Genomic DNA, 144,179 nt, shown 5'->3' with positions numbered 1-144,179 from the left:
AACATGCCTGTGCCTTAACACACCTATCATCATCATCATCACTATTTTGCTCAGTTACATTGATTTGCCCGCTGCATTGAACCAGCCCAGAGTCAGCACCTGTGAGAGGAAGACAGGAAACACACTTTACGACCTGTACATGATGTTGGCACACATGCACACGGGCACAAATGAACACATGAACACATGAACACATGCACACATGCACACATGCACACATGAACACATGAACACATGCACACATGCACACATGCACACATGCACACAAATGCACTCCTCACTAAAACAGACACACACACACACACACACACACACACACACACACACACACACCACCAGCAATCCAGAACATACTCAATAGTGGGTGATGGTGGGGTACAGTATCACAAGGCAAACAGTTATATCACACTTGTCAGCATGCAGGACGTGTGTTGCTCAACAGCATGCAGTGCGTGTGTAGACAGCCCTTGCTAATAACAGTATACATGGATTTGATGCATGTGTGTTGTTGTTCAGTGATCGGCCTCACCCTGGAACGTAATGTGTACATGGAAACAACATTGCTGTGCAAGTCATAAAAGCTCTGCAATGTCTTGTGCCCCATCACTCACAGGTATACTCACAGGTATCTGTGTGTCACATAGATATCCATTTCTGATTAGTGCATCTGTGTCTTTAGCAGATGATTGTGGACACAGGATTAGCACATGCATGCTATGTATACACACAGGATGAGTGGTGCATGTATACCTGATGGAATACCATTGCTCAACATAGCCATTGTACAGTGGTTATGGTGAGTGTAGGACATATTGTGGACATGCCAGTGCCAGCCATGACATGGCATGCTACAACACAACTGCAACATTAAACTTCACACATACACAGTGTGTGTTATGTGACCTATACACTCAATAGCATTACATGACATATATGTGTCACTTTGTACAAATGGTGACTGCTATGCATAATGTGTATCGGTGCATATGTTTGCACACAAACAACATTGAGGTGCGTAGCAGTTAATGCTATGTGTGGTACCGTGGTCACTGTAACTGGATGGGGTGTAGTACCATGAGCCATCATCACACAGCATCATTAGTCACTCAAGGCTACTAATGTGTGCCAGACCAGCACATACCATGCTGTACTGGAACTGCACTACCATGGCTACATTCACCATTTCACAGCCACTTGTTACATGGGTTTGTAAGGTGCCCAATAGGGAGCATTGCCTAACATGAATGTGTTGCATGTTGGAGAGTGTCGCACTCCCACATGATAGGCCTCTACCCCTCAGGTATATTATGTGTGCTGTGTGGATGACATTTGGGATACTGGAGTGTGACCTTACAGCGTGTGTCTGAATATGCCATGTGTAGCATATTAACATGTACTGCATATGACGGAGTTGTGTATGTCATGTGCATGTGTATTGACTGCCTATCCAATGTCCACTATAGTGCAGCCACAATTGTTTGGGATGATCTGTGTATTGCATGTGTTTGAGGCAGCCACTCATGTTACTGAGATGTGCATAGTCTCACAGCAAACATGCACAGCATGCATTATGCGTAAGTGTGTTACATGTGTACATGGCCTACACCTCACCTATGACATGCACATTTTATTAGCAATATTAAATGTAGAACATATTCACCAGCATGGGTCTGCTGCCTTGCTGTCACACCAGAGGGACCTACAAGGATATGAAACAGTTTGTCAGTGGCAACAACTATGGCATTGCTACTGTGGCTTTACAATCTTACAGTAGTACAATGGTTGACGGTCACAGGCCTACACATCATGTTCCAAATTATCAGTATTGAACAACACCAGGCTCCACATCTTCTAACTACACAGTACACATCTCACATATGCATGATCTAACAATAGAGGTAGCAGTAGTCTACAGATAAGCCAACTTACCTGCACGCTCCATGTGAACTTGCTGGGGGGCTCCGGACTCCATGATGATGCATGTGTGCTGTTGTTGTTGTTGTTGGCCAGGAGCCCCCAGGCTCAGGAGCAGCTCCTCCACTCTGGTGAGGGGGGGATGAGTGGCAACCCCACCACCTGTGGCAAGCTGTTGCCTACGGACATCAGATGCACGCTGCCGGGCATGTCTGAGTAAATCACTGCAGTGATGTCATACCTGCTCATAAGTCCAGTTATACATGCCTATGTCATTTATCCTACAGACAACATCTTGCCACAGCGCAGTCCGCTCATGCTTGTCCTTACTAGTTCTTGAAAAGAGCAGGTTGTACTGTTCAATGAAACAGTTTGTTAGAATCTCATCCTCTGCATGGCTGTATGCAGGATTGCGATGGTGGGACATGTCCCTGGAAGACAAGAAAACAATATATGTGAGCATATCATATGGCACACTTTACATTCTACAGTACAGATATCACTGAACTGCCATAATTAGCAATCTATTGTCTATCAAAGGATACACACTTTCAATAACACATATCACTGCTCAACCCACAACTGACTGACACTGCCTGACACGCTGTACATATTAAAACATTTTCTGCACAGCAACAAACATAAACCACTATGTAAGACTATGCAACAGTACATGGCACACTGTATGCGACACAATGCACCACCTAGCTACAGTAGGTATATATCCAGCTAATGCATAACGAAATATGTAATCCATTGCAATGATTGTAAAGTCCAGTTACAGTATTACCAGTATACCACACTAGTTGTTGATGGAAAACCTCTGCCTACGATATGTGCACATTCGTGAATATAGGAGGCATACTGCTGTACTACACTATACATGTTGCTAGATACACACTTATATCCTGTAACACACATATGACCGGGGCATGTTACAGGCATACCCTCACACACATCAGACATACATACAGGACACAGAGGTATAGCAACACAGATGAGCTTTACGTGTGTACCATACACTACTGTGTATCAGTACTTACAAACCCTTATACCTGAGGTATGTAATCTGTGAGGACTACAGGGAACACACAGAACAGTGTTTCCAAGCAATGTAGACATAAACCATACTGTGCTGTTTAGACCTACAGTTTCAGGTAGTACTACAGTTCATACAGGGGTTTGATTCACCAGCATTGCCAATCAATGAGCATACATGTACTGCTTCATCCTCCAGTGGCACACCCCAGTTAACACAAGGGGACTACATCGGACCGTATGCCATACTGCTTTTTCTGGCTAGCATTAGCATACACATCTTTTGCTGGGATCAGAGCTAGGACACATAATACCATGACAGAAACAATTTCCCACTAAGCTCTCCCACATATACACACCTGTGACACATTAAACAGAACCACAACCAACCAAGTATTTCCAAAGCATTTTTAATGATATTTATAAAGCATTGGTTTAACTTGATTCCATTCACTCTGATGATGCTATTTGTTGATGGTGAAAGCGCTTAGTGTGTGGATCATTAAAAATGCTTCGGAAATACTTGGTTGGTCATGGTTCTGTTTATTGTACAAGTTTTATATCCATTGGGTATATTTTGTTAGTTATTAACTGTGACACATTCACCAACACATTCACCATCACACTCAGTCAACCTCACATAGCAATTATTGCAACAAGTACATGTGGATGTGTATTGGTTCATAGGTAGGTCATAGGCTATTGGCCCTAGGGCCTATAGAAGCCTAGCCAGACAGTACCCTGGCCTTTGACACCCAAGCAATTTAGTTCCATGTGTCCCTGTCAAGCAGAGCCACAGAGGTGATTCCTGGGGTGTAATTCCTATCTCACATCCAATCATCAAGACTATTCATGACGGGTGCTACTCAGGAGCTTTGTTTGCTATTGCTAGGTAGTTTGTTCCACAGTATGGGATCTCTCTGAGATAGGAATCTATCCCTCCAGCATGTTCTGTCTATTGTGGTGACAAGCTTTAGGTCCCTAGAGCATGTAGCATGTAGGGATAGTGATCTGTTTATGTGGAGCATGTACAACAGCTCTGGGTTTGACATAGCTTTGTATATTGGGCAGGGGTCACCTCTGGGTTGCCGGTATGCAACACAGTGTAGCTGTGGTTTGGTGAGACAGTATGCATAGGGCACCTGTTTGAGGACAGTATTACTCTTTGTGAGATATGTCTGTGGCCTTTCCAGTTACTGTAGATGTCTTGTGAGGTACATACCAGAAGGGGCATTGTACTCTATAATGGGTTTTGTGAGTGATGAGTAGAGGGGAACACTGACCTATTTTTCATGGGATGACACAGCTTTTGTGATGAGGTGTGCCATGTGGACAGATCACATGACTAGTGTGGCACTGTGATTATCAAGGGTGAGACTACTGTCCACCTGTATCCCATAGTCTCTTATCATACTGTCAGTGCTATGTTGACTACCACCTATGTGGTAGTTCATGGGTACAGAGTTTTTAGCCAAAGGATGCAAATGTATTTTAGACATTGAGCTTGAGGCCATGGCTTTGTCACCAGGCATATGTCGCAGTAAATGTGACTCTGTCTCTCTCTGCCTATATATATATATATATATATATATATATATATATATATATATATATGTGTGTGTGTATATATATTTTATATATGTGAATATATATATATATATATATATATATATATATATATATATATATATATATATATATATATATATATATATATATATATATATACATATATATATATATATATATATATATATATATATATATATATATATATATATATATATATATATACATATATATATATATATATATATATATATATATATATATACTCATACATACAAAGATCCATTGGTGTACATATAGATATACATATAGGCACATATACAGTCCACCTGTCATGGTGGGAATATCAATTAAGCAAAGTTGGGGAGGTATACAGTTATGTAATGGTATTGCACAGTCTTGTGCAAAATGCATTGAAGGTGTTCTCAGCCCATGTGGCTTTAGCAGGCCTCACTGGCTGTGACACTGCAAACCTGACAAATCACACCCACAGCGTTTAACCACCACATGTCATATACCAGCAAATAGCCATTGTCCACACTACTGTACAGAACACAGATGACATGGTTCAGATGTTTGACATTTAATTCTGAGCTACATATATCACAGTTATGTCCCACTGCACACAGCTACACACTGATTTGTCCATGGCAGTAGTTATGCAAGGCATCTGTGCATAGATACGTACTGCTGCCACATATTGATGTTTCAAAGTATGTAAAATAGTCTTCAAATACATCTACTACATGCCAGTAAATACATATCTGTTACATACATTTCCTTTGTATATGTTTGTAGTTTTCACTTTGTTGTATCTTTGGCTTTATTTTAGATGTTTATTGTTTTAATTTTTTTTTCCACTGGTGTGGGTGGGGGTGTGCGTCTCTCTCTCTCTCTGACTCTGTCTCTGTCTCTGTGTGTGTCTCTCTCTCTCAGTGTCTGCAATGTGATGATTGCATGTGTGGCCAGCAGGTACAGCCTGCTTTTATAGGTATCTGCACATGTGCATGTGATTTTTTCAGATATCGTTATGAATATGAAAGAGTTTTTACCAGTATCAACCAACACATTTCCAAGACCACTTTAACTAAAGTAAAGAAACTCCAGAGGGATATAAAAGCCTACAAAGAGGGGGTAGCCTACCCTAAACCCCCTAAATCCCAAGGGAATTTTCTAGGGAATAGTAGAACCATCATGGGGTCGCTGCCCGGCTCAGAGACTAATGGTCAACCCATGCACCCCCATGAATCAGAGAATGGATCCCCATTGAGGCGAACAAACCAGAGAATTCCAATGGAAGGGGTCATGAGTAATGGAGCGGGCGCGAGCCAGGAAGATCCGACCCTCAATAACTATGACGAAAATTTTCAAGCCCGAGACTCATCTCCCCAGCCACAGTCGGGTCGGATGACAAGGAACAGATACAAAACCAGGAGGAACTGAGAGATCTAGGTTTAGCTACCCCACTGGTATCCCCTAAGCAACCTTTGGAAATTCTTTACAACACGGGTAAAGATTTCAAGATTTACAATTTTTCACAGTTTGTCTTTTCTCAACCTCTAGTGGACGTTTTGGCTAAAGGATTAACTTTTGTACCCTCCTGTAGAGCTGGGGTTGCGAGGACTATTTTGGACTTGAAATTTTTCGTGAGAAAGTTGAACCTGTCACTGTTGTTGGGGGATTCCCAAAAACGTAAGAACCCTTACCACATACCAAGTACTTTTAATCTGCCTTTACTTCCAGCAGTCGGACTTTTCAAACAATTGTGTGATCTTGACATCTGCCACCTCCTCAATTCAAGGCGTCAAGCTCATTTTAATACCACCAAGGAGGAGAGGACCTTGTTAGAGGCACTTAGGTTTGCATCAGTCAGACTTATGCAACCCGATAAAGGAGTGGTGATTGGTGGTTATGGACATGAACGACTATAATGACAGGATGTTGGCTATTCTATCTTCTGATACTTATCAGGACGTTTCAAAGAATGAGTTGAACATCAGCTTGTGCCACATCTGGTCATTTTTTGAGGAGATGTTCATTAATGGTATCATGGATGTGGATGTATACAACTTTGTTTATGTAGTATCACCTAAAATTCCAGTGCTGTTTGGGAACCCCAAGATACACAAGAACATTAATGACCCACCTATGCGACAACTGGTCAGTGCCAGAGGAAGCATCACGTATGCAGCGGCTAAGGTGGTAGACAAAATTCTCAAGAAGTATGTGGACAGAGTTCAATACATTTCGAGAGATTCTTGGGCATTCCTGGAAAAAGTGGGCTCTGTCCCATTTAACACTGATTGCATTTTCTTGACCATTGATGTGGTTGACCTGTATTCATCAATCCCACACTTGGAGGCGGTTGAGTGGATCCATTTGGAAATGGTTTCCATCATGGCCCAGCAGATGAAGTTGCGATGGTCAGCGAGTTATTGGAGGTTATTCTTACCAGCAACTTTTTCACATTCAATAACCGGTGGTTTCGCCAATTAATTGGGGTCCCTATGGGATCACCCTGTGGAGCCAGTGTGGCCATTTTAGTTATGATCCACTGGGAGAGGATGTTTGTTTTGCCCCATCCTTTGGTCCAAGAGAAGGTAGCATTGTACACTAGGTTCTTGGATGACATTTTTGTCATCTTTCATGGTACTCTAGATGATGTCAACAACTTGGTGTAGTTTTTTAACGGCTCCATAGAATTTTTGAAATTCACATCAGAATTTTCCATCGAAAAGATTACCTACTTGGACATCAAATTAGAGAAAGATATGAGCTTAAGTCGCTTCGTGGCCAGTATACATCAGAAGCCAACTTTCTCGAATTCTTATTTACATTTTGACAGTGAACATCCATTATACCAAAAGAGGGCTATTGTGAAAGGTCAATTTGTTCGAGCAGCACGTATGATATCAGATGACAAGAAATTTCATGAGGAGTGTAAGTTCATCTTTGGCATGTTTATCAGCAGAGGGTAGCCCGCCAATTTCATTGCAGAATTGAGTTTAGAAGTGCAGGGGAAGAGGGCCAATGGCCACTTCCGCCCCATTTTGGGGAATCTGGAGGGTGTTTTTTTTTTGGTTTACCTCGCACCGTTAGTGAGTCTGACACATTCAATTGCTCTTTTGTAATTTCATTCAACCTGGACGCAATGGACATTGTGGCCATCATAAAGAAAAATTGGCATTTACTAACCACCGAGTCAACAGGAGCATTTGGAGTTGTATCGCCCCCTAAGGTCATCTTCAGGGGGGGGCCTCAACATCAAAAACATCCTGGAGTCCAAAGTCGCAGGGGCCTCCCCCAGATTTGGGAAATTCAAATGTAACATATGTAGGCACTGCAGATACATCAAAGCGAGTTCAGCATTTTCCATTAAGGACAAGAAGTATCTTATTCAAGGAAGATTCAATTGTGCCAGTAACTGGGTGGTATATTTAGCTCAGTGTTCAGTTTGCCCAGGATTCTATATCGGCAAGACTGATAGGAAACTACAAGAATGGGAATACGAGCACTTATATGCTATCAGGAATGGGAAGGTCAATAATGCTTTGGCCAAACACATATTAGACAACCCAGGTCATGAATTTTCATTTTTAGTGATTGACCAGTTAAATCAAGAGTCAACGGGGGGACCTGATTCCTTAAGACTAGAATGCAAGGAGTTGATGTGGCAACTAAAGCTGGAAGCCTATCATCCACCTGGACTTAACAGTATGCTTTCCATCAGTTGCTTCCTCAAACTGAGAAGCCTAGCGAGGTAAAACCCTCAACCCCCCCCCCGGAGTCACTAAATGCCACCCGGGAACACATATATCATTTCTGTGTTTTACTATTATTTTTCTCCCTCACCTTTAACTTCATATTTATGTCCATATCAATGGTTATCTTAATATTAGTGGAACTTCTTTTTTAGTTTTAATATCTATTTATGCATATTATTTTGTTGTGGTTATTGATATTTTAGACCATTTGTATTTATATGTATCCATGGTGGTCTTCCAATTTAATATTTGGAGCACCATAGGTTTACCAGCATTGACGGCAGATAAGAACAGTAGATATCAAATTGCTGAATAATTTGGCTGTCTTTTAGCAAAAATTTTTAAAAAAATTTTAAAGTGTTATTATGTGTCTTTTTATAGGGAAGCCGTTAGGGGGCGCATCTGAGTTGAGTAGTGATGTATTTATAGTGAGACTAATGTTCAGTGCTGTTTGTTTTCTGAGGAAGTTGGTGCAGAGCACCGACGAAAAGCTTGTTTTTAAGCTTAATAAAATTTCAGTTTGTTTTTTTCGTTCATTGGAGTTTTGTCTTACAACATAACCTGTGGATTACAAAGATCCTTGCATCCATTTGTTTGAATCCAGGAGTGTGAAGGGGCTGGACCTGCAAGAGTGTTTTTTTTTCTCTAGTTTGTTTTTTGTTCTTTGAAGTTTCAGATGGTTCAGATGTTTGACATTTAATGCTGAGCTGCATATATCACAGTTATGTCCCACTGCACACAGCTACACATTGATTTGTCCATGGCAGTAGTTATGCAAGGCATCTGTGCATAGATACGTACTGCTGCCACATATTGATGTTTCAAAGTATGTAAAATAGTCTTCAAATACATCCACTACATGCCAATAAATACATATCTGTTACATACCTTTCCTTTGTATATGTTTGTAGTTTTCACTTTGTTGTATCTTTGGCTTTATTTTAGATGTTTATTGTTTTCATTTTTTTTTCCACTGGTGTGGGTGGGGGTGTGCGGCTCTCTTTCTCTCTCTGACTCTGTCTCTGTGTGTGTGTGTCTCTCTCTCAGTGTCTGCAATGTGATGATTGCATGTGTGGCCAGCAGGTACAGCCTGCTTTTATAGGTATCTGCACATGTGCATGTGATGGCCTCTGCACCAATTGGTGGCCACCATTTTGTAATTGCATCAAGCCTGCTGTGTGGTAATTACAGTACTCACTGTCATAGCAACCCAATGCTATATATTGCTATGTCAGGTAGGCATAGCCCTTTCAGCTTTTCAAAGCGGGGCCCATTCTTGTTTGCTGTGGATACTGTTGTGTAAGTCAGAAGGTTGGTATACTTCTTATATGTGAAGCTAGGGGTGTAGCCAGAGATTTAAATGTTGTACTCAGACCTGAATGTTGCCACTTCCACAACACAGTTGTCAGTGTAGATTTGTAATCACCCCTACAAATACTAAAGCAAGATACATGGGTTTATGTGGTTTCTTTTCTACTTATACAATTAACTGCCATACAAAAGTAGTTATTGATATGTATTCATTTGTCACATGAACTGTTTGTGAACTGCTATACTGTGAATATTAATTTAGCACTTTTGAACAGTTTCTGCTTTTTTAGTGCTGACATTAGCACAGGCTGCACAAGAAAAATGATCAAATTTCAGTACTGACTATGCCTACCTACATCCTTGGTAGACCCTGAACACACAGGTTTATTGTACATTTGGGTAGGGGTGCAGAAGGACAGAGAGCATTATGTATTAATGTGTGAACTTTATCTTGCTGGACTTAAAGGGTTGCTGTGTACCCGTTAGTTTACCAAGGCAAGTAGTCTGTCTGTGTAGCTCACAAATGTGGACCTATCCAGATGGTAGCCAGAGGTTAGCCTGTTATTCTTTGTCTCTGCACCATACCAGTTTTTTCAGCACTGGAACAATGGCATTGTCACAGTGGGTTGCTACCAGTACATGGCTACATCCCTTGGTATTTCACTGTTGTACTCCTACATAAGGGTATGCTTCTGGAACTCCTTCCAAAGCTATTTGCACAGTGTGTAACAGCAAAATAGCTGATATGCCTGTGTGTTTCTGCCTCTGCCAGGCCTCTCAAACACTCAGGTACATATTTGAACAGACTCAGGGAAAAGTAGGTAGAAGTGAGGTACACCTTTACAATATTAGAGATATTAAGTTGGGACTTTGAGAGAAACAGAGCATATGGCTTAATACACATTTCTTGAAGTACAAGCGGTGTCTAACTATTACTTATTGTCATTATTCATTAAGTGTAATTCACCACCTTTCTGACTAACGTCAGTAGCTTTCAGAGGGATTCAGAGTGACACAGCTAAAACATGTCTCAAAATCAGGGACATGCCTGAAATGTAGACACAGTTGCAAAGTATGGCCTCTGCCCAAATCAGATATGCTAGTGTTTGTCCTACTATGATACTGTGTGGGGGTTGTTAAGTGCTGCTGTAACATTATTTCCTGCTAGTATGGCTGGTTCTCTTTTTACAGTCATGTAATGCAATTCCACAAGAACTGCTGGTAAGGATCCACAGAACAGGATTTGTGTTATGGCATTCCTATTTGTTCTTTACATTCACTCATTCTGATGCATGATATATTGATTGCAGCACCAATTTGTTGTATGTTTACTATGACTCAGTGGTACTTCATGCAGTCTAGTGTGTCCAAGGTCCAGGGTTTGAGACTGACAGAGGTATTTTATTTTGCTGCTGAGCAGAACAAGGGCACAGACATACAGAGTGACTAAGGCACTTTTAAGCAGTTGTAACTGGGTTTGCACGATGCTTAGCAATACTTAGCTAAGCACACACAAGCGCACACTCGCACAAACCAGCTAACTACTGCTTAAAAGTGATTACTCCCGCTAACCCCCGCGCTCATTTCTTTGAAAGAAAAGAAAATGGGGAGATAGGAAAGTGGTGAAAAAGGGGCACAAAGAGGGAAAGACAGCAAGGAAAACAGCTCGGGATGTGCAGGACAGGTGTAGGGAAGGTCCATAGTATCCCCATTTCTTTAACAGCAACAGCTGTGCATATACTAATAATTTGGATGGAAATTTGAAACTTTCCACCCCTGAGAGAGGGGCGAGGACAATGAAGTATGTTGTACTGCCAATTAAATTTCAGTTTATGTGTCCAGCGGACATGTGTGCAAAATGGGCAGCTATGTATGGGGCGCAATTTTTTTGTGGAGCAGATTGCCCTTTTTTTTTTTTCAGGTGAGAGTGGAATGTGGGGTAGGGAAAATAGGTATATTTGGGGAGGTAGGTTGGGGAGGTAAACAGACAAGACAAACAAGACGCATACAGAGGCAGAATATGACACATGGGGTGGGTGAACACCATTAATGGGGAAGGGTGTTTGGAAATCACAAGCCCATGAGCCCACAGATGGCAACAGTGGAACTGAGATCCCCACCCATGGGCAGTCACCACTACACCTTCACAGCCTGGAGGGTGGCTGTGCTGGGGGCTGCATAGGAGGGGCAGGCTCACCCCTGAGTCATGCCACTCTTGCCTCAAGCTGGCGTAGAGGATCAGCGACTGAACGCTCAATCTCCCTACGCACCACAGCGCGGACCGTTTGGAGGGTGATAGGTGGTCCTCCTCCGGCCATGCTTGCATGGGGGGGTGAGCCCCATCCCCTGCAGCGCTTCCACCCGAAGGTGGCACAGGACCAATGGAGGAGGGGGTCCCAGGCTGGGCACCAGACCTGCTGGTGCCAGGTGCCATCGCCAGCTGAGGTGGGACAGGTGGGTCCGCTGGGACCGGCCTTCCCATACGTTCTATGCTTAGGAGGATTTGATGACAATATGGGTTAGTAATAGCCAACAGCATTCCAATTTAGTTGTAACAGCATACAGTAATATTCCCATTAACCCAACACACCAGAGTTCCAACAGTTGAACAGCAAGCATAACACATGCATATATAGAACAACAGTGGACATTCCAACAGCATGCAGGATTGATTGGTGGCAACAGGCCACCAAGATTGTGGTATGTGAACAGGGCACATGCATCAAAGTAAATGCAGATATTTATAAACCAATAGGACATGTGTCCCAACAAATGTTATGAGATTAGACATACCCACTGAGGTGTGGAATTGCATTGTTTAGGCACATACAGTAGGGTGTAAAAAGATACCTCCATTAACAACTTATATATACTTGTAGTTTACACTACATTCCTATTGACTGCAGTTATATATCCCTACATGTATTATTACACTGGGCAATGTCTGTTAAATTGTATAATGGGTTTTGCTAGTTCTTGATATACCTGACCTGTATCTGACATACAAACTATAATGGATGCAGATGTTACTGCTACATATTTATATATTTCATTTATATTTAAATATCTACATGTCTGTATGTGTTCAGGTGACATTATCAGGTATATGTTGACAGCCCCCTACATTTCTAGCAGCACACTGACATTTCTGGGGAACAGAATAACAAGCTACTCATGTACCAGATTAACCTGTACATGCCGGCCATGAACCAACAGTTGAGGACTGTATATTTGCTTAACAGCTACTGGCACTCCCTTCATCCACTTTATATGGGCCTACCCATATGTGGGTTGACTGTGCTTACTACAACAGTACTATTTCTATAACGCAAGGGTACAACAACATGTTGAAGAAAGTGACACAGGCACACTCCAGGAATTATACCTTTATTTATTACATTACACACTTTTCTAGTGGCTCTCTCATTTATTTGATATATCAGTGCATGCAGAGGTCTTTTATTCAAGACATATTATACCTTTATTAATGGGTTACAACACCTTTTCATGCTGTCTCACTTATTTTATATAACAATACATGCAGAGAAGTTATTCAACACTCATTATACCTTTATTAATGGGTTACAATACTCTTTTTCAGGCTCTCTCACTTCTTTTATATGACAACACATGCAGAATAATTACTAACCTGCCTGATGGCGCAGCCTTAGCAGCCTATCTGCATAGGCTTGCTGATTTGCAGCACGGACACCTGCAGCTGTGAAGTAAATGAAGGGATATTGAGACATACCTATCCATAATATAGACTACAATAGCAATTCTAACATACTTCATTCCATGGCTACATACTCAGTAGTGGGGCATTTTCCATTTGACAGGCCTCCTGTATCCACTGGTTCAGTCGGTCCTCCTTGCATCTCTTCAGGTCTGAAAAGTGGTGTCTGACCTGCTCACCAGTCCAAGGGACACCTGTGGCACTGGTGAGATCATGTGCTAGATGGTTCCAGGCTTCCGCTTTGTATTCAGTGCCCTGAAACTGGCCCTGTAGGAGTCTTGCATCATGATGATGGACACGGAGCCAAACCATTACTTTTGACTCCTCAATGCTCCACCGTTGCACTCAAAAACAAGAGCCCTCTCCAACACCGTCCATACTGTCTGCAGATGGAAGCTACAACCAGTTATGGCAATTATTCCCACCTATGGAGCTTAAATATGCCTCATTTCCCGCACTTATTTGTGATTGGCCGGTTGTGAAAATTCTCAGCTAAGAGCAAACCTGCTTAGCAATGGGTAAACTTCAATTGATATATATGAGTGTGTCGGAAATGCTTCCATATTTAAAGCTGTCATGGCGTAGTGGTTTAGTACTGTGATTATGGTGCACAGTATCTTGGGTTCGAGGCCTGCCATTGCGCTGTGTTTAGCCGACTTTGCCCAGCATTGCTCGACGTTGCTCTACATTGCTCTATGCTGCCCAATGTTGCCCGACATTGCCCAATGTTGCACTAGTTAGCGCGTGAGCTGCGCACCGTGCTAACATGTTTTGTATGCGCTAGTTGGCACAATGCGCAGCTCCGATCAAAACTATTGCGTTAGTTAAAGCAGTGCTAAGCTATGAGCAGTTGTACTTAACTGTGCTTAATACTAGTAAACTTTGCTTAGTAGTGCTTCACATTGCTTAAGATATGTTACTTATGCATTTATCAGTATGCATGACCATTCTACCTTCTTATATATATATATATATATATATATATATATATATATATATATATATATATATATATATAAAATATTGTTCACTAACACATAGGCCATTTCAATGCATTTTACTGAAATTTAAAAGGTAAATGTCAGGAATTCTTTTTATGCACACATTTCCTACAGAAAATAGGTAGTGGAGTGGCAGGACTCGAACCCAGAATGCATCCTTTTTGCACGAGGCCTCTACCACTACGCTATTGCTATTTGCCTTAATTCGCATATAAATAGTTTGTTATCCTCTTTGATGTCTACACTGCTAACGGTAGCTAAGCATTGGGCAAACCCGCTCATACATGTGCAAATACGGGCAGCTATATCAGGAATAATAAAAAAAAAAAGGAAACCTTTACATTTTAAACTTGTACAGGGATTTAGAATGTGGGGGAGTGTAGTGTTGTGTATTTGGACATTTGAGCATACTCGCTTATTTCTGTTGATATTTGCAGTTTAGGCACTTGCAGGGGCATGAATATTTGGACTGCTCAGCAGTTTGACATGCCCCCTGCACTCATGCATGGTCCGTGTAAGCCTTAGAGTTGAGTCAGAGCGCCCTCATGAATATGCATGACCCACTGACATCATACCCTTACACTGCAGTGTCTGTGTAAGACTTATTTAGTCTTACACGGTGGATTAGTGAATCCCGACCTTGAAGTAAATCAAGTATAACATGACCAGTAATATTTACCTTTTAATTAATCAGTATGACACTATACTTGATAAAACAACACATAAAAATCCAGTACAACTCTCTTAACAAATATATGGAAATATACATTTCACTGCCTAATGTATTTACCTTCAACATGTTGTATTTTAAAAGGCATTTTAGATTCCTTGCCTCGTTTAAACCAGATGCCTTATCTGCTCTTAACTGTAACTGCCAAAGTGTTTCTGTTTGCTGAACTACACTCCTGTGACTACCCATTCTAGAAACCTTAGTGAACTTTTTCCAGACTGGAATTTAAAAACATCCTACGCTGTTTACACACTTAGTTATGTTTACATAAGGGATTATTCTGGCCCTTAATCATACTAGAATATAGTTGTTCCTTAACAAAACAAGTGTTATGCTTATCAGGAGTAGAACCATAGCCTTGGGCAATACCTGATGGACGTGTGAAAAATTGAGTTTGGGGCAATGTCAGTACCACCACTTGTTGCAGCACAACAAGGTAATATATCCATATATCTCACATTTACAGTAGCTACTGTATTACTTGTTGCATTGGTCACAATCTGAGTATGAGTGTATAACTGAGGTTACCCCCCCCCCACCAAAGAACAAAGACCTGACACCAAAATAAAAGTATCTACAGCCTGACACACTGACTGCTACAGTATTACAATGCTGATCACATTAAGCTTACCTGCACACTCCTCAGCTGTGGAAATGATGTATGGTGTGATGGATGCCTGGGAGCTGTTGTGTGTGCCTAGGTACACCAGGAGTTCCTCAGTAGCTGAGAGTGTTTTTTCTGCTGCATACACTCCACCGGTGACAGCACAATCCCTGGCTACATCTGCTGCCCTTCATCGTGCAGCATTTATCATGTCAGTTGCCAGTGGTCAAACTTGCTCATATGTCCTGCCTGCTGGCCCATGCCATTCCCATCATGGACAAGGTCTGCCCACAATGCAGCCCGCTGTTCCCTGCTTTTTCTCCCCCATGGATAGTAGGATATGATGATGTTGCTTTAGTGCTTTCAGTATAATTTCATTCTCCACATCCGAGAAGGGTGCATGGCATCTACAGTACATAATTCCTGAAAGACAGCAAAAGGAGAACACATTACAGGATCACATATGTGGATGTACACTATGTACAGATACAGCAAGGCCAAAATGGCTGGCACTAACCACTGCTTGCTCACACATGTCATACTCCACAGTGTGCAAACAAACAAAGTGTGTGGATACAATTGAGATACAAGCAATAGTTAGATATTCCCATGTGTACTATTACAGCTAGTGCTGTATTATCATACACCCAACACTCAGGTCTACTGTGGTGTGTCCCCTATGGGCAACCCCTCAATAATATGGCATATGAACAATGCCACACGAATAGCAGTGTTCTATTACAACCACTATAAAGGGACAGTCAGAGACCAGTGTGCCACAATGAAAAAGACAATCGACCCTTGATGTTCTATACATCCTGTGTAGTGTAAGATGGCAGGAGGTCACTGGCATGTCATTATCACAGGTCTAAGACAGGCTTAATGCTGAAATCACTATTCCCCGTAAGTCTAATCACCCATCTGCAACCTGTTGCACACAAAAACATTTACATACCTGATGGAGTGTAGTACTCCACTGTTGATATGTGGTGATAGTATAATTGTCCAATGGTGTGCTCTGTGTGAGGTAGGTCTCATACAGAATGGTTCCCCATAGCCAGCTGCTTGCCTTTTAAACATGCTTCCCAGCAGCAGGTGATTACCTCTAAACCAATCTGGGGTTCTGAAATGCTAATTGCAATCAAAACAGCTGATTTGCACTATCATCAGCCAATGACATGCAATCACTGTAGAATGTATAAGTCCTTCATATAGATTAGGACCCCCTTCTGATATGTTGTGCTGGACATTACTGGGGTGAGGAGACTACATTGTTACAGAGGGTAGGTCTACGGCAGACAGCTTTACATAGAGATGGGTGTGATACAGGCAGCAGCTACTGCTGCATGTAACAGACATAGGCAGACAGTGTGAAGACTTTGGAGGACAACAAGTTGTAGGAGTAACTATGTGAGCTGTGTCAGCCTTGCTGTAAAGCCAGGCCCAGAATGAAAGTACCCTATACACTCCAATGAAGGCATGTGGTTAAGGTAAGTATGTTAGGCAACAGTATCAATAACAGAGTACTAGGCAACATGTTTGGGGTGTCCATGAGCAAGATGGGGTATATATCTATATATATATATATATATATATATATATATATATATATATATGTCCACGATTTGGTCATCTGCCAGGCCATGTATTACAGTCTGGTAGCAATTTGCTGCATGTATGAGGGCAGTCCTAGTTATAAGCAGGGACTTCAAATGCGTATGTTCATTGTTCAGCTGTAGCAGTCTGCTCTGTGACTCTGAAAGGATTGTGTGGTGCACTCTGATATCAATGGCCCTCATTCACAGTACCTAAGTTGACATTCTTTGTGAATGCATATTAATGCATGGTGTGACAATTTATGCACATATACATTTGCTATAGGCATACGTGAAGTGTGTTCCTACCTGCAGGCCTGTGACTTCCATCAGTTAAAAGCAGTCAATTCATTTGATATGCATTGTGTGGATAAAGAGTGCATGACTCTGTCATTAATTGCTGGCTTCACAATACTGAATATTCACTGCTACATACCACTGGATTTGAACCCAGGACCCTGTGTGGAAAAATGTACTGTTTTTGAGACATTTAACAGACTGAGCTACTTTGTCACTGCTGCAGCAAGTGTATTTGCAAGACATATGTGCCCACCTACAGGCTGTGACAATTGTGTTCTACATCCATCAGTATGTGCAAGGCTTTATATGGATGTATGTCTGTACCAGGGTCCCAATTGCACATGCATTTTGCCATTAATGCCTTAGCAGGTGCCTTTCTACATGTTGTTGATAAAAGGGCACATGTACCTGCTATCAGAGGCCTCACTTACATCGATTATTATGTCTTTGGCTTTGTAGTGGTATACTATTGCACCAGACTCCCCAGGAACACTCCCATGTTTTCCATTAAGTTTTATTCAAGTTTGTGTGGCACAGTGCACCACACAGCTATGCTAAAACATGCTTAATGACTGTAACTGGCAATTACTACTTTTTTTAAAGCACCTATTTTAAGTAAAAGTTGTGTGGTGTGGCAGGTTAATGCACTGGTCTGTAGGTGCAATGTTCTCAGAATCAAAACATGAGACAGGTGTTTATTTTCTAAATATGTAATAGAATATTAAGGCCACATATAATCAAAATAGCTCTATTTAGCTGAGCAAAATGAAGCTGTGACATATGGTGAGCCACACAGCATCATGATAAAAATATAATGAAAAGAAAAATGGGGAGAAAGGAAAGTGGTGAAATGGGGTGAAAGTAGGGGGAAAAACATAGTGGAAGGCAGGTAGGGATCTGCAGAAAGGGTGTAGGAAAGAACCATAGCTAACCATTTCTTGTACAGCAACAACTGTGCACTTGGAAATAATATGAACATGGATTTGAACTCACACCCACAGAGAAGGGTAAGGACAACATAACTGCATTGTCAAGCCAATAGACCAAATTACTTGTATCCAGTGGACACGTGTGAAACGGAGAGCTATGAATGGGGCAATATTTTTTGGGACAGGTCCCCATTGTTTTTTTAATGTATGAGTGGAATGTTGGGGAAAATGAGATTGGTACTTGTGGGGGAGATATGTTGGGTAGGTGAGGATGCATTTGAAGACAGACAAGACAGAGTAGACAGTAGACAGGGCTGGTGTGTTACACATGAGGGGGGTGAATACCTTGGAGAGGGAGAGTGTTGTGGAATCCAAGTCCCATGTGTTTCCAGATGGCAGCAGCGTGACTCACATCACTACCCATGGGACTGTTGGCACTGCTCCATTACCTCAAGGGTAGCAGTACTGGAGGCTGGGCAGCAGGTTGAGGCTGCCCCACCAGGTCAGCCAGCATGTCCTCAATCTGGTGCAGGCAGTGGTCAAACCCAAGGCAGACTATCCTGCACACCAAGAACAGCAACTCATCCTGGATGACAAACCCCCTTCCCCCACCACTCCCAGAGGGGACCAGGTTATGTCCCATGGGGTGGTACTACCCAATGCCACAGGTAATGCAGGGGCAGCAGAGGGAGCACCATCGGTCTGGGTCCCAGACATTCTGAGACCCAGTGCCATAGCTGGTCAAGGCAAGGTAGGGGGATCAGCTAGAACCAGCCTACCTTGACAGGCTGTGGTGATAGAGGTATAGCAATAGGTTAAGGTTAGTAGTAACCAAACCATTGTTAGTATTAACAGAATGGAACATCAGTTTAATTCATACAAATTCATATTAATGTATAGTATGCCTAACACAACAGTAAATAACATAACAGTTAGTATGGTAACAGCATGCCAGTAAGAAGTAAGCCATAAGGGCAACAAAAATGGTTAGTTTAACAAAGTATGTTAATAGTGAATCATAATAACACATAATATTACATCATATTTTGCAAAAATATAGTTAGTTCAACAACATATGTTAGTATGAAATCATAATAATAAATAACAATAATAAATAAATGAAGATAAGGGATGGGGAGAGAGAGAAAAACATTCCATTAGTGACATTGCAGATGATATCCCTGAAAATACTAATAATAAATACTGTACAGGTGTGTTGTGTCAGTTTTGGTACAGTGACTACATTTCTCCAATTGCTGATGTAGCATGTACATACCGCTGAAGCTGTTAGCATGGGTTAGTATGGGCCAAACAATCACAAATGCAGGTACACAATTACAGAGAACAGTTTCACATAATGTAGACTTATATAACTACCAAGATGTTCTGTAAGCAGATGTGTTAATGCATTGAATTCTAAGTAGCCTTTCTCTGGTAATCCTGTGATAGTTGGATAAGGCAGTTTTAATCACATTACAAGAATTCATGATACTTGAGAGGCATGTCTGTGTATAGTACATAAACTAGACAGCGGTCATGGTTTAGTTGAGAGGCATGGGGATAGAACCCAATATCTGTGACTGCAGGGGATATCTGCAAATAATGTAATAATTGACTGCAGCAACGTAGTACAGACATGCAAGGAATGCAGCCATACTGCAAATAAACAAACTTATTTATGAATCAACAATGCTGGTGAACACTTTCTTGCTATTGATTTTAAAATGCTGTGAAATCTAAACACAATATCTGCTCATAATATGGGCTACCTCACCCATATATCTTTTGTTCCTGGGGAGAGAGAAAATGTGAGCATTATGTGACTGACACTGAAAATTTTGTGATACACACCACTAGTTTTGAACCCAGGACTGTGTGAGAAAAAATGTGTTGTGTATAAGGCAGTTAACAAACTGAAGTAGTCAGTCACTGCTGACTAGTGAGTGACTGTTACTGGCCTAGGGATAACCTGGAACCATACAATGAGCTGAGCAATACAAGTACAGGACATTCTTCTTGCATTCTAGAACTACTACAGTGTTATAATTGACTGCAGTGACTGCAGGATACACATGCATGGAATACAACCATACTGCATATATTAATACAGCTTTATTTTAGAATCAACAATGCTGGTGAAGACTGTTTTGTTTGTATTGCTTTGAAACATCTGTGAAGTCCACACACAGTACCTGACCATAAAGTGGGCTGCCTCACCCATATACCTTTATTACTTGAAGTAGGAGGAACAGAGAGCATTATGTGACTGATATTGGCCTGGAGACAGCCTTGGAAAGTACTATGAATTAAGCAATACAGTTTGCAGGCCATTAGTTTTGCATTCTACAGCTATTTCAGTGTTACTTTTGACTGCAGTAAACTTACCATACACAATAAATGCATACAGGTCTACTGCAACGGTTATGACAACACAATCCTGCTGTACACAATTTTGCCTACTGGCATTGTATTGTTTATTGTTTATTGCACTACAGTTGTTGTTGTTCATATATTGCACAACAGTTGTACGTGCCAATTTATTGCACTACAGTTTATCCTGTGTATGCTTTATTGCAGTAAATGCTTTACCCTTTCTTGCTTATTGCACTTCAGTTATCATAGTACATCTGTAATTACCACACTCATGGCGTAACCAGGCCAGGCACTCAACATGGGACTCGACATTGCGAGCCCTCTCAGCTGCAGCTCTTGGGATAGAAGCACACCATTATGCATACCAGTTTTGCAGACATTCAGCTTGCATATTGGTAAAACAGAGAAAAACTTACTTACATAGTTGTGGGGCATTCCATGCTCTAGCTTCTTGGACCCAGGTGTCCAAGGTTCCCCTATTTCCCCTCTTCAGGTAATCATAATGGTGACAACACTGCTCACCTCTGTGGGGGGGATACCAGTAACACTGCTAAGTTCCCTGGCCAAATGGTCCCAGGCCTCCGCCTTACACTCCAAGCCCTGGAAACTGCCCTGCAGCAGCCTAGGTCCATGCTTTTTTATCGGGAGCCCAACCATGACCCTGGACTACTGAATACTCCACTTCTGCACCTGAAAGCACGCACCTTCACCTGCACCACCTGCCATATCAACAGTCAATTGAACTCCAATGAATGGTGCAAAATTCCTGCCTACTGCACTTAATATAGGCTGTTATCCAGCCCTTACACGTCATTGAGCAACATTCAAAAAGCGCCGTGGCACTTAGTTCGCAAACCATCTAAGCAGATCTGAGCAGCATGAAAACACACAACTGTGGTTTTAGCTAAGCTTAGCAATGCGCAAACATTGGTAGCTGTTAACATGTTTATGCAGTGCTTAGCATGGAAGCACAGCTTAGCAGAGCGCAGTAGTGCCATATTTCGCAATTTTGTTATTAAATTAAACAAAAATTGTACATTAAATTACAAACATGTTCTGCCTGCTATGGACTTGAAACCAGGATCTACTATACATAAGGCTGTAACTCTACCCATTTAGCTACTTAGATGTTAAGCAAGCTAGTATTCCTTCACATATACTACTAGATTACCTGTTAGTGTTGCTGAGCACCGCTCCCCATCTCACAAACACATGAAAACAAAACATATAAATAAATAATTAATTACATCCGATTTCTATTTTTATATGCCTGGCAGGTGTCGGCTGTCTATGTATAAGCCATGCTGAGCTCTGCAGTGCTCCTTGCCGTGCCATGCAAACGGCAATTACAAAAAAATAATTACAATGGGAAAATAAAATAATTGATTATGATAATTGATTACATCTGGTTTCTATTTTTACATGTGTAGCAGGTATCAGCTGTTTATATGTAAGCATGGCTTGACATTGCTGTGCTCCATGCTGCACAAACATTCAGGAAATTAATAAAAAAAAAAAATAAAACCATATAACTTATATATTATACATTTAACACAATTTACAACATTTCAACAGTGTTGGGATGCATTACAGGGAACCGTACCCTGTGTATAAAATCTGACCAAGCATCCATAACCACAGGTAGCCTCTACACATCTCCCTACACTGATTCAGTATCCCTGTTCCTATGGTCTCCCTCGGCAGCACTGCATGGCACACTGCCGAGGGGGAACCGTGGCCGTGTACATGGATACATCCCATGTAGGCTCTACACGGTGCACACATGGAGTTTATTAAATTCTGTGGTGGGTCTATTCACAGTATTTATCTCAATGTTGTAATAGGTTTATAGGTTCATAGGTAGGTACTAGGCTATCTGCCCAAAGGCATTTATAAGCCTAGCTGGAATGTGTTGGCTTTCACCGCCCCCTTAGATTAGTTCCCTGTGCCTCTGTCCAGCAGAGCCATTGAAGTGATCCCTGGGGTAAACTTTCTGTTTCTCATCCACTCATCAAGGTTTCTCTTGAAGAGGGTTGGCAAGGAGCTCTGCCTAATGTAGATTGGAATCTTGTTCCAGAGCATGAGAAGTCTCTGGGACAGGAATCTATCCCTCTAGCACGTCCTATTTATTGTTGTGGTGAAGTTTAGATCCCTGGAGCATGTGGCTCAAGGGGATATGGTTTTCTTTAGGTGGAGCATGTTCATCAATTCTGGGTTGGACATGGCCTTGTATGTCAGCTAGAGATCACCTCTGAGTAGGCGGTATGCAACCGAGTAAAACACAAACATATTATTACATTTTACATAAAAGTTCACAAACAACTTTTTGTTTCTTTTAAATTGTGCAGCATAGACATACAGTGTCCCATCACTTTTGTTCAGTCACACTTGACCTTTGATAGCAAGAAATTACTTTTTTCATGTTGGTTTATTGAGTTATATATACATAAATATGAAAAATGATGGTCTGGACAGGATGTGTGTGGAAGCAGCTGAGCATTGTCACACTGGCATGATGAACAGACTTGCTGTCTTAGAGTGCTTGGCTTAGTGATTCACTTCTTGGATGTTGCTTCTGCAGTGTGCAGTCTGCATGGCCTTCATGCCTCTGGACTTTTCCCAGATGCTCTGCTTTCCTTCAACACCCAAAGTTGTGCAGTATGTGAGTTGGTATTCCTATTAAATAAGCATGCAGTGAGTATGTGTGGGTAGGTTTGTGTGTGTCTGTGAGTGTGCGTGTGTGCGTGTGCGTGTGTGCGTGTGTGTGTGCACGTGTGTGTGCACGTGTGTGTGTGTGTGTGTGTGTGTGTGTGTGTGTGTGTGTGTGTGTGTGTGTGTGTGTGTGTGTGTGTGTGTGTGTGTGTGCGTGTGTCTATAAAAATATCACAGATTTTTGTCAGTGGGCAATGAATATTGGTAAGCAGATACATAGCTCTTCTGAGTAGCAGTAAAAATCCAACAGTTAAAGAGTTCTAATCTTTTAAAAATAAGGCATAAAATGGATTTCACAACATCTGGGTCCTCAGTGCTCCTGGGAGATTGTCAGCCCCCCCACACACTCCTGGTTACCTCATCCTGAACCTCTGCCAAGGCCTCCACCTACTCTAAAATTGTCCCAGCTCAGAGGTGCACACAGGAGGTCACTATAGATTAATGCGTGTGTGTATGTACCTTTAAGAAGCAATTCAAGGCCTTGCACAAGTGTATAAATACTGAGCAAATGCAAGCATGACTGCCATTTTGTAGTTAGCTGTTGAGATGTAAGCATGTATGTATATAAGGTCTTCTGTTAATCAGTTAATTTATATTTTATGATGCTGCTATCCATCCTGATGTGTTTCTATGTATTAAAGCATCTAAACAAAATACCCCTCCTACTTGACATCCATACTAGAGAGGGACGAGCAACATGGTGTCAGAATGCGATCCAGAGTTACAGCCATGAGGCAACCAATTAGAAATAGAGGAATACACAGCAGTGAATCACCTCTATGATGTGTATAATTCACAAAACTGGTCAGAAACGAATTTCAGATATTAAAACTTGCACTATTTCTTATTCCCAAAATATGAAACGAGGCATGCAGAACGTTCTAAATGATATTCACATAAACCAATATGTACAATATTAATAAAAATATTTGAGTTACTACAAAAATTGTTTGAAATAAAGCCCGAATTACATAAAATGAATAAAATAAAGGGAAATGACCACATTTTTGCAAAGCATGTATTTTTCATATTAAGCAAAGATATCAGAATTATCAGAAGTGTGTAAAGTGTTCGGATGTTGGTGCAGTGTTACAGTAAAGTTGTTTCACAAAGTACAGCCATTACATGGCATATTTCACAGAATGCAGTCATTACAGAGCATATTTCACAAAGTACAGTATTTCATAGATTTTATTGTGCATTTGAATGTTAACACAAGCTCACAGAACAGTTTGTTTGTACATAATTACAAGGGTCATATGACGCCCGTGCACTGGCCCAGCAATCAAGGAGCCTCAGTCCTCACCACTAACACCAGTGAGGGATGTCCACATTGTGAAGGATAATAAATACACACACCGTAAAGTACAAGTTCCCTTAAGAACACACAGAGATCACAGTCAGTCTGGTGCTGGTTTCTCCCTTCCTCTCCAGATCCCCAATAAGACTCCCCACTGGCTCAGCTATAGGATCCAGATCTCAGCCTAGTGGTCAAGCTAAAACCTTCAGCACCCTCTCTGTCCAACCAGTGCTTCATGTCCCTGCCCAAGTAGGTCACACACACACAAACACACACACACACACACACACACACACACACACACACACACACACACACACACACACACACACACACACACTTTGGGATATGATTTATATACAAACACACAGACACTCCTGGGGAAGGCTGGCACAGGTTCTTCAGCTATGCCCCTTCTGTCCAGGCTATAAGGTAGTAATCACCGCCACCAACCACTAATATCAGCTACTAATAAGGCCCTTATCAAAGGGTGTCCAATTATTATTGTGCAATATTATTATCCAACTGGTAAGTATGACTGAACAGCAAGGCTTATTTGGGGTGGCTTGGACAGTATCACTATATATATGCAATGTACTCTAGAGCTTGAATTATCTCTACATAAAACAGCCACAGAGCAAAGGTTTAAAAATATTTAATGATAAATAATAAAAACACAAGACAATACTTCTTAATACACAGTGCTAGTAAAGAGTTCAGAGATCACAGGAAAATGCTTAAAATAATACAGTAGAAAAGTTCTGACATCAATACAGAAAAACACTTAATCTAATCTTCCTATTTCCTAGCTATATCTAAGAGAAAACACAGTTCTAAAATAAACTTACATATAGAGCAAAGCAGTGCTGGTGATGTTGGATGTTCTGAAGACAAATGCAAAATGCCCTGAGTCTCTCAGTCCTTAAATTTATAACACAGTACTACTGATTCTTTCCAGATTACATTTTTTTCCTCTGGTTCCCAGGCGAACAGAAACTCAGTTTAGCAGCCCTTTTGATCTTGCACCTGGTCAGGAAGCTACAGCAATAAAAGACATTATGCATGCAAATTCTAGCAATTAACTCTGGTTTCAAAGCAATAGCAAGAATTCCTTCATCCAGACATCTCAGCTCTGAGTTTGTGATCAAAGAATTATACAATGCTTGACTTATCAGCTTTCCTCCAGCACAGTTCAATGTAATTACATTTTTGAAGTTCAACATTTAACAAAGAGAACAAGCATGTGGCTTATATTAATATTTACAAATGATAGAATTATCTACAAAATTCTAACTGGCTAGGCTGGCAGCCTTCACATATCTTCACAGGCCATATTTTCAGTGTGTTTGTACATACTTTGTGAGCATGACAGATGGATTTCAAAAACTCAGTGTACTTGTGTTTGACATGAATATTGCTGAGAACTGGAGAGAGTTTGAGCAAGAGTACAACATTTTCATACAGGCTGCATTTTCTGGTAAAGATGACCGTACAAAGGCATTTATTCTTCTTAATCTAGCTGGGTCAGAAGCCATAGAAAGGAAACATTCATTTGTGTATACAACTGCTATCTATACAGGAGAGGCGGAAACTATCATATTGTTGTACTGGTTTAGTCAAGGGAACATGCTGAGTGCTTAAAACATACATTTAGAGAGATGTGTAACCCCTAGACAAATGTTACAGTGGAAAGACACTTATTTTATACAAGGGATCAAAAGCCTGGTGAAACCTTTTCAGCATATATAACTGATCTGAGGAGTAAGGCTAAAACATGCAGATTTGGTGACTTAAGGGATGAGCTGATAAAAGACATATTTGTGTATGGTATTAAAGATAATGCTGTGAGAAAGATTTTGCTTTGTGACAGTGATTTAACTTTGAATAACGCCATTGAGATTTATTCAGATACACAAGCTCACACAAAAGCACACAAATATGCTTACAAATGAGAATAGCTCAAGCAGGCACAGTGATAAAGCTCATGTTGATAGTATGTAGCACGTGGTTAAAAGAAACAGGCCCAAGCACATGGCAGCAACTGTAGCTCCTGCAGCACTCCCTGACAAATTCCAGAATTTTCCAGCAAATTCCAGAGTTCGCACAGTCTCAGTGAAGCATAAGAGTGAGTCAGCAAACTCAAAGCATGGGCCCCAACCTAGTTTCATTACCAACTGTCATAACTGTGGTGGAAGTCATGAATCTAAAAGGGAAAAATGTTTAGCTTTTGGTCAGCAATGCCACAAATGCAATAAATTGAATCATTTCAAAAATTCTGTAAATCAAAAGGCCCACATTCTTTTATTAAGAGGGAACATTTTAAGAAACAAGTTGATCAGTTTAGAAAGCTGCAACCCTACTCTTTATGTCGATGGGGTCTCACCACTTCATGAAACAGTTAATTCAGTAGATTTAAGGACAAAGAATGAAGCATTTTGTACTGTTTGGATAAATGGCAAACACATAGAGCTCAAAGCTGATGCAGGTTGCAAGTGCAGAAACATTTGCTAGAGTGTGTCATAGTGAAAGGCTTGATTTGGCAAGGTGTGTGAAGCTTGCTGCTTATGTAGATGAAGAAACTCAAACCAAAGGATCAGTAGTGCTTTCATGTTACTCTGGTGGAAGATGACATGGCTTGTTATTTTATGTGGTCAAGAGGCATAGAGTCATTATTAGGGCTCAGAGACAGCATGAAAATGGGACTGATTTCAATTAATAAGGAAGTCCATCACGTCAGCTTGAAAGCTTGAAAGACCACAACTCTTATTTTGCCCAGTATATTTTTTCTACCTATGCTGATCTTTTCAAAGACAAACTAGGCAAACTTCCAGTTGTGTACTTCATGAAGGTAGACCCAGAGATCAGTCCAGTTATCAAGCCAGCACGTAAAGTTCCAATAGCTATGCAGGATGGAGTCAAAGCCAAACTAGATAAAATGATGTGGCAAAGTGTGATTTGTCCAGTTGCAACTCCAACTGAATGGATATCTTCCATGGTGGTAGCTCACAAGAAAAGCTCATATGACGTCAGAATATGTATTGATCCACAAGATTTGAACAAAGGACTAAAAAGACCTCATCTTCCAATGCACACATTCAAAGAAGTTGCAGCCTTGATGCCAAATGCCACTGTTGTTTCTGTCTTAGATGCAAAGAGTTAATTTTGGCAAATTTAGCTTGACAAAAAAATCCTCATTGCTCACTACGTTCAGCACTCCAGTTGAAGCTACAGATTTCTGAGAATGCCATTTGGGATTAATTCTGCAAGTGAAGTCTTTCAGTGTGTAACGGAGCAAATTTTTTTTGGGTATCTTTTGGCTATTATAGTAGACGACATACTAGTAGGAGGTCATAGTAAAACTGCTCAAGACAAAAACCTCAGAAAAGTTCTGGAAAGAGAATGTCAAGTGAATCTTAAGCTCAATCCACAGAAATGAAAATTCGGGCTACAAGAAGTTACTTTGTTGGTCATTTATTTACCACTACAGGCCTATGACCAGACCCATCTAAGCAAACAGCCATTCTCAAGATGCAAGCTCTGGACAATGTCCAAGCCTTGCAATGTTTTCTTGGGCAAGTTCATTCCAGACTTGAGGCAACTTTCAGTACCACCTAGAGAGCTATCATGTAAAGATATATCCTGGTCATGGAGAGAGCAACACCAAAGAGCATTTGATGTCTTGAAACAGAGAATTGCTAGTCCACCAACTTTCGAATACTATGATGTTCACAAGCCAGTTGCACTTTCCTGTGATGCTTCGAAATTTGGTCTCGGCACAGTCATTCTACAAGAGGATCAACCTGTTGCCTATGCATCGAGAACTCTTACCCAAACTGAAATGCAGTATGCCCAGATCAAGAAAGAGGTTTTGGCAATTGTGTTTGCATGTTTAAAGTTCCATGATTATGTTTATGGTAGACCTATCCAGATTGAAACAGACCACCAACATCTAGTCACTATCTTGAGAAAACCTATGCTTTCAGCTCCAGCCAGACTGCAATGCATGACACTGAGATTGCAAAACTATAATTTCAGTCTTATCTATAAGAAAGGCAAACTTCTTTATCTTGATGGCACATTATCCAAATCACCCAGAATAAAACACAGAATAGCATGAGAATGAGAACCTTGATTTTGAAGTCATGGAAGTGAGAATTTTTTTTTCCACATGTCTTGATGAGCTGAGAAATCACACAGCCACAGATCCAGTTTTACAAAGGCACAACCACTTTATCAGTCAAGGATGGCCATCAAAGCAATCTAGTTTACCTCAAAAAGTGCAACCTTATTTTCCATACAGAGATGAGATTTTGTCTGACAAAGGTGTCATTCTGAAAGGTCTGAAAGTAATTGTTCCAAAGTATTTGAAACAATAGTACTTTAATATCTTGTATCATGGTCACCCAGGAACCAAAACTACCAAAAGAAGGGTGAGAGGACTAGTATTTTTGGCCTTCTATGTCACAAGACATTGAGAAAGCACTTTCATCTTGTTCAGTGTGTAATAGTACTAAGCAACATCAACAGAAAGAACCACTTCAGCTAAACCAGATTTCTGAACTACCTTGGTCGACAGTAGCCACACACATCTTCAAGTGGAATGGTCAACATTACTTGGTGTTAGTAGACTCTTACTCCAATTGGTTCAAGATTGACTTACTTCCTAACTTAGCATCCAGTACTATCATTACTAAGATGAAGCGTCATTCATGGTAGGCCGCACTATGTTATTTCTGACAATGACACACAGTTTACAAGCCAACAGTTCAAAAGATTTGCCAAAGAATGGGACTTTACTCATGCCATGAGTAGCCCTGAGTACCTGCAGTGAAATGGTTTGGCAGAACATGCAGTTTAAAGTGCAAAACAGTTACTAGAGAAGTTGAAACAAGATAATAGTGATGTTTTCCTCAATCTCTTAAATCTCAGAAATGTTCCTCATGATAAATATCTTGGTTCACCTGCTCAGAGACTTCTGTTGAGACAGATCAGAACCACATTACCAATCAGTAGTCAATTGTTGGTTCCATGTGTCAAGAATAACAGATCAATGAAAACCAATCTGTTGAAGAAGCATTTAATCCAGAAGTCCTACTGCAATAAAACCGGCAAACTGCTCAATCCATTACAAGAAGGAGAAGTGGTAAGGATGTAAACATCCAAAGGTTATCATCGGATTAGTGCCATGAAGAATAATTGCCCAGAGCCGAGATCATACACTGTGGAATTGAAGGAGCAGACTTTAGGCAGAATTGGAAACATTCGAGACCGGTGTTTGAGCCTATACCACAACACATAGCCTGTGAGAAAGAATCTTTATCTCAGAGTGAGTTGTCTGGTGTTCCAATTCTAGAGGAAGTTCTAGAGGACATTCCCATTTGCTGTGATGAATCCAGAAGTTTCTGATACTAGTTGTTCACCGAAGACTGTCTCTGTTGCTAAATTTGGTCCAGATTGTTATGTTAAGAGATATGGTCACATCTTCAAACTCTGTAATAGATACAAAGCAACTTGGATATGAACATTGTGTTTTGTTTCTAATGTCTATAGTAATGCATGTCTAACTCTGATATTGTTTTTTACAAAGGGCAATCTTTTTATGAGGGAGGATGTAGATCAATGTATGTGTATGTACCTTTAAGAAGCTATCCAAGAGCTTGCACAAGTGTATAAATACTGAGCATGTGCGAGCCTGACTGCCATTTTGTAGTTAGCTGTTGAGATGTAAGCATGTATGTGTGTAAGGTCTGTCTGTTAATCAGTTTGTTTATATTTTATGATGCCGCTATCCATCCTGATATGTTTCTATGTATTAAAGCATCTAAACAAAATACCCCACCTGCTTGTCATCTATACTAGGGAGGGACGAGCAACAGTCACCATAACTTGTGTGGAAGCTGGGGACAGGGTAGTTATCATTTCTTTGATTTTCTTACAGTCTCATCTCAGGGAATTGTACAGAAGTTCACTCTAGTATGTCTTGGGTCATTGTTTTTCCTAAGAGCAACAAGTTGGCATACGTTACAGTGATCATACTTTTTTGCTTTCCTCACAGCCAAATATTAGACGTATATACAGCTGGCTATTTTATGAGGATAGGGATAATGAGACATGTTTTGTGTGTGCTGTACTGAGGCCATTTGTTCTTTTACTTTTATCCCAGTCTGACATTAAACTGGTATGCAGAAGGTGGCTTTTGTGTGGGTAAGGGTGAGTAGGCACTTTCTGTATATGTATGACAAGAAAAACTTGAAATATGACTGTAGTCATTTGTTCTTTCAGTTTCATCCTAAGATAACAACAGAGGGTTACACTGAAGGTGACTATCTTTCTTCATGGGGATAGGGAAACAGGCTGTTTTGCTAGATAAAATTCATACCCCTTCACAAGTATTTGTCTTTTTGGATTATTGGAACCTTCCATTTGTTAGCGTCAACTTTTGAGTCTTCAACAGAACAAAATGAAGATTTGTAGATTAAGGAAATATAAGAAGTTTTATTTCACAGAAAGAGTAATGGTGACCTGAAATGCTTTAGTGATTCAGTTGGCAGAATGCTGATTATCAGAAGCAATTAGATTAGCAAGACCAATTTGTATCTGCAGTTATTTTGGTCTAAATTTTATTACTTCACTGGTCAACTAAGAATAATTGGAGGCTGCATTTAGTTTTCCCCTTATAGTGTTTTTTCCAGTTTTATTTTTCCTTGAAGTAGAATGTCTCTGACCCATGTTTGGAGCTGGCAAAGAAGTTGAGGTACACCGAATAGTGTCACACTGCTGTTGGTAAGTATTTTTCCTTTACTTTCCCACCCCTATGCACATCAGAAAGCTGAAGTCTAACTGAATACTTTCTCTTTGCCTTATGGTTTCTATGATATGAAAAGATATTTGTGAAGGCATAAAAAGTGTAGGTTTGGATTATTTTAAGTTATACTCTTTTATAACTTTCCTCACACCTTTTTATAATTTTTCTCACACCTCTTCACCACATTATAAAGCAACCTAGTTAAATCTATATACTCACAGTATGTCAGCTAATAGCTTCAGACCTTCCACTAATACATTTATTTCTGTCCTACACCTCTGTATTTTCCTATTTCTGTCTTTCTTAGAAATTGTATCTTGTTTTAAGTTTGCCTACTTCATTTTAGGTATGCCTGATGATATGTATCGGCCGTTACGCTTTTAGCTATATAGTATGTATTACATGCATATGTTTTCATATGTATCCAAACATTATTGAATTAATAATGTTTATAATATAACAACTAAAATTTCTAAGGAGATTTTCTCTCCGGACCTCGTCTGAAAATGGGCAGGTGTGCCCACTTGAATTATCCCAGTTAACAAATACCAATAAATAATACATTATTATGTAAACACTGACTGTATTGGCTATTATCACTTTCAAGAATATTTGCAGACCATGACTGCTGCTTGTATGTTTTCACTAGCATTTATGGTTCACTAGTTATTTCATTTTGTTTCATTTTTACATGATTTTTTCATAAAATGTTTAACAATCTAAAGATGTAAATAAATTGCTAGAGTAGTCACATCCCAGGTACTAGGTGAGAATGAGATGTCATTGGGTTGCTTTTGTTATGTAACAAAGAGCCCAACTTGCATTTCAGTTGTAGTATATCAATAATACTGCCAAATGAAGTGGTTGTATGCAATCTGCACTGCACTGCAAACATGCTATTTTACGTGGCTCTTCCACTGTATATAGTACTGCCCTGACAGACAGTCATTGTATAGCCACCACTTAATAGTCCTGAACTTTTTTTTTAACTTAACAAAACTGAGTTCATACAACTCAATATGAATTAAACAGTTAACAATGAACATTTAGGGGTTTGCATTTCAGTCTGTTGTTCAAAGTAGGCCAAATTTCTTTAAAATGTAACTAAGATTCATAGTCTTCTGTAACGTATTGCCTCTTATTGCTTGTCTCTTTTGTGTCTGCATTTGATGGATTATAGTGATGCTGGTGCAGATGTTTTTTTTTATTTTTTTATAGTTGAAATGTTCTAACGTGACATTTCTGTCATTATTGGTTAGTATATTTTGTCCCATTTCTTGATGGAAAATGCTCAAGACTTTGTAAACCTTAAAGCTAACACTCAAAGCAAAGCAGCTTTAACAAAAGTAATTATAATTTAAGAGTCAGGAAAAATAATTCAAAAAGAGCATGCATATTTATGCATTATCATGTAAAAAGGGCAGTGAGAGGGACTCATGAAGTGAAAACAGCTCAGAGCCCAAGGTACACTTCACTGCTGGTTGGAAAGTACTCCAGCAGCCAACCAAGATCCCCACAGATATAGGTTGGATATGCAAACTCTAAACAGAAGTCATCCCACGTGGGAACTGCACAAGAGCTGCAAACCACTGCAACATTGCACTGCTTTGCAAGAAAACAGTCCTGTACATTACTGTCATGAACTGCACAAATGTTCAAGCAATACCTTGCTTTACCAGCAGGTAATGATCATGCACAAGTACTTCCCATGTTAGGACCCTGCTGCTAAGCCTGCCCCAAAACCCACAATACTCCAAATGTAGTTTTACTTCTCAGCTTAGTGCTACCAGCTGTTGAGTAGCATAATTAATTTTTCAGCACTTCGGATATGGCACTGAATCAAACCTCAAAAAGAAAACTCTAGACTCAAAACATAGCCTGCCTTTTTGCTGTTGGACCCTGTCAATCAAAATGGCAATTTTATTAGCAGAGAGAATGACTAGCAAAACTGTTCTATTGACTGATAGTAACACAATCACCTTCCTCTCCACCCACTTAGATCTCAGATTCCAATGGTGTGATCTGCCTAATCAACTGCTAAATAAATATTCAGGATAGCCAAGCAGTAGATCATGGTTTATCTGCTGCTCTGAAGTGACCTGTCCTTGCACACAATAAAATAAATATCACCAGCCTCCTAATGCACTTCCCCTCCCTTCCAGGTGTTCTTCACATTAACCAACAGATGCCGCTCCCCCACTGCCAACTATTTATATTAAGGATAGCCAAATCATAGGTTCTGGCAAGCTAAGCACTAACGGGCACCCGAAGTAAAGTATACATGGTATATAGACAAAATGAAAATGTGTCCCGGCCATTAACCAATTGTGCTGACCACTAGCCTTCACCCTTCCCATTTAAATTTAAATGTTTCTGAAGCACTTTATTGCTCAGGATGCACTTTAGATTTTAACTTTCTTGACTCACTGATTAATGGATCAATTATTGTATAACTAAATTGAATAATGAATTTAGTGAATGTATATAAAGCACACCATTCTTGTGCATAATTTTTCCCTGGAAAGTTTGATGCCGAAGTACTAGGAACACAGTAAAAATGGATGGTGACCATTTCTCCAGTTGTTCAGTGTGTTTTTCTGTCTTTAGTGAGTTGGTTCGTGGAGTGGTGTTTTTGGAGTTTTCTGACAGCATGTCAGTTACTGGAGCCTCGGTTGGTAGAGACATATCCAATTCCAGGTCCAGTTCAGTAACTACCTTTGTTTCCTGTACAGAAATGTGGAGAGAAAGAGATGGGAAGGTGGCTGCTTATGATTTGTGGTCTTGTAATGGACTGGGAGACCAGCAGGCAACCAGGTATGGAGACTAGAACATTTGTTTGTAAAGGAGGTGTCTTTATATTATGATACCCAGTTGCTGGAGAAATATATCAGCCTGAATTTAACTCTTTGGGGTTTAAGGGTGGACAAACTTCCAGCTTCTGAATTTTCTGAAACTGAAGCTGATTTATTTGTGGAGTGGAAGAATATCTCTTTAGTGTATACTTTATAGTGGCTTAAAGTACTTGTCAAACATAACAACAGACTGCATGAACAAGTAAGAAATTCAATTTTGGAGCTGCAGGACGAGCTTAAGGGGAAAACTACAACTGCCGTATTCATGCAAGAGTGGGCAAAGCTGAGGCTGAAATACTTGAAAGGTAACGCAGTAGACTGGACAGAGATGATCATGATTATAGGAACAACCTCATCTTTCAGTGGCAGAAAAAAACCTAGGCAGAGTAGGTCCACCTTAAAAAATATGGCTATAAGGTCTTGGAGTTCGCGAGAGTCATCCTTTTCATCCACAGAAGCAAGCAACAGCATCAACAGCAGGAAAAGTGTTTCATTTGAAGAATTGAGTGAAAGAAGTGTCCAGCAGGGCGAGCAGAGCAGTGGTCAGACAGTGAGCCCACAGCAATCAAAAAGCAAATGCAACCAGAGGTGGCAGAACAGGAAGAAATGAAGAAAATCAGAGACTTGGACATTATGGACTTAACATTACTAATGACGTTGTTGTCACATGTAATGAGGAGCATAATAACAGGTATGTCTTGATTAATGTAAATAGTTCACAATCAGTGAGTCAAAGTGAAATGTTAAATATTATTAATCTATCAGATTTGCAGTTAGATGATAACATGTATAGTTTACTTTTGAAAGGAATGCAATTTGTGCCAATGTATTTTCCAGCCTTGGCAGACATAATGTTAGAAACATGTGCTTTTTGTCGCAAACTACATTTAAAGGCATTTTTTCCTAAAACAAATTCAGAAAATGCGAATGGTAATGTAATGTGCAGCATTGATGAGGATGAGGAACCATTGCTAGATTTGTCACTGCATGAAAATGAGTTAGTGGATATTTTTACTTAAGATCAAGAGCTTGAAAGTAACAGGGATAGTGTTGGGGATGGTTTTTCATATTACACTGGCTATGGCTAGTATTCCTAAGGTTCCTTATGTTAGCACTTTTTGTCAACCTAGAACTGTCTCAGCCATAATAAATGTTGAGAAGGTGTTATACAAACAGTTGCAAGTTGAATATAAGAAGTTTTATGACAGCCCCATAACTTGAAAAAGCATGAACAGAATGCATTAAGGCAGTTTAGAAGCTTGAATAAAGATTATGTTTTTGCACAGGCAGATAAGAGGGGGTAACTGGGTAATAATGTCTAGAGTGAAATATAACAATATGGTGAAGGAATTGTTGCAGGAAGTTGGTGTTTATGAACAGGTGCAGTCAAATGTTCTGGATGCATGTAATGACTTGTTGCTGGAATTACTTGAAAAGGGAGACAGACTGGGATTTTTTTTCCACCACTGATGTCAAAATGTTACATGTAAAATATCCTAGAATGGGTAAGTTTTATGCCATTCCCAAGGTACACAAGGACTTAACAAATCCCCCTGGGAGACCCATAGTATCAGGGGTGGGAGGATATCTCCAGAATATTGGTATTTTTCTGGATGCACAGTTAAAAGAGCATTTGAAGCGAGTCCCCTCACACATTAGAAATGGTAAAGAGCTCACAGACACTTTGGGAGGTACTGAGTAGCAAGAAGATTTTTTCTGGGCAACTGTTGATGTTAAGTCCTTGCATACCAATATTTCTCATCGGTGGGGTCTGGAAGCAGTAGCCAGACTATTGGGGGAAGGTCCCAGAACAACTAATATTTTACAGCTGTTGGAGTTTGCACTGACACACAATGTATTTAGTTTCGAGGACAATTTTTTTCTACAGAGAACAGGAACTGCTATGGGGGCATCTTTTGCCCCATCTTATGCCATAATTTTTATGGGTTTTTTGAGGAGAGCTGTGTTTATAGGAATACATATTTTTTGGAAAATGTTACAGTTTTCAAACACTGTATTGATGATTTGTTTTTTATATGTAGCGGGGAGATTAGTGCTTTTGAACAGTTCATGTTGGAACTAAATCAGAATCAGTATGGCATCACAGTATCCTATCAACCTCATAGACAGATACAGTTTCTAGATTTGGGTTTTTTTGTGGATAAAGACAGGCTAGTGTCTTTTAAACCATTTTATAAGGAAACAGTGGCTAATAACGTTTTAAGTGCAGACAGCCTGCATCCAGAACATTCACTTGATTCTCTCCCTTATGGAGAATTCAGGCACATTAGTGACAATGTTCATGACAGAACCACATTGGATGTGGAATTTAACATTGTTAGATGCAAGTTGGTGAAGAGAGGGTATTCTAGCCAGGTGTTAAATAGGGATGAAGAAAAAGTGAGAAAGCAAATTGCTGGTCGGAGAGTATGGAGTCATGCTACACCTCATGGGCATGGAGATTATTATAAAGTGGGCAAGGATGATATATTTTTTGTTAATAAATTTTCCCCTTTTTCAGCTACATTGAAGGCATTAGTGCCACAGGTTTTGGCCTATTATACAGCAGGATGAGGAAGTGAGCAACATTTTCAAGGGCAGGGTTGTTTTTTTTTTATAGTAGATTTCACAACCTGAAGGAATTATTGAACAGTAGGGGTAAGTAGGATGGAAAGTGGTTCTAATACAGTAGGCACCTTTAGATGTGGAAGGTGCAAGGTGTGTGACAAAGTTAAGAACATTTCAGGTACTTTGATTAATGGAAAGAGGTTCATTGCCCTGGGATCTTACAATTGTAGTACCAGTGGGGTTGTTTATGCCATTGGATGTGATTGTTTACCTGTAAAGTGGTATACAGGCCAAACCAGAAGAATGGCGAAAAGAAGAATTATGGGGCATTTGGGGGATGTGAGGCATGTTAGGCCTAATAATCCTGTGGCCCAGCATTTCCATGCTGTTCACAATGGCAACACTAGCAGTTTATTTTTTTTTTCTGTTTTAAACAAACCTTTGTACAAGGCATGGAATATGGACGCATTTTGTTAAGGATGGAAAGTAGATATATTATTAATTTTGGAACTTTGTGGCCCCATGGGCTTAATATGGAGTTAGATTTACATGTATAGGATGAAATGTTTCAGTATGCATTATTTCATAGATGCATAGTCATATAGGATGAATGATTTATATGTATAGGGTAAAATATTTAAATAGTTAAGCATTTGTTAATCTATAGGTACACTGGCATGAACTTCTTAAACTATTAAGTTAAATGCAATGGGAATGTAAGGGGTTGCATTTTAAAAGTTTTTTGATGCACTTTAAATGTTTCTGAAGCACTTTAATTGTTTAGGATGCACTTTTGATCAACCATTGTAGGGCAAAATGTTTTAGTATTTGTTAATCTAGAGATGCATAAGTGCTTTAGGATGAACTTCTTAAATCATAATGTTAAATGCAATAGGAATGTAAGGGGTTGCACTTTATATGTTTTGATGCACTTTAAATGTTTCTGAAGCACTTTATTGCTCAGGATGCACTTTAGATTTTAACTTTCTTGACTCAAATTGAATAATGAATGTAGTGAAATGTATATAAAGCGCACCATTCTTGTGCATGATTTTTCCCTGGAAGGCTTTATGCCAAAGTACTAGGAACACAGTAAAAGTGGATGGTGACTGTTTCTCCAGTTGTTCAGTGTGTTTTTCTGTCTTTGGTGAGTTGGTTCGTGGAGTGGTGTTTTTGGAGTTGCAGTGCTAATGCAAACTGCACAAAGCATATGCAATAACTAAAGCAATTACTGAATAAACTCTCAGTAAATAAAAACTTTCTTTGTAACACCCCCTGTGCTTACCACCTGCACTGAAAAAATATCAGTATAAGTGAATGGTATAAGTTTTCAAATCCATATAAGTTTATATTTTTTCTAAGCTAAGAAAATTGTCCATTGTGATATTTCTTACACATTTATATTTTTTGTAAGTTAAGAAAATTACCCATCATCATATTTCATACCAACTCCCAAACCTCTCACTGCAGACCCACCACCCAGCATCCTACCTAACCCCAAAAGCACCTTATATAAGCCTGTTTTTTGATCTTCTGTCTATACAGGAGACCACTGGTCTGCAGCCAGATGCTTGCTAACTAATTTTACATCTTTCCTGACTATTATCTCCTTGAAGACTTTGAACAAGTACATCATAATTTCACTACTCAGCATTTCAGCCAATATTTTCAGTATCACATCTGTGGGTCCCTATGCCATGAACTATGTTTCTGTAATTGCACATTTCTGTCAGAAATTACCTTTTAGTAAAGTCAATGTGAAACCACAGTTACGTGAGTAACCTGCCATAGTAGTAAATGTTCTAGCAAAGCATAACTGCTGTACTGTAAATGCTTATTCATGGAAAATAGTTGAAAATAGATGCTTACCTGCCAAGATTACCTTTTGGAGTTCTGTGTAGTTCCCAATGAGCTGAGCTCTTCCTCCACAACAGACACAGGAGTCACTGTTCACACCCTTTTCTAGTTTGCTTATAGCCAAATATTAACATGGGTCTCTGTCTGCCCATAGTCTTTGTTCTGTAAGTAAAGTCCACAAAAGTGTTCATCTGAGGTTATGCACAGGGCATTCTTTGCTCATAACCACTGGTGATGGTGGGTTCTTCTATCTTCCAGAGAAAAGGAGAGTCTAGATTGCAAATTCAGGGGGTTACACAGATCTAACTAAATGCTACAATCATTTCAAGGTCTCCATTTCCCACCTACTTCCTGGGACAATGGATTATTTCCAAGGGAGCCAAAGGGAGGGAACCTGGTTTTGATTCATCTCTTTGAACGTCTGTTATTAAGAAAAGGTATGCACACAGATGCACTATATTCATGGTAGGGATCACTGCTGGAGTATAAACCTTTATCACTAGGAACAGCATTAAAGCTGTCCCGTGTCTCCCTCATGAGATGGAGATGCATATATCACGCCCCACAAAATGGCAGTGGTAAACCCTGCCCTGCTGTTACACTGGAAATTCAGTTTGTGATGTTTGGAGAAAGCATGAACAGATCCCTAATTAGATCACTCACAATTGTCCTGAGCAGACATACTTTTCAGGAAAGCTGCTGTGGTGGCTACATTTCCAGTCTGACTTCCAGAACTTCTGGAGACATCCCTAGTGCCTCCTCTGCCATAGACATAGGTCCAAAGTATGGCTTAAAAGAAAGAGCTGCTCAAAGCATTTGTCACAATTTTTTTGGGGGATAAATTCATTATACAAGGTCCCTTGGCTTGAGTAGCAGTGACACACAATGAACATATGGTTTGAGATGGAATTATGAAGTATAGTTCAAACTTTGTAATTTACATCCTGACAGTATTGTCTCAAAAATATTGCTGTCTAAATTTTGAGTCTACATTTAGCTAGACAAACACTTCCTCATAATTTTAAAGTTCAATATTTTATACCAAGTTAGCAAAATGCTGTATATGGCACTTCATAGATTTCATAATGTACACCCCTAAGATCAGTACCCTGATTTTTTGTCCCAAAACATTGCCAACAAAGTCTTTATGTTGTCAGCAAAACATTACCAGCAACACAATGACTTTGTGATTTATAAGATGAATATTGTTTTGTGTTCTTACTAAAATTTAGCAGTCTGTACTAAATTTACAAATGCATTTTATGGAACTTCCCTTCACAAACAGTATATTTCTATCCCTAAAGCTGATTTCAGACTGGGAATGTTACTTCACATAGTAAATGTGAAATCATATTTTAAGATGAAGTCCATAATAACCCTTCAGGTTAAATGTTAGCTGATACAGCACCCTATGCAGATCCCCACACCAATGCTCCCTTAAACTATGGTTTGCAATCATTTTCCCCTTTTTCACTGCTGTTTTCATTCAGTGATACTCTGTGCAATGCCGTCTGACCTTTCATTTTATGTATGATATTCCACTAAGGCTATCAGTTCACTGCATGTCCAAGTTGTTAGTTTAACTTCTGATGTTAGAGTTCTACTTCCTTACAAGGATAAATAACTCTAATTTGAGTTCAGCAGAAAGTTCAGATGACAGCGATGTTGATGTCATTGAGGCTGTGTGACCTCCAAAATACCACAGTGAGTGGCATTTGAGATATCACAAATAATATGGGTTTTGCTAGGATATAATGAATTTCTTTTGCTGCTGATTGTTAAATGAAATACACACACACACACACACACACACACACACACACACACACATATATATATATATATATATATATATATATATATATATATATACACACACACACACACACACACACATATACATGCATTATGCATACTGAGCTGGTGATTATTAATTTCATTTTGTTGTTGCACTTACTGTTATTACTGCTGGTTCACAGTGATGCGCTGTTGCTTTTTCTAATGTTTTCAGGCAGCAATATGGGTAAAGAGTTTGTGTTTGTTATCTAGGGGAGGAGATTAGTGAATGGTATGGATCTGTTTGAAAATTAGCTAAGAATGCAAAATTAGGAATGAGCACTTTAATGATCCTCACATAAGCTGTACCTCACACATTGTTACACAGTCACACACACACACACACACACACACACACACACACACACACACACACACACACACACACACACACACACACACACACACACACACACACTTCTGCATGTAATGTGAACTGTTTTGTTTGTTTTTCCTGAAGAAAATGTGAATCCAAAAACCAGTACACTACAGATTAGATTACAAAACTGAATGAGAATGCCCATTTGTTTTATCCTGTCACAGGTGAAGCCCATGAAAAAATAAGAGCAAGTCACTGGAAAAAGCCTTCCATGCTTCACTATTTCCAGCTATACTCTAGCACTGTTTACCTAACATGGCATCATGCCGTTTACAGAAAAATACGTTTCAGAGTGCCAACAGAAGCTCTGTCTTGACAATTTCAGTGAAGAGATTGGTAAGTCCACCAAAGAAAATACACATAACATTTATTACCACTATGCTAAGTGCTACTGCCATCGCAATGCCTGCAAAATAAAATCAGAACACTTAAAAGTATTAAAACCACTTTAAGATGAGTATTGTGAAACTTCTGCATCAAAACATTGCTAATTCTCAAATCCAGGATTCTGTTATTAAGCTGTGTCAATATTTAATTATAACTTTACTAAAGCTTAACACTTTTACACCTAATTTACAAAATGTCATCTCATCACAGTTTAAGATACATACCCATCAGATGAGTATTCAAAGTTTTATCCCAAACTATTACTAGCTACCAAACATATAATTTCACTTTATTTTAGGTTCAACATTTTACAAAAAAAATTGGAAAATGTTCCTATAGCATTTGAAAGACTACATAAAATAGGTCCTTACGATAAGAATTTTGTGAACACGACCAAAAATACGAACAGCAGCCTCGTTGGGAGTATACATTACATGAGTCAAATATAACTCCAATCACCTCAGCTCTTCTTACTAAATTTGTAAAATGACATCTTTAAAATCAATCTTACTGGCCACCTTTATTATTCTTATAGAATTCTGACTTAAAATGTTATTCCAAACAGAAAATACCATTTGCACAATAACTACAAATTCAGTTTTTAAGAAAAAGTCGCACAAAGGTACGACACAATTCATGTCATAGATATGCAAGATGATTATGCTGCAAATTTTATCTCAAAATGTTATTAATTGCTACAGATATTTGTGTCCATTTTACTTGACAAAAAATATTTATACTTTCAGTACACAACAATATTTCTACATCAAATTTTAAAAAATACAAATCTTATAGCATAATCAGTTACAGTCTTTGCTTCTCCAGCTACCTCCCAAACAAGTGTTCATTGTTTGTTATTGAGGTTTTACACTTATCTCTTCATATTTGTTAACTGATGCCCTTCATCCCCTAAATCCATGTCCTGTATTTGTTGTTTAGTATCATACTACCTTCTCCAAAATTCATACTTAGTGCTTGTTGTCCAAGCTCTCCCCCATGCAGTTTACAAAAATATATGTTTAGTGCTTCATCTTTCATCATCTGAATTCATGTTTAATGCCTGGGGCTCCCCCTATAACCACCAGAATTCATGTTAGTGGTCCAGGGCCTCTCTCCTCACCTGTGGAACCCTTGTTCAGTGCTCTACTTTAACATGCCACAGTACTTAATGTTGGTGCCTCACAAATCCAGGAATCCAGGGTCTGATATTTACTCTGTTAAATATTCTGCTTATGTTGGGGGTCCTTCTCAGTAGTTTCATGCACCCTCCCTTCACCCATTGTTTGACTACTTTAAATACCATACATAAGTATCCTTTGCCTTTGTTGTTTTCCATGCTGGGAAGCCATTGCTAAACATGGTCACACAATCATTCATGTCGTCTATCACAAGAGTAGCTACATAACCCTTTGTGGAAAAGTCAAGCACAGAAAACAGAGAATCTTCTCTTATCATTCTTCTAGCCAATATTTTAGTGTTCATGAAAAATGCCTAAAGTATAAAATAATATATGTACAGCATCAGTTAAACATTTGCAGTATGTGAAGTGCACTGATTACCCATAAAATCTAGGAAAAAGACAACCTTATTATGTACCTCTGAAATGTCAAAGAGGTATATAGTAAGTTTTGTTAGGCATGGTGTTTAGTTGCAATGCTGTAGTCTTGCATTACATCATGCACAGAGGTCATCACGGAACAGCACTGAAGAGCTAAAACAGCTCTAGTACCTGTAAAATATTTCTCATTCTCAGGTAAAAGAGCAGACTTAAGTGTTGAACAGGCTTTAAATCTGATAGTCCATCAGAGGTACACTTACCTTCTGGTTACAGTCTTTTTAATTTCTCCAAGTCTTTTGGGTTTCTAATACCATGACAGGAATGGCCATTCCTAAATCAAAGTATGATTAAAGTTAATAAAATTAGTTTTGTTTCAATCCTTGATGTTAGCCAGAAGTGCTTTTCACAGGACCTACAATGTATCCAGTAACGCCCCCTTCTGCAATTCATACGGAGTTGCATATATCTGTAATGGGTCTACTTCAAAGTATTGAAAGACCACATCATCGAAGACGAAATCATTGAGACAACATTGGCAAATCTTAAAACATCGAACACCCAGAAATCCAAAAGCTATCATCGAGAAAAGAACCACTTGGACACTGGGATAAACAAGTAAACAACAAAGCAAGTAAAATCCTCCAAAGTAGGGGAGGGGCTGCATCCCACACCCCCCTAACTAAATATACCAACTCCAAGATCTCACTACAGTGGAGAAAGAGCAATGTTCACCATGGAGGCCGAGTGATTCTTTTCCTGGGGTTTGTTTTCGATGTTCCGGGTGTTTGATGTTTTAAAGTTTCACCATTGTCATTTTCAATGATGTGGTCTTTGGATATTTTCAGGTAGACCCATCAGTAACATATCTAAGTACAATTGTAAATTATTTTTTATAAGATCTGTTGCCCTTAATATGAATGGAACTGTCTGGATATCCTTCTTCCACATTGCCCTCATTTCTACCTGCAAATCCTGGTGTTTTATGATTTTGTGTGTGTGTGTCTCTCTCGCTATGTAAGACACTGTAGTCACTGGGTGTAGCAATTTCAATGATCAATGTTACTTTTTTCTTCTTTTCATGGACTACTATATCTGGTTTTGTCACATCTATTTTTAAACTGTTGGTAATGGGTGATCCCATGTAATATAAACTTCACTTACTATAATGCTTTTTGGCTCATGTTTCCAGTTTTTCAGCTAGTTCAGTATTATAATGTTTGCACAATCCCCAGTGCAACAGTCTTGCCACATTATTATGCCTTTCAGCATATAGTCCTTCTGCCATTAGTATATCACAACCTGCAACAAGATGTGGGGCTGTTTCCAATTCTGTTTTACAAAACTTCCATTTGTCTGTTTCTCCCACATGTTCAATGGACTTTGTAAACTGTCTAGGTAATCCACTATCTTAGGCCACCAATATTAACCTTTCATCTTTTGGTTTAAATTGACCTTTCCTTAACCACTCCTGTGTTTGATCCTGATCAACATGAGGTTGTTCCAAGAGTTTTCTATACTCGCAACTGTATTTATGCATTTTTCACATGTCTTGCTTTCTCATCTGATCCTTCACTTTATAATCTTTTTTGTTGTTGTTTTCTGGCACATTCAGTTGTTACCTGATTTCTATCTACTTCTAGTTTAATTTCCATTCCTACTAGACACCAATATGCTTCTGCTAAACTATGCAGGGAAGTCATCTCAGACTTATTCTCCTCATGTTTTAAAACATTCACTATGCTTGGGTCTTGTGAGGTCAGCAGATATGTATGCAGTCCCACGACTGCAGATCTATACATGTAATCAATTTCGAGGAGGGCCATACCTCCTTCAGAATGAGGAATATATATTCTTGGTATACACAGACTTTTATAAATCATATGATGAGCATGAAAGCATCCTTCTTATTTTCCTGTCCAACAGATGCAACACCTTTTGGGGCCAGTGAATCACTCCAAAACTGTAAGTTACAACAGGAAGATCAAATTGGTTTATAGCTTGGACTATATTCCTAGATGTCAATGCTGTTTTTAGTATTAATTTTAGTCTTCTAAAATATTATTTACTAAGTTTTATTCACATTTGTTCATGTTTTATTGTTGATCTTTCATCATTTCCCAAATATTTATACAATCTCTCTTGCTCGAGTTTTTATTTCACATTCCTGTCCCAAACTAATGTTTTCTTGGTGCTGCAGCTTTCCTGCTTTAAAGGTTGCTTTTGCATATTTATCAAGACTAAATAACATTCTTATATCATCTGTAAAAGGTTTGACCACTTGCAGTTTTGCTTTCAGTTCCTCATCTGATGAAATATACAGATTTAAATCCTCTAAAAAAGAAGATGAAAAGTCTTTATACTTTGTTGCTTTGTGAGAGCCAAATTATATCCATGACTTAATCTGTTAAGTAGACAGCTTAATAGCTCAAGGCAAGATAAAAAAGCAATGGTGCCAGGAGTCACCCTAAAATATACCCCTTTGAATTTTGATCCCTGGAATAATAATTTGGCCTTTATCATGGCTTAACTGCAAAGTGGTTTGCCACTGTTTCATGGTCGCTGTAATTTAATTGATCAGTGCAGAGTGTATCTTATACATTTTCCAGCTTAATTTTAAGTGTATGTTTTATACATTCCTGGATTGCTCCACCATGTTATTTTTCTGAATTACTTATGCCTTCGTTGACGTATTCTACTGCTTACCTTTGTTTCACAGTCAGGCGATGCAAAACTGTTGAATGAGTACCAAACAGCACTCCCCTCGCTGCTCATGGCACACACAAGTTTAGCATACCATCTGAGTGGCAGTACTAGATTTCAAGGCTATAAAACACTTTATGCTTCTACATTTTTCTTCTGTATCTAGTAAATGGATCATGGCAGTTGAAGCCAAATGGATCACTCTGATCATAGTTAAGTAATTATGAGTTCTTGATATGGGCCCAGATTCATGAATGGCTGTTCGTCATGCTAAGCTTGTATGCACCATAAGCAGAGAGGAGAGAGCTATTTGGTACTCATTCAACAGCTCTGCATTGCCCAGCTGTGAAACAAAGGCAAGCAATGGAATATGCAGATAATGGCATAAGTAAGACAATTAAATGCTAAATAAGAAAATCAACATGGTAGAGCAATTCAGGAATGTATAAAACACACACCTACATGCTGCATTCCCTTTTGGCCTCATTTCCAATGCGGTTTGGATTATAGCCACAATGACACTTAGAAAAAAAAAATTTTAGGAGTTGCTGCTGCTAACATTACTCTGTATGTACAAAAGGCTTTAATACAAGGTGCTGCTGTTGCTGCTAGACCTCAGCCTAGAAGGAGAAGAGTGTTTAAACCACATTAGACCTATCATGGATCTTCATAAGAAAGAAATTAATAGAGTGCTACAGGGTGGACAGTGTAGATCAGAGTGCGTGTTGTATCTTTAATATCCATTCCAGTCCATCCGCATGTGCATATAAGTACTGAGCATGAGCAAGCTAGAGTGCCATTTTGAGTGACCAGCTAGAATAAAAGTATGTATGTGTGTAGCAGTCAATCAGTTAGTTACTTTGTTTAAGTTTTATGTTCCTGTTATTCATCCTGATGTGTTTGTGTGTAATAAATGATTTAAAGGAAGACACAAGTCTCATTGTCTTATTTGAATACACAAGACGAGTGACATGGTGTCAGAATAGGATCCAAAGTGAAACGTCTTCAAAACCATGAGGAGCGCAGTCACAATTGAAGGAATATACAAAAGTAAATCACCCGATGCTCAAACTACTCGCAAACAGGTCAGAAAGATAATTCCAGGTACTAACACTCGTTTAAATGATTTTTTACTCAATGAATATAAAACGAAGCATTCAAAATGTTCAAAATGATTTTCTAATTAAAGAGAATGTTTGAAACTACAATATATTGATAAAAGTACTCAAAATGCTTAAAAAATGCTTAAAATAGCTTCCAAATTGCATATAATGTATAAAAAAGGTAAAACAACCATATTTTTTGCTGTGTGCTTCTTTTTCATGTTAACTAAAACTATTTGAAGTATCCGAAGTATGCAAAGTGTTGGCCAGTGTGTGCAGTATTACAGTACAGTTATTTCACAGAATACAGTCATTTCTAAGCAATTACTGTGCAGTTTAATATTTTTCAAGTACCTGGTGTGTATTTGAACATAATTACAAGGGCATTTTGTTGCCATGGCAGACAGATTTTGCAGACCTGCTCCACTTGTATTTGATAATAATGTTGCTGAAAATTGGAGACTGTTTGAGTAAGAGTATGATATTTTCATTCAGGCTGCCTTTTCTGATAAATCCACACATTCAATGGCATTTATTCTGCTTAATTTCTCTGGTTCAGAAGCCATTGAAAGGGAGCATTCATTTCTGTATGCTCCAGCTGTGTATGCAGGGGAGGGGGGAATACTGCCATATTGTGATACCGGCTGAAACTCAGAAAGACCCTGAGTGCTTAAAATGTAAATTTAAAGAAATGTGCAACCCCCAGACAATTATTACAATGAATCACACCGCAATACGTGCACAAGCGCAAATATTTTCAGATTCAGTAAACCTCACTTAGCAGTGCACAAATGTGCGCAAACAGGGAAAGTTCTGTGGAATGCAAATTCCTGCTTAAGCAGGTGAATTTAATGCAAATTAGCCAAGGGAAGTGATCCAACAACCTGAACAGCATTCATGCAGACTCCGTGTCTGTGTTTCTAGTGTACGTGAAAATATTTCACGTACAGGAGTCTACACAGAAAGAAGGGGATGTACAAGTCCACAAATATGGACATAACTCTTCTGAAAAGGCTACATCACATACAGTAATGGTGAAAATTCATTGTGAGCTATAAAATGCAAGAGAAAAATGTATAATTTTTTTTTTTTACCAATTAATGCTTGTTTGCTCTGTGAGCAGCAGTGCACAAACATGCTTAACGCAACAAATAAATTGATAAAATAAAACTATTACTAAATATATTTCTCAGAAATGTACTGCAAGGCCTTGCATTGGGTATGTATAATGATGTATTCATGCTACTGCCCAGTTCACACAGGTGTTTTTCATGTTGTATCCAGGCTGTCAGCATGAATATGTATGCAAATGAGTTGAAGTGGTTGAATTGCCAAAAGGAGCAACCGTGTCCAAAGATCCCTTTTGTGTAGGCTACTACACAGTGTTGATATTCCCAGTGGATGTGGATGACATGGGGGGTGTCATGTTACTTTTAGAAGATTTTGTGCTCAGTGAGTGTGTTTGTACAATGCGCTGCATAGCTTAGCTTAGTGTGCTCATGTGAACTGACCCCCCGCCACCAATGCACAGTGGTGATGTAGGAAGCTATCAATTATAACTGGATATCTTCAATTAAGAATACTTACTTTTGGAATGCTAAATTACACAGAGCTTAGAGCTGTGCAGTGCAAATCAGTAGGCCCTTTAAATCAACTTAATGATATTCTAAGTAGCTGACATGCATCTGAATTAGCCAATCCCACATGGTGGACCTACACCACAACTGTATAAAGTATGGATACACCCTACAGTCTAGTTTTCCCTCAATGCTCTGAACCACTGGAGTACACACTTGAGGATTTTAAACTGAGATAATGTTAGTGGCTTCTGCAGCTATCCTACATCTGTATGTGCTAGAGGCTGAAGGCAATGCTGTGGGTGCCGATGACCATAGGCCTAGGATGAGGAGAAGAAGAGTGTTCAAGTGCAGGGTAACCTACCAGGAGCTACATAAGCTGGAGATTGAAGAGCACTGCAGGGTGGACAGGGACATAGTGCAAGAACTCACTGAGCTCTGCCATCAACTCAGACCCTGAGCCAACAGAGGGGAACCCATCCAAGTGGAAATAAAAGTATGTGTAGCTCTTAGGGTACTACCTACAGGTACCTCCCAGGGTACTACCTACAGGTACCTCTGAAAGACCAACTGGGGACATAATGGGGGTCTCACAGACATCAGCATCCAGGGTACTTCACCAGTTCCTGGATGCTATGCTACCACATGCCAATGAGCACGTTTATTTTTTCCACACCCCTGAGGAGATGGCCAGCAGTGTGGAACACTTCTACAGTGTAGCACACTGCCCTGATGTACTGCGTTCAATAGATTGCACTTATGTACACATTAATGCACCTCCTGGTGAGCAGGGTAGAGTCTGCGCAAACCACTCCATCAACTACCAATTTATGTGCAATGCCCAGGGGGTTATCTTGAATGTGTGTGCTGGCAACCCTAACAGTTATCATGACTCCAATATCTGGCACACATAACAGCTGTACCAGATGTTTGCCAGGGGGACATCCCACGTGGCCATCTAATGGGGGATGCCAGCTACACCCTGGAACTGCGGATGATGACACCCATCAGAAATGCACACACACCCACCAAAGAATGTCATAATAAAGCACATGCACAAACTAGGAACATCATAGAGTGTGTGTGTTTGGGCTTTTGAAAACATGGTTCTGGTGCCTCAATATATCTGGTGGGACCTTGCAGCATACCCCAGCCACATGTGCACAGCGATTCAAAGTATGTGCTGTAGAATGCAATCTGATCCTGTGGAAACAGCTGCAGCAGGATCAGCAAAGGGAAGGGATACCCAGCTCCCTGCCAGTGTCTAGGTCACCACAGCCACAGCCACAGGAGGACTTGAAGGAGGAACCCCCTGCTGATGTCCCTGTAGACAGATGTAGGCATGCCCAGTACACCCTGGCTTTGGCTAAGAGACAACACATAGCACATTCACTGACAACTTAGGGAATCTAGGGACTAGCACCTTACACCTACTCACATACAGATAATAACAGTGATGCCAGCCAATGCCCACATCCTCTACCTATCCATGTATTGGATGTGTACTGCTTGCATCACACAGAGTCAGCCCTGAAATACAGTCTTGTCAACTGCTGCACTTGCATGGCAAGTCAATAACCTACACAGTATTATAGTGGATTGTTATGTTAGGTCATTGTATATGTGGACCAGGTAAAATATGCAGGCACCTATAGTGGCCTACTTGGACAGACAGTACATCCAAATGGGACTGCTGACACCCATTCCACTAATACGTTACAGTTGTAAGTGGTAGGGCTCATGCATGGAATATTCATGCAGTCCTACTGCAACAGATTATTGGTACACCATTCAAGGGACATGTTGGACAGGAAGGTTAAATGATAGTCAGACTGTGTGTCCTAGCAGAGCATGTGCATTACTTTCTCACCCCCAAAACAGCACTGTCCCCATGTTACTGCCGTAACACTAACAGTATGCTGTATGACCTCTCACACAGTTAGTATGTCACACAACATAAGTACTGTAATGTACAAGCTTTACATACATTTTATGTGTAACTTAACTGGGAGTAGCACAGTACACATTTATGCAGGCGATGGTGCGGTGAAAGATTCCTTGCTTGTGTAGTAGCTTCTGTGGCTCAACGGACTAAGGCAGGTAGGTAGTCTGAAGGTATCCAGAGTTCTAATCCTGAAATGTCCCACTATGTTGTATGTGAAGTAGTAGTATGTGTGTCCTTTTACAGACTGTCTCTGTGTGTGCTATACTAGAAAGACTGTATTTCACACATTAAATACACAACTGCATCTGTGCCAACTTTCTAGGACCTATTTAAGCACTCCTTCAGTACTTTTGGATAAGGAAGTAGAAGTAAGCAGCCACCCTCCACAGGTACAAAAAGTAAAATTTATTTCACACAAAACTTAAAAGTGTGGTTAGGATGGTCTCTAATATGCCTGAACAAGGCATTGTTTTCATTTTTGTTAAGAATGCCATAATTGTGCTGATACACTCTCTGCTTAATGGCCCTCTTGGTCTTACCCACGTAGAACCCTTCTTAAAGCTGTCACATAGCAACATAAACTACCCCTTAGAATAACAAAAATATTTTCTCCTTGGTTTTATCACCCCAAAATGGGGATTTCTGACCTGTTTTGCTTCCAACATAAACTTACTTACTACCACAATTAAAACAACCACCTTCCAGAAAAGGTGTATGAACTCTTTCCAACATACCTTTAAATGAGGTCTCCTTCGTATATACAATAGTAGGAGTGTTACCCAACACAGTAATTAACACTTGTTCAAGTGTAAATACATTTCAATGTTTGAAAACAATGTTACAGATATCAAAAAGTTTTTTGTAAATGGTAACACTAAAGCCCTCTCAAAGCTGTTAGCCTTTTCAAGGGAATTATTTTGTCCCATCCCATCTCTGTTACCCAAAAGAATACAGTAAACACCATCAGTTCTCTTGATGACAACCTCATCCATGATATTTTTGACAAATTGTTCGTGATAGAATTCAGGTCAGAATTCCCCATTTTGGTGCACAAATGTCTGCATCATCCAAGGTGAGGTCTGCTTCCAGTGTGTGGAGTTTCGTGTTGACACTCCTAGCATGTAGCAGTGTAATATTGAGGTTGTTTGTAGATGGGCTTTTTACAGTGGTATTTTGTACCTAGGACACCACCTAAAAAGAGCACTATGAGGATCCTGAGAGCCTTGGCCAATAGCCAAAAACCCATTGGTGACAGATGATGGCCACCTATGCCAAGGCATCAAGGTGTATTGAAGATGTCAGACCCAACTGACAGATAGTGGATCCACTTTAAATGACACCAGACCCTAAGCCAAGTATTGAAGTCAATCATTTTCATTTTATATTGATGCATTATCCCAGGTGAAGGTAATAAGAAGCCAAAGTCCTAGGGCATCCCTGCTCTGAAAGCTCAGTCATGTCTCTCTTCATACAGTCCAAAGAGGTATGTCTCAGATTGTACACAACAACAATAACTAATACATAGTCATAACAGTACCTGCTGTTCACAGACTTGAGTGCATGTGTGATATGCCATATCCGTGCACCTCACAGACAGCTGACCGTGATCTTTCACTTATGTAGCCTGTCGGGAGGGACAGCAATGCGTGTCATGACGTAATCACCTATGGCTAATAATTTTAATATTGCTTTTTGCCTTAGTGAGGCAGTGGTGCCTGAAATATTATGTGTGCAGTTCTGGAGGGGTAGTATTATATGTAGCATGCATGTGTTTCTGTTTATGAGGTGTCTGGTGTGTATGTATGTTACTGGAAAGGAGCAATGCATATGTAGGTATGTGTGTTGTGGTTTTGGGTGGAGTGGGAGGTGAGGTGCACATGTTGGCAACCTGCTCATTGTCAGATGTATAAAATGTTTGAAATGAAGGTGTGGATGTCCTTGCTTGCACTGGGAATGTGTGCAACTTTGCTGTCATTAGTTTGCTCTTGCACATCAAAATTGCCTGTCAAACAACCAGACAACAAATGGATGATGTGTGACAAGATCTAGGAACATAGTGTTGTGTTCTGGGAACATAAATGTACAGTATGACATTACTAGGACATGTTGGAGGAACAGCAGCATTGCCTAAAGATGGCCACCCCTCTGCAGTAGACATCACACCCATGTCACCCAGATCACTACCATGATGCTCCTTAAGGGCAGGCTGCATGATTTGCTGTGAAACTCGTACCTAACATGGATCACTGGTGCTGTGGAGTTTGCTACAGCAAGATTGTACAGCTATGTCACCTGACATTCATCATTATATTGTCATGCAGCAGCTGTGCTCCTTATCACCATCAGGTCAGTACTCTAGTGAAGCTCTATGGGCCTCAGAACCCATAGCATAAGACATGCAAATGTCAAATGACTGGCTTGGTTGTTAAACAAGGCATCTACCTGGAAAAGACTACAAAACGCCTACACAACCTTGCATCATCTGGAACAAGTGTGCGGATCAACAAACATGCTGTGGCTTGCTTCATATCTTGAGCTTGGTGCTAACATTTTGCTTCATGTGAGAGAATGAGAGTGGGAGCTTCGTATCCCAGCAGAGTGTGGCTGTGATGAGACCAGTAGTAGTAGCCAGGCAGCAGCAATTCTGGTGACTCCCCACTTTTCAGAAGTCAGCATGAGGTAAGTCTTTGTTTTCAGTAGGCAATGCTTGATTAGTGTCTAACTTCAGAATAACTACCTATATACTACATCCTTAACTATACATGGTGTACACATTAGTTTCCCCTCCAATGTTTGGAAGTGCTCTGTAGTAACCCCATTCCCCATAACTATATTCCATCATATGCATCATGATAGAGACAAAAGGATTACATACCTGATGGAGTACAATACACCTATTTTGAAAAAATTGATACATATGTCTTGTGCCAAGAGTTCATAGGAAGTAACTCTCATACACAATGGTTTCCCTAGCTAGCAATTTTCCTTTTCAAGTTGGTCCTCATTAGTATGAGACTGCCTCAGAACCAATCTGTGGTTCAGTAATGCTAACTGAAGAATACATAGGTGATTTGGAGTGTAATCAGGCAATCTCCTGCAACTACTGCTGGTGATTTAAGTCCTCAATGTAGAATTCATCCCCTATCTCATATGACAGGGTGAAAATGCTGGGTAGAATTACTACATCAGCACAGAGAGGATGTTTGTAGTAGCTACTTGTTACATACACGTGTGTGCTACAGGATGCAGCTGATGCTGCTGCAGGCAAAAACATAGTGAGAGAGGCTGCAGAATGTGGAGGACAACAACACTTATGAGTAAAGGTGTGACCACTGGCAGCTCTGGTGTACAGCCAGAGCCAGATTAGGGAAACCCATCCCACAGGATATTGAGGTACATGTTTAAGGTAAGTATGTCAGCCAAAGGTGTCATTAGCAGAGTAATAGGCAACATGTTTGTTGTGTCCTTCAACAGCATAGGGGGTATATATGCCATTATGTCAACCATTTGGGCAAGTAACATGCGTTATATTACTGTAGTCACTTGGAACATGTGTGCTGGCAGTCCTTGTTGCTAGCAGGACCTCCATATGTGTATGTTAGGTGTGCAGCTGTGCTAATCTGTAATATCATTAGCAAATGATTGTGTGCTGCAGTCTGATATTAGAGGGCCTCCTTTGCATTACCTAAGTTAAAAATCCCTTTGAATGCATATTAATGCATGACCTCACACTCTGTGCACTTTATAGTGTTGCTATAGGGCTATGTCAACTGTTCCTATCTGCAGGCCTTTGTCATCCATTATTGAACAGCAGACATTCCATTTGAAATGCACTGGGTAGATTAATAGTTGATGATGCAGTCATTCATTGCAGAATTCACAATAATGTATTTTAAGTGCTACAAACCTCTGGATTTGAACCCAGGACCATGTGTGCCAAAATACTACTGTTTACAAAGCATTTAACACACTGCACTACTGAGTCACTGTTACAGCAGATGTATTTTTCAAGATATGAGTGCATACTTACAGGCTGTGATGTACCTCACTTACATCCATTATTATGTGCATGGCTTTGATGGGGTTGTATTTCTCCACCACAGTCCCAGTTAAACATGTATTTTGCCATTAATGTTTTAGCAGGTATATTTTTATATGTTGCCGATAGAAGAACACATCTACCTGCTATTAGAGACCTCATTGACATAATTTATTCTGTGTCTGGCTTTCTAGTAGTGTATTCCTGTATCAGACCCCAAGTTACACTCCCATTTTTTCATTACTCTTTAAGTAAATTTGCATGATGCTGCAAGATGCGCGTCACTGCTTGAACACGCTTAATGGCATTTACTTGCCAATTGCTATGTTTTGCTTAAACCACGTTTTAAATAACATCTGTGTGGCTTGGTGGGTTGATGCCCTGTTCTTCAGGAAGAATGGTCCTGGGTTCAAGACAGGGCGCAGGTGTACATTTTGCACATGATTACTATTATTTCACAGACATATATCAATTTAGCACTATTTAGCTGATCTTAGCAACACTGCTGTATTGATTACTGTTGCTCTAAGTCTGGCATGTACAGCATGAACAGCTGTCAAACCTCTAAGAAATAGCCCATACACCCTCATCATTACTTGAGTGCAACCTACAGCATATATCAAACAATTAGCAGAGCAGAATAGTGACCTACTTTTAATCTATGTAGACTCCATCATCAGTTGTTGCTTGTATGCTGTACTACATGGTACTGCATGCTTTGTTGATTTAATTTGCTTTACCATTTCAGGTATGCAGTGTCCCATTCCTACACATACTACATTTCACCAACTGATTACATCCGGTTTCTATTTTAAGAACTATGACAGGTATCTGGTATGCATATATCAGCACAGCTTGGCATTGCTAAGCACCATACAGTGCCACTCAAACAGGCATGTAGAACAAAAAATAAATAAATAAATATTTCAAACATAGCAGAGCACATTAGACAGATTATTTTCCTATGCTTACCATCTATCCAAGAGTTTTCTGGACAGAAAACAAGTATAGGACAGTCTCTACACTGCTGCTTACATGGATTCAATATCCATGTTACTGTGATCTCCCTCAGCAGTACGCCATAATTAATGTGTAGGAACTGTGGCCATGTACACGGATGCATTCCATGTAGGCTCTACATGTAGCCTAAATGGCTTTTATTGAATCCTGGGGACTTATTTTACATAAGAGATCAAAAGCTTGGTGAAACTTTTCCAGCATATATAACTGACATGAGAAACAAAGCAAAAATGCACAGATTTGGTGATTTAAGAGATGAGTTGATAAATGACAGGCTTGTATGTGGTATTAAAGATGATTCAGAAAGAAAGATTTTGCTTTGACTCAGTGATTTAACTTTGAATAAGGCCATAGAGATTTGTCAGGTATATGAGCTCACAGAAAAGCACACAAATATGCTCACAAATGAAAAAGTATGCTTGCAGTGCCTTCCAGTGCTAATGTTGATAGTGTACATAAAACTAAGATGAAACGAAGGTATAAATCAAAAGGATTCATGGCAGCTTCTGACTCTAACACCAACTATAAACCAATGAAGCCAGGTGCAGTATCAAACTTTATTGTTAATTGTAATTGTGAGGGAGATCATGAGCCCAAGTGAGAGAAGTGCTTAGCTTTTGGTCAGCAGTGCCACACATGTAAAAAGTGGAATCATTTCATAAAGTTCTGCAAATCTATAGGAGCACATTCTTTTATTAAAAGAGAGCATTCAAAGAGGCAAGTTGATTAACTAGAAAGCTGCAACCCTACTTTTTATGTTTTTTTATGTTGATGGTATGTCTGCACTTGGTGAAACAGTCAGTGCAGTAGATTTGTAGGCAAAGAGCAAAGTATTTTGTACAGTTCTGATTACTGGGTGACCTGTAGAGCTCAAGGTTGATACATTTTCAAAGTGCAATGTTATGTCAGCAGAAGTGTTTGCTAAGGTAAAAGCTGGTGAGAAGCTTGATCTAGTAAAGTGTGTGAAGCTTGTTGCTTATGGTGGTGAAGAAATTCAAACCAAAGGATCAGTAGTGTTTTCATGTTATTCTGCTGGTAACAGCTATGACTTGCAATTTTATGTACTCAAGAGGCAAATGCAGTCATTGTTAGGCCTCAAAGACAGTTTAAAAATGGGACTGCTTTCATTTAATAAGGAAGTCCACCATGTAAGCATGTGTAAACAGGCAAACTCCAAGTTGTGTACTCCATGAAGTTAGACCATGAGGTAAGCCCAGACATCAGACCAGCACAGAAAGTTGCAGTAGCCATGCAGGGTAGAGTCAAAGTTGAGCTATGCAGAATGGTTTGCCTAGGAGTAATCTGTCCATTGGATGAACAGATTGAATGGGCATCTTCCATGGTGGTAGCTCATAAGAAAAGCTGAGATGATATTAGAATATGTATTCATCCAAGAGATTTGAACAACGTGCTAAAATGACCTCATCATCCAATGTGTACAGTCAAAAAAGTTGCTGCTCTTATCACAAATGTCACTGTTTTTTCTGTCTTATATGCAAAAAATTAATCTAATAATTAATTTTGGCAAATTTTGCTTGACTGAAAATTTTCATTGCTAACCATTTTTAGTAAACAATTTGGAAGGTACAAATTTTTGAGAATGCCATTTGGGATAAATTCTGTCAGTGAAGTCTTTCAGCATGCGATGGAACAAATTTTTTCTGGCTATCCATGTGCTATAATAGTAGATGATATTCTTGTAAGAGGCAGTGGTGAAGTGGAATATGATAGAAACTTCAGGAAAGGACTGGAACATGCTCATGAAGTGGATTTTAAGCTGAATCCTCAGAAATGTAAATTCAGGCTGCAAAAAGTTACTTATGTGAGTCATTTGTTTACCAGTTCAGGCTTACAATCAGATCCTTCCAAGCAAGCTGCAGTTCTTGAGATGCCAGCTCCAGACAATGTCACATCCCTACAACGTTTTCTTGGCATGGTGAACTATTTGGGAAGGTTCATTCCAGATTTGTGTGAGCTTTCAGCACTGCTAAGAGAGGTGACACACAAAGATGTAACCTGGTCCTGGTTGGAAGAACACCAAAGAGCATTCGATGTCCTGAAACACAAAATTGCCAGTCTCCCCACTTTAAGATATTTTGATGTTCACAAACCTGTAACTCTTTCCTGTGGTGTTTCAAAGTTTGGTCTTGGTGCAGTTATTGTTCAAGAGGGCAGACCAATAGCCTATGCATCCAGAACTTTAATTCAAACTGAGATGCAGTATGCTCAGATTGAAAAAGAGCTCTTGGCAATTGTGTTTGCATGTTCGAAGTTCCATAATTATATTTATGGCCGACTTATTCAAATCGAGACTGACCACCAACATTTGGTTGCTATTTTGAAAAACAGTATGCACACAGCTCCTGTGAGATTTCAACATATGATGTTGAAGTTACAAAAGTACAATTTTCATTTGATTTACCCAAAAGGCAATCTTCTTTATCTTGCTGATATTTTACCTAGATCACCCAGAACAACCACTGAACAGCATGAAAATGAGAAACCTGATTGTGAAGTCATGGAAATGAGAAATTATTCTTCCACACATATTGATGAGCTTAGAACTCACACAGCTTCAGATCCAATTCTCCAGAAGCTCAACCATTTTATCAGTCGAGGATGGCCATCAAAGCAATCTTGTTTACCACTTGACGTGCAAGTCCAAAAGTGATTGTTCTAAAATCCTTGCAACAACAGTATATTAAAATTTTGCATTGTGACCACCCAGGAACTGATTCTACCAAAAGAAGGGTGAGAGGACTAGTATGTTGGCCTTCTATGTCAAAAGATATTGAGAAGGAAATCTCAGCTTGTTCAATTTGTAATAGTACTAAACCGCACCAACAAAAAGAGCCACTTCAGCTGAACCAGATTCCTGAATTAACTTAGTCAACAGTAGCCAGAGATATTATCGAATGGAATGGTCAGCATTATTTGGTATAAGTAGACTCTTATTCAAATAGTTCGGGATTGACCTACTTCCTAACCTAACTTCCAGTACTGTCATTACGTTATTGCAATTGTACTTTTGCAATTTTAACATCATGCATTGCAATCCAGCCAGAGCTGTGTGCATTGGTTTTCTCAAAGTAGTAACCAGAGGTTGGTGATGAACTTCAATCTGGATAGGTCAGCCATAAATATAATCACTGAACTTCAAACATACAAACAGTATCACCAAAAGCTCGTTTTCAATTTGTGCAGAGTTTTAGATGCATAGGCTACTGGTCTACTCTCTTGTAGAATTACTGCACTGAAGAAAAAACAAAAATGGCAATGGACGATGAAGCACCCAAAACAAAATCCAATATTTACTAAAATACAATAATGTAAGTGCTTTCATACAGGATAGTACCTGTACTTCCTCAGACAAAAGTAATATCACAGAAAACCATTTACTTGAATACATCCTCCCAAGAAGTGACTCCACCTGTCTGGAATCACATGATCAATTAATGGGTTAATTAATTAAAAACATTAATATTGAATGCCAAAGAAACAAAAATAAAATGTTTTACAAATACTTATATAAGTAATGTATGATATACACATAAAAATATATAAAAACATCTCTAAAAACATGTGAATATATTATTATATAAGAATCATAAAAAGACATAGCTACACAGTTAAAATGTAAATATTTATAGAAAGTATTGTGTCAATAATACAAAACCCTATCTAGTAAGGCTCCTAAGTTTTAATATACGTGCTATAGAGCATATATTGTTGATGCCTGGATACTTAAAGGCATCACATCTAAGTTGCCACAGGAGCTCGCATCTTTCCAACCATATGGGGATAGGGCCGCCTCTTATGGAACTAGTTACCTGATCTATAACCCTAAAATCACAATTATGGTCTGGATAGTTTATTATATGTTTTGCAAGGGCATTTTCAATTTTCTTATTTTTTATGGCATGTATATGCTCATACACCCTATCCCTAAGTCTCCTGTCTGTCTTTCCTATATAGAAGACGGGGCATATTTTACACTTAGCCAAATAAATAATACTCCTTGAATTACAATTAAATCTTCCATTGCAGGAAAATCTCATATCCCCGACAGTGAAAAAAGGCCTGTATTAACAAATTTGCAGTAGGGGCATGACTTGCATTTAAACATATCCTTTATTCTAGAATTACCAATCTTTTTGGTTTCCAATATTGATTTCAAATTTTGTCCCCTTCTAAATATGACCATGGGGTTATTTGGTAGGTTATTCCTCACATTTTCATCAGCTATTATCAAATCCCAATTTTTACACAAAATGCGTTTAATCATGTAAGCCTCATTACAAAAAGGGGTAATAAAAGTGGAAGCAAAATCAGTAGTTAGATTAGTGTTTGGTCTACTCAAATGTTCCTGAGCTATGTCTACAACATCCGCCCCTCTCACCCGAGAATCATTTAAAATAGCCTTGTAATGGCCAACAAACCTTTTAGAGGTTACTTCTGTAAAATATTCCCTAATAATGAATGTGAATAGCAACATTTAATGAACATGTCCTTCAAAAACTGGCATTCTACCAGAAAATCATCATAATTAGATATCATTCTGGCAGCTCAGACAAGTTGTCCCTTAACAATGGATTTTTTCTGGTGTTCCGGGTAGGAGCTGGAATAATGTAGGAAAGAACTGGAATACATTTCCTTCCTATAAATAGTAGCCAAATAATACTGTCTAATGTTATCCTTGTTCAAGCATATATCAAAATAGGAAATCCTTTCCTTTTGTAAGTCACTTGTAAACCTTAGAAAATCCATAGTATTATTCACGTAGTTAATAAGTTCACTAAAAACAATCCTGTTGCCTTTAAAAATAATAAAAATATCATCTAGGTAATGCATGTAAAAATAAATATTTTTTTTTTTTATTATTTATTTATTTAACATTTGTTGACCGGGAATGTCCGACTAGGTTCCACAGAGCCTGTTTTCAGCAGAGGCCCGGGGAGAAATGCTCCAGATGCATGTCTTTGGAATGTGGGAGGAAACCGGAGTACCCAGAGGAAACCCACGCGAACACAGGGAGAACATGCAAACTCCACACAGAAGGCACTCCAGCCGAGAATCGAACCAGAGAACCTGTTGCTATGAGGTGACAATGTTAACCGCTGCACCACTGCGCCACCCATAAAATATGAAATATGTTCCAAGAAAGGGTTGCTTTTCAATATAAATTCCTTTTCCCAAAAGACCATCACAAGATTGGAAAAGTTAGCCCCACACGGTGATCCCATGGCAACACCCTTGGTTTGCACATAGTAAGAGTCATCAAATAGGAATAAGTTGTTGGTAAGTATCAAGTCCAGAAATTCTTGAACTAGATATAATTCTTCATTATCAATGCCTTTCCGCACCAATAACTGACTGACCCAATCTATACCTAGGTCATGTGGGATCACCATGTATAAATATTTCACGTCCACAGTAGCAAAATTATAATCCTCCTTAAACATCAATCCAATAACATTAGCCTAAAAGGTCCAAGAATCTTTGCATACTAGAAATTCATCTATCAAAAAATGTTTAAGTATGTTATCAACAAATTTGGCCATAGGGTATGTAATAGAATTACGTCCGTTGACTATCAGACGTAAAGGAGGATTATATAAATCTTTGTGAATCTTGGAAGTTCCAAAGATGACAAGAATTTGTGGTGCTGGAACTGTAAGGTAGCTGAAAATATCAAGGGAAATACGTGCTTTGATGAACAAATCATTTAAAAATGCCCTAATTTTCTTATATGCACCATTAAGTTCATTCAAAGATACAAGTTTATAATTAACAGTATCCAACATCAACCTCATTTTAGCCTTATAAACATCATTGTCAATGATAACTATACCCCCACCTTTATCAGGTTGGGATATTCTCAAATCACCATTAACTAGACTTGTTAATAACATTATTTTATCAGTGCTTAAATTGTTAGTGTTAGAAATGCCAGATACATTTGTAAATAACTTCATGTTCCTAAAATCAGATTCACAAATATGTTCAAATGCTGACAATGTTGGATTCAAAACAGGGTTGAATGTACTATTCACATGAATCATACTGGTATTAGTTGTATTCATACCCAAAACTAGCTTCAAGTTAAGCTTTCTTGTAAATAACTTTAAAGTCCAAGTTTCTAGAGAGTACAAAAGTAATTTCCCTTGCTAAAATGTCTGCCAGTTCTGTACTAACAAAAAAAGAAGAATAGTTGAATACTTTGAAATCATTAGCTGCATTATAAATGATATTCAGCTGCCTATCTCACTCAGGGGTAAAAGCGTGTAGATTATAGTCCAAGAAAAAGTTTTTGTGTGTTGGGTTCTGTTGAACAGAATTGTACTCCCCCTGAAAATTCTGCGCATTATCTGTATATTTAGGTTGTTGGTAAGAGTCATGGTTAGTAAAATTATTATTAGACCTGCAGTGGCCTCCACTACAGAGAGGGCCTTCAGGTATGGGCTGTATGTTCACTCCCTCAGCTACTAGGTTGTGACGCAATTCATCAATATTCTCCGATGTCCCTGCATCATGAATGCTACCCATGTTGTTATTGGTTGCAAGGGATGACCCTCCCCATTTCTGTGAACCAGGAGGGCGTGGATATGCAGCTCTCTTATTGTAATCTGATTCATCTCTATTTGATTTCTTTACTTTAGTAGCCCTTAATTTCAGTAACTGTGTATCAATACTTGTAAAGATCCATTCATAATCGAACTTATATCTGATAAAGTCGATATCGGATCCTACAGATATGTCTAACTGATGAATTTCTTCCTCTAAAGTTTTGATTTGCTCAGTATAGTGCACAATGAAACATTCCATCAACTGTATCCCTTGTTTGTTAAACAAATTCATCAACTCTTCGTGGAATGGGGAATCCGGAATAAGTCCTGTGGGGTAACACCATGTCCTCAACCCCTTTGGTACTATATTTCTTATAATACATACACGAAAGTGTACTACTTCAAGTTGCAATTTCTTTAACTTGCAAGATTTAGAGTCTAGGCTCTTTAATTTAGTAGAAATGTTGGTGGGAGAGATAGCAGAAGCAGCATTGTTACTAGGGTTACACTAATTTAGATTCATTATAGGTTGCAACCACTGCTGTAAATTGCGATCATCAGTCATGATATCGCTAAAATGGGCTTGTGATACCTGCCTGTGTGAGTTGGATGCATAACTAGATGTATTTCCATTCTGGTTCAAGTCTCTGGGGGTAATATCAGCTCACATCCCTGATGACTTACCTCGAACATTGGAATTCTCTGCTCCGTAACTTCAGTTATGAGAACCAGAACCTGTCAGGGCTGAAGGGGAGGATGGATGACCTTCCAAGCCATTGTTAGAAGCTGTAGCTTTCAAAGAGTTGTTTGCCACTATTGTAGCCAGATCTTCCACTTTCTTATTTAAAGCATGGATCAAGCAAGTTAAGGAGGCAATGTCTCGAATAGAATTAGAATCCAGAGTTTCATCTGGAAACAAACAAGGATTGCCAAACTCAATATCCGTTGCCATGAGCAAAACTGTTCACCAAGGAAACAAACAAATTGGAGAGAAAAAATGGCAATGGACGATGAAGCACCCAAAAAAAAAATCCAGTATTTATTAAAATACAATAATGAAAGTACTTTCGTACAGGATAGTACCTGTACTTCCTCAGACAAAAATAATATCACAGAAAACAGAACAGAAAAGCATAAACAGCAGGTGCATACACAAATGAACATTCTCTCTCAATGGCTTCTGAACCAGCTAAATTGATCAGAATTAATGCTTTTGTATGTGTGTCTTTATCAGAAAAAGCAACCTGTATGAAAATATCATATTCTTGCTCAAACACTCTCCAATTTTCAGTAATATTATTATCAAACACAAGTGGACCATGTCTGTGAAATCTCCCTGCCATGCCAAATAAGTATCAAACACACACCAGGTACTTGTAATTAAATTCAACTGCACAACAGACTCTTTGAAATAACTGTACTCTTTGAAAAGACTGTACTGTAATACTGCACACACTGCCAACACTTTGCACACTTTAGACACTTCAAATAGCTTTAGTTAATGTGAAAAAGTAGTACACTGCAAAAAAAATACAGTAGTTTTTCTCTTTTTCAAACATTTTATACAATTCAGATAGTTTCAAATGTTTTCGTAATTATTTCAAGTATTTTTATCAATATGTCGCAATTTTGAAAATTTCATTCATTCAATAAATCATTTTGAATGTTTTGAATGCTTCACCTTATATTCAACGGAAAAATCATTTAAATGAGTTTAAGTACCTGGAAATATTTTCTGACCTGTTTATGAGTTGTTTGCAAGTCGTTTGAGACATTCCTGTATATTCCTCCATTTCTGAATGTGTGCCTCATGGTTTTAAAAAGTTTTGACTTCGGATCCCATTCTGACACCATGTCACTTGTCTTGTGTATTCAAATAAGACACTTTGGCTTGCATGTTCGTTTAAGATGTTTGTTACACACAAACACATCCGGATGGATGACTGGAACATAAAACATAAATGAACTAGCTTACTGACTGACTGCTACACACATACATGCTTTCACTCTGGCTGCTTAGACAAAATGCCACTGTGCTTGCACGTGCTCAGTACTTATATGCATGTGCCCACAAACTACAGTGGCTTTAAAGCTACAACACATACATTATGATCTACACTCCCTGTGTTTGCGTGGGTTTTCTCGGGGTGCTCCAGTTTCCTCCCACATTCTCAAGACATGCTGCAGGTGGATTAGACTTTCTAAATTGGCCCTAGGTGTGCGTGTGTACATGCGTGTGCTTTCTGAGGAAGGTTGGGCGCTGGGCTGGCAACTCGACAATGTTAAACTCCACTGCCACTTGTTCTGCAGACTGATGATTCACAGTGGTGATCCCTAATGGGCACAGCAGAAAGGAGAAGAAGACTAGTCTCTATAGCTAGAGAGTCACAAATAATAAGTAAACCAAACCAGTCAGCAGAACAAGACCTTTAAAAGCCTATCACATTTTGTCTATTTTTCACAAACTAAAAATCAAAATCTGAAAAGAATTTTAAATAGAACATAACAAAAAATTGTCAAGATGAAAATTGGTTGATCATAGATCCACCCGACGAGTCCTGCCTGCTGCATTGGGTTAAACCGATGAGTGATGAGTTAGAGTCTGATTGATGGTGGTATGGAGAAGCAATGCCTTTTATTATACGGCAAGGTAAGGATATGATCTCTAGCAGTCTAGAATTGTCCCAGTGTTAGGGGGCATTTTAGTGGGTGAAAGTCCCACAGTACCAGGGCAGGGCCAGAGTCTGGTCATCATTAGCTTTCACCTCCATGCAGTTCTTAAAAAATGAAGTAAATTTTGCTCCAGACTAATTCTAATGCTCTATTATGAATGCTACGTGCTATGAGTTGTGCCAACATTATGTTGTAATTTTTTATCTAAATTGCCACTTCAAAGTCTCTATTACCTCCTAACATCTGATTACTATCCATACTATATAGGGCCCCCATTAGTTTTCCATCATGACGGGATCAGATGGCCTCTCACAGAAGCGGATAACTGGTGCCTTAACAGAACAGCCGGATGGTTATGCCATAAATGCTTTAGCCATGGCAGTCATAAAAAAAACAAAAATACCCCTAGAAACCACATGGGTACCAATCAGGTGAGCACCCAAGAAACACAGGACACAGAAGAAGTTATCAGACCCACAGGGACCTCAGTCTGTCATTCGTCTGTAGCTAGTGTAGCTAGTAGTTAGGAAGACCTTTAGCATTGCCCACCACCTTATCATGAAGGGATCTCATCAGAGATCAAGGTCATCTAGATCCTCCCTCTACTCATCACTCATCTGTTGAACATCTGACCCAAATGCCCCGCAATCTATCATTGAGACATATCTGACAGCTGGAGGCCACAAAGTTCCTCACCAAAGGATGCAAAAGTCAAAAGGAAATCAACTGTCAAAAAATCTGTCCTATACTGCCCGACTTCAAGAAAAGAACTTTAAACACGGCTTACACCACTTCAGAGGTGAGAGGTGACCTTACCACAAACAATATGATGATGCCGCTTGACCTAGATGAATATGCAATCCATCAAAAAAAGATCAGAGCAGAGGATTAACGAAGGCTTAAACCTTAATGTTTGGTGCTGGAGGGGATAGAGCAGGAGAGGATAGATTCAATCACCCAAGACTCCCTGTGCTGTGGAACAAAGGCCCAGAGCGTGAGGGGCTGGCCTTGTTCAAGGAAAATCTTGAGAAATCTGGGGAGATGGATGGAGATGCCCCCAGGATTTTACCTCAGTGTCACTGTCACTGCTGGCACAACAAAATAATGGGTATATTTCCCCCATCCAAATTGGCGTAAAGCTACAAAAAAAACTAGCTATTAGCTTGTAAATGCCCTTGGGCAGATAGCCTAGTATGAACCTATGAACCTATAATCACTCTTTAGGGGGCGATATAGGCCACATTGAGAATCACTGGTTTAAACAAAAGTAACTGAAAAGTAATGCACATTTAAGCTACTAGTTACTAAAAAAAGTAATATATTGCTATTACTAGTTACTATTTTGAAAAAGTAACTAGTTATATTACTAGTTACTAAAAATTGTACTATATCATAGTAATATATTACATATTGTAATATATTACTCCCATTGCTGGTTATTTCTGACAATGATGCACAGTTTACCAGTCAGCAGTTCAAAAGATTTGCAAAAATGTGGGACTTTGTTCATATCACTAGTAGTCCTGAATACCCACAGTCTAATGGCTTGGTAGAATGTGCAGTTCAAAGTGTGAAACAGCTGTTGGAAAAATCTAAACATGACAATACTGATGTTTTTCAAAATCTCCTAAATCTCAGAAACATTCCTCGCAGCAATTAACTTGGTTCACCTGCCCAGAGGTTAATGTCGAGACAAACCAGAACCACACTATCAATCAGTAATAAGTTGCTGATTCCAAGTGCTAAAAACAACAAAGCAGTAAAAGCCCAACTCCTAAAGAAGCATTTGTTCCCAAAGTCCTACTATGACAAAACCAGCAAGCCTCTGAACCCATTTAACGAAGGAGAGATAATGAGGATGCAGACAGCGAAAAGGATTTGACTGAATAGGACTTGTGAAATGTTCATCTGAGAAACCAAGATCATCCATCATTGAGTCAAAAGGGCTGCAATCAAGTGGAAACATTTACTACCAGTGTCCAAGCCAGTATTACAGCATCTCGCCTGTAATGGAGACTCTAATTCTCAGAGTGATTTGTTTAATGTTCCTATTTCATCATCTGGTCCTGCTCTTGAATGTATCCCTGAAAGTCCTGAATAAGAACATTCCACATTGACCGTCCCTGCTGCTAAACCCAGTCCTAATTATTACATTATGAGGTCAGGTTGTATCTCAAGACCTAATCTGAAATATACAGCAACCCAGACATGATCATTATTGTTTGTATATGTCTGTATAATCTGCATCCTCATCCCACTGTCATTTTCATTGCATGACAGATTAGTCAAAGCGGGAGGATGTATATCAAAGTGAATGTTGTACCTTTAAGAGCCATTCCAGTCCATGGGCACATGCATATAAGTACTGAGCATGTGCAAACTAGAGTACCATTTTAAGTAAGCAGCCGGAATGAAAGCATGTATGTGCGTAGCAGTCATTCACTTAGTTTAAGTTTTATGTTCCTGTTATCCATCCTGATGTGTTTGTGTGTAATAAGTGAAGTAAATGAACACTCAAGCCTCATCGTCTTATTTAAATGCACAAGATGAGTGACAGACAGGGATACCTTACAGCAAACAGTCAACATCATCTGCCCTCTCTTAAAGTGACAGGAAATCATGGAGAAGCCATTCCAGTGGAATCCAAGGTATGTATAGCATTACATTTACTAGCTGCAGGCATATTTTAGAGACCCACAAGGGATATATTAGGAATGTCACAGACCTCAGCCACAAGAATATTACATTGTTTTCTCACTGCAGTGCTGCAAAACATAAGCTAGCATATTTGGTTTCTATGTATCTCAGAGGAGAGAGCTATCAACATGCAACATTCCTATTCTATAGCACATTTCCCTTGGGTCTGGGGGCTTTGGACTGCACATACATAGAAAGAAAAGCCCCACCTGGTGAACAAAGGAGGTACATAAACAGAAAAGGCTATCATTCTACCCACTATCAGGTGTGGTCTGTAATGCACTGTGTATCATCGTTAATGTGTGTGCAGGTATCTTTGGTAGTTTTCATGACTCCTATATATGGCATACCTGTGACCTGTATTGAAGGTTTTCTAGGGGAAAATTTTCACAAGGACATCTAGTAGGGGATGCAGGTTATGCACTGGCACCTTGGCTCATGACACCCATGAGAAACCCACACAACCCTAAAGAGCAAGGATACAACAATACACATGCTGAAAATTGCAATATCATACAGTGTGCTTTTCACTTGCTCAAGTCACATTTCTGATCCCTAGATGCATTCAAGGTACTCAGCTGTATTACCCAGCCACCTTGGCCAAAATGCTGACAGTCTGTGCCATGTTTCATAATATTATTGTTAGGAAACAGTTGCAACAGGGACAGTAACACCAAGGACTGTAGTTCCCAGTACCACAGGTAAGACCGGGCAGAGCCAGCAGGTACAGATGAGAACTCAAATGAAGAACCAGTTGATAGGGATGATCCTGGCAGATGGAGATGTGCACAGTGTGCTATAACACTGGCTAAGAGGAAGATGATAGCTCACACACTCAGTACATTTGTGAAAACTTAAGAAGTTAAGCACATACTAATAGTAACAGTGATGCACGCAAAATTAACAGCCTTTACTTATCCATGTAACATCTGTGTTGTGTGAGTATCAGACAGACTCAACCCAAAAACAGACAACTTGTATCAGTGGCATCAATGAAGGTAAGTGATGAACCTGTAAAGAACAGATAAATGATTTCCCTCATATCTGCATACTGTACTTCACAAAGATAAAACATTTCTCAACTGTACAGGAATGTAAGAAGTAACTCATGAGTGGTATATGCAACATAAATATATAAAAACAAGTAAGCTATTAAAAGGCATATAATCATGGTTTTTCACAACACTTATATACAACCTGTGCATCAAGCCAAAGCAGGCCTAAGTCAAGCCAACTCCCACTACCTTAAGTCAAATTTCACTATCATCCACATATGTACATGAGCAAGCATACTTATGAATCTCTAAAAAATGGAAAATATTGCTTAACCATGTAAGATACAAATAAGGAATATTCCAGCCAACAGAGTAAAACAAATACACATATATTGACAAAACACATGTGCTTGGCCTACTCACTACTGTACATCACACTTAAAAGTTGCCCAAGTTAGATACCCAAACAGTGACCAGGGTAATCTCACCATCATCTGCACAGGGTGCTGAACAAGCATTAAATGTTAATTAATAGTACTACACTACTACTAACACTACTATAATTAGGAGCACAAAATAAAATCATTGAACTTGGGCAGAATAACAAAAAAGTGCAATTCACTGCAATAACTGTGATGAAAGCAGGCATCCAAGTAAGCAAGCATTAGCTGTCTACCTTGTGCTTCAGACATGGGTAACCCCAAGTCACAACAAAATGTGTAAAGGGCAGGGCACCATCATCATTATTTTCATAGGGTGAGTGGGGAGGTACAGAAGGTCAAGCCTGGCACAAAAGAAATGGGTGAGTGAGAAATCAGGTTAACAGCAATTATGCAATGTCAGGGCCAGTGGCAATGCTAGGTAGGGGCATGGGGGGGCACTTGCCTCCCTGTGAAAGTGTGTGCCCTCCTGAGTGCTTCCATAAAGCAAACGTTCCCTGGTCTGATGTTTTGCAAGCCACCATTTTAGTTAATCAAATCATATTTCTGACAAGCAGTTCTGTTTTTTTTACCCTGATTGTAGTAGCAATTCCATTGCCTTTCACTCAGATGAGCAATTTGAATAATCAGCTGCAGTGGAACATAACATTTTGAAATTAATAAATGAGGAGAGTGAATGAGGAAGGTGTGTGTGTGTGTGTGTGTGTGTGTGTGTGTGTGTGAAATGCCCAAGTTAAGTAGAGGTTTTCCGATTAAGTAGGCTTCTTCACAGCAAGAGAATCAAACCCTGTACCCCTGAGCTGAAGCCTTAATCCTTCACACCAATTGCTACATCTCCCTTAACTCTTGCATCTGGTACTTTAGGCTCTGAGCTATTAATGATAAAAAATAGTATTTAAAATGTGTCCATTTAGGATCCCCCTCCCTGAATTATCTTTGATTTTGTCCAAACTGTTGCCCAAATACATTTAAAATTATTTTGGTCTGTCCCTTGTCATTCTGGCAAATTGTTCTGTGTTACAGATTCATACTTCGTGTCCTTCAGAAAATGCTTGCTAAAGTAATTTCCTAAGTATTTTATAGAAAGATTTAAAATCTGCTCCTGATTTTTGGGACTTAGTCTCTGATTCTTGCGCTAAGAGGTCATGATGGCATGGAGGGGTGTGCATTGGGATGCACTGTATGATTATCACCGTAACAAGCTGAAATATACTTCTTGACCACTATGTATTTGTTCATTCATTTTGTCGCAAACAAACATATGAATGTAGGTAGTCCTGCAAGGAGTTGTTATTGATAGTCACATGTGTGTGTGTTTGTGTGTCTGTCTGTGTGTCCTGCATTCCTGATTACCAGTAGTTATACAGTAAAGGAAAGAATCCATTGTAGTAAACAGAAGTTTTATTATACAAACCATGCTTTTTGGGTACAATTGTTGACTTCCTTGTTTTATTGTTTGTTGAAAGTATATTTATTTGACTGTAAATAAACTGCACTGCATGAAGTATGTGAGTTTAATGTTAAAATATTAACTATGAATACATTTTAGTTTAATTTGTTTTTTACAGGAACAAGAGTGTGAAATGCACTGTCTTGGGCTACAACAGTCTGGTACTTAGTGCAGATTAGTTAAAGCTGTAAGCTGTTAATCAGCTGCTTACTGTGGTGCAACTTTTGATTTTTTTTCAGCCTATGTTTATATAGTGTGAGTCTGAACAAGTTAAGTCACCAGACAGTGCTCCTGGGCTGCATCTGAAAAAAGACATGTGTCCAGTAGGCTGTCTCAAGCTGCTAATAAATTCCTTACACATTTTTATTTTGAATTCCTGCACTCTTCAGATAGCCCATAATAAGTGTTTTGCTGTATGCTATTTGACTATAAATCCCTGCACATCTGTTGTAATTTAATGGATTGCCAGATACATTTTTAATAAATGCAAGTTTCAAAGGAAGACAAGTTTACTTTTGCTCATGCTCTCTGTTTTAAATATGAGAACATTTTTTGTTCATTAACTAGCTGTCAGTGCTGTAAAAATGTTGATAAAAGTTTTATATTAAATAAAAATTTCTGTGTTCATTGTAAAAGTGGAGAAGAAAGTAGCATGCCATTGACAGATTTCAATGGTGTTTTGTAATAACTGGGGAAAGATGGACAAGTAATGAGATACAGGTATGGCTGCTGGGTTGGGGGATCTGGTCTATTACACTGTCTGGTGTCCGATTTGACCATGATCTGGCTCTTCCCTTATTGCTCAGAAACTGCAAATGAGTATTTAGCTTCATATGTATGCCATATATTTTTATATATTCTAAAGCAGGTAAAGGGGCAACCCAGGAGCACTATATGGTTAAGCAACTTAATGAAAGTTATGCAGTATGGAAAAAGGTGAGTAAAAAGAATCAAATTCCATACTCTTAAATACAAGGAATCAGCTCTCCAAAAGTTGAAATCCTTAATCATTTGCAGTAACTTGCAGAACTTTACTTGTATCCTAATTTTCTGATAAATCACTGACAGTTAAAAACTTAAGCCCCTGGATTCACAAATCCTCTATGTAAGACTAAATAAGTCTTACTCGGAAACTGCAGTTGAATGGTATGACGTCAGCGTGCCATGCATATTCATGAGGGCACATTGACTCCACTCCAAGTCTAACACGGACCATGCAGGAAGGCAGGGGGCGTGTCTGACTGATGAGCAGTCCAAAGGTCCACGCCCCTGCAAGTGTCTGAACTGTGAAATGTCAACACACATGAGCGAGTCCACTCAAATGTCTACATACCCAACACTACACTCCCTCACATTGTAAACCCCCAGTACAGTTATAAAATGTAAAACTTTTAATTTTTTTTCTTATAATTCCCGCTATAGCTGCCCGTATTTGCGCGTGTTTGCGCGGGTGTGCCCATTGCTTAGCTGCTGTTAGCAATTTCGACACTGAAGAGCATAATAAGAAATGTTTATGCAAACTAACCCAAATAGCAATAGCGTAGTGGTAGAGCCTTCACACAAAGAGGAGGCATTCATGGTTCGAGTCCCACCACTCCCCTTTCTATTTTATGCTTTAAATTAGTATATGAAATAATTCCTGACATATATGAATAATATTTTACTAAAAAGCATTGAAATGGCCTATGTATCAGTGAACAAAATGTATATATAGAAATGTAAGAAGGATCTTAACATATAAATGCCCATAGCTAAGCAGCGCTTTACCCAGCGCAATATAGCTGCCCGTAGTTAAGCAGCGCTTTACCCAGCGCAATATAGTTGCCCGTAGTTAAGTAGCACTTTACCCAGCACAATATAGTTGCCCGTAGTTAAGCAGCACTTTACCCAGAGCAATAGGTTTGCATGGAGCTGTGCACCGCGCTAACCAGTGCACCATAGGGCAATGTAGAGCAAAGTTGCCTAAACACAGCCACACCTCCTAGCCTGTCTGGACAGTAGTAAAATAAAAAGCAATGACAAGGTTTGAACCCGGGACACTGTGCACCATAATCAAAATACTGAACCACTAAGCCATGACAGCTTAAGATAAACATCCACTGTTAATATACATATACTTATAAATGGTAGATTAGCCATTGTTAAGCAGGTGTGCAGTCAGCCGAGAATTTTCAAAAATGGCTAATCACAAAAAAGTGTGGGAAATGCAGCATATTTAAGCTCCATAGGTGGGAATACTCGCCATAACTGATTGTAGCTCCCATCTGCAGTTAGAATGTCTGGTGCTGGAGAGGGTACTCACTTTCGAGCGCAATGCTGGGGCATCAAGGAGTCAAAATACATGGTTTGGCTCCTTGCCCACCATCATGCGTCAAGACTCCTGCAGGGCCAGTTCCAAGGGACGAAGTATAAAACAGAGGCTTGGAACCGGTTCGCTCATGATCTCACCAGTGCCACAGGCATCCCTCGGACTGGTGAGCAGGTCCGTCACCACCATGCAGACCTGAAGACATGGAAGCAGGACCGACTGAACCAATGGATACAGGAGGCCTGTCACATGCAAGATGCCCCACTACTGAGTAGGTAGCCATGGAATGCAGTATGTAAGACATGCTAATATAGTCTATATAATGGATAGGTATGTCTCAATATCCCTTAATTTACTTCACAGCTGCAGGTGTCCATGCTGCGAATCAGCAAGCCTATGCAGATAGGCTGCTAAAGCTGCACCACCAGGCAGGTTAGTAATTATTCTGCATGTATTGTTATATAAAATAGGTGAGAGAGCCTGAAAAAAGTGTTGTAGCCCAATAATACTGCCATAAAATGCCCTGAATAATTTCTCTGCATGTACTGTTATATAAAATAAGTCAGAGAGCCAGAAAAAGAGTGTAGTAACCCATTAATAAAGGTAAAATAAGTCCGGAATAATATCTCTGTATGTACTGTCATATAAAATAAGTGAGCGAGCCTGAAAAGGAGTGTTGTAACCTATTAATAAAGGTATAATATGTCTTGAATACGTCTTCCATATGCACTGTAATATCAAATAAAGGAGAGAGCCTGTAGAAATTGTGCAATGTAATTAATAAAGGTATAATACTTGGAGTGTGTCTGTGTCACTTACTTTGAAATGTTGTTGTACCCTTGCATTATATAAATAGTACTGTTGTATTAAGTGCTGTCAACCCACAGTTGGGCAGTCCCATATAAAGTGGATGAAGGAAGTGCCAGTAGCTTTGAAGCATATATACAGTACTCAACAGTCAGTTAATGGCTGGCATGCATAGGTAAATTTGGCACACGAGTAGCTTGTTAATGTGTTCCCCAGAAATGTGAGTGTGCTACATGAAATGTAGGGTTCTGTAGAAATTTAACTGAAAATGTCACATGAACACATCCAGATATGTAGATATATAAATATAAATAAAATATATAACTATGTAGCAGTATCATCTGCATCTTGGACAGTTAGTATATCAGATATAGGTCAGGTATATAATGAACTAGCCAAACCCATTACACAACCTAATGCATGTTGCCTAGTGTACATGTAGGGGATACCTGCAGTCAATAGGAATGTAGTGTAGACTAAAAGTACTTATAAGATGTTAATGGAGGTTTCTTTTTACACCCTACTGTATGTGCATAAACAATGCAATTCCACACCTCAATGGGTATGTCTAATCTCAAAACATTTGTTGGGACATATGTCCTATTGTTTTATAAATATCTGCATTTACTTTGATGCATGTGCCCTGTTCAAACACCACAATATTGGTGGCCTTTTGCCACCAATCATCCCTGCATGCTGTTGTAATGTCCACTGTCGTTCAATATATGCATGTGTTATGCTTGCTGTTCAACTGTTGGAACCCTGGTGTGTTGGGTTAATGGGAATATTACTGCATGCTGTTACAACTAATTTGGAATGCTGTTGTCTATGTTTTAATTAAACACACCTAATCACAGAACGTATGGGAAGGTTGGTCCCTCCTCAGCTGGCCTGCCTGGCCCAGCAGGGTCCGGGTGCCCAGCGGGACTCTCTCCTCCATTGGTCCTGTGCCATCTTCAGATGGAAGAGCTGCAGGGGATAGGGCTCGTCCCCCCCTGCAAGTGTGGGTGGAGAAGGGCCACCTGTCACCCTCCGAAGGGTCTGGGTTGTGGTGCGTAGGGAGATCCAGAGTTTAGTTGCTGATCCCCTATGCCAGCTTGAGGCAAGAGTGGAGCGACTCACAGGTGAGCCTGCCCCTCCTACGCAGCCCCCAGCACAGCCACCCTCGGGGCTGTGAAGGTGTAGTGGTGACTACCCATGGGTGGGGATCTCAGTTCCACTGTTACCATCTGTGGGCTCATGGGCTTGCGATTTCCAAACATCCGTCCCTGTCAATTGTGTTCACCCACCCCATGTGTCATACTCCGCCCCTGTATGCGTCTTGTTTGTCTTGTCTGTTTACCTCCCAAACCTACCTCTCCAAATATACCTACTTCCTCTACCTCACATTCCACTCTCACCTGAAAAAAAAAGAAAAAAAAGGGTAATCTGTTCCGACAAAAAAATTACGCCCCATACATAGCTGCCCGTTTCACACACATGTCTGCTGGACATGTAAACTGATAATTATAATTGGCAGCACAACATACTTTGTTGTCCTCACCCCTCTCTCAGGGGTGGAAGGTTTCAAATTTCACTCCAAATATGTAACATATGCACAGCTGTTGCTGGTAAAGAAATGGGCAACTATGGACGTTCCCTACACCCGTCCTGCACATCCCGAGCTGGTTTCCCTACTGTCTTTCTCTCTTTGTGCCCCCTTTTTCACCACTTTCCTATTTCCCCATTTTCTTTTCTTTCAAAGAAATTAGCATGGGGGTTAGCGGGAGTAAGCACTTTTAAGCAGTAGTTAGCAGGTTTGAGCGAGTGTGCACATGTGTGCGCTTAGCTAAGCATCGCTAAGTGTCATGCAAACTCGCGCAAACCCACTTACAACTGCTTAAAAGTGCCTTAGTCACTCTGTATGTCAGGGCCCTTGTTCTGCTCAGCAGCAAAATAAAACACCTCTGTCAGTCTCGAAACCCAGACCTTGGACATACTTGAATGCATGAAGTACCACTAAGCCACAGCAAACATACAATAACTTGGTGCTGAAATAAATATATCATGCAATACAATGAGTGAATGTAAAGGAAAAATAGGAAGGCCATAACACAAAGCTTGTTCTGTGGATCTTTACCAGCAATTGTTGTGGGATTGCATTACATGACTGTGATAAGAGAAGCAGCCATTCTAGCAGCAAATAATGTTATAGAGGCACTTTACAACCCCCACACAGTATCATAGAAGGACAAACACTGGCATATCTGATTAGGGCAGAGGCCATACTACCTAAATGTGACTACTTTTCAGGGATGTCCCTGATTGTGAAACATATTTTAGCTATGTCCCTCTGAATCCCTCTGAAAAGTACTGACATTAGTCTGAGAGGTGGGGTATTATACAATGAATAATAACAATAATAACAGTAGACACCGCTTGTACTTCATAAAAGGTGTACTAATCCATATGCACTGCTTCACTCAAGTCTACACTTACTGTCTCTATTATTTGGAAGGTGTACCTCACTTTTAACTACCTATCCCTAACTCCATGCAAATATGTGTCTGAGTGTTTCATAGGCCTGGCAGAGGCACAAACACACAGGCATATCAGCTTATCTGCTGTTACACACTCTGCAAATAGCTTTGGGAGGACTTCCACAAGTATACCCTTATGTAGGAGTACAACACAGAAATACCAAAGGATGCAGTCATGTACTGGTAGCAACTGACTGTAACAATGCCATTGTACCAGTGCTGAAAACACCTGTGGTTTGCACAGACAAAGAATAACAGGCTAACATCTGGCTACCATCTGGATAGGTTCACAGTTGGGAACTATGCAGACAGACCACCTGCCTTGATAAACTAACAGATACACACCAATCCTTTAAGTCCAGCAAGATAACACTCACACAATAAGATGTAATGCTCTCTGTATGTCTGCATCCCCCCCCCAAATTTTAAATATACGTGTGTGTTTAGGGTCTACCAAGGATATAGGTAGGCATACTCAGTAGTGGAATTGTCCAGTTTTCCTGAGAATCCTGTGCTAATGTCAACAATAAAAAACACAAACCCTGCAGAAGTGAGTACATCAATATGCACAGTATAACAGTTCACAAACACTTAATGTGCCAAAAGAATACTTCTCAATAATTACTTTTGTATGGCAGTTAATTATATAAGTAGAAAAGAAACTGCATACTCACATATATCTTGTGTAAGCATTTGTAGGGGTGAGTTAAACTCTACACTGATAGCTCTGTACTGGAAGTGGCAACAGTCAGGTCTGAGTACAACATGTACATCACCGTCTGCAAATCTAGCTTCAGATATAAGAAGTATACCAACCTTCTGACTTAAACAACAGTGTCCACAACAAACAAGCATGGGGCCCACTCTGGAAATCTGAAAGGGCTACGCCTACAAAACTTATCAAGTTATAGCATTGGGTTGCTATGACAGTGAGTACTGCAATTACCACACAGCAGGCTGTATGCATTTACCAAATGCTGGGCACCAACTGGTGCAGAGGGCATCACATGCACATGTGCAGATACCTATAAAAGCAGACTGTACTTGCTATCCCCACATGCAATCATTACATTGCACATGTTATAGCATCAATGAACCTGGGGAGGAGTAAAAAAGAATTATTACTTAATAACACAAAAGTTTAATTAAGTAAAACAAATTGACTGAATTACTAACCAAATATATTAATTAAGTAAAAAAAAAACTTAATTAATAACCAAAAGAAATTAAGTAAAAGCAATATTTACTTCAGTAATACCAAAAAAAACAAATTGTCAAAACAAACACAGATGGACCTGAAAGTGACAAACAAGTATGTAACAGATATGTGGTTACTGGCAAGTAGTAGATGTTTATGAAGAGTGCTGTAAAAACTTTGAAACATGCATATGTGGCAGCAGTAGGTATGTATGCACTGATGCCATGCATGACTACTGCCATGGACAAATTAGTGTGTAGCTGTGTGCAGTGGGACATAACTGTGACATATGTAGCTCAACATTAAATGTCAAACATCTGATCATGTCATCTATGTTCTGTACAGTACTGTGTATAATGGCTGTTTGGGGGAGTAGTGCAAACAGCTATATAAACCTGGATGTGACAGAGTAACACATGCATGATAGTCATATAATGTGTAGCTTAGCATTGGCAACTGCTGTACTGGGCTAGTATAGTAATGTAGCATCAGCAGCTATAAATACTCCCTGTAATATTACTGTTATGCACACATGTGACAACTGTTCATGTTGTAGCAAGGCCCAACAGGTCATCCGAGAGGTCTACGGACTTACAACAGTGTGTACCTTGTGTGTGTATGGCACACACATATGGAGAGATATTTATGTGTCAGGTATATTAGCATCTTAACATGTGCATAGAGCAAGGGACATACTGCAACTGTTTGTGAAGGGTAGACATATATATGTTGGTGAAGGTTGTTATGTGCATATTTTCATGTAGGTTGTAGTGTGTGCCAAACAAGACGGCATACAGTGCTGGTATATGACATGTGGTGTTTAAACGCTGTGGGTATGATTTGTTAATTTTTTAGTCTTCCAGACAGGGAGTCCTGCTAAAGATACATGGGCTGAGAATACCTTCAATGCATTATGCACAAGACTGTGCAAAATTATTACATAACTATATCCCTCTCAACCTTTGCATAATTGATATTCCCACCATGAAAGGTGGACTGTATATGTGCCTACATGTATATCTATATGTACACCAATGGATGTTTATATGTACGCTCAAGCTCAATGTTGTAAATGTATTGCCATCCCTTTTGTTAAAAACCCTGTACCCATGAACTACCACATAGGTGGCAGTCTACTCAACACCAAAAGTATGATAAGAGACCACGGGACACAGGTGGACAGTAGTGTCCCTTTTGATAATCACAGTGCCACACTAGTCATGTAAACTGTGTACGGTCCACATGTCATCAGAAAAGGTGTGTCATCCATGGAATAAGAGGTCAGTGTTCCACTCTACTCATCAGTCATAAAATCCATCATAGAGTACAATGGCCCTTTTGGTATGTACCTCAGAAGACATCTACAGCAACTGTAGCGCCAGGCACAAACCTCACAAAGAGTATTACCAGACTCAAACAGATGCCCTATGCAGACTGTCTTACAAAACCACAGCTACACTGTGTCGCATACCGCCTACCCAGAGCCAACCTCTGCCTAACATACAAAGCTATGCCAAACCCACAGGTGTTGGACATGCTCCATGCAAACAGATCAAAATCCCTACAAGCTACACACTGTACTGATCTAAACCTTGTAACATTAAAAAGCAGAACATGCTGGAGTGGTACATTCTCATCTCAGACACATACCATACTCTGGAACTAACTACCTATCAATAGCAAAAAAAGGTCCTCATTAGCAGTCGTCATGAATAATCATGATGAATGGATGTGAGATAGGAAATACAACCCGGGAATCACCTCTGTGGCTCTGCATGACAGGGGTACATGAACTTAAATTACATGGGTGTTGAAGGGTAGGGTACCATATGGCTAGGCTTCTATAGGCCCTACGGCTAATAGCCTGTGAGCTACATAGGACCCAATACACACACGCATGTACATGTTGCATTAATTGCTATGTGAGATTGATGTGTGACTGTAAATGTGTAGGAGAATGTGTCAATGTTGTGTATATGTGTGATAGCCTAGTGGGAAACTGTTTATATCATGGTATGTAGTGTTCTAGCCCTGATCCCCACAAAAGATATGTATGCTATTGCTAGGTAGGAAAAGCAGTATGGCATACGGTGTGACATAGTCCCATGGTGTTGACTGGAGTGTGCCATTGTAGGCTAAAGCAGTACATATATGCGTATTGATTGTTAACACTAGTGAATACAAATCCCATATGAACTGTAGTACTACCTGAAGCTGTAGGCCTAAACAGCACAGTATAGTGTATATCCACATTGCTTAGAAACACTGTTTTGTTTGTTACCTGTAGTCTTCACACATTACATACCTCAGGCATAAGGTTTTGTAAGTGCTGACACACAGTACTGTATGGTACACAGGTGAAGCTTATCTGGATTGTCATACCTTTGTGTCTTGTAGGTATGTCTGATGTGTGTGTGGGTATGCCTGTAACATGGCCTCGGTCGTATGTGTGTTACAGGATATAAGTGTATATCTAGCAACATGTATAGTGTAGTACAGCAGTATGCCACCTATATTGATGAATGTGCACATATGTTACTTAGGGGGTTGCTATCAACAAGTAGTGTGGTGTACTGGTAGTACTGTAACTGTACTTTACAATCATTTCAATGGATGACATATTTCTGTATGCATTAGCTTCATATATACCTCCTGTGGCTAGGTGGTGCATTGTGTCACATACATTGTGCCATGTGCTGTTGTATAGTCTTACATACTGGTTTCACTTTGTTGCTGTGCAGAACATGGTTTAATATATAGAACATGCCAGGCGCTGTCAGGCAGTTGTGGGCTGAGCACTGATATGTGGTATTAAAAGTGTGTATCTACTGACAGCCAATAGGTTGCTATATTTGGCATTTCATTGATATCTGTACTTTAGAATGTTAAGTGTGCCACATGACTTGCTCACAATAATTGTTTTATTGTCTTCCAGGGACATGTCTCACCATCGCAACCCTGCGTATTCCCCTGAAGAGGAGGAAATCATAATATCCACCCTAGTACAACATCACACCCTGCTGTTCTCCAGAACCAGCCAGGACCAGCATGAGCGCACTGCACTGTGGCAAGATGTTGTCCGTCGGGTTAATGATGTAGGCATGCATAACTGGACTTATGAGAAGGTACGCCATCACTGCAGTCATTTAATTAGACATGTCCGGCAGCATGCCTCCGATGTCTGCAGACAACAGCTTGCCACAGGTGGTGGTGCAGCATTACATCCGCCCCTCACCAGAGTGGAAGAGCTGCTCCTCAGTGTGGTGGCTCCTGGACAACCACTACAACAGACATGTGTCATCATGGAGGCCGGAGTCACCCAGCAAGTTGACTCGGAGCGTGCAGGTAACATGGCATATCTGTAGACTACTGTTAGCTCGATTGTTAGAACATGCATATGTCAGATGTGTACTGTGTATCTGGAAGATGTGGAGCCTGGTGTTGTGCAATACTGATAATTTGGAACATAATCTGTATGCCTGTGACTGTCACCCGTTGTACTACTGTAAAATTGCAAACTCACAGCAGCAATGCCATAGTTGTTGACACTGACAAACTGTCTCATATCCTTGTAGGTCCCTCTGGTGTGACAGCAAGACAGCATACCCACGCTGGTGAGTGTTCTACATTTAATATAGCAAATAACATGTGCATGTCATAGGTGAGTTGTAGGCCATATACACATGTAAAACACCTACACATAATGCATGCTCTGCATGATTTCTGTGGGACTATGCACATCCCAATAACATAGGTAGCTGCCTCAAACACATGCTATACACAGAGCATCCCAAACAATTGTGGTACACTGTAGTGGACATTGTATAGGCAGAGTCAATACACATGCACACAACATACAGCACTTTGTCATACGCAGTACGTGTTAATATGATACACATGGCATATTTAAACACCTGCTGTAAGGTCAGACTCCAGTATCCTAAATGTCATCCATGCAGCACACATACTATACCTGAGGGTTAGAGGCCTATCATGGGGTGGTGCAACACTCTTCAACAAACAACACATTCATATTAATCTATGCTCCCTATTGAACACCTTACATACCAATGTAACAACTGCCTGTGAAATGATTAATGTAGCCACAGTGCTGCAGTTCAGGTACAGCAAGATAGTTGCCAGTGTGGCACATATTAGTGGCCTTGAGTGACCACATGATGCGGCCTGATGATGGCTCATGGTACTACACTACATCCAGTTACAGTAACCACAGTACTACACATAGCATTCATTGCTATACACCTGACAGTTGTGTGCATCCAGCCATGGTATGTATACCTGTGAGTGATGGTACACAGGGTATTGAAAAGCATTTAATACTTGCACAGCAATGTTGTGTCCATGTACACATTGTGTTCCAGGGTGAGGACAATCATTGAACAACATACATGCATCAAAGACATGTATACTGTTATTAACAAGGACTCTCTACACTCACACTGCATGCTTTTGAGCAACACACATCCTGCATGCTGACACGTGTGATAGGACTCTTTGGCTTGTGATGCTGCACTCCACCATCAACCACTAATGGGTATGTTCTGGATTGCTGTTGGTGTGTGTGTGTGTGTGTGTGTGTGTGTGTGTGTGTGTGTGTGTGTGTGTGTGTGTGTGTGTGTGTGTGTGTGTCTACTTTAGTGAGTAGTGTATTTGTGTTCATGCGTTCATGTGTTCATGTGTGCATGTGTGCATGTGTTCATGTGTTCATGTGTTTATGTGTGCATGTGTTCATGTGTTCATGTGTTCATGTGTGCATGTGTTCATGCGTGCATGTGTGCATGTGTTCATGTGTGCATGTGTGTATGTGTTCATGTGTGCATGTGTTCATGTGTTCATGTGTGCATGTGTGCATGGGTTCATGTGTTCATGTGTGCATGTGTGCATGTGTGCATGTGTGCATGTGTGCATGTGTTCATGTGTGCATGTGTGCATGTGTGCTGACATCATGTACAGATTGTAAAGTGTGTTTTCTGTCTTCCTCTCATATGTGCTAAGGTTGTGTTGGTTGAGTACAGCAGGGAACCTGAAGACACTGCCACAAATAATGGAAATGATGATACATGTGTTGTGGCACAGGCAGGTTTGACAGGGTCTGTCGCTGGGCCGCCAATCGACAGTACACAAGCTTTCCACCCCATCTATGCGCACATTCATACTGCCAATACATCCCTCATCATCAATGGCCTTAGCTGAGGGACAGCATACAGTAGGCATTGACCAGGATAGTGTGGTATCTATGGCACATGCATCCCCTCACAGCAGCCATACCCAGATTCCTGGAACAGTACCACATAGGCGGATGTCCAGGGGTTCTCGTGGGAGCACTGCTGGTTGTAATACCCCTGGCAGACGTGCTCCCACAGGTCTTACAACCTCAGGTATGTTCCAGGCTGTAATGCAGGCACAGGCACATATGGAACGGTAAACAAGACAGGGACTAAGGTTGCAGAGGGCCCATAACACCACTATCAATGACAGTATCCGTGACCTTGCCGGTGCCGTGCGTCATTACACCGAGGTCATTGATAGACGTTGGGGGGAGATATTAGATGTCCTCCGCAATGTCATTCCATGTGCCAGGACAGTGCAGGATGGCTGAGACATCGAAGTGGATGTATGCCAGCAACATCATCGGCTGGCAGTCACTGCAGATGACACACAAGTCACAGCCGCTCCCGTAGTGGCAGTACCAGCCCCAGCAATGTTGGGGCTGGGCTGTCAAAAGACCATCATAGAAGACCACGTGCACGTGGCTCTGGCCAGTCCCAGCAGGGAGATGGGTCCAATCGACATCCCTCTGCCTCTGATGATAGTACCCAGTCTGGCTTAGTACCCGATACTGTCCGTTGCACCCCTGCCAGGCACAGGTACTGTGTCCATGGCCAGAGATGGTGATCTGTACAGCCTGGCAGGTACAGTCTGTGGCTGTCCCACAACCTCCTGTATATGGCAGCCACATGGTGGAACTGTGTGCATGCAGACATACACACATAAACCAAGCACCTAGGGCTAACACATACACACACACATTACATCAACATTGACCCATGCTGTACTGTTGTCCCTCACACACACACATACATGTCGATTGGATGGGTCAATGTTGGGCTCTGGCAAACCAACAACACACCCTGTGCATATGATGAAACTGTGCCACCTCCTGTCATCTGTAACATTGATGCAGGAACAGGCTAACATGGTGCTGATGCACAGGGTGACTTTATAGCAGTGTAGCAATGTTAGCATGTTGTCAACAGTACAGTGTAATGATATCCTTGTAGGTATATCTGAGCAGGCATGATGCATTAAATCTATGATTATCAATGTAGTATTGTTTACAACAGTGTTATTTCCAAAAATGTATTGTCCACCCATGTGCCACTTGGCTGATGTGTGTAGTTTTGGCAGCATGTGTTGGTGAGTGGACAGTACGTGTGTGATGTGTGCAGTACAGATTTGCAGGTGTACATTTGTGAACATGGTAGAGGTGCACTGTCTGCATGTACATGCATAGTGGACACATGGGAAGGGTGACATGCCCTGTATTACACAGTGTCAACGCTTGATTGTTTCTATTGGTGGCCAGTATGCATTTTAATACACATATGTTTTAACTTAGGTACACATGTGTGTATGACATGGTTTGACACTATGCTGTGGGTGATACTGTTACTATCTGTCATTGGTTTGCATTCTGGTAGTATACACAACCTCAACAGCCTGACTATAACCAATCGTTAGATGATGTCTTGACAACTGACACACAGATGTAGAAAACTCAGTAGCATTTGGATCCTTCCAGTACTATAATATACCAGTAACCAGTGGTATTGACCGCCACCCATTCCTGGGACCACTCCTGTTTGGCATATAGCCCTCTTAGGTACAAGCAAACATACTAGGGATATGTCCGTCCACATCTGGAAATGCATACAGTGGCCTACAATGCATTCTCCGGATGAGACACTTATCCTCCACAAGGGTATCATACAGACAGATACCTGTTGTCCAACCCATGCTGTAAAGCTATAAGCCAACTATAGCATAGTCATCCACATTTACTAAACATAGTATCCCGAGAGTAAATACATAAAGGACATCTTATGTAAGAACTGGAAATTGCTTAGTATGAATAGAGATCTGTTAAAAGTTGTAGGGGAATACCCTAGTTTTAGATATAGTAACTGCCTTAATTTGAAAAGACTATTGTGTAAGGAGAAAGTGTTACATGTACCTTCTGATATAAGGGTCAAGTTTAGGCAAGGAACTTTTCCTTGCAAGAAATGTTGCACTTGCAAGTTTATTACGGTTGATCAGAAATATGAAAACATGGAGTTAGGTATTATGTTCACCCCGAACTTTTATGCCACATGTGATACCACTAACGTAATCTATTTGGCTACATGTGAAAGCTGTGAAGCCTACTATGTGGGAATGACCACACGTAGACTCAAAGATCGGGTCTACAATCATATATATGATATACGAGAAACACAAACAATGCCTTAGCTAGACATTGTCAGTCATTCCCGACCCATGTTTTTAAGTTTAGGGTCTTACAGATTCTGTATCCCAATAGAAGGGAAGGTAATGTATTAGGAACCCTTGAGTTGAATGAGTTAAGATGGATCTTAACCCTTAGGGCACATTTAGAACCTGGCCTGAATGCAGCCCTTAGCATTAGACCTGCGCTTCTATGAATAACCACTGATGCCATTTGCCTTGTGGTTTTTGTTTCACCTTTCTCCTCCCTTGTGCTCCCTTACACAAGAGCCCTGGGTAGATTGGGCTAAAGTCATATTAATTTTCTATGATGCAAACAGATCTTGGTTTGGGTTGGCCTTTGATTGTTGATTTATGCCTTTATGAGACATATCGATATTTCATTTACACTGTGTATATCAGTTAATTAATTATATTCATGTTTTTTCCACAGCCTTTATATCACCACTCACTTCCACCCCCCCCCCCTTTCCCCTTCCCTTTCCTCTATTTGCATTTTGCACTTATGGCTTATGCTGATTTTATTCGTCTGCCAATAAGGACACCATATATTTATTTATTTTGTGAATATAATATATATAAACCGTTTGTAGAACTAATCTCATTGGACATGAATTTTGGAATAACATTCTTAGTATGGAAATATTTTGAAACTATATATATAATTTAGGATAATATGATTGTTTTTGTTTATATAAAAATAGTTAAAAACAAACACCGCTGAGCAAAACAATGGAGGATTGCAGTCTCATTTAAATCACAAGTAGCTCCTAAATCCAATAGCCAATGATGTAAATAATCCAAGTGCAGGCGAGGTATGTAAAAAGCAGGTTTATTAATAAAAAGAGGTGAGCGCTTTCGCATGAGCTTCTTCAGACCTATACAACTAAACTGTCTGTAAACATCAGTTTAAAAAGCCAAAATGGCGCCAAAATCCTGTCCATTATTTAAAGGTACATGGCTCATTAAAAATATCATGTAAAAAAGTCATATATAAAATTCCTATGCACCATCATAAAACAGTACGGCATTTCAAAACAAAGCCATTCATATTCATATCCATTATTGGAATAAATAAATCAAAAGTATGTGTGACAGATGGGGGGGGGAGGGAAAAAATTCAGGGTCTCCCAAAGATCCATAAGGATTCACTACATCCACCTCTTAGACCCATAGTTGCAGGGAGAGGGTGGTCAACTGAACCCCTGCACCTCGCCTGCACTTGGATTATTTACATCATTGGCTATTGGATTTAGGAGCTACTTGTGATTTAAATGAGACTGCAATCCTCCATTGTTTTGCTCAGCGGTGTTTGTTTTTAACTATTTATCTTTGAGCTTGTTGTTCCGTTGAGCATTCACTCCACTGGTCCTCTTTATTCATTATATAAAAAAATGTTTTTAATGTGGACTAAATGAGTTGATTTCATATATGGTCTGATGAAATCTTGAGAAGTTCTTGTAGTGTTTTACTAACTATGACCGTTTTTAAAATGTGAATTTATTTCTTTAAACTGATTTAAATTGCCTTTGCCTGCCCAATTACCTGTTAATTAGGGCGTGTTTTTTATATATAAGGACAAGGTATAATTCTGTTTAATGTAACCTGATGAAGCGCACTAGCTAAGTGCGTGAAAGCGCTTGTTCTGTTCTGAATTAAATCCATTGTTTTATTCATCGTGGTGGTTCCAGTGATTTGTCAGAGTATCCCGAGAGTACCACGTAGGTAGTAGCCCCCAACATGTAGAACGGGTACCGATGTGTACATACAGCCAAGTGTTATGTCATCTGTCCTTTGGTATTCAAATCTCCATAGGTATTCTGAAGTCCCTCAGTGTATCACATAAGCAATAAGGGGTATGTATGCATATCCACAAAGTTGTTGTACACCTATAATGAATGTCCATTATTGACAGACTTTGTTGTGTTTGAACATGTCTGAAATATACCCCAGGCATGAACCCTCACTCACACTATTCTATAGAAACTGTCATGGGTGTGTGTGACACAGGTGACCTAGGCCACAGATCACTACAGTGGCTGGCATTGTCACAAACATACATATGTGACAGAAGGTCTGAGAAGCAGCAGCACAATCTGTCAAAGGTAACAGATGTATTCATGTAGAAAGCAGGCTTCACACCTATGAACTAATTGAGGTCACATGTACATGTATGTATTTGCCACACAGATACCTGAAGTGTACAATGCACATACTGTTGTTATACGGATATGTCATAGAGTAGTAAAAGCTCAAACCACAACACATTGACCAACAGTATCACACACACACACACACACACACACACGCTCAGCAATTGCAGGATTCAACCCCCTACCTAACTATGTTATAATACTAGAGAAATACGCATTAACACGATGCACTATATGCTTTACTGGGAGTTTTCATTTCCACTGCTATATTTGTAGGATGCTGACATCATCAGACTTGGCAAAGAGGAATATACCACTTTTAAGGTGTTTTCCTAGTCTCCAAAAAGGGCACTCTGCTCAAAGGAAATCACACAGAAACATACACCCCCACACACACACACTCAGCAATTACAGGATTCAAGCCCCTACTTAACTATGTTATGATACTAGAGAGATATGCATTAACACGACACGCTACATGCTTTACTGGGAATTTTCATTTCCACTGCTATATTTGTAGGATGCTGACATCATCAGATTTGCCAAAGAGGAATATACCACTTTTAAGGTGTTTTCCTAGTCTCCAAAAAGGGCACTCCTCTCAAAGGAAGGTGTTTTCCTAGTCTCCAAAAAGGGCACTCTTCTCAAAGGAAATCACACAGAAACATGCACACCCCCACACACACATTCAGCAATTGCAGGATTCAAACCCCTATCTAACTATGTAATGATACTAGAGAGATACACATTAACACGACGCGCTATATGTTTTACTGGGTGTTTTCATTTCTCCTGCTATATTTGTAGGATGCTGATATCATCAGACTAGACATGGTAATGTGTGTGCACTTTATTTTATGCAATCCCAGGACTGAGCCATGGGGGACAGCAGGTGTTACCAGCTTGAACAGGACTCCACAATTCTTACCTTGTGTGATCTATCTGTGGCCCAGTTGCCAATACATCAGATGACAATACATATTTATGCACAGGTTGTTGATTTTGTGGATACAACATGTGTCTGGCATGTTGGAAAAGGGCTATTCAAAGTCTATGTGGGATGTGTGTAGCTCATTTCATTGATGTATGTCCTGGGTGGCTGCCTTGCAAACAGTCTAGCAGGTTTGGGAACCATGATCTGCCCATGACCAAATAGAAGTTGGTAGGGTTGTGTGTTTCTAGGCTTCCAATAGCTCTGTTTATGGCTTTAATCATGATGGACTCCATGGCCTTGCAGATCAGACTTCATAGGCTTATAAGAGTATAGTTCCCATGGTCTGTTGTGCACCAACACTTGTGGAGTGTGCCATATGTTGCTGTAGCCCATTCAACAGTTTCATATCCTGTAAAGAGGGTGAGGCTCAACAGACTGTTCAGGTGCAGGGTCTGTTTCTTCTGCAGTTCACTTATGACACATATAGGGAAACAATGTAATCAAATTAATGCCATGTTTTCAGCTTTGGAAGGAGCTGTTTACCCATTCTACATGTAATATCTCCTGGTATGATGATAGGGCCTTTTGTCAGTAGGAGGTGGGTATGTATGTATGGGCCTGTCTGACAGGATGTTGGCATTGTCAGTCATTTACAGTTGGCCCTGACTCGGGACATATATGAGTGTACATTGCTATTTATGACATAGCTGAATGAAGTGTCATGGTTCTGTATGGACTCCTTCACAGATAATCTTTCCATAACCTGGACTGGATAATGTTTGGAGTGCACATTGTTTATTGATAATACTGATTGCAGATTTTTTATCTTCTTTGCTTTTCCACTTTCTATGAACAACCTAAGTATCTGTAGTACATATTTGATTATGACAGGGTTCCAATATATTATATATGTGTCTGTTGTCATATAACTGTGTGCACAAGGCAGGACTGGTGAATAGTGAGGTTGCTGGGTTAACACATGCAACTGCCAGATATGTGTGGCCCACTGCTGTACTCAGACATGGCCTAAGTGTGTGAGCATGCCCAGTTTGGCCTTTCAGTATGTTGTTGCCTGACATTTGCCTCATTTATTCAAGTGTGTGAGCATGCCTAGTGTGACCTTTCAGTTTGTTGCTGTCTGAAGTCCACTTCACTACATTTGTTGACGTATGTGAACAAGCCCAATATTAACATTTATACTATATGTGTGTTGAAAATCAAGTTGTATTTTTACTGCAGGGCTCACCTTTGTGTCATAACTCTACAGGGACTATAGTGTGCCTGCAGGGTTTCCATGAGACACTTTGCATAGACTTATCAACGTTTCTTCATACAGGCTGACTAGTGAAATACTGTCATGGTTTAGTGGTTCAGTACTGTGACTATAGTGCACAGTATCCTGAGTTTGAGGACTGTCACTACTTTATATTTTCATACTGGGCAGACCAGACTGCTTAAGGACCAGTAAAGCAAATATGAGCATGTTTACCTGCTTTTGCTCAACTACGCCCAACTTTGACTGAACTTGCCCAACATTGCTCAACATTAACCAACATTGCTGAACGTTGCCCAATATTGCTCAACATTGACCAAAGTTGTGCTACTTAGTGTGTGCAATTTTGTTTACATATACTAAATAGTGGTAAAAGCTGTTTAGCACTGCTTTATATTGCTTAAAACAGGGCAATCATGCCTCAGGTGGTGCTGCAGGGCTGCCTATGTCGGATGCACATAGTACACTCGCTATACATGTTTGTAAACAGGTAGTGTCAAGTTAGGCATCCCTTTTACTATATGTGTGAGTCAGAGAGATGTATCATTTCCAGGGTTCCTACTGAGCCAGTGTATGTGCTATGCGTTGCCTCTTTGCCAAGGCCAAAGCATACTGGGCATGCCTCCTTCTGCCTACTGGGACAGGCTCAGGTTGTTCCTCCTCCGAGTCACAGTCTGCCTGTGATGGCCTTGGCAATGGTGGGGGGGCTGTTTGGCCCGGCCCTATGCTGCTCCTGCTGCAGCTGTTTTCGCAGGATCATATTATGTAGCATAGCACATACCATGACTATTTGGGTACATCTGCTAGTTCTCCTTGGTTAACTTCCTACTAATTGTTGTGCTGCCTTTTCCCTTTCTGTTTCCACAGAGGGCAGCACCGCGAAAACACGCGCACATCAGCTCACATGCGCGCATACATGCTTACACGGCCTAACACTTGCTGACTCCTGCTTGAACGCATGCCCACAGGTGCAAATGCGCTTACACAGATTTCAAGAAGCTTACACTTGCTTACTCCAGCTTAAACGTGCGCACACAGGTGCACACGCTCGCACACAGTCTTACTCAGATTTACAGGCGTGCACCCACGTGCAAAAACATTGCAGGCATTTCTACAAGAAACTTTTGTGTTATCCACGGCATACACCTTCAATTTCTTGCCTTTAGCTAGGATACCTGTTGATGCGCCTCTTCCAGTGATGAGTAACTGACAGCAAACACATGCCACTCTGCTCCAATGAGCTTACATTCTTTCATACATACCCTCTTTATGATGTCACCTATCTTCTACTCTGATACTCCCCTTATCCTACTCTTACTCTCCACGGACTTTGCTCATATGCCATGTAAAATTGGGATTCACTATCCTTACCCTTATTTGCATAGGATTGCCTACTAATGCTTGGTTACATCTCTTAGACTGAGCTTCCCCCCTTAGCAACCTCTACTCAGTAGTCATGTTGTCTTCAGCCTGCCATTCACTTGCATGGCAGTTGGATATTTAGAATAAAATCCCTATTTGTGGCTTTTGTTTATTTTTTTCATGGTTTTTAGAGCGCAGCACTTTTGCGCAGCACAGCACTACACTTAAACTTCGGAGATCGAGGTAAAAAAAAATATATATTTTTTTTATTTTGCAATGGGTAGAATTGCCAATGGCTGTATATTTGGCCATTGGCATGCTTCTTCAATGGGATGCATCCTTTATTTTGAGCTGTCACAGCTCTGTTTTGCTATTTGCAGAACGCTACTCAGTTGACAACGGAGTACATTTCTGCAAATAACACTACTCTTACTCGGACAGGTTAGGGTTTCCTGGATCGCAAATTTACCTCATTTGCATAGCTTTCAGCAGCAAATGAGGTAATTTGCATAGCCTAACCCTGTCCGTGTAAGAGTTGTTTTAGGAGCTCTCTTGCACACCCCTGCCGGCTGTTCTTGGATCGCTCGGCAGACATGTTGGCTGCATGGAGTCTTACTCTACTCTTAGACTCCGTGCAAGCCTTTGTGAATCTGGCCCACGGTTTATAGTCAATCACTAATGCCAATTATTAGACTTTTGTAGTTTTTGCTGTTCAAATTATCAGCAATGCATGTAAAACCTTTTTTTTGTTTTACTTTTAATTGAATTAAAGTGGTTTGCCTCTTATCTGATTTTGCAAAACATTCTTGATTTTACCTCACAATTATACTCTGTCCCTCTTTTACATAGTTAGTGTCAGTGGTGTAAAAAACAAAAGTAGCCCAAGTGAAGCAGCTGGATTGGACCCACTCACCAAAAATGGATGACTCAGTAGTATAAATCACAAAACCACTTTAATTGAATCAGTACATAAATCCAGGAACAAAATGGATAAGCGCTTTTGTCTAGATAATCTAGACTTCATCAGACAACAGTTAAAGCATAGACACTTCCTTTTATACAAACCAAACAGGAAGTGACATAATTCAAAGTTAATTAGGGCAGATAAATGACTTTACATTAAATATTCATGAGATGAATAAAATAAGATAAAATGAAATCCTAAATATAGCAACAAACTGCAAGACACAAAACCCCCACAGCAGTATAAATACAAGTTAAATACATTAAATATAAAAAAAATGAAATTACAAATTTATAAAAAGACTGATGGTATATAATAAATAGAATAAAAAACATTTCAAACCATGTAAAATAATAATATGATATTTGTGTGTGTGTAACATGATATATTAAACAGTAATTATTTGGGGGGCTGATTGAAATATTTTCATTTAAGCCTGGCCAGTTCCCTGCATTCAGGTGTAGCTGCCAATATAATTCTCTTTTTTCCAACAATAGTGACCATGCTCCTCGTCTAACATCAGTATTGATACTCCCCCAAATTCTCAAAAGCTTGCATGGCATGCATGATTAGTGTAAGATGAAATTTTTCCAATATGGTGGCCAAGCGATCCACGTACGTGCACGTCTGACATGCGTGAGTGCTGTAGCACTAGTGCTGCACGTCCCCAGCCCCCATATGCAAATCACCCCATTTGCAGGAGAAAATGCAAATGAGGTAAATCTGCCAACCAGGAAGCAGGAATCAGGGCATGCAGGACTAGCATAATATGCAGAAATGTATTCGGTTAGTATCCAAGTACAGTACTGCAAACTCCAAAACGGAACTATGACAGCTCCAAATAAAGGCTGCATATCATAAAGGAAGCATGCCAATGGCCAAGTAGAAGGCCATTGGCATTGCAAACAATGCCAAATGTACAAAATACAACTTTTATGATATGTCCGCCGATCAAGGCTTTTGAAGCATAGGGCAGTGGCGCACAAATGGGACTGGCAGGGAAATAAGAAAATAAACCTAAAACAAACAGTCTAACTAAAATTAGTATTCCACCATGCAAGTCAATGGCAGGCAAAAGATAACCTGGCCAGTGAGTAGTGGTTGCTAAGGGGGGAGGCACAGTGTGACACATGTAACTATACATTAGCAGGCAGTTCTATGCAAATGAGGGGAAGGATAGTGAATCCCGGTTTTCCACAGCATGAGAGGCAGGTCCCAATGAGTATGAATAGCTGAGTGCAAGATTAGGAGGTAGGTGACATCATGTGTGGGAATGTCAGGCATACTTTCAGTGGATTGGAGCCCTGTGGCTTGGGGTTGCATCCAGCTTAGCATAGCAAAGCCAGGAGGTGTGTCTATACCTGCCCAGCACGTATGACAAAGTGTAAGTGGGTGTGCGCACCACGCAACGGGATCTACAGGAAGATAAAGGAAGTGAACCCAAGAAATAGCAGCAGTGTGCATATTGCAGTATACCGATTGTGTGGCGCGCCCGCGGGAGGAATCAGAAGGGCAATGGGAAGGGAAAGCAGCAGTAGGAAGTTAATCAAGGGGTACAAGGTTCGACGCCAGGTGAAACAGATCGGAACCAGCCAATTACACAGGCAGCAGACCAGCCCAGCCCAGAACGCCACTATAAACTATGCACACACCTACCCCTCCATTTTTTCCCACACCCTACACCACTGGTGTAAACAAGCAGGGAACTTTTCACACTCACAACAGCAAACTGTTAGGGGCTGCAATAGCGATCAAACAACTTGTGGAAGAGGCTGAGAGTGGCAAGGATGGGAATTCTGCCATCCAACCCACAGTGATGAGATGGAGAAGAGTGTACAGACCCAGGGTGACCTACCAAGGGCTACATGAGCTGGAGATAGTGGAATGCTATAGGGTGGACAGGGACCTCCTACAGCAGAATGTTCAGCTTTGCCGGCCACACCTGACACACAGAACTAACAGAGGGGAACCCATCCCAGTGGCAATGAAGGTATGTTTAGGCCTAAGAATACTAGATACAGGTACCTTCCAAAGGCCAACTGGGGATATGATGGGGATCTCACAGGCATCAGCATCCAGGGTACTCCACCAGTTCCTGGATGCCATGGCAGCACATGTCGGTGAGCACGTATATTTCCCCCTCACCTGTGAGGCGTTGGCCAGCAGTATGCATCTCTTCCACCAAATAGCAGAATACCCTGAGGTAGTGGGTGCAATAGACTGCACGCACATACGTATCAAAGCACCACCCAGTGAGCAGGGTAGGGTCTACATCAACCGCAAGGACTTCCCCTCCATCAACTGCCAGGTTATGCACGATGCCCAAGGCACAATACTGAACGTGTGTGTTGGCTGCCTTGGAAGTTATCACAATTCCCACATATGGCATCTGATGCAGCTGTACCAGAAATTTGCCAGTGGGGACATCCCACATGGTCACCTAGTGTGGGATGCTGGATACGCACTGGAGCCGTGGCTGATGACACCCATCAGAAATGCACACACACCTGAACAAGAACTCCATAATGAAGCACATGCACAAACACGAACCATAATAAAGCGTGTGTTTGGGATGCTCAAGTCACGGTTCCATTCCCTGGACACATCTAGTGGAGCCTTGCAGTACTCACCAACTACATGTACCCAAATCATCCTTGTATGTGCCATGCTACACAATATGATCCTGTGGAAACAGCTGCAGCAGGAGCAGCAAGGGGCAAGGTCATATAGCCCCCCACCAATGCCAAGGCCTGCACAGGCACAGAGTGACTCAGAGGAGGAACAACCTGAGCCTGCCCCAGTAGGCAGAAGGAGGCGTGCCCAGTATGTCCTGGCCCTAGCAGAGAGGCAATGCATATCACATACACTGACATGGGAGGGACCCAGGGAATAGCACCTCTCTCTGACTCTCACATACAGTAAAAGGGATGCCAAACATTACACTACCTGTGCCTAACCATGCGTAGAGAATCTACTATGTGTATCCAACATAGCCAGCCCTGCAGCACAACCTGCAATACTGGGACACCCACAGGATAAGTAACTCAGTCTTGCCAGTCAGGAGGGAGGTCACATACCCAGCAACAACATTAACAGCCAGCAGGACAGGTGTAGACAAACTAGACGAACACAAACAAATGCCATACTATGGCCTCTGAATGAGAGGTATGGGTGACCCTACCCAAGCCTACACAGACAGACCACAGCAGGCCAGGTAGTGGGATGTCAGTTGTGACAGCTAGGAAGTCAAAAACGAATGTGTATGCAATCAAAAGATAAGAACGGAAGTACACCGATATGGCGTAGCCAGCATGATGGGTAAGACTACTGACAGAATCAGACTACAGGACATACCAGTACAGTCCTAGCAAATGTGTATAACTATCAGGTGTGATCCCCACCTCACATAGAAATACAGTAACAGTCAGGTGTGCCCCCCAATCCTGTGTAGAAACATAGAAATAGTCAGGTGTACTCCCCCCCTGCTATGCAGACATGTTGCAACAGTCAATGCCAAATGATCGATGTATACCCTGCAGACACAGCATGCTATCTGTTGGTGTACAACACAAAGGTTAACTGTGCAGTACAAACCACAGGACATGCTCCACACATGCATAACAGATGGCCTTACTAGGCATGCTCACACACTTAGAGAAATGAAGGCAGTGTCAGTCATCAACATCCTGAAAGGTAATACTGGGCATGCTCACACACTTAAACACATGAAGACCATGTATGCAAACACCAGTGGTACAGACATATCCAGCAGTTGCAATAGCTACTACAGACAAATGTCAGTATGCACCAATCATGCCTTGTACACACAGTGGATAGGAATACAGACATATATGTAAGGACAACACACCATAATACGCCAAAGGTAGATGGATATAGATGTGTGGAAGAGGGTGACTGTGGCAAGGAGCCATCCATGCCTGTCCAACCGAGCACACAGCCAGAGTGCCCCAAACACATCAGTTGCAGATGTCACACACTGCAGTAACTAGCGACCAGTACCTGTCAGCACCACAGACTATGTGGTCCACATGCCAGCTGTGCAACATGGCTGTACAAGAACATAGTCAGCTAGTTGCCGTAGACATGCACCTGTGACATATGACCCCATGTGTGGCCACCTGAGACATGTCACCCCTACATGAATGATGTATGGGCCATGCACACACTGGCCACCCCATAACTGTACCCTGACAAGCCTACTGAGGTTATCCAATGTAAAATGCACCTTTGGGAGACTTGTCAGCCAGTAATCTCTGTGGTGCATCTCATAACTGCGTACTGCTGTAGTGTGATAGACTAGTTAGGTAGGAGTTCTAACCCCAGACATGGCAACTGTGTGTGTGAGTGTGTGTCATTGTTCATGTGTGTGTCTTGTCTCTCACTGACTGCATAGAGAGCAATGTTTTTAGGTCACTCACAACCCGTACATGTCACATACCCAACTTTTGCAAGGCTGCTGATGTCACCCACCTAGAAATACTCCCCTGGGAGAGCTGGAGCCCAGTAATCTCTGTAGCACATGCTGTAACTGCGTACTGCTGTAGTGTGATAATGTAGTTAGGTAGGAAATCAAAACCCAGACGTGGCAACTGTGCATGTGTGAGTGTGTGTGTGTGTGTGTGTGTGTGTGTGTGTGTGTGTGTGTGTGTGTGTGTGTGTGTGTGTGTGTGTGTGCATATGCATGTCTGTCTGTCACTGACTGTGTAGAAAGCAAAGCTTTTTAGGCTACACACACCCCTTACAAGTCGAATACCCTCCTTTGGCAAGGCTGCTGATGTCACTCATCTTGAAATACACCTCTGGGGCGATCGTAGCCGAGTAATCACCATAGCACACCCCGTAACATCGTATGGCCATAGTGTGATTAAGGAGTTAATTGGGAGCTCTAGCCCCTGACCTGCCAACTGTGTGTGTATATGTGCATGTCTGACTGTGTAGAGAGCAATGCTTTTAGGTCACCCACACCACTTACATGTCACATACCTAACTCTGGCAGGGCTGCTGATGTCACCCACCTAGGAATACTCCCCTGGAAGAGCTGTAGCCCAGCAATCTCCATAGCGCATGCTGTAACTGCGTACTGCTGTATTGTGAGTTAGATGCATGGTTGGGTTCTATACCCACACATGGCATTTCCGGATGTATTGTGTGTGTCACTGTCTGCATAGGGAGCAATGCATTTTAGGCTAGTCTCGAGCAGTCATTTCAAAGCCCTACTTTGGCAAGCCTGCTGATGTCAATCAGTGTGAAATACACTTTTGGGCAAGGACTACCCCAGTAATATCTGTGGCGCATACTATTACTGTGTAGTGCTGTAGTGTCACACACTAGTTAGGTAGGGGTTTTACTCCCAAACATGACAGGTGTGTGTGAGTGTGTGATTGTTTGTAACCCGTATCCTGTGTAGAGGTGGTTGTGACTGTGTGACACCTGTGCCTAATGTGGAGCGGATTTTGCATTTTTCTGATATGGTGGCCATACTATATATCACAATGTCCACTGTACAGGGATAACACATGTGATATGACTGAGAGGCCGGGGTGTAAAGCCATATCCAAACATGTGACATCAAGGCCAGGCAATCACAGTTAGCAACCCCAGTATTACCCAGAGCACACTCTCACCCTATGTGTCATACACACACACATGCCTAGGTAACAGCCACTATGTGAGTAGTACACTGCACATTGGCCACCGATAGTAACTATGGAGGGACAGCAGTGGGCCACAGAGGGCATAACAGCCAGTCCATCTGTCCAATATGCACATACGTGCAGACAGTGCACCTCCCCCATGTTCTTCAATGGACAACTGCACCACCTGTGGTGCCATCACATGACCCACAACGGACATACCATGCCTGGCAACATGCCTGTATGGACAGATGCCCCTGACACCAAGGAATGCTGATAGCATGCACACCATGTAGGTGCAGGGTAAAGCTGCTGGCCATTACCAGCTCCTACCACAGGTGGGCAGGACTGGCACAGCTGATGATAATCTGTGTTCACAACATGGGCCAGAAACCCCAGGTACATTTCCACATGTCATTGTACATGCATGTGGGAGGTGTGCACATCTCAAATGCAGTCCATGTCATAGATGAAGGAACACAGACATGGCAAGCAATGCACAGCATTGCCCACATACAGTAGTCACCCAGGTGACCAGATGGGGGATACAATACCCACCTGTGTGGGCAAATGCAGACACTACATCCCTGAGTTACAATGCAGACCATCATCATGTGGCCTGATGCCAAGGTACACCCATCGCCTAGGCGTGGACAGCCTTCTGTGTAGGCATGCACACATGCATGTCAGTAGTGGCATCCTGTGTGTTTGTGTGTTGCATGCTGCATATGTTCACATCCACACTCCCTACAACCCTCATGGGCATACTGCAGCATGCTGTCTGATGTCAGACACCTCCCCATACCCTTCACCTGTACAGCCCCCATATGACCTGTGTGGTGCATGGGATGCCTGCACAGTGATGTGATGTGGCAATCCCAGAACCGATGAGTTGTACACCTGGCCCTGTCACATGCGTCAATGTGTGTGTGTCCTTGTGAGAGTGTGGCTGTGTTGATGCTGGCACCTGTTCATGCCAACAGGCATGTGTATGTCACCTACTGTACAGCTACTGTATCCCTGTTGAAGATGTCACTCACCATCACATATATGTTCTGTGAGCTCCACAACAGGTAACCCATGTGGCACATCCAATAATTGCAGCAAACTGTGCTAGCACTACATAGTCATCAGGGGTTTAATACCCTGTTCTGCTAGGTGTGTGACATAACCATGCCTCACTTTTATGCTCCCACCCCTTCCTGACATGTATTAGCCTCCATCTGCATCCCCCATCCCCACTCAGGTGGATGTGGAGACCAACACCTGCTTTGCCTAGGCAGCAGCATGTGTTATGTAAGTAATGCTCATGATCAGCTGATGGCCTCTGCACAAATCACAGCCCACCCCTAGCTGATTGCATGTGAAACAGCTGTGGTAACATCCCCATCGCCAGTTGTATGGAAACACACTCCAATACCCAGGAACATCATGGTAGTATTTGCCCATGTCACCCACTGTGAGCAGGAACGAGATCTGTTGTGTGCCAAACAGCATCCCAGATGGATTGCAGTGTACTTCTAACAACATACACTGTGGAAACAGTGCATAAAATGGGAGGTGGATGTGCCTGTCCTGACTACAGCCTGTAAGTGCCACTATACTGCATTTGGAGTAATGTTACTTTCACAGTGTTTGTGTGGATATGGCTGGTGTACATGTCTCAATACCTGCCATGTCAGTTCCACGTTGATGGGGAATCTCAATCTGCAGGTTCATCTGCAGCCTGGGCAGTGTTGTGTCCATGGTTGCATGTGTCACCCATGGAGCATCTAGCTGTTGACTGCTGAAGGTAGTGTGAGGATTGCAGTCAGTAGATGGAGAAAGCTGTGGTAGTCACAGATGTCATATCCCTCAAAGGACATATGTTGCAACAATCCTGTAACAACAGTTAATGTATATGGTCATCACAGCAACATGTCAATATTGGCCCTGTGTATGTGCTCCCAGCCACACCTCTGTCAACCTTTGTATATATGTCATGCATGAAGTGGTGCATATGTGCTGTGCACCATACTTTGTGGCATCATATCTGAGAACAAGCCACTGATATATCTGACTGCTACACATGTTATGTAGAGTAGAGTATAGACTACATTACATTTCCTGCACATTCTGAGGATGTTCCCACAATACTGAGGTCTGTGTACCTATGGTGAATGTCAACAGTGTGTGTAGTGTTTATATGTACCTTAGCCTGTGTACAGACTGTGGTAGATGACATTGTTCTAGTTCCCCTACTTTCAGATGTTACATGCTGCCCCACTGTATGGTACTGTAGTGATGTACATGTTTGTAGAGCCATAAACACAAGTGTCCCATACCACAGACAGCCACCAGACCAAACTGTGTAGGAAGCCAGTATATGTAGGGCAGTCACATATGAGGATGGTGTCAAACACATAGTCCATATACTGTCATACCATGCTAGCTAACCATATGTGGCTGTGTTCACATTGGTTGTGGATATGCACTGTCAAACAGGTGTATCCTACCCTGGTGCTGTGACATGCCTGTGGAGCCTGCTGTATATGCAGGTACATGTGCATTCCCCCTTGGGAGGTGTAGGCCAGTTTTGAGCCAGTCTGCATGCAGCCTGCACAGTGCATTGTGACATGCCTAGCAGCTGAGTGTACCTACCCAGTGGGATGTCCTGTGCAGATACCAGCCAGATGTCCTGCTGCCGGACCTCCCCTAACAGCCATGTATGTCAGACAGGGCAGTGGGATGCAGATACATCTGTATGTCAATACGTATTGTGTAGTATGTGGCCATGGCACCCCTGTACCAGTGGTCATACCATTACAGGCCAGGCAGGGATGTATGAATGCATGACCTATGGTGGATATTATATACCTGTCGTCATGTGTTATACCCTTCTAAATGGCCATCCACATCCATATTGTCAGGCATGGTACACATGTGTAGCACTAAGGGCATATGTGTATACCTCTGGAATGTACAGACTGTGTCAGACCCCCACATATATTGGCCAATATCTCTGCTGCAGTCCACAGCGGCATTACATGCTAGCAGCACTACTGAACACTGATGTCCTTTGGATGTAGTTTAGTAACCAATGGCACACATGTTATGGGCAGATGTGACCTGCCATGCACACCATGTCTGTAAAGACAGTCCCAATGACAGTAGCAATAGCCTACTAGTATACCTGCTACAGATATCTGACATCCCCTGCAACTATTACATTGGGAACATACAGGCTGGGGTTGGCCTACACCTCATGTCCAGGAACTATGGTGGGAATATATGTACATTTACATATCCAGATAACCAGATATATGATTACACATGTGTACTACACCCATTTAACACTGTCATGGCAACCACCCACTATTGATCCCCACATTATGTGTGTGTGGTCCCATTACATCTCCTGTGTGATGGGCATCTGTCCTGTGTCGGCAGCAGTGCTACTGACAGCATGTAGCAATACCCCATACAGGAGAACCAGCAAACCAGGGCAGCCACATATTTGTAGGAGGATCAGGAAGTACAGACTGCGAGTGGAGTTGTGTTATGTTTTGTACAGTACTGGTGTTACAGGGTGTGGGTGTACATACTATTTTGGCATGGAATGCAGTCCATCTGCATAGCACACAACTGTGGACCTACCCTCACTCTGGCTGGAGCTGTGCCTATCATGTCTTGTCTGTCCACCACACAGGTCTTGTGTCAGATAATACACTGGCAGTGTGTGTGTTGAGTGTTATCAGTACATGGCTACATCTATGGCCATCCATGCCAGCAATTCCCTGACTAAGGATATGTTACAGACTATCCTGTAACACCTGCACCTTGCATAGTGTATGGCAATAGTGCCTGTATTCCAGCCTCTGTCCATCACCTACATATCAAGCTGTGCACATATGTCATGTTGTCGGTGGTTGATCCATAGTGAGCCAGGAGTATAACACACTGCCATGTCTGCCATCAGTCCACTGCCATTGTAACCCCCACACATATGGTGGGGCTGGGGCCATATATGTGTGGGCTCCACCTACAGCATACACGTGTGCCCTCATGCACTGCAGAGCCCAGTGTATGTAACAGTGGTATATGGCCCTGTAAAATTGAGTCTAGGGGGAGCACCAGAAAAGACCTAGGCTGCTCCAAAATGTGGGGATATCACGGCTGAGCTGCCTTAAGGTATCTGGATGTACAGTACCATATACTTCCCCTATATACACATTACTTTCATGGATATGGGTACTGCAGGACTACAGCCCCCTGTCATACAAATTGTTCTGTGTGTTAGTGTGCACGTGATGGTGTTGGTTCTGCCAAGTTATGTAGCAGTTACAACCTATGTGATCATAAGACATCTATACCACCTACTGTGGTAGATAGAGGCTGCTGAACTACACACCTGGAGTACATTCTATTGATTGTTAGGTATCCTGTGGCCCTGTGTGTCTTTCCTATTGTACAATGTGAATGGCTTGGCCTGGACAGCAACAGCTGTGAATCTTTAAAGCCTACTGTATGAGTGTAAGTAGTTCACTGTAGCATCACTCCGCTGATATAGCTGTCAGTTTCTGAACAGCTATATGGCATGGCATGTAGAACTGTAATAGTACATAATGATAGGTTACCATGTCAGCAAACCTGTGGGTGTTGTTTTGCCTATGCCCTCTCTGTGGGTGCATGTTACAGGCAATGATTGTCATTTGTATGGGTGGCACATACAGTGTCCAGTCATTCAGGGGTCAACTGTAGGCATAGTGGCTGATCCATATTGTGTGCACCTACCACTTATGTTCCGTACTGTACATATAACTGCATGTGTATGTGTAGTCACATGTATATGTATATATATATATATATATATATATATATATATATATATATATATATATATATATATATAAAATTATGTATATGTATACCTATATCTGCATATCTGTGTCTGTGTATCTGAAGCCTGGTAATGTTGATGGCATCCACATAATACATTCCCCATGGGAGCCAGAACGTACTGCATGATGTGTTATCAATAACAGCCTGACATCATACAGGTGGGATGTAGTACAGGTAACATTGTGTGTCCATGTTGCCACTGGCCCTGGTTATGGGATCACCAGCACTCGGTAGTGTATTGCAGAGCAGATGTGTTTGGCTGGGGGGATGCCTATTCATGCGACTCGTATAGTGTGTGGTGCCTCTCAACCTCATTAATGTAACATGTAGCCTGTTACACTCCACTCCCTAACAGCTACATGTGCCTTGCAGTACCAGCACAACAGTGTTGCACCAATGGGTTGGTAGGCATGGGAATCCCATTGAGGTCTACCACGATTGTGTATATGTGCATGTATGCTTATCTTTAGGGTATACCGGTCCGAGTCCACATGCTCCTATCACAATACACATTCCCTCACAGTAGTACGGATATTGTTGTTGTCACCCATAGGTACAGCATTACAATGCAACACCCTACTAAGCCTGTGGCATGTGCATCACATGCATATCACTGTTGTACCACTGTTGTGATATGCAATGGGTTGTTTTTGCATCGTGGCCACTGTGTGATAGTAGGTATGTCAGAGTATCAAGATGGGTTCTAGTGAGTACAATATCCAGTGGTGGATGTGGGTGCTGTGTACACTGTCTTTACACCATGGTGCACCTGGTATATGGCCCACATACCACTCTAAGGTGGCCAATGTCACCATCACCCATACAAGTAATAGATAACAGGATACGACCCAGTTACACATGTGCTGTGTGCAGCCTACCTGTAACACATTGGACACATGGACTAGTTAGTTAACAACTACACAACCAGGTCTCTAAGATGTGTGTCTACCCATTATTTGTCAGTCAATGTGTATATGATGGTATGACACGCTATGTATTCACCATATACAAACATTACATCCCCATTACCATATTGTACATGTCTGTGGATGGTCTGCATGTAGCACGTGACCTGGTACACACCTCACTGGTCATGTTTGCATAGCCAATAACTGTTATACATACCTGTGGCATGTGTGCAACTGTACATCACATATGTCGTGGCCATGGTGTCACCACACTGACATACTCCTGTGGAATATGACTGCGGACCATCCTCTTGCTGACACATGTATGCCTACAGCACAAATGGATGACAGTATGGGGATATCAATTGGTGTTAACAACAGCTGAGATGCATGCTAGCTGCATGGCTACACTACCTGACATGTATGCAGTACACATTACTCCTGACTATATTCTACACTGCAGTACATTGTGGCACTCTATCACAGTCATCGTGTGCATCAGAACCATGTTAGCCTGTCCCTGCATTGATGTTATGGATGGCAGGGATGTGGCACAGGTATCAACATATGCACAGGATGTGTGAATGTCATCCTAGCTGCATGGCAACACTACCTGACATGTATGCAGTACATATTACCCCTGCCTACATTCTACACTGTGGTACATTGCGGTACCCCATTACAGTCACTGTGTGCATCAGAACCATGTTTGCCTGTCCCTGCATCAATGTTATGGATGACAGAGATGTGGCACAGGTATCATCATGTGCACAGGGTGTGTTGCAGGTGTGCCAGAGGCTGAGGGTGGTCCAAACATGTGTCACCATGTGTGTGGGTGAGGCATGTAGTTCCTTGATTGGGGTGTGGTGATGTGGTGTGTGTCAGTATGGGGTTGACCTAGGTATGGTTGCATAGTGTGTGGGTATGCATGCACACAGTTCTGCCATGTGGCTGTCCCACACTGGTAATGTTGGACAGCTGCAGACCATACCTGGCAGGGTGTGCAGTTCAGTGCCTCCGGCCATGGACACACTGACTGTGCCTGCCAGGGGTTCCATGGGCACGTGCAGGTACAGACCTTGAGGTGCTACTCTCCCTTGAGGATGACATATGTCTTCTGGAACCATGTCCCACCTGGGCCTGGCCAGGGCCATATGCACGTGGCCTGCTGTGGTGTGCTGGGGCTGGTAATGCCACTATGGGAGGGGCTGTGCATCCTGGCACGTCCATGTTGACTGCCAGCTGCTGGTGTCTCTGGCCTACGTCCACACGGACGTTGCATTACTCCCACCACACATTTTAGCACAGACATACCACGGTTGAGGAGGCCAACCATCTTACCCCACCATCTATCCATGACCTCAGTATATTCACGGAAGGCAACAGCGAGTTCATGGAGGTTGCAACTTATAGATGCAAAAGCAGACCTCTGCAGCCTCAGGACCTGTCTGGAGTGCATTTCCATACATACATGTGCCTCCATTATGGCCTGAAACATGCTCCTGGTGGTACCAGTTTTGGTGCCTCTGCCAGGGGCAGGATGACCTGCAGTCCTCCTATGAGCACCACGGTACATCTGTCGATGTGGTGGCCTTCTGGACATCTGGCTATGCCAACTGTGACCCAACACAGTTGGCATGGACAACACACTTTCCTGGCTATTGCCACCAAGTGCCAACTGTCCCTTTGCTATAGCCACATGTGAGGGGGTTTGTAGGGGCACTGTTACTGTGGGCGGGCTTGGGGTGGCTAGGAGGGTGATGACACATGTTGGCACAGTGTCAGCCTCTGACAACCCCACCTGTGCCTCACCTGTACCTTCATCTTCATCGGTGTCTGTAGGGACACCTACCTCAGTATGAGTGCAGGAGGGACACTGACCCACCTCGCCACCTGTGTGGGAAACAAATGCACGTTAAGATCTGTACAGCAGTGCATAACCGTACACATACTCACACACACTCACACTGACAGCTACCTTACTACCTTACTTTCCCTGAGTTTGCAGACAGTCCCACAGTCAGTTACATATGTTCCCCTTCCTGCATGGCACTTGCTAAAATACATGTATCACTACAGCCCATTAACATATCATACCTCTCCATGCCTACTTGTGTGGTACCACACCTGACCTGTTACTCAATCGCCTCCCTGACCTGGGTGGAGTAGGTTGTACATGGCCTCACTGCTGTCACCCTGTATTACTCTATGTATGGGCAGTAATGGTGTACAAGGCCCCTATATGGTTGAGGCTGATACATTCACTACATATGTCACACACCAGAGCCTCATACTACAGCCTTGTTCAGTCCATGCCACATCTGCTGCACAAGCAACCCATCATGCAGATGATAGCACTATGTGGATACACTCACTGATGTGCTGTGGTAATTCTCCATTGCATTTGTAGTGCTGCATATGTGGGTAGCCGGTTACCTATCTGCTGCTGGCAATATGATGTGTATACCTGGTATGTACTTCACCTCCCAATGCATGCTCCATGCTACAGACCTTGTTATGCTATCAGCTGTCCTGTGTTCACATACCTGACATGCTGTCCTGGTGTCCCATGTCTCACTTCATGTACAGCACAATCCCAAGGGGAAGTACCACCATGTGGTCAATCCCACTATCACCTCTGCATACATGGACACACACACACACACACACACACACACACACACACACACACACACACACACACACACACACACACATCTGACATACATCGTCCACACTTTATTAGATTGCACTTATGAACACAACTGAGTCTCACACACACACACACACACACACACACACACACACACACACACACACACACACACACACACACACCCTACACTCCTACATGTTGAGTTGCACATTTGTATACACAGTCCTCCCATTAGCCTTCTGTCAACATGCATTACACATGCAGCTCAACAGCATGCAGTGCAACTATAGTGACATCATGCTAGCGGCAGTATACATGTTTGTGAGGCATGGGCTTTGTTGGTAGGTGATGGTCCCTCTCTGTGTTAACACTACACTCATGTACAAAGTGTTACTGTGGCCTGTTCCGCTCTCTGCCTTTTACTGTGCACCATATCTCACAGGTGTAGAAACCATTGATGCATCTGTAGTACTGTATTGATTATGTCAGCTCCAATGCTCACAGCCCCTGTGTGTTGTATCAACACATACCTGGGATGATATGTGAACAGCTATCAGTTGCGGATGCTTGATGTCTGCGTTACTGATCACAACATCAGCAGTGCATGTATGACCAGTACATGACTATTACACTGACAACCAGCAGACCTTTCCATGGCTGTGAGGGGTGCCCTACACATGTCCCAGACCTCTGCATGGTTGCAATGTCTACTCATGTGCACATCCTTTGGAGTGCACACACTGCTGTCATGAGTGCTGTAGGGTCAGGGTTACGTCTGCAATGTTTACTTAACCTGCTTGTGTGCAGCTGCAGCCATGGTGGTGTTGAGTCACACATGTCCCTACTGTAGGCCATGTGTCCTGACACATGTCACATCCCTGTGGACACATTGCACATTGACAGGATGTTAGTTATCGTGCATGTGTCTGTTGTACCCTTCCAATACCCCAGCATGGTCTCTACTGTGATGCAGTGCATTTCTCAGCAACAAAACATGAATGTGTACAGCATGCAGTATGGGTAGGTGTGTTAGAAGTGTGCATGGGGGAAAGCCCATAGCTATTACATGCCCAGTTTATCATTGTGCATGAACATGAACCATACTCACCAGCTACGGGCTGCTGCCATGGTTGTATCCTGGAGGGACCTACATAGGAGTGCAAGAAAGCTGATATCAGTGGCCACAGCTATGGCATTCATAACAGGTGAGTGCAGCATTATGTTACATCAACAGTAGAATTACACAATATTACAGCTTATACACAACAGTTTGTTACTACTACACAGCGGCAGACAAAGTATATGACATCTCAGTTTTGCATGATGTACCTGTACAGATGCAGATGCATATGCACGGATGGTGTACCAATGTGCCTGGGGCCTTACCTGCACAATCCTCAGCTGGTGTTTCATTGGCACCCACCTCCAAGATGTGCCCTGCCAGGTGTTGATATTGCAGGCAGACAAGTGCCACTAGGCTGCTGAGAAGCTCCTCCACAAGGGTGAGGGGTGGATGAGCGGGTTTCCCTCCCATTGTGAGATGGTCCCCCCTTACGGCAGCTGCACGCCGACGTACATGGCAAAGCAGGTCGGTGCAATGAAGCCGGACCTGCTCATAGCTGCTGTTATGCAGTCCGACATCATTGACCCTGTGGACTAGATTGTTCCACAGGGCAGTCCTCTCCTGCTGGTCATGGGCTGTCCGGCCAAAAAGAAGTATGTAGTGCTGTACCAGGTGGTCGATGATGATAGTCATTTCAGCAGCACTGGTGGGAAGGTGACTATGCAACAGGATTCCTGGAAGACATAAGGATGGAAACAGGTCTGAGCCTCCCATACAGCAGGGTTACCATAGTTCTTAATACACATATATGTCTCCCCCCACCATATCAGCTACAACAACACTTTCACAGACTGCAACTGATATGTCATCTGCTTACCTACCATTGGGACATATGTTGTATTGTACTAAGCTTTGTGCTATCTGTATGTACCACGCTTTGTGCTAAGTTTTTGCAGCCATGCTCCCTGTGGGGACACTTATCTTTGTTGGCCTGTTACAGGCTATTTCACCTGCATGCCATTGTCAGTGCCACTATATATATATATATATATATATATATATATATATATATATATATATATATGTATAAATATACATCTATGTACGTATATGTGTAGATATATGTTGTATGTTGTGGATATACCTATGTCTATATGAGTGTCTGTATCTGTACACATACATGTCACATTCTATATCACACAGATATGTGGAGTGCATACAGACATCCGGTCCGCATTCTGTCACTGCCTTTCATTCACAGATGCACTGTTCTGCCTTTCTGCAACACAGACAAGTGCCACATGTGAACACAGCCTAACATTAGGGTTGTAACTATGGTGTGAGAGTGCTGGTATGCCTATTACACACCTATGGCATTTGTGCATGCTACATTACACATTCATATGACTGTCCTGCAAGTGGTGTGCTCTGACACCCATGTGTCTATCATGATGGCAGTACATCCACCAGCAGTTATTGTCCACACTAACGTAACATACATAGATATTATGGCTGACATCTTTGTCATTCATTGCTGATCTGCACAGTTGGCGGGTATGTCCCTCTACTTACGGAGACAAACAGTATTGTCCTGAGCAGTTGTTCAGTGGAACATCATTACAGGGACAACTACAGATGGCACATATCAAACATTCTACATCATAAATCCTAATAATCTATACCTCATACTACATTATAGTTATGTTTTACATACCTTTTAGTGTTTGGATGAGTGTGATGCCTTCCCAGTTGTGGCCTGTTGTAATTTGTTCCCCATTCTGTTTTATAAGTATGTCTTAGTTTTCTTTTTCTATTGTTTTTTTTTTTTTTTTGCTTTCTCTCTTTCTCTCTCTCTCTCTCTCTCTCCCTCCCTTTCCAATAGAGCGATTGAATTGGTTTGAATGGATTTCAGCATGGCTTTTGTAGGTGATGCACATGATCAGGTGATAGGCTGTGCACCAATCAGTGTGCAACAGTTGCTGACTGCATGCAGCATGCTGTGTAGTGATTCTGTTAACCATCATCATGGCAACCCAGTACTATAAATTGCTTACTCATGTGGGTGTTGCCCCTTCACCTTCCCAGCATGGAGGACACCTTCCCAGTATGGAGGACATCCTTTCTGTATGTGGGCAGCAGTGTTACAGATGGCAGGTTGCAGTACCTATTACAGCGGGGCTTGCAGACACAGGACAACTACACAATCTTAAGAAGTTCCAGACCTACAGACAGAGTGGGTAGTGTTGTTATGTGTTTTGTATATTGCTGGTCTTGCAGTGTTTGCATGTACATAGTAGTTTAGGATGGAATGCAGTCTGTCTGCATAGCTCTCAACAGTGGGCCTATCCACGTGATGGCCAGGGGATTGTCTGTTTGCTTTTGCCTGTGCACCACACAGGGCTTGTCCTAGATATATCCCTGGCAATCTGTCTGTTGCATGCTATCAGTACATGGCTACTTCCAGTTGTGTTCCTGATGTGTTCTTCCTGCATAAGGGTATGTTGCAACGAATCCTGTAACACCAGCAATGTGCAGGGTGTGTAACAGCAATATTACGAGTATGGCCCTGTGTTCCCGCCTCTGTCCTCCACATATATGGCTGGCTTTGTCCTGCTGTGATGCGGTTAGAGGTTGTTCGGTATTGGCCTATCATAATATACTGCTAGCATTCCTGCTATCATCCCAGTCATATCATGGACTCCCACGGCATTTGTTGGTCAAGGTCCATACATGTGACAGATACATAGACATTATCACAGGTAAGAAATGTCCCCCTAGGCCTTGACTACGGGGTGTGACTGGCATCTGCTGAACTACATCTGTTATTGTTTATTGTTACCTATCTTGATGGCAAATCCTTTGTCCACAGTTGTACAAATTGACAGGTCTGGCCTGGACAGAATTGCATGTTGTATATCTGCACTGTCTGCATCTAATTTTATGTGTGGGCCCTGCATTCCTCACTTATTAAATAAGTACAGATCTATGTGCTGTCAGTAATGGCATACATTACTGTACAATACACCATTAAAGGTTGCCTGTATATACATATCTGTGTGTCATCTCCTGTCCTTTGAATATTGAGTGGGCTATGTGTAATTCAGTACTCCTGTGCAAGTGTAAATGTAATTTAGTAGGTTATACAGCAAAATGATGTTGTTATACCGATTTAACACAGAAAATAGGATGTGCTGCAGTGGGACTCAAACCATGAATGCATGCGCGGTAGGCAGATGCTCTGACTACTACACTATTGCAGTTCTGTGCAATTAGCATATTTCTACCTTAATGTCATATTCATGCTCCCTTTCCCAGGCCCCCAAGTGCCACGTACAGAGCATCCATCCATTCTGCAGTTGCTAGTCCTGCCATACCACACCTACACACATTTCCCTCACTGTACGTCTCGGTACTCCTCCACATTACTGTCTCGATGCAACCTTCTGCAGGCTCTTCATCCATTTAGTCCACGTACATTCTAGCCTTCCCTTCATCCACCTCCAATACTTTTGGGAACATAATTGTGGCCCATAAAGTCTGGTGCGTCCTGGCGGGAACGGATCTGTTGTTGCGTCACAAGTACACTTCACTGGTCTACACTGTTTCTCCCACTGGTAGCGTCCTACCAGGGTTTTGAGAAGCGGTGGTTTGCACACATACCAGACCAGCCTCATCTCCCGCTTCCGCGGATGAAACACGCTCCCACCCCGTGCCCTGTTTTCCATTCCACTCTTCAGTATTATACAAGACTACTGTTCTCACAGTATTGAAAATGCAAATAAGCAAACTCCAGATGAAATAACCATGTTGAAGTAGGATATGTGAATGTAGAAACACACTGGTTATACACGGCAGTACAATTGCATAAAAAGTTTAATCTTCAATAGCAGAGAAGTAAGCTCTTTCACAACCAATAACAGTTGCTTCATCAGACTACATATAAAATCAAACATACTCATTTTATATTTGTGATGCAATACAAACTGTCCAGTCACTGAGATACTAATTAACACTTGAAAAAATGTAAAAGGGTAAGTATACATTTGTGAAAATGCTTGTAAAAATATATCTATATACATCTAGGAAATATATATACACACAGATATATGACCAACCTACAAGTCAGAAATTAATAGGCACATGCATTATACTTATAAAGAATAACAAAAAATATATAAAATTTGTATTTAAAATATTATAAATTCAATGTTTCAAACTCCTTGATTTGAGGGTGGGTTTAAGCGACATCCTGCTATTCAAACCAGGAGGTCTGTCAGCATTAAGCAGCAGTATCCACCTCTGCTCAACTTTCTCGGTTTTATTTCTAGCATCACCTCCCCTCATATTCATCTTAACAATCTCTAAAACTAGAAACTTAAACATATGACTGACACCTTCCTTTTTAACATGTATGGCTAAGGCATTACTCTCTTTACAATTTCTTATATCCCTGAGGTGTTCTAGGACCTTTTCCTTAAATAAACAATTAGTTTTACCGATATAAAAAGAGTAACATTCTGTGCAATAACAAAAATAAACAACATTCTTCGTTGTACAAACAGCGTAGAAGTTACAACTAATGTGAAAACCTAACGTGAGGTGTACAAAGACTGTGCCTCTGTGAATATAGGTACAGGCTGTGCACCTCCTGCAGCTATATGTCCCTAGTCTATCAGATGTAGTAGTTCCCTGGGTGTCATTAGTCTTATAACATAAGTGTCTTTTCAAGGATTTATTATTTTGGAAGGAAAATTGAGGTGTATTACCTATCAATCCATCTAATTCACTTATGGTGAATAAAATATCCCAATTATTCTTGATGACATCACAAAACACTTGAATATTACTGGAGAAAGTAAGAGGCATTCTAACTATGTCATCTCTCATATGTGGCTCAAGGGGAACTAGTGTTCCGCTATTGTCTGATCGAGGCTCAATGTCTCTCTTGGTGTAGTAAGGTGCACACCTATCTTGCCTATGTTTCCATGCTTCTCTGATCTCAAAATCAATGTCATGCTCTTTATAGCCTCTGTCTATAAATTCTTGTTTCAACGTGCCCAAAGCAGCTCTCAATTGTTCATCGTGGTTATATAAACGTATAATGCGGTAAATCTGCCCTTTTAATACATTCTGTTTAGTGTGTTTCGGATGCATGCTCTTGTTGTGTAGGAGATTGTTCTTCCTTATTGGTTTCCTATATAACGTTGTTGAAACTGAACAGATGTCATCTCTAGCCACTTTTACATCTAAGAACTCAATATTAGTCAGGGAATAGTTATGTGTAAACCTAAGAAAGGTATTCAAAGTATTTATATATCTCAAGAACACATGCAAACTTTCTCGGTGTCATTCCATAACAAAAAAATGTCATCTACAAAACGTTTATACCAAACTATCAAGGTACAGAAAACATTGTTAGAGAGAATATACTCTTTCTCCCATTGAACTAGTGATAAATTGTCATAACTATTGGCACAGGCTATGCCCATTGCTATGCCAATCTTCTGTAAGTAATGTTTCTGATGGAAAATAAACACATTATTCTCAAGTATAATCTCAAGTAGGGTGCACAACAATCTAACTCTGTCATAGCTCATGCCCTTACTTAACAATAAATCTGTAATGTTCTCAATGTCCCAAGAATTAGGGATCCTGGTGAAAAGTGATTCTACATCTAAAGTTACAAAATAACATTTAGTATCAATAGATTCAAGTTGATCACTCAGTTCTATCAAAAAACTCTTAGTGTCCATTAACACAGTCTCACATTGTTCAAGAATTGGGTGTAAATGCTTTTCTACAAAAATGGGCAGTGGCTCAGTGGCCCAACCTCTACTTGATACTATTGGACAGATGGGAGGATTTGTTTCACTTTTATGGGTTTTGGGCAGTCCATACACAATAGGTATCACTGGGTGTTCCACATTAAAATATTCAAAAATAGGTTCACTAATCGTGTGGCTAGTCAGAAGATCAAAAATCAAAAATTCTGTTCTATCTATAATGCCCTTAACTACATTAGCTGATAGAGCAGCATAAGTGTCAGCATCACTCAATAGAAGCATCATACTGTTGTAATGTATATCACTATCTAAAAGAACAATACCACCTTCTTTGTCGGCAGGTGGTATTTCTAGTGAAGACAAATTCTTCAGTTCCTGTAGGGCTACATAATCATCTGACATCATATTGAAAAAGGTAGATCTTACTTCATGTTTAAATTTCTCCCATATATATATATATATATATATATATATATATATGTATATATATCTGTATATGTATGCATATATATATATATATATATATATATATATATATATATATGTATATCTAACGACATGGATGTATGGGTGCCTGCATATGTATATATCTATAAGTGGGTATTTATATATATGTCTGTCTATGTATGTATACATTTGTACTACAGAGAGGGAGAGGTATATCTGCATGTAGTTATGGGTATATTTACACACACATACCTCTACATATTTACATCTACATATGGTTATACCATTCTTTGACATGTAAAATAGACTGTGCTGCAGTGGGACTGATAGCGGGAGTGGCTGCTCATTGGGCAGTGGCTCTGCCCAATGAACACTATTGCTTACATCCCTTGGGCGGTCCGAATAGACCCACTACAGCAAACACCTGCACGCCTAGACCCATAATTACATACCCATAGTTCCCCCACCTGCACCTCCTCTACAGCACTCATCCTTACTCTGGGTGCAGGTCGGGTCTAAACATACCACTACACACTGCCCACGCTCCACTTCACACGACCCATCTTGTACATTGTCTTGACCCATGGGTCATCAGGCTTTCCCACATTTATAGTCCGGGTATGTACATGCCCCACCTTGATAAGTCATTGCACAGCTTCCTCCTATCACAAGAAAATTTTGGGGGTGTCCTGCAAGGGACACTCCTGTCTTGGTTCCAAGATTAGACTTCTCGGGTCCACTGTGTGTCCCCCAGTTGTATCCTGCCTGAGGTCTGGGGAGCAGTGGATTATTTACATTGTTTCTGGGTTTGTTTGTATGTTTCCCCTGTCCAGCTGGGGGGAGTCATGCTATGTGTTACACGTTTGTTGCTTGGGCTCCTCACCTCCATTGGCATGGCCTGTGAACATATGCCATTCTTACGTGCTGTATCTTATCATAGCTATATATTTGTGTATATCTACACACACACACACACACACACACACACATATATATATAATACATATATCTATATGTGTATGTCCGCATACACACACACTCACACACACACACACACACATATATATATATTGCTGTATATATATATATATATATATATATATATATATATATATATATATATATATATAACGACATGTGGATGTATGGGTGTCTGCATATGTATATATGTATATGTGTGTATTTATTTATCTGTCTATGTATGTATACATTTGTACTACAGAGAGGGGGAGGTATATATCTATATAGTTATGGGTATTTATACAAACACATATACCTCTATATATTTAGCTACATATCCTGTACTGTTGACTGGTATTGCTGGATACTATGTTTTGTGTGCATACTGGCCAACCTTGTGTGCCATGTATGCTCTGCGATACCTACGACTAAATCCGTTAGTGTACACAGAGTCACACGTGACATCTATTGTTAGTACCAGGAATACATTCGTCCCATGTGGGACAACCCACACATTGGGTATTCGATCTTCGTCTACACCCAGGGTTACATAGGTACCCCTGGCTATGTGCATGGTCTACAGTGTGTTCCACACCTAGGATACTTGGGTCGGAACATCAGATGGGATGGATGCTGAGAGGGGGGGGCAATGTGTGTTAGTGTGGTAGCTACAGGCCGGTAACCAGGGTAGGGATGATGGGTGCGTGTGTGCTGTAGGTAGGTGGAAGCAGAACTGTGGGTTATGCATGTATGGGTTTGGGGATGGCCTGGGTTGGATGGGCCTGTACTGCTCAGCCCGCCTAGTGGGCGGGGATAGGGGTATATGATGTCGACATGTGACACATGACAGAGGGTTAATTTTATTCCCTAGTTCAATAACAGACATACAATACTATGAGCTTGGTAGTGTCTTGCAGAGTGGATGTGTTTGGCTGGACAGGGTACACAAATTTGTACGTGACATATATTGTTTGGGGCCTCTCAGGACCATTGATGATGCATGTGGACATATATGTATCTGTTCATCTACCATTGGTATCTACATATGTCTGGCCATATATGCCTCTGTGGGTTTATATATTTGCTTATGTATTTCTAACTATGTTGGAATATACCTACGTAGACATATCTGCGTACATATGTCACTTGATGTGTATATGTGGACATATAGATGTTGACATATATATGTTTAGTTGTCAGCATTTGCATGTATATCTGTTCATATATTTGTATATATATATATATATATATATATATATATATATATATATATATATATATATATCTCTGTATATTTATATATATGTATATATATATATATATATATATATATATATATATATATATATATATATATATATATATATATATATATATATATATATATGTGTGTGACTACATCTATAGATATGTTGTATCCGTTTAGATAGTGATATATTTGCACACTCACACCCATCTAGCTGTTGGTATACATTCTCTGTACTGTTGCATGACTGGGCTGGGGTTGTTTCTGACAACATACAATTTCTGCTTATCTGGCATTGCTTAGTGTTAGATTGTTTTGTGTATGGTGTGCATGGTCCTGGGTTCTGGACTTGCAGAAGCTGTTTGTTTTGTTGCTGGGCAGAACACCGGCCAATGGATACGGTGTGCTTACGGCACTTTCAAGCGGTTGTAAGCGAGTTTGCACAGAGGTAAGCACTGCTGGCTTCTGGTCACAGTGTCTTACACGCAGGTAGCGTATCCTTTGCTTAATCAGTGTCGGCAGTGCTTCACCCCACGCAAACACACTTGTGCACGCTTACTAGTGCTTACATATGTTTACTACTGCTCATCTGTGCTTACGCCTGGTTACTTATTCATTATGGTACTGACTCTTCACATGTGCATTTGATGTAGTACTCCATTTCACATTTAAATGTTATTTAGTAGGTTGTACAGCAATAAAATGTAAATACATGTTCATACACAGGCTTCACGTGGAAAATGTATGTGCTGCAGTGGGACTCGAACCGGGTATGCCTGCTCGTTAGGCAGACGCTCTGACCACTGCACTATTGCTGTGCTGCTTCATTTGCATATATCTTCCTTTTTATCCTCTTCAGCCTTTTAAGCTGCTTTAACCATAGCTAAGCGAGGGGCACACCCACGCACCTATGGTTAGCTGTACTGGGAGTTTTAAAAATGAATAAGGGGGTTACTTCTTTTTATTTTTATGTCCTGTTGCTGTTGTACACATGGGGGACTGTTGGTGGGGATATGCGGACCCCTATGAGCAGTCTCTTTCATTTATGGCGTTTATATCATGCTATCGAAAGATGAAAATAGCGAACGCTATTTCATCGAACCTAAAATATCTAAACCACATAATATCGAACATTCAGAACAGCAAATTTTTTCCTTCGGAAAAAATTCGCTATTCCGAAACACATACACACAACACAAGCACACCTAAAAAACATTAATCCACACACATACACTTATAATCCTACAACTAACCCTACACTAAACTGTACATACACTACTATCTGTCCACTTACCTTAACCCAAACCCTAACCCTAAGGTCCGTCACTATCGCACACTCACCTAAACCGTGCCCTAACCCTAACTCACTTAACCCACCCCTAACCCTAATTCACCTAACCCATGCCCTAACCCTAATTCACCTAACCCGCACCGTAACCCTAACTCAGCTAACCCATGCTCTAACCCTAATGACCACACAATCGCACACTTATCTGAACCCGACCCGTAACATTCCACCACAGCACTGAAAATAGCAAAGCCACAGAACCGGCCAACCAAATTCTTTCCCTAGGAAAGGATTCAGTGTTCTGCAGCTTCGCTATTTTTAGTGTTCACTCAAAACGGGTCGATATTAGAACATTAGAAGTTTTAAATCTTCGATGTTCTGATATACACCCCATTTATGTACACTTTCTGCTGTTCTACTTTGCAGGGGCGTGTTTATTCTGAGAGCTCTGCTTTCAGACACACCCCCTGAACTTGTACATGCTCCATGTAAGATTAGGAGTTCAGGCAGCGAGCTTTCATTAATATGCATGGCGCGCTGCAGTCCTCCTCCTGAATGGCCGCTTCCGTGAAGCACTAGACTAGTCCTGCATGGAAGATTAGTAAATCCGGGGGACTGTCTATAATGAAGAATAAAAATTCATGATTGTTGTTTTCCATTATGTGTTTGCTTAATGCATTGGTGTCTTTAGTATTTTTAATATCATATAAATGTTCATAGATGCGTTTCTTCAGCTTCCAGTCAGTCTTGCCAACAAAGAAACACGAACAGACAGTGCACATAGCACAATATACTACTTTCTCAGAACAATAGTTATATTTTTGCCTGATCTTAATTTCCACATTGTTGACACAAAATATATTACCTTCTTTTACAAATTTACAATAGTTGCATCTACACACTTATTCATGGAACCAGGTTTTTGGTGAAAGAGCAGGCTCCTAGTTTCAAAAATGTTCTTTAAATTCTTTCCTTTTTTATACACAATAGTAGGTTGTGAGCCTATCACAGATCTAATATTCTTTTCATGTTTAAGAATGGACCAATTTTTCAATAAAAAAATCCTTTAAAATGAAAGTCTCATCGGTAAAAACAGTAATAAATGAGGTTTTAAAATCTCTACTTTCTTCCACTATGCTAGTGTCATGAATGTTGGATGAAGGTGAAGTAATGGATGTACTATCACCAGAAAGTAAGTGGAGGTAGAAAACCTCTCTCCCTTTTGTTGACAACCTCAATCATAATGTTAATAATAAATTTGTGAGGGTAACCTCTTCTTAGAAACATTTCTTTCAGCTTGTTACATTCATTCAGTAATTCATCCATTAAAGACAACATACATGCTGCATGCACAAATTGGCCTTTAACAATAGCCTTCTTTTGTTTCATAGGGTGGGTGCTAGAATAATGTAGTAGAGAGTTAGAATAAGTATTTTTTCTAAAAATCTTTGAAACAAACTTCTTATCATGATAGTCCTTGAGTAAAAGGATGTCAAGGAAAGAAATCATATTAAAATCACTGGTGTGTGTAAACTTTAAGATATCAGTGGTGGTTCCAATATATGCAATAAAATCATTAACAAGTTTATTAGGTCCATCCCATAAAATAAATGTGTCATCCAAAAACCTGATATAAAACTTAATATATCTAAAATACTTTGAGGGAAACAATATGTTTTCTCCCATTGTTTTACCACAATGTTGGCATATCGCCCACCACATGCTGACCCCATAGCCACTCCCTCTTGCTGTAAATATACTTCTTTATTAAAAATGTCCAACATTCATGACACTAGCATAGTGGAAGAAAAAAGAGATTTTAAAACCATTATACCAACCCCCAATCACTAGCTGCATATATTCTTTTTCATCCATTTCCTTTCATTTTTTCTTGCATATTTATCCCTTTAAATGTTCTTTTTCTGTCTTTTACCCTTTTACCATAAATATTTTTTCTTTTACTACTTCCCAATTTATATATTTTTCATCACTTATTTCAGAATCTTCTTCTATGTCCTCTTTACTATATTTTTCTCATCTAAATTTTCTTCCATTTCCATTACTTCTAACATTTCTTATTTTCATTCATTTTCTTCTCTTTCTTTTTCCTTTTTTCCCTTGATCTTATTTTCATTTTTGCAATCCATACATAAAAGTCCAATTTTGTTACAGTTATAATATTTCAATTCACATTTTTTGCATCATGCCCCATTTCCACACAAATATAACATTTTCTTTTGTCACAGTTACTTATCAAATGTCATTCTTTTCCACAGAAAACGTGCTGTGGGTTGTCCTCAGTATATTACCACACTGCTATTCTCCTCCACTTTTATCATGCATGGTACATGTATAATTTATTCTCTTTCTAGTTTTAATGCAATGGTACAATCCCATTCACCAGTCCATAAACCTCTTTTGTCATAAAGTTTTGCAATGTCCAGTACATATCAGGTTTTCAAAACTCCTTTCAAAGTCTCCCTTTCTATCTCTGTTTGAAGTTGTACATGAATTTTCTTTGTTGTTTCCCTGTTCATAAGTTCATAGGTGTTTACTAGGCTAATGACCACAAGGGCCTTTTTAAGCCTAGCCATGCATCCCAAATCTCTGACAAGTTCTGATACCCTGGGAGATGAAACATTTAAAGGTTACCTGTGTCCATTAGAGACATAGGTGCCAAACCAGAGATGAATTTCCGGTTTCCCATCCAATTGCCCAAGTTGTACTTGAATTGGGTTAGGGAGGAACTCTGCTTCACATTGATGGGGAGCCTGTTCCATAGACATGGTAGTCTCTGGGATAGAAACCTATCTCTCCAGCAGTTCCTATTTATATCACAGCCAAGGTTTAAGTCTTTAGAATGGGTAATTCTGGTGCTGTTTGTTTTGTGGATATGCAGGAGGTCCATCAGAGTGGGGTCTGACAATGCCCTGTGTGCCAGGCATAGATATTCCATCAAAAGCCTGTAGGAGACAGAATACAGGGATAGGGCCATGAGGCGGTCTGCATAGGACATATTACTTATGCCCTGTATTCTTTTAGTGAGAAGCCTCTGTGGATATTCCAATTATTGGATATGCCTAGTTAGGTACATACCAAAGGGAGCATTGTACTCAATGATAGGTTTGATGAATGCTGAATACAGTGGAACAATCACTTCCTTGGACTTAGATGCCATACCTTTGTTTATAAGTTGCGCAACATAGAATGAGTTCCTCACCACTGTAGACACGTGATGATCAAAGGCTAGATCACTTTCTATTTTGAGCCCCTAAGTCTCTGACTACTGGGTCATCTCTAAGGGGTGTGTTGTCAGTATGATAGTTATCAGGAATGGATGACTCCCCAAAGGATACTAGCATGCATTTATTGGCATTTAGTTTTAGTCCATGGCTCTGGAACCAGTTGTTTGTCTGTGTCACCCCCTCCTGGAGAACATTTGTGTCAGTGTGAGATTCAATGACAGCTCCTAATTTGCAGTCATCTGCAAATTTACTCAGCTAGAGACCACTGACATTAGCCTTGACTTCTGAGAAGTAAATGCCAAAAAAATGAATGTGTTATAGTCTTTTTTTCATATTCTCCAACAAAATTTTCCATTGAAAAAAACAGTCTCACATATAAGGTCACAAAATGTCTATTTAATAATAAGAATAAATGCCCTTACCCCATGTGCTTTTATACCCAAAGGAGCTATTAAATTGTCCAACACTTCATACCTCTCCATGTCTTTGTCTTCTTTACTTTGAATCCTTACTACATAATTCTGTGTTTCATTTTCTTCTGCCTTCATTTCTGCTACTCCACTTTTGCCTTTTTTTACTTTTTCTGCATTTGTTTTCTTTTCCATCTCACAACTGTTCTTCAGGATTGTCTCTGCATCCTCCTTTTGTATTTTCTCCATAATGGCACCCAGGAAATATCTCCTTCATTTTCTAGTTCACTCTGAATCCCCATTTCTTTAAGCAAATAATCCCATGACCCTACTAATTGGGGGGGGGGGGTTGTAATTATACAGCCATCATTTGCTGACTTATCTCCATCAAACAAATTTCTTTGAAACATCTCCTCAGAGTCCTGCACTCATTCCCTGGTCTCAATATTTGCCTTTTTCACCATTTCTCTCACCACTCCATTATCTCCTTCTCTCTCGATCTACCTTCCTCTCCTGTAAAACGGGCACCACTTGCAACAATGATGAGATGGGAAGTTCTCTCATGCCATGGCTGAATTTCCCCTAGTAGCATAAATATCACCTCAGGTCTCCCCAGAAAATAGGGCACTAACTAGGTCAACAAAGGAATAAATAAAATGTTTTTTTTTTCTGGTAAATCACTGAGGAGTAATTTATTGCTCAGAGAATGTACTTTTATTTAACACTTAGTCTTTTAAAATTTTAAGTGATTTTAAGTTGTCCAGCATGTATGCTAATGAACTGCTTCGTGTAATCAAAGGTACAACCTGCATTTGTCTACTTGGTGACTGAGCAAAGTCACTTAACCAGACAGTGCTGCCAAGTCACCCTTGATAAGTAACACTTTACGCATTAGGTTTGTCCTGTTTGGCAAATACATAAAGTAATATTTAACATTTTTTATGTTTTGTCACCAATTATTTTTTGTTTCTCTAAAATCCTTAATCAAAGAAATTATAAGGCATATTGCTCTGTTTCTTGTAAGATTTGTGGCTTTTCACAAACTGTTATGGATTACAGTCACTAAATGCCAAGCATGCGAGGTTTAGATTTTGGATCCTTCAGAAAATGCTTGATAATGAAAAGCTTGTTATTCTATCAAATTTCTAAGTATATAAGACAAATATTTCAAAATAGTTCCCGATTTTGTTCCTTGTTTCTGATTCTTGAACTAAGAAGTTGAGAGGGCAGATGGTAGTTGCACTGTATGGTTCTGACATCAGCGAATTGAGATTAATTTCTAATTCATTATTTATGAATTTATTTATTCAAGTCATCTCAAGCAAATATCTGAGGTGTTCATTCATACAAGTGTATGCAATTGATAGTTGTGTGTGTGTGTGTGTGTGTGTGTGTGTGTGCGTGCGTGCATGCGTGTGTGTGTGTGTGTGTGTGTGTGTGTGTGTGTGTGTGTGTGTGTGTGTGTGTGTGTGTGTGTGTGTGTGTGTGTGTGTGTGTGTGTGTGTGTGTGTGTGTGTGTGTGTGTGTGTGTGTGTGTGTGTGTGTGTGTGTGTGTGTGTGTGTGTGTGTGTGTGTGTGCATGTGCGTGTGTGCATGCATGCGTGTGTGCGTGCATGTTCGGTTGCACATACACACCTGTGTGTGGGATCAAAGATCAAAGTGTCAGCGGTGTAGTGGGTAGAATAAAGTAATAATGACTGAGATGGGGAGAAAAGCTAATGTAGCTTTCAGTGGGGTTGAGAGGTCCTGCATTTTTTTCAACTTACTCTCAACTCTCTAATATTTGAGAGCCGGGTGTGTAGTAAAACACAACATATTACAACTGCTGTATAACTTTGTTGTCTTCAAAATATAGAAAAGGGAACATTTCACATTGTAATCAAGTGACTGTTGTGGCAAGCAAAGGGAGACTGAGGTTATCAAGGAACTTAAAATAAACAGTTTAACCAAGGTGAGAGCGTCCTTCCTAGTTCTTAGCAAATGTGTCACATTTTTAACATATTTTCCATGTTCTGCAAGATAGTATGGTATTCCACATTTTTAAGCTGGAAGGATGACCATGGCTGTAGTTTCTTTAAATTGTTTTCTTGATTGGATAGTATGGTATTCCTGATGTAGCAACCCTGGAAAACTAGCATGTTTATTTGCGGTTGCAGTAGCTCAACAGGTAGCACAAATGACATTGTGGGTTCTATCAGGGGTGTAGCTAGGATTTTCAAATTTGTACTCACAGCTCTCAAACTGCTACCCCCCTCCCCAGCCAAGCTACGGCCATTCTCGTAATTCACGGTTCGCTCTTTTAGTGTCGATGAAGAGGCATTCACTGTAATGCCTCTTCAGTAATATAATATAAATTCACTCAAACTCGGTTCCTTGAATTGAAAATTAACTTGAAATGTCAGTTCTTTGAAAAATGCAGCATGGTAGTCGGGGTAGAGAATTTATGCTTTTGTTTTCTGTAACTAAGGTACAGGTTTTGAGCTTGAGTAAATTACTAACCACCTGCTACCCCTAACTAGGATGTTTCATTCACACACACACCCCTACCTACCTCTTAGTGCAAGAAATATGGACAAAGCCTAAAATAAACAGGGACAGATATTAAATAATGCTCTTGTGAACTTAGAAAGTTGCTAGAACAGGATTTGTGCTAGTATGAGAAAGTTGCTAGAATAACAGGATTTTTACTAGTATGAATTTTTCTAAAGGATGTGAAGTCTGAAACTCAAATGTCTGTCATTATTTAGCAACTTCAGCCTTCAATGATTTCCTAGAAAATCACAACATTTATGAGGAACAGACAAAAAATATGGGGCAAAAATCTGGACATTCTGCAAAATTTGAACAGTTGAGAGGTATGCTACCTACCTACCTAACACACACACACACACCTCTCAACCTCTTAGAGCAACAAACTCATAAATAAAACTGAGGCAAAGGCCCAAAAATAAGGACATTTTTTTAAATATTGCTCTTATAAACTTAGAAAAGATAATAGAATAGTAGTAGGTCTTGCATTAGTACGAATTTTCTGAAAGGTATGAAATCTGAAACTCAAATGTCTGCCATTATTTTCTAACTTCAGTCTTTAATGATTTGCCACTAATTTGCCAGAAAACAGCAATTTTACAAAAAAACGGGCCAAAAATGTGATGCAAAAATATAAAATTGCCAGACAATACAGCTGGGAACCTGTCAAAGAAGGGACACCATTTTAATATGAGCACAGTGAACTTAGAGCAGCTAACAAAATTAGAGAATCTACATGCATTTCTGAAATAAAAGTAATGTATGACTCTGATCATTACAGTTATTTATAAAAGTAAACCCTCCACGTTTTCTTCCAAAATTGCTATTTTGCGGAGAGATTATTAGGGGGAGAGCAACATTTTGAGCCAAAATTGGGGACAGTTGAGAGGTTTGGATATTCCTAATTCTATAAAGCGATTTATTTGCACATACCTCTCAACCTCTTAATGCAGGAAATCTGGACAAGGCCAAATATATTGGGGGAACATACAAACAGTACTAAAAATTGACCTTGTATAAACTTAAGACAGTTGATAGAATATCAGGTCTTGCTTTAGCATGCATTTTTCTGAAGATTATGACGTCTGAAACTTAACGTCAGTCATTATTTAGTGACTTCACTCTTAAATGATTTGCCAGAAAAGTTTTATTTTGCATTTTACAGCACGAACACCAATAAATATCTGCAAAACAAAGCAATGCAGTCTCACAATGAAACTAGATTTAGCATTAAAACTTCTCTGCCCTTGAAACTCACATTCATTGAGACAGCATTGAAACCCACATTCAAAGAAAATACATTTTGCCAGTGGCAGATAAAGTAACTTTGGGCTGTTTTCAAATCATAGGCCCCTTGCACATGAAACATACACATGCTCTTTGATACACCTTCCATCATAAAAGTCTACTCAAACTTCTACAGTCCACCAGTATCAGTAAATATGCGCAATCTCTGAACTAGTAAAAGCCATCTACATAATTCCACATTAGAGAAATCTGTAACTAATGAAGAGGCTGCTGCTAGCAAACAACTTTACATTATACGGTTTCATCTACAAATAATGTGCCTGTTGCCCTTGAGGAATAAATTGCCTATGTTGCATTAAAAACAATGATACGCTAGTAATATTGCAATAGGGAATGGATGGCAAACTGATAACAGGTTCATAGTTGCTACTAGATATCTTAGCCAAAACAGACTACAGCATCCACCCCCCCTTTACAACACAGTACAGTATCAGCAATGCATCTACCTACTGTGGGAGAAGAACCCACAGCCTTCTGCATCAAAAGCAAGTACACTACCTGTTGTGCTATTAACAGTACAAGCGGACTCAGCATAAGCAGCACTAAATTTAAGTTCCCCTGTAGCTCTCAGCTCCTTGTAAAATGTCGACACTCAGCTGTATCTCTGAACTTTGCAGCACAAGAAATTTGGAAAAAGCCCAAAAAACAGGGACACATTTTAAACATTGCCTGTATAATTTTGGAAAGTTGCTAGAATAAAATGCTGCATTATCACCATGCATGTCTTGAACCCAGAACCATATACACTATAGTCAGTGCAACATACCACTATGCTAAATCAGCAGTTTGTAAAATAGGAAGACAAACTTAATGGCTATCATTTAGATAGCTCTCAACCTCTTAGCATAAAAAAACCTGGACAAACAAAGCCAATAATGAGGGAATACAAATTCAGTTCTCACTTCACACCTTAGCACAAACAACCTGGATAAACAACAAAAACAATAATGGGGGAAATACAACTTCAGTTCTCACCATAGCTCACAACCATTAGAAAAGCAAATCTGAACAAAGTTCAGAAATGGTGGTGGTTAGGGACTTTAGGCTCTTCTTACCCTGAAGCAAAGGTACAGGGTTTGAGCCCAAACACCTATAATCTGCAGGTGTATTATGTGGGGGCATTTACACACACACACACAATTGCTTTCTCAGCACTTGCATACACTTACTTTTACTTCAACACACACACACACACACACAATTGCCTTCTCAGCACTTGCATACACTTACTTTTACTTCAACACACACACAATTTTATTTTCACACACACACACACACACAATTGCCTTCTCAGGGCTTGCATACACTTACTTTTACTTCAACACACACACACAATTGCCTTCTCAGCGCTTGCATACACTTTTACTTCAACACACACACACAATTGCCTTCTCAGCGCTTGCATACACTTTTACTTCAACACACACACACAATTGCTTTCTCAGCACTTGCATACACTTTTACTTCAACACACACACACACACACACACACACACAATTGCCTTCTCAGCGCTTGCATACACTTACTTTTACTTCAACACACACACACACAATTGCCTTCTCAGCACTTGCATACACTTACTTTTACTTCAACACACACACACACACACACACACACACACACACACACACAATTGCCTTCTCAGCGCTTGCATACACTTACTTTTACTTCAACACACACACACACACACAATTGCCTTCTCAGCACTTGCATACACTTACTTTTACTTCAACACACACACACAATTGCCTTCTCAGCTTGCATACACTTACTTTTACTTCAACACACACACACACACACACACACACACACACACACACACACACACACACAATTGCCTTCTCAGCGCTTGCATACACTTACTTTTACTTCAACACACACACACACAATTGCCTTCTCAGCGCTTGCATACACTTACTTTTACTTCAACACACACACACAATTGCCTTCTCAGCGCTTGCATACACTTTTACTTCAACACACACGCACACACAATTGCCTTCTCAGCGCTTGCATACACTTTTACTTCAACACACACACACACACACACACACACACACACACACACACACACACACACACACACACAAAATTGCCTTCTCAGCGCTTGCATACACTTACTTTTACTTCAACACACACACACACACACACAATTGCCTTCTCAGCACTTGCATACACTTACTTTTACTTCAACACACACACACACACACAATTGCCTTCTCAGCGCTTGCATACACTTACTTTTACTTCAACACACACACACAATTGCCTTCTCAGCGCTTGCATACACTTACTTTTACTTCAACACACACACACACACAATTGCCTTCTCAGGGCTTGCATACACTTACTTTTACTTCAACACACACACACACAATTGCCTTCTCAGCGCTTGCATACACTTTTACTTCAACACACACAAACAATTGCCTTCTCAGCGCTTGCATACACTTACTTTTACTTCAACACACACACACACAATTGCCTTCTCAGCGCTTGCATACACTTTTACTTCAACACACACACACACAATTGCTTTCTCAGCGCTTGCATACGCTTACTTCAATTGACACACACACACACAGAATTGCCTTCTCAGCACTTGCATACACTTACTTCAATTGACACACACACACACACACACACACAAAATTGCCTTCTCAGCGCTTGCATACACTTACTTCAATTGCCGCGCTTGCATACACTTACTTCAATTGATTGCGATAATCCTCTATTCGTTGCGCTTGCCTCAATGATAATCTTCTGTTCCTTCATTGCGCTTGCATACTTCTGAATGCTCTTGCCAGTTCCAACTCAATGATAATCCATTTGCTTGTTTCCCGCTCGCAGCCAGCCGGACATGATGTGAGCTCACTTCCGACTGGCTGGTATCCTCCTTAAAGGAGCCAACACCTCCTTAAATGTACGTACGTTTTTTGTTTTCAAAAGCTACCCCTTCTAAAAAAGTCGTACTGAAATCAGTACAGTGCGTATGCCTCCCGACGTCCCTGGGTTCTATTTCCAGACAGGTATTAGATCATTTTTTCAATGCTGACACTACAGTGTGGTGGGTACTGCACTCTGGAGTGTGCCATCTTTCAGATGAGATGTTAAACTGAGCCCCCCTCTGCCGGAGTTGGTAGTAGCTCATGTGGATGTAAAACATTCCATGGCACATATCAGAAACAGTAGGGATTCTTTATTATACAACTATATACAGTTTACATATTTACAAATAATTGATATTAGCTCTACATTCCTTCATTACTAACGAAACTTTACATATGTATAGACCCCACTATTTTTTCCATAACCACCATCTGATTTTTCATATTATGTTTCGTAATATCCATTTTCCATTGAACATAATCTCATTCAGTCTTTCATTCCATATTGTCCATATAATACAAAAAATGTTTCTGTCCAAATTACTAACATATTCTTTACTATATTTCCCATATAAACAACATTAAATCATATCCATATGTATCTGTTTATAAGCTCACAATTCATTTAGAATTTTATTTTCTATTATTTTTCCCATACATTTTTAATTATTTTTACATGATAAGAAAACAGGCTTGGTTGTTCTAACTCACCACAAAAATGGAAAATCCTTTCATTCACTTTTTATAAGAATTATTTCCTTTTATTGGTAACTTAATTTGAAACATGCACAAGATGTCTTGACATATGACATTCTTCATACACCATTTAGTGATATGCTTTATAGCCTTTACCATTTCTTCTGTTAAATTAGTACCATGGATTCACACAACAGTTTTGCATCATTATAGTTTCATACCATATTTTCCTATTTTCTTTTATTTCCTTTATCTTTAAATTCCAAAATGTTATTTTTTCTTGACAAATTTTTATTTCTTCATTTCTTCATTCTCTCTTCCTTTCATTCATTTTTATTAAACTCCATTCCCTCTCATAGTTCTTGAATATTCTTGTTATCATCTTACTTTCCTTTCTATTTATCCATTCCAACACCTTGTACAGATTCAGTGAGGCTCCATATACCATATGATTCAATAAACCTAATTCCCCATCCTACTTACCAAAGTGTAAAACCCCTCTTTTAACTGGATTTAACCTAGCCTTGGGTGGTGCAATGGTGCAGTGGTTAACATTGTCACCTCACAGCAAGAGGCTCTCCATTTCGATCCTCGGCTGTGGTGCCCTCTGTTTATTTGCATGTCTGCATGTCTTCCCTGCGTTCGCGTGGGTTTCCTCTGGGTACTCCATTTTCCTCCTACATTCAAAGACATGCATCTGGAGTGTTTCTCCCTGGACCTACGCTGAAAATATGCTCTGTCCTAGTCTGACTTTCCCGGTTAACAAATGTTAAATAAATAAATAGACCCCCAATTAAATTTAACTAGAATTTCAAGAATTTGTTTCTCCAATTCTGTCGGTATCATGTATACAGTAGCTATATATATGATAGTTTTCCCATCCATATTCCATTTATTAAATGTAATTTTTTTAATAAATGACAACCCATACTTATTCCACATGACACTGAGCCCCTTTAAATCTCTCAAAAGTATTTTCCATTGTTCATTCAATATATTATATTCTCCAAAATCATTACCTAGTACTGATATCATTTTTCTTTTGTATTGTATTCCTTTCAACTGTTTAGCATCTCCAAAACCCATATTTTTTCTTTATTAATTTTTAATCCAACTTCTTGCAATCTTTTACATATGTATGTATATAAGTATCTCTTTTATTTCTAATTTATTTTAGCTGTTAATATTATATCATCAGCATAAGACATAATAGGATATGAAATGCCCATTTCCTGTACACATATACTTTTTCCAGTTCTTCAATTTTTTCATTCTTCCCTTTTACAACAAAATTCATAACCATTACAAACAAAATACTACTCACTGAACATCCTTGTTTTAAACTTCTATTCATTTCCATTTATTCGCTTAATCAACCATTTACTAATATTCTGATTTTAGTATTTTTATATACTGATTCACATATTTTCCCTATTGGTATGCTACAATTATATCCTTCCATTATCTGTCATAAGATATCATGCTCTATTGAATCAAAAGCTTTATTTATATCAGTTATCATTAGTTTTGCCTCTTTTTGTCCTTATTAATATCGTCCACCATTTCCCTAATTAGCATTAATAATTTTTGGCTAACTTTTCCTTTAACCCTATAAATAGCTTGTTCCATTATATAATTCAATTTTTCCCAGTCTGTTTGTATTATCATTGTAAATAGCTTATAATCACTATTATTCAACATTACTGGCCTCCATTTTATAATTTCATGCTTTCCCCTTTTTTCCATATAAATCTCATAACACTCCTACATATTTCTACATAAATAATACCATCATTTAATCTTTTATTAAATATATTTACCAAGATTTCTTTTTACCATTGCATTAAATTTCTATACATTATGTGTCCTATACTATATGGACATTTTCTAAATCCATAACTGTAATTTATTTTTCTATTTCTTTGTTCATTTTGTCTGTAAACAGCTTTACCCTCTACTGATTTTTCTTATTTCTTTTTTGTCATCTCTTTCACATATATAGCTACAATATTCATAATTATTGTCTGTTCTCTTTCAATTTCTCCCTTTTCTTTTTTCATTTCCCTCATTATGCCATTATCTTCCTTTACTTTTTACTCAAATATAGTGATACTTCTTTTTTCCTTGAAAAAATAATTTTGCTTATATAATAAACCTTTAATTCTTTAGTGATTCTTTCTATAAATCTCTTCTTTTTTTTAAATATTCCCTTTCATTCCTATCAAGACTATATAAAACAGTTTTGTATTTCTCTATAGTCCTTCTTTTCTTTTGTCATTTTCTATTTTCCCAAGATAGAAACATTCTTTTATATTTATCCTTAAATATTATCCACCATTCTGACCAATTTTTGTAAAAATCTCTCGTAGTCAAATGATCTGTCCATAAATTTTTTATTGTTTCTTGACCTTTAGCAGTCCACTCCATTTCATTAAAGCTCTTAATTCCTTTCCCAGTTTTTATATATTCTTTATTTTACTGATTCTTCTATCACTGTTATTATAGTTTTAGATATTAAAAAAAATCTATCTCTGTTTCCAATTTTACTCTTCTGTAAGTGCTGTTATTCAAATGCCATAGCTTTAAATTCCCACATTTTATTATTTCTTCCATTACTTTCTTATCTAACGTTTTTTTTTTTTGCTTTTTACATGTCAAATCACAATGAAAATCTCCTGTTATTACTATATCCATGTTTACTATAGCATAATCCATTATTTCATGAAATAATTTTCCCTTTCTTTACATAACACATATGTGTATGCTGCTATTAATCTATAAACATTGCCTTCCCACCTAAAATCCACTACCATTCATCTTCCTCGTTTAACTAAAATACAATCCAAGAGTTGTATTCCCTTTCTATATAATATTGCAATCACTGAACATGTTTCTTTAACCCAGGTTCCATATTATACCTCCCAAACATAACATATCTGTCTTTTATTTTTCTTCTTTATTTAAACTCCTAATATCCTCCAATATTATTACATTTACTTCATAAATATTACACCATGCTATTAATCCAATCCTCCTTATTATATTTTATACTATCAACATTAACAGATAGAATCCTAAAATGATTTGCCACCCTTCTCTTTAATTTGCAATAAATCATTTATCTGTTTCCTTTCTTTCTTTTTTTTTTTTTTGCTTTCAATCCTACATCCTGATTTTTTATTTTCCTATCTGTAACTCTTTCTCAATTAAACGTTTCTTTTTAACCATTTTCCAATCTATATCTTCTCCATCACTAACTTCTTTCCAGTTTCCATCTCCCTGTCACATTGTTTGTGTATAGACCAATTTTCTCCTTGATTTGTATCATTACTCTCCCTTCTATCCTTTTGTTGTTCAACCTGTTACAATTGTTCCTTATTATGTTCATCCTCCTTATTTTGTCCTTCTATATCCTGTTCTAAGCTTTTCTCCTTCACACAGTCCATCTATACATGTCTTGTTTGTTTACATTTATAACATATTTCTCACATTTTTTTTGCATCATGACCAATTTCTCCACATGACTAACATCTCTTTTTATCATGATTGCTTACAAAATGTCCCTCCTTCCCACAGGAAAAAAAACATGTTTTTGCTTGTCCCTAATACTTAACAAAAGCAATATGACCATCAACATTAATCATGCTTGTAATATGTATAATCCTACTATTTTCCATCTTTAAAATCACATTACAGTCCCAAGACCCTGTCCAAAGTCCTCTATTATCACTTACCTTAGAGATGTCTTTTACTTCTTTGTACAAATTCTTTAATAAATGTTTTAACAGTTTCTCTTTCCATTTCTGTCCAACATTGTATATTACCTTTTTTCTGTATTTCCCAAACAAAAGTCTTTACAACATTTATTCCATGGGTGTATTTCTTTTTTTTTTTTCTTTTTGTATTCTTCCTAGAAAAAAATCTAATATTTCATCAGTTTCAAAAAAAAAATATCACAATAAGTCTCTTTTTGAGCCGAATAAAATCTCTTACCTCTTGTGCCTCTATTCCTAAAAGCACAAAAATGTTGTCCTATACTTCATACCTATTCATTTCTGATTCTTCTTTAATCTGGATTTGCATTGCATATTTCTCTATTTTTTTCTGATTCTTCTGTTTTCTTTTTCTCTCTTCTAACTTCTTTCTGCACACTGCCCAAATTTGCAAATGATCTCTTCTTTAATTCCTGTCCTTTTTCCATGTTGAATCTTTCCATTATATCACTCTATAATATCCCCTTCCCTGTCTTCAGCTCACTATATTCTACCAGTTCTTCTAATATATCATCCTACAACCCTCCCAACTGGAGGGCTGTAATAATAACTTCTTTCTTCCATTGCTGTTCATCCTTCAATTCTTTAAATAGATCTCTTTGAAATAAATCCTCCAAATCCTTGATCCGATCTCCTTCTCTTGTCTTAAAGTCATCTCTGTCCTCCTCCACTTCACAAAATAGCTCTGGAGAGTCAGCATTCACCTCTACTCCATTCTCCTTTGACACCATGTTTTGCATGCAGTTCTCCCAGCTACCACTGTAGAAGGAACAAAACAGATGCTCACACTCATTGCCAGCACTTACCATGAGTGTTGTAGTGGTAGGGAAAGTTCCCTAATGTCCTAGCCAAATTTAACCTAGTCAGAATGAATACTACCATGAGTGTTCCCTGAAAAGATATCATTGATTTAATGTGGCTTACCCAGTCAACAAAAAGTATAAATAATTAAATTAAATGAAATAATTGTGTCAATATATCTCAGTTATTTCAATATATATGTGTACTCTGACTATTTAATGTAGCAGAATCATTAAGTGGTTAAGGTTATTACATCTCCATGAACTTTCTGCTATAAAGTGAGCTTGCAGATTTTTTTCAGAATCTACTTCATATTCCCTTTATGCAAGTTATGACTAGATATAAGAAAATCATTTTTGTTTTTTAACTTCCATGTAAATACAACAGCAATAGTGTGAGTTACAGACATCTTGCACAGCTTCTGGAACCTATTTTTCATTTTCACTTTTTTGCTTGAATTACGCTGATTTGTGTTTCTAGGGCAGCTCTTTCCTCTTTAATGGTAGTTGTAAATAATCGACAAAATAAACTAGCTATAATGCACATTTTAAGGATTACAATTTTCAGTCCAAGTGCTGCTAGACCCTCTCCCACATTCTTCCTGAGGTGTCAAAACTATCATTGTAGTAAAGGAGATATTAACTAACCACTCTTGCTTCCAAGTCAAAGAACTTTTACCAGATGTATAAACTACTTTGCTATTCACCAGTATGTTGGCAAAATGTTCTGTATTTGTTTTAAAATATTTTCCTAATTGTGCAGCACAGAATAAAATAAGTCCAACTTGCTTTTCTTGAATTAATGATATAGCTTTGCACATGACATTTCCCACCTAAATTGAATTAGCAGATACACCCTTGACTTGTTACACTGTAGCATATCAACACATCATAATCCTTAAACATGAGAACATACCAGTTTTTCTGTGTTGTGAACATTGCTAGGATTTGTAAGATTATGGCATTCATGTTTTTTGTGGTGAAATGGAGAAATGCTCTTACATTTTTTTAACAGTGGATTATGGATAAGCTGCTACCATGTATCATATATTCTATATTTCATTGGTGCAGTGGTATTTTTTCACATCCTAAGTGCCCCACCAGCTAACTACTGTGCCCCTATTGTGCCCTGGCAAGAAAAGGAACCTGGAGTTGCCACTGGTCAGGGTCAGTAGCTCCAGATGTAAAGAACTCAATATTAATGATTTATATACATATCTAGGCATGAGGTGGCATGGGCAAGATGAGGTGTACTGTGTGTGGGTCAGCAGGAACACAGCCAAAGCAGTAGTGCCAGCAGTACACCCTGGCATCCCTGTCAGGTGTAAGCTGTGCATGGTAGTTAATTTAGTTCACTACTACCACCCAACTTTGAGGTGTTACCTGAACATGAATGATGTCTTATGGATGTGCTGTCATCATAACTATGTCCATGACCATGAACACATGGGCTACCATGCTGGGTGTGGACACCTCAATCACTGATGAAGCAGTAGAAGTAGTACTTCTGTGAGAGTTGGATATGCCACAGCCATGTTGGCTAACATCTGACAATGTAGCAGCTCTTCATCCACATGAATTCCTTCTCTACTCAGCAGACATTTCTGAACAGGCACTGCATGGTCTAGTATGTCACTCATCTGGCATCAGGAGTCACATGCATCATTTATGCAGTCCTGCATGTCAGAATGCATTACATGTAGTACTCTGACTATCTATTCGGAGGCCTTCGTAGAATTTGCCTGTGCTTCCATGATGGCCCTACACATACACTGGGCAGCACCTAGTTGCAAACCAACATCAGGGGGATGATGGAAATTATTCCTCCTCTGAGCAGCTCTGCCGACATCTCAGTGTGATATTTCATCTTCACAATGCTAAGGGGAGACTCCACCATCTCTGCAACTGGGGTACCACACTACCCTGATCAACTGTTCAACCACAACCTATCCTATTTCAGAGACCCTGTGCCATGGGTATGCATAGGCATACTGACTGTGTCCAAACTCTGGGAAGTGGATGTGGGAGCCACAAGCTCAGTGTCAGACATACCTTCTGCAACCCCATACTGTGCCTCTTTATCACTGCCATAATCATCATCATCATCATCATCATCATCAGAGGATACTAATACTCCAACATCAGACAATAGGATCTCCACAGTGCTAGTGTCAGGCTCACCTGTAATTATAGAAACTAAACACAACCAAAAGTAAAATAAAAGGAAAAGTGAATAGACATATGCGATGTAACTCAGAGGAAACCAATACTCGATGCAAGTGCAGACATCACTTTCAGTTTTCTAAGAAAATGTACTAAAATTATAACTATAACCATAAGTAGTACTTGCAAAAAACATAACATACCTTGTCAGGAACTGTGATAACATTCTCCAAAAAGAATTCAGTTACTGCACTTTACCTCAGTCAAACAGCACTATTTTAAGTTGGTGAAGCCAAGCAGTCTTCCCTACTATGACACAAGTTCCTCAGCCCAAGGGTGTGCTTATATAGTACAGATAAACCTCTCAGGAGATGGTGATATGAAAATTAGGTACCAGTTCATTATTATTCCTGAATCACTCAATCTGCTTGAAGAGCTGGGCAGGTAAACATGATTTGAAGAACTATACAAACAGAAGTATTTCAAGTTGGTGAATCCATTCACTCATCCTAGCAATATAAGATTGAGTATTCAGAACAGGAGCTAGCTAATAGCTTGCAAATATGACTCATTATCAGTACTGCATGACTAATTAAGAGTTTTACACTCCCACTACTTTGATGTACACTTTCAATGAGTATGTCAGTGAGGATAGGCTTACAGAAAAGTTGATGATTACATGGAGTGACATAGCAGATAATCGTTATACCACCTTTATAAAAGTATGCTTAATAGTTAACTTTGTCTCTGAGTAAAAAGTGTCTGAAAGTCATGTAAAGTACATAAATCTTCAACATACAAACAGAAAAGTTCAAAATAAATGCAAAATATAATGTAAGCAGGTAAAGGTCACAAAAGAGGGACCAGCACACTCTTGTACTGCATACATTTGTTTGTAATGTCACATGCTTCAGTAGCATAATTCCATTCAGCCAGACGTCTACTGGACAAAGACAAGTGTGAGAACATGGGTATGTTGTTCCCTAAATGAAGCATTTTAGAATTACAAATCTGAGTATACGTGTTCTACAATCTCATAATATCTATGTTGATGTGGCAAACATTGTTAATCTTGTCAATGTTTTATGATAATGTTATGGCCTCATGGTTCAATTCTAGACAGGATGTGTAAAAGTAGAGATTCTTAATGCCCACACTTCAGTGGTAGAAGACCAGAGATGGGAAGTCATCACACAGAGGCCTTTTTAATTTGTTTTTGGCTGCATCATTTGTGCAATGCTTGGCACTGCCCATCAGTGACTGTCAGTGATCACTATCAGTGAATGACATTCACTTCCCAAGGCAAAAACTGAGAATTTTAATTTAGAATGCAATCAGTAATGCAAATAAGACTGGCACTGTTACACTTCAATCAACACTCTGGACTGTAGCGATTGCCAAAACAACACTTGTTAAATACCCTTCTCTATGGCTCAATGTGATAATGCAGAAAGTTGTGATTAACAACAGCAATAAAGTAATGTTTGATTCCGGGTTTGGCTATTATGAAGTTAGTATTCACAGCTAAAAAAATGTTTTTATTCCTGAACCTGAAATACAGTTGTAATTCTCAATGTTTGGTTCATAATAACGGATGTGTGTGGAATGATAAATGAGACAATTTGATATATGTCTCCAACAGCTTTCTGACTATTCATTATAGTAAGAGCAAATATGCTATGGACTAAAGTGTCAGGAAGTAAAATCATCAACAGAATGAATTGTGAAATATTGATGCTTAACCAAAACCATTGTAAATCTGTCAGAACGAGTAGTCATGAAAGTAAAACACTTCCTTAAAACAGTTATACCTTTTGTTTGTATATGCTGTGTACAACATCACCTTATATGATTTGTTTGCCCCCCCCCCCTTCCTCAATAAGTCTTATGATTTGAAGGCATGATGATGTGTAACAAAAATGCAAGTTATAATGTGGCCAACACTGTTAAAATAGTGAATGTTTCAGGGTAATGCCATAGGCAGTTGGTTCAAATCTAGATTTTTTTTGAAAACTTGGATAAACCAGCTGACTGATTCATGTTTTTCTCATATTTTTCTGCTGTTGTGTGACACTTGGCATTGCACGTTGTCTATCAGTGGTCACTAGGAGTGACTGGCAATTAACGTCTCAAGGCAAAAACTCAGAATTTTATTTGGCATGGGCAAATGCTTAGCCATCAATAGTGCAAGTGAGACTGGTGCTGCTATGCTTCAGTCAACACTCTAGACAGTGCTGAATGCAAAGTACACCTGTTATACAACTTACTCTGTGACTCAATGTGACAATGAAGTAAGTTCTGAGTAACAGTAGAAGTAATGTGGGGTTCAAATACAGATTACAGATTGTTTTAATAAGGGAGTAGGAATAAAGTATTGTCCATGACTTTTATTATTAATTGAACATGAAGTACAACTATCAAGTTGCAGACTGAAAGTTTCAGCACAACTCTGTAATAAATAAATTAACTATACTATGCATGAAGTCTGTTAATCACAACAATGATCATAGTTAATTTAAAGTAGAATTACAGATGCATAATATTATCAATATTTATTGAGATAAAATATGACTCATCACAAGTATCATCATTAAGTGTATATGATGGTATGCCATGTAAATTATATATGACCCCTTCCTCAACATATTTTACTCAGATCACTAATATCTATGCAAAGGAAATTGTTGTACAACAATAAATAAATTCCTGTAAATATAAGTCCAGCAACATAACAACTCAAAGCCCAGCATATACAGTCTTGTCATAATGAGATCTCCACTGATTTGGAAACTGTTACACCTCAGTTTACAAGCTGCAAATGTTAGTTTTCCTGTGGTATTAATAAACAGAATATAAAAGACAAAAACTGCAAAAGTGCCGACTGCAACAAGGAGGAACACGTAGTAAAACCACCAACAACTTTATTACAAGCTGAAACCAAGCAATTCCAATAAAGGTAGCTTCAGTACAAATGACCGCTTCATCAGACAATTAATGAACAAGGGCAAATGCATTTATACTTAACTGTTGAAACAATGCAATTAAATAAAGGCACTATTAAACAATTATAAAATTACTTATTTAAACCACTTGAAAATAAAATAAAATAAAAACAAGCGACATCAATGGAAAACCATGACTTCTTGAACTAAACATTGTTATGTTACATGAAATAAAAATGGCAATATCCTTCCGTGCAGTAAAACTTGTATATAAAGAAGACACTGGAGAAAATCTTAGAAATACACACCAGTGTGTTAGAACTAGCTCAAAAATAACTGAAAATAATAGTGTAATGAAAGAAGCTCTTCGGAATATTACCTCAAGGCAAATGTACATCAATGAAAATACACTTTTTAAGTTTACCTAATATGGGACAACCATTTAAGGACATTTAATTGATAAAGCCTCATTAATACCAGGCAAGATGTGAGCCCTAGTCTAATCTGCCATAGCAACTCATCAATTTCTAACCTGAGTTGCCATGGCCGCCTGATGTCAATGTCCCTTTGTTGTAGTAAAATTGGAAAAATGCCCTGGATACTCAATACTGTGCCTAGCTAGGATTGGTGACATCTTCTTTGTAAATAGCATGCTGATGTTCATATATTCTACATTTAAACTTTCTTTGGTTTTACCGATGTAGAACACATTACATGTATTACAAAGTGCAACATAAGTACCCTTGGACTCAAATTAAAATGCCCAATAACCTTGTACTCCTATCGGTTGATATTAAATCTACTCCCCACCTTGATGTGCTTACATTGGGAGCATGCACCACATCTGAACATACCACTAGGTCTGTTAGATTTTGGTGTGACTTTCTTTCAAAATACTCTTCATGTTCTCACCTCGTCTGTATGTGATCTTGGGTGATACACCCAAAACAGTACAGGGTTTTATCTTGTTTAATGATTTCCCAATTTTGTTAATGATTTCTTTAATTTTCACAGCATCAAAGAATAAGTATGTAAAAACTAGTCTTAAAAGGGTCATGTCATGGTGGTTGACATTCTAATTACTGACCTATCATGCATAGGTATGCGATTATTGGGGTTATTTGAAAGTGTAGGTGAGGCGATGTTGTGACCCAAGAGTATTGGGACAAAGTGCCCAGATTCACATTTATGTGTTACTTCAGTTGTACTTCGATTACTAGAGACCTTGGATAGCCTCTTGCCAAAACATTTTAATTAAATTTTACATTCTGCTTGAAAATCACCTTGATCTGTTACCATCCTAGCTGCTCTGACTATCTGCCCCTTTACCACAGCTTTCTTCTGATGGTATGGATGGTTACTGGTGAATGCAGGAAAGCATTTGAATAAGTTGGCTTTCTATATATTGACTAATAAACCTTTGGTTAACACTATCCTTGATTAATGAGATGTCCAAATAATTAATCTCATGATCTTGGATGTTGTAAGTGAATTCAAGGAAATCAGTTGTTTTAGTTATGTTGTCAATAAAAGTTGGAATCAACACTTTATCCCCATTCCAAATACAAAGAATATCGTCCTGGTAACGAGTGTACCAGGAGATCGTTGTTTGAACAACTCGTCATGGAAAAGAAAAGTGGATTCCCAATGGCGAGTACTGCGTTGGCAAAGTACAGCCACAAGGGAACCCATAGCTACACCTGAAGTTTGTAAATAAATTCCCCTCAAAGTGAAAAAATTGTTGGATAACACAATTTCCAATAAAGTTTCAATGAGATTAATGGTATCATGTTGGACATTTTAGCCAACATGAACCCCCTCACCATGCTATGCCAATCTGTTGAGAATGACAGTGTAAAGGTCTTTGATATCTATTGTGAGAAGAACCATGGTGTCATCATATAGAAGCTTGTTGATTTCTTTAAGGCATGACCATGAGTCTTTACAAATGTGCTTCTCACTAGAAATCAAAGGTTTTAAGACACTGTCAACATATTTAGCACATGCCTGGGTGATAGAACCCCTCCCATCTATGATGGGTCTAAATGGGGGGGGGCTCCAGGCTCTTGTGAAGTTTGGGAGTACCAAAAAGAGCAGGAATGCGGGGGGCTGCCATAGTCAAATATTGAAGAATGTTCGTGTCAATGTAACCCTCCAAAAATAAATCATTAAGTATGTTATTGATTTTCTTATATGCTCCTCGAATCTCATTGAGAGATGATACTGTATAGGCCGAAGATTCAAGATGTTGGGCCATGCTTTCTACATATCTGTAGTGATCCATAAAAACTATGCCCCCACCTTTATCAGGTTTCATAGTTCTTATATGGCAATCTTTGACCAACTGGATAAAATCCCTCTCTAGGGGGTGATGTTACTTGGTTTCTTCTGGCTAATATACATGACATGATTCTTAATGGCCCATATGTCCATCTCACACATTTTTCAAATGATTGCAGGATGGGATGTAATGGAGGGTTATAAGAGCTAGCTACCCTTAATAAACTAACAGCAGAAGAATCATTACCCATTATACTATTCAAATTGAGTTTGCGTATAAATACTTTAAGATCAATAATCAGCCTCCCTATGTCCAAAGGACGCCCTGGAACAAATGAAAAGTCTTTGGCAAGAAAGTCAACAATGTCCTGTGGTATGATTAGGGAAGTGTAGTTATACACGGTCAGAAGAAGCCCTAGACTTAATAATAATAATGGTAACTCCACTACCCCCCCTCCAGTAGTAGTCGATGTGACTCCTCTTGTGACTGAGCAGCCTGAGTATTTTAACAACATCAACGACCAGGATTTTCAAGTGGTCAACAACAACCGGAGGAACAATCTTCCCCGTGCTCATTCTCAGTCCAATCTGAGGAACAGGAAACGCGGCCGCAGGAGGTGATGGATGTCATCCACACGGGCGAGTGTCCTACTTTGTGTCTGAGTTCCAATGCGGATTTCACCGTGTATAACTACACTTCCCTAATCATACCACAGGACATTGTTGACTTTCTTGCCAAAGACTTTTCATTTGTTCCAGGGCGTCCTTTGGACATAGGGAGGCTGATTATTGATCTTAAAGTATTTATACGCAAACTCAATTTGAATAGTATAATGGGTAATGATTCTTCTGCTGTTAGTTTATTAAGGGTAGCTAGCTCTTATAACCCTCCATTACATCCCATCCTGCAATCATTTGAAAATGTGTGAGATGGACATATGGGCCATTAAGAATCATGTCATGTATAATAGCCAGAAGAAACCAAGTAACATCACCCCCTAGAGAGGGATTTTATCCAGTTGGTCAAAGATTGCCATATAAGAACTATGAAACCTGATAAAGGTGGGGGCATAGTTTTTATGGATCACTACAGATATGTAGAAAGCATGGCCCAACATCTTGAATCTTCGGCCTATACAGTATCATCTCTCAATGAGATTCGAGGAGCATATAAGAAAATCAATAACATACTTAATGATTTATTTTTGGAGGGTTACATTGACACGAACATTCTTCAATATTTGACTATGGCAGCCCCCCGCATTCCTGCTCTTTTTGGTACTCCCAAACTTCACAAGAGCCTGGAGGCCCCCCCATTTAGACCCATCATAGATGGGAGGGGTTCTATCACCCAGGCATGTGCTAAATATGTTGACAGTGTCTTAAAACCTTTGATTTCTAGTGAGAAGCACATTTGTAAAGACTCATGGTCATGCCTTAAAGAAATCAACAAGCTTCTATATGATGACACCATGGTTCTTCTCACAATAGATATCAAAGACCTTTACACTGTCATTCCCCAACAGATTGGCATAGCATGGGTGAGGGAGTTCATGTTGGCTAAAAATGTCCAACATGATACCATTAATCTCATTGAAACTTTATTGGAAATTGTGTTATCCAACAATTTTTTCACTTTTGAGGGGGAATTTTATTTACAAACTTCAGGTGTAGCTATGGGTTCCCCTTGTGGCTGTACTTTTGCCAACGCAGTACTCGCCCATTGGGAATCCACTTTTCTTTTCCATGACGAGTTGTTCAAACAACGTATCTCCTGGTACACTCGTTACCAGGACGATATTCTTTGTATTTGGAATGGGGATAAAGTGTTGATTCCAACTTTTATTGACAACATAACTAAAACAACTGATTTCCTTGAATTCACTTACAACATCCAAGATCATGAGATTAATTATTTGGACATCTCATTAATCAAGGATAGTGTTAACCAAAGGTTTATTAGTCGCATATATAGAAAGCCAACTTATTCAAATGCTTTCTTGCATTTCACCAGTAACCATCCATACCATCAGAAGAAAGCTGTGGTAAAGGGGCAGATAGTCACAGCAGCTAGGATGGTAACAGATCAAGGTGATTTTCAAGCAGAATGTAATAATTTAATTAAAATGTTTTTGGCAAGAGGCTATCCAAGGTCTCTAGTAATCGAAGTAGCGACTGAAGTAACACATAAACGTGAATCTGGGCACTTTGTCCCAATACTCTTGGGTCACAACATCGTCTCACCTACACTTTCAAATAACCCCATGCATACCTATGCATGATAGGTCAGTAATTAGCAATGTCAACCACCATGACATGACCTCTTTTAAGACTAGTTTTTTACATACTTATTCTTTTGATGCTGTGAAAATTAAAGAAATCATTAACAAAAATTGGGAAATCATTAAACAAGATAAAACCCTGTGTACTGTTTTGGGTGTATCACCCAAGATCACATACAGACGAGGTGAGAACATGAAGAGTATTTTTGAAAGAAAGTCACGACCAAAATCTAACAGACCTAGTGGTATGTTCAGATGTGGTGCATGCTCCCAATGTAAGCACATCAAGGTGGGGAGTAGATTTAATATCAACCGTAAGGAGTACAAGGTTATTGGGCATTTTAATTGTGAGTCCAAGGCGGTGACTTATGTTGCACTTTGTAATACATGTAATGTGTTCTACATCGGTAAAACCGAAAGAAAGTTTAAATGTAGAATATATGAACATCAGCATGCTATTTACAAAGAAGATGTCACCAATGCCCTAGCTAGGCACAGTATTGAGTATCCAGGGCATTTTTCCAATTTTGCTCTACAACAAAGGGACATTGACATCAGGCGGGCCATGGCAACTCAGGTTAGAAATTGATGAGTTGCTATGGCAGATTAGGACTAGGGCTCACATCTTGCCTGGTATTAATGAGGGTTTATCAATTAAATGTGTCCTTAAATGGTTGTCCCACATTAGGTAAATTTTGCATTACGTGTATCTTCATTGATGTACATCTACCTTGAGGTAACATCCAGGGAAGAGGTACTTTTACTATTACTATTTTTAGTTACTTTTTGGAGCTAGTTTTAAAACACTGGTGTGTATTTCTAAGATTTTTCTCCAGTGTTTTTCACTACATACAAGTTTTAGTGCATGGAAGGTTAATGTCATTTTCATTCCATGTAACATAGTAATGTTTAGTATAATATGTCATGGTTTTTCCACTGATGCCGCTTGCTTTTATTTTCAGTGATTTAAACAAGCAATTCTTGTTACTAATTTATCATGTGCCTTTATTTAATTGGCGCATTGTTTCAACAGTTAAGTATAAAATGTACTTGCCTTGTTCATTAATTGTCTGATGAAGGCGGGTCATTTGTACTCCGCACCTTTATTGGAATTGGTTTTCAGCTTGTAATAAAGTTGTTGGTGGTTTTACTACGTGTTCCTCCTTGTGTGCAGTCGGCACTTTTTGCAGTTTTTTGGTCTTTTAAGTTTGTTGGTCGTATTTGTTTGTCTATGGCAGACGCGACAAGAGACACTGGTTCACCACTCATTCTTTCTCAAAATGACTTGGGCAATAATCATTCAGATTCCCAATCCGGGAATCTCACTCAACTAATAGAAGTTTTACTTCATCGGGTGGAAGCGTTGACTCAGAAAGTTGAAGCGTTTACCGCTTTTACAGTACCAACGAGGGCCTCGTCTATTGGAATTAACTCTACTGTTTCGAATGCTGACGTGGCTCCTATTTCCAACGGTCAACGTTCACCACGCTTGCTGACTGGCAGCGTTTCCTCTCCGGAGGCGAGTGGTTTTTCCATTCCTAATGGTCAACGTACACCACGGCTGCCCACAGGCAGCATTCTTCCTTCCGAAGTAAGCGGATCTAACACAGTTAACACAGGTACTCAACAGCTTTTACTAGCTCCTAACATTTCTTTATTAAGGGTTCCAGTGGATCCTTTAGACGCAAACAGAACGAGTGCTAGTAGCACTAGTTGCGCTAATGGAATTCCTGTTATACAAAACTTTCTTAACAATGACAATTTTTTTTACTGATGTTAACAACAGCCAGTCAAACAACCTTGCCTCTTCTGTGGATAACAACCATAATTTGGACATTAAAATTGATAATTTCGATGGGAAATTATTTAAATATAAAAAACTACAACTGGAAATAGCCTATCTACAGGAATGTATTAGAACTAAAGTCATTCCCAAAGGCTTACGCCAATGGCGCTTTCCAGCTGGTTTAACAGAAGCCTCACCATTTTATCAAGAGTTGATTGATCTCTTTGATAGACAAGGCTTTCAATTTTTATCAGCATTAATTGAATTTTACTCTGCCGACATTTCTAAATTAAAGTCAGAAATTGAAATCTTGGAGGCAGACATCAAATCAGATGCTGAGTTCCTCGTTATAAGTATGAATTTTGCAGGATTTATTCCAGCATTGAAGCCACTCTTGCCAAACTAACTTCTAACAAGAAGAAGAAACTAACTCGGGACTTGAAAGATTATGCAAACAAATGTGCTTACCCTAGGCTCACTAAGGGCTTGACTAATAATCATGAAGAACCCATCACAGTTGGTTTTAATCTTCATCAGGTTCCGCACTAATACTGACAACACTAACTTTAATGGTCCTAGCAGACCTGTCAGAAGAAGCCCTAGACTTAATAATAATAATGGTAACTCCACTACCCCCCCTCCAGTAGTAGTCGATGTGACTCCTCTTGTGACTGGGCAGCCTGCGTATTTTAACAACATCAACGACCAGGCTTTTCAAGTGGTCATCAACAACCGCAGGAACAATCTTCCCGTGCTCATTCTCAGTCCAATCAGGAACAGGAAAGCGGCGGAGGTGATGGATGTCATCCACACGGGCGAGTGTCC

The sequence above is a fragment of the Protopterus annectens genome, chromosome 1.part0 (assembly GCF_019279795.1).
Source record: "Protopterus annectens isolate FY-2018-M chromosome 1.part0, PAN1.0, whole genome shotgun sequence".
Classification (NCBI taxonomy): Eukaryota; Metazoa; Chordata; order Ceratodontiformes; family Protopteridae; genus Protopterus; species Protopterus annectens.
Note: the sequence above shows the minus strand (reverse complement) of the source record.